The 114,050-nt window shown below is 31.2% G+C and overlaps 1 protein-coding gene and 1 pseudogene across 1 annotated transcript; one reads left to right on the forward strand and one right to left on the reverse strand.

The window, feature by feature from the left end:
* The first annotated feature begins 6,775 nt into the window (after positions 1 to 6,775).
* LOC121118012 (uncharacterized) lies at positions 6,776 to 81,834 on the forward strand. The gene is made up of 3 exons (XM_040712547.2): positions 6,776 to 7,152; positions 61,189 to 61,276; positions 79,572 to 81,834. The coding sequence occupies exons 1-3, from the start codon at positions 7,039 to 7,041 to the stop codon at positions 80,873 to 80,875; spliced, it is 1,506 nt and encodes a 501-aa protein (XP_040568481.1). The 5' UTR covers positions 6,776 to 7,038; the 3' UTR covers positions 80,876 to 81,834.
* LOC121118013 (ubiquitin-ribosomal protein eS31 fusion protein-like) lies at positions 65,745 to 66,211 on the reverse strand (annotated as a pseudogene).
* Positions 81,835 to 114,050: the final 32,216 nt, after the last annotated feature.

The following is a 114,050-nucleotide window of genomic DNA, read 5'->3' on the forward strand; positions in this document are numbered from 1 at the left end:
CCGAACAGAGTTACTCTCTGTCATTTATGAGCACATACAATTCTGTTTCGTATACGAGGTATGTTCAACCATTAATGTGACTTTTTAAATTTTGAGGTCAACGCATTCATATATGGTATGCCAGATTTTTTTAATGTTCGTACATTCGTGAAAGAACATAGATTTCTTGTTAAAACCTACATAATATGTTTATTTTTTGTGAAAAACATTGATCAAAGAATTTGAATGAAATTTTCTGTTAAAAATGAAATTAATTGCTCTAAAAACCCTTGAAATATTGACAATGGCATACGGTGAAACTTTTCTGTGTAAAAAAAATGTTTACAAGAGGTACAAAATCTTCCAATATGGCAAGGAAGATGCCAATGGCGGCGTGTCTTGCTCTGTACGCCCAAGCACATTGGAAACTTTGAATCAGTCAAGAAAATTTTATTTGAAAATAATTGAATGACTATCAAAGAAGTTGCTAAGGATATTGACATACATATTTTTGAATGTTTTGGGTATGAGACAAGTTTCAGAGAAGTATGTTCCAAAACTGCTTGGTTTTAACAAAAAGAATCGTGGCATGATCATCGCTTATGAGCTTGACAGACGTCAATGATGATCTTGATTTGCTCAAAAGGGGTATAACTGCTGAAGAATAATGGATATGATATTGAAACTAAAGCCCAATTGTCCAAAATGAAGAGCCCAAGACGTATGGCAAAAAATCGCCGAACATGCAAAATAATGATCGCAGCTTAGGAAAAGAAAATTCTCCTTTCAGGTTGTCAACTCCAATTAAACGAACAAGCTACAAAATAGTACCAATTATCGTCATTGCTACATACTGTTACACAACGGTGCCGATAATATATTTTTTTAGCTTGTTCATGACACTTAAAGTAATAAAGAATTGAGTTTAGTGTAATGATGTAAAATCGGTCTTTTTAACACATCTTGGAATTTGACCCTTCAAAACTCATGAAGGTTGTATGATCAATTGGATCAATTTAAATGCATTGCTTATACATCTAAAATGTGGTGTGTGATCAAAAGTGTATGTTTTTAACACTCCAATTATAGAAAAAAATTTATTTTACAAGAATTGAGTACGAATGATTTCTCCTTGAGGCAAGTTTATTTGGAATACATTACAAGTAATATTATTATATAAGCCTTGATTGCATTAGAACGATTAAAAAAATGTGCAAAAATGGAAGAAAAAAAAACTTTCTATCAAAGAATTTCAATCAGATTCAATTTGTCACATTAGAACAATTAAAGAATTATTTCTTCGTTGAATACTTCCCCGATATTGTAGTGTGGAAATTGAGAATATTTGTATTAAAATAAAAGGTGATGGCCAAATTTATGGGTACATACAAAGATACATATTATGTATATCAGACCCCCCCGAAAAAAAAAAATTGAACCAAAAAAAAGTATCAACTTTCATGTATGAAAATAAAAGCGAAAAAACAACTAACTATTTTATACTTCTAATCTAGTTTGGTATGAAAAAGTAAAAAAAAAAGTTTTTTTTTTTAAAAGGCATGGTTTGTTATTCTTCTTGGTTCTATTTTTTGTTTGTTTGCATCATCATTAATTTCCATCTTGAAAGTAAATAAACACAAAATAAGAAGAAGCTACGATATTTAAAAAAAATTAAAGTTTTTATTCTCTACTAATATTATTTTTTTCTTTATTTCGTACAAAAAAGATTATAATATGTTTTCATATCACGTAATTTCCCTGACGTCATCAATTGCATCATGATTGTAGGGGGGTTCATCTTACGGTCTTATATTTGAATTTTATACGAATACTTTTTATTCATATTAATAAAAATAGTAAACTATTGGATATCAAAATGGGACCACCAAATGAAAGGACTTAAAACCTTACTATCTATCAAAAATATATCCCTCTATTGTCTAGTTTTATTACATACTTGACCCTTAAATGTAATTAATATATACTATTTTATCGTTATGAATTATCTTTCTATGTTATATCAGGAGCGTCTACAGCATTAAATTTTGGTAGGGGACTTGGCTTTTTGAATTTGAAAAAAATATTAAATTTTTTGGACAAAAATTTCAAAAATCTGTAGCCATTCACAAAAAATTAAATTTATTAAAAAAAATTGTAAAATCTATAATTATTTGCAAAAAATTTAATGTTTTGCTGTCAAAATTACAAAAATAAATTTTTTGCGGGAAAAATTTCAAATATTAAATTTGTTGGAAAGAAATTTAAAAAATCTAAAGTTATTTACAGAAACTTAACTTTTTGGACATAAAATTTGAATAATTAATTATTTTGGTAAAAAATTTCAAAAATCCATAATTATTTTTTATTAAATATTTAGAAAAATCATTGATAAACTAACTTAAATTTCAAAAATTAAACTTTTTGTAAAAAAAAATGGAATATGAAATTTTTTGAGTAAAAAACAAAAATTCCTTAATTGGGGGAAAAGCTACAGCTTAAATTAATTTTTTTCTGCTTTTTACTAGAAAATTAAATATTTGAAATATATTTTAATTTTTGAATTTTCTTACAAAAATTTTATATTTCAAAATTAACTTTTTGTAAACAGCCTTGGATTTTGATTTTTTTTCTACAAAATTCCATTTTTGAGAATTGTTTTTTGATTTTTGAATTTTTTTTCCAAAAAATTTAATTTTTAAAAATATTACTTTTGAATTATTTTGCAAAAAAATTTAATTTCTGTCAATAACTATGAATTTTTGATTTTTTTTTTTCTTTTAATATTTGAAATTTAATTTTTGATATTTTTTTCCAGGAAATTTCGTTTTTCAAAAAACTAAAAAACTAGGCAATAGATGGATAGATTTTGAATAGAGGTTCAGATTTAAGTCCTTTTATTTTTTGGCTCCATTTGGCATACAATAGTTCACTATTTTCCTTAATATTAAGAAAAGAAGGGTATTCATTATTAAATAACTTGGTTTTTTTAGTACCTAAAATGAACAAAATCAAACAATCTTTAGTTGTAGTTCAACGACCTCCAAGTTTTGAAAATGGTCAATTTTTTCAACAAAAAAAAAAGTGACTTTTTGTTCAATTATCGTAAAAACAGTTCACAATACAGCTGATATTTAACAATTTTTTTAGAGATGACTTAATATAAATAACATTACTGTTCTTTTAAGAAAAAAATATATATACCATATGATATTTAGATTTTCTTCAAATATCCGCAACTATTTACATTAAAAGTTAAATTTATTGGAAAAAAATTTCAAAATCCACTCCTTTTCATAAGAACTCCCCAGTTGTTGTCAAAAAATCAAATAAGTTTGTTTTAAATTCAAATATTAAATTTTCTATTAAAGAGCATTAAATACTTAATTTGGGGAGGTGTTTCTTTTTCATAACTTAAAAAAGTATCAAATAAGAATTGGAATTGCAAATTAAACATTATTTTCGCGATTCCAGAAAGAACACCCGATTCTCTGATTCTATCTTCGATTAATCGTCCCATCACTAGTTCTCAATTCGATTTGACGCTACACTACCAATAGATCTCTAAGTATGATTTTGGCAAAATATGTACAAGTCAATCCATGGGATTTTTTTACTCTGGAAGAAGTTATTGACAGTTTTAGTGATATAAATGTCATGGAAATAGGGTTTCCTTTGTATCGATATGAATTTGATTTTTATTATCCTTTTGATGGTCCAGGAAAAAGGATTTTTGAATAGGAGTAATTAAGATAAAAAGTGTAAAATACATCATAAAAAGGAATCTGTAGCATTTTAATTCCTTCTAGAAGAAAAGAATGTGATTTTTTATTTATTTCGTTAAAAGTACCGTCAATCGTTTTTAAGGCACAGTTATGTCTTGGGAAAAATCCATGTGAGATAAATTTTTGACATCCACAACTGACCCAAATATACAAAACATATGTACTGTCATTCGATGTTCTCAATTTCGTATATTGTTATATTTAAACAATATACAGGGTGGACCTTATCTATTGGTACACATATTATTTTTTTCAACTATTCAGGAGTACAATTTGAATGAAAGGTTTAGTGAGGAGATTTATTTAACAAAATCCTCTGAAAATAGTGTTTGGCACAACTTTTATTCAATATGTGAGCCCTCAGCTCTAATAATTGCCTCAATACGAGGCCCAAATCCCTTGCAGACCTTAACTATGCATTCAGATACGAGCTTTTGTCCAGTTCTTCTTGATGGAAGCGTCTAGAGACTGGGCACTCCTGTGTGGAGTAGCAAACACCCTCTCCTCCAGATGCACCTAGATAGTGGAGTGTATGGGCTTTGTGTCCAGAGAAGAGGTCCGTCACATGTTGAGGTCCCAAAAGTCAAGAAAGTTGTCTCTGATGAAGGCCTGCGCCTCTTGTGTGAAAAAAATTTGTTCCCGAACATTTCTCTGCCCAAAGGTAGCATTTTCTTATCGAGAAGTTCGACGGTAACATTTCCATTGAACCACTCCTTCCCCTCCACAAAAATGGTAAGGCAGATTCCACAACTACCAAGACCATGGTTCCTGCTGGATTTTTTGTTCTGAAGACTTGTTTCCCTCAAGTTGAGACATTTTCTGGATGTTTGGTTGTAATATAACGGCTTTTCTGCCTATTCATAGTGGCATTAAAGAAAAAGAATAACACTTTGCTCGAATTTTGGTTGGCTTTGAGAAAATTTAGAATCTTCCTAACTGTCTCGGCTTGCTTTCTTCAGCAAGCCAATGTTTTCTTGTCCTCCTCCGTGATTTTGCACTAATTTCATTCTGGATTGAAAATAATAATAACCAAATCAGTCCTGTACTTACATCGCAACATTTCATAGACATATTTCAGTCAATTATAGTCTCATTATTCAAATTTGTGGGATGAGTTTTAACTATATTTTATGACATATATTTAATTTAAGATACTTATTTTGACACCGATGTAGCCATTCAAATAAAATATGTCTTATAGTTAAAATTGTGAGGAACCCTTTCCGCTACTTTTAGTGCAATTTGCCAGGCACTCAAAGGTTTAATAGAAGTAATTTCTGGAGGGAAATGGGATGATAATGCCTCGGAGAATATCAATATAATCCACAATCAATTATGAGAAAAATCATTTCAGCTTCCAGTGCTGACGGACAAAAAAGATAGTTTACATTTATTTTTAGACGAAATAATAAATTTTGAGCTAATTTTATTTTTGAAAGATTCAAAATTAATTCACTTTTCCTTCATCATAGCCCGGTTCTTCCAACTGGACTGAGATTAAGACTAAGAACTGATCATATTTAGTTAATTAAAGATTACTTAAATATAAGTCAAGTTGGTGCAGCAGGATCACCAGGCCCATATCAAGAACTAAAAACATTGGAAGGGCATAGATAGGTCATAAATCAATGCTATAGAACTATGAACAAGTTCGGTTTTATCAAAGAAAGTGCTACTATATAACTATGAACAGTTTAATTTTTTTTTTATCATTATTTTCAGTACATTAAACATTTTAATATGTGAGTAAATCTTCTTCTGTTTTTTTTTTAAATCAGGTGTCAATACCTACAAAAGGGCACAACCTTGGAACTAGGTTATGATCGAGTCGATTTAGTCCATTCCTATCCGAATCTTATCAGATTTTTAATTCTTCTATATTTAGGACATGATTTATAAATGAAATCATTTATCAAATTGGAAAAAAACAAAACAAGGAAAATAAAAACTTATTTCTGTCAAATAAAATATATAAATTCGTAAAAAAATCAAGGAGAAAAAATATAATATTATTTTGGAACGACTTGACAAAGTCTTTTTTGTATGAAATCATATTGTCAATGACACAAGGTCATGATGCATCATTATGATATTAATAGTGCTGATGTTTACTTTTTTATAGTTCTCACTTTAGTATTTAGGCTAGTTTTATAAAAGATAAATAATAAAGTTGAAAATTTCATCTAGTATAATATAATATTATGGTTGGATCTGTATGTCCGCTAATAAAAACGAATAACCAGCGTATTTATTTCAAAAACGGTGACAGATACCGGCCATAGGTATAAAATAAAAGTTGTCCAGAATTATGAGTTACATACTAATAGCTATATTTCATTCTGATTGGACCTAATTCCAGGGCTCTGGAGAGCAACTTTGTTTTTTCGCTGATGAGTTGATTTTTTTCATTAAAAAAGATTGATTCCCCATGTCTCGAAGCTGTTTGAAAGTATCAATTGTGGATTTAAAAATGCACCAAAAGAATTAAAAATATAAAAAACAAATTATTGTACAAACGGAAAAAGGGAGTAGGTATATTGAATACGAATTAAAAAAGGGAATTAGGAAGAGGATTATCGAGTTTGTCTTAGTATGGATCTTGATTATGGCTGGAGGAGGAACATATTTCTAATGATTATGTTATCTATCGACAAGTTTGACTAAATTCTGTAGTTACTTAAAGTATTAATAAAAAATATTTAATAAAGGTACGTCCTATTATCTTTAAATATTACATTTTAAAGTGTAAACCTCACTCACATATTATTCTCAATTACTTCATAAAATATCACATATCCTTTTGAGCTTTTTTTAATCATCATCTCAATCTCTCCTTATACTTTTTTTTTTTGCGTCAATTCCCTGCGTCAACTCCATAGATAGGTGTTTTTATTTAAAGTAGAGGAAGACAGCTCTTCAAAATCATCTATGTAAAACCCGTTTGCTTAAACATCATTTATAAAAGCGAGCGTGGAACGCTCGCCTTTATTAACCGAAAATAAGAAAAAGAGAACACAATTTAAAAGTCCTTCTCTTCCTTAGTCTATGGCTGGCTCGCAACTCAGTCGTTACATACCGTTAGTTCTTAATACTCTCACTTTTGAGGTTGTGTGAATATATTTGAAATGTGCGGAGTATGAAATAACAAAACATTTGAATATTTTTGTTTGGAGAGCCATTCGAACGGATTCCTCGTGCATATTTCTATCATCGCTAGTGGGATTTATATTTATTAATATATAAAAGAGTGTTTTAGTATTGAATTCCCTTTGGAAGAATGACGAATATAAAAATTGCGAGTCGAGTCCAATGCTCTGTGGTTGTCGTAGGGGACTCCAAAGTCGGGAAAACGGCTTTGATAGAGAAGTTTACTAAGGGAACCTTTCGAGAGGTAGGAATCATCATTTTATAATTAAATATCGTTTTAATTCTCTGTGGAAAAGATCGAGGGAGGATGATGATGATCTTTACATCCAAGAGGCTGATGGGTTGTTATTCATTATTGCCTACTTATGTATTAGTTGTCGAGAGGGGGATTTAGATAAGAAACAAAACAGGTAAAGCTCAATTAAAGTCTACCTAATATAGAATGACATGAAAGAAGCTATTATTGTGTCACTTATGATAATAGCCGGGATTGAGGGAATCCCTATGAGAATAAATACACAATATATTCCATCGGAAACACATCTTCAATGCGTTTTTCTCTCTCTGAAGGAATTTAAAATACAATTTCCAAGAAATGGACGTATAGCATGTAGACACAAGACATGGGGATGAAACTTGCTGACTCATTTGTTATTTTTCACCCCCATTTTTGTATGTTTTTGAAAGAGGAATGTATGTCTTAACCTATATACACATTCAAAAGACACCTATAATTAATTATATATATATTCCTTTACTTTCGATAGATTTAAGGACATGGCAAATGAATTTTGAGTATCCATTATATCATATTTCTTTGAATTACATTCAAAAACATGTTTTGGTGTTGTCCTTAGATATGTGACCATCACAAAATCAAAATAGAAGTATTTTTATCGTAATGGAGTGTGGATTACATTTGTAGTCTTCTACAAATGATCGTTTGTTTCTATCAGGAAATTCTTATTAATCCTTTGGGAGCTCTGCGAATTGTATTTAAAGTAGTCAAAATCAATCGTCACAATAAAAGAATATGAAATTGATAGATTTTGTTTGTAAAACCATATTGGGGCCAATGTAGGTCCAATGGTTTTAAACTATAGCTAACACTCTAGGGTATCTCAACTCATCCAACAAATTAGAATACACAGCCTTTAATTGACTCGAACATTTATATGAAATATAAAGCTGCACCATTGTGAAAACCCAAAATATATTGGGTTTTTTTCTCGATTTTTGGTCATGATAGTTTTTGTATTGACGCATCCCATATAGTCTCCTTCGAGTATCCCAGGAAGTTCCTATTTGAAACGCAAACTTGTGGATGTTTTATTCAATTATTTTTATTTGAAATTTGTTAAAAGGTTGCTTTTTAGCGTTTCAAATTTCATTTATCATATTTTGCTGAAATGTATTTTATTTCTTGTAAAAAACTCAATGTATGATGATTTGATTACATTGGTCGTTCATCGATAAGAAGGGAGAGACACACTTCTGTCCTCAATTGAATTATTAGCCCCAGGTCCTCCAGATCAATATTATTATACACTTGTTAAACGTTGAAGAAGGGGGTAAGATATCTGCAAATTAAGATTGAATATGAATTCAACAAAATGATTATTTTCTGTTCTACACTTCTTGAGACGAGAGAACAATGATTCTAAAGTGCTCTGTTGGATATGATTTATTCGTTTATATTGGGGGGAGAAAAACTAACTCGTATTAGGTGCCTCTGGGTAAAAAGTAGAATAGATGGGCCAATGGGACTTAATATTCTAACCTTTTTTTTATGTGTATGTGTTTTTTTACCATATTGTATAAGGGGAAAAAAATGTTTTTGTATTATTTATTTTTGAAACTGAGTTTGGTGAGATTGTATTCGTGTTTCAAGTCTGTATTGTAAAATGTTAACCCCATCATCATCATTCCCTACTACACAAATATTTACACAAAATCATAATATATAATAATTAATTCAACATTATTTCAAGAGCGTAATCAATTATTTTGACCTTTTTATTTTTATAATTAAAATTCCGCTTATAATCTGTAGGGAGGCTTTTGAATTGGGATATCTTAAATACATTATTTATCAATAAGTATGTCGTACATATATACCAGAAAAAGTTTGGAAAAAATGGAGTTTCACTCATTTTTCTAACTCCCAATAACTTTATTATCAGGTAATACAGTAATTACGCCATTAAAATGAAAATGAATTAAGGTACGATAGTGGTATAAACATTTAATTGTAAAAAGTATTTTTGTTTAAATTTTTAGCTTCATCAAAAAAACTTCCCTTTGGCGCTATAATTGCTTTACAGACTTTTGCCATTCTTGTTGTTAGTTTTTCAAGATAGGCAGGTGGATATCATTCCATGCATGCATCAAAATATTCAAATAAGGAGATTGATCTGGCCATTGCATAATCGATAAGATATGAGAGGCTTCTTTCTTTTCCAATAAGTTTTGCAGAGATTGGTATTATGTTTTGTGTTTTTGTCTTGTTTTTAAAACAAACTTCTTTCCAATTAATGTCTGTCCAGAAGGGATTTCTTGCGTCTTCAGAATAGAGTGATAACCATTCTGAAGGAATTTACAAGCAATTTTTCATACTTGCCAGAGAAAAACATTACATATGAAATTAAGCCGGCCCAAAACAGCAGGATTTTTACAGACAAATAATTAATTGAATCTATTAATTCATAATAATTTTCATCGGGTTCAAGTTAAAAATACTGATAAATATAGATGAAAATGACGAAAAAGTATTTTTTTTTCCCCAAACTTTTTAATGCCTTTGTATAAATAGTGGCCTTAAAAATAGTATCAAATTTGTTTTATATGTATATGGCCCGTCAACAAAAAGCAAAATAGAATGATGTTCCTACAAATTAAGTATGGACCACATTTGTTTTCTTCCACGAATTATCCTTTATTTCTAACAACAAATTAACCCTTGGGCTGCGCCTCAAATGGCACTCAAAAGTAATCAAAATTGATGGTTACAATAAAGAATTATAATTTGAAAGATTTTAAGAGTATTTGAATGGTGCCATATCAAGGATAAATAAGGTATCATCAATCAAATAAAGGTTTAACAACAATTATGGAGTATCCTAAATCATCCCACAAATTTGAATAATACGCATATATGTCTGTGAATTATTTGGCCTATATATGAAATATAAACTAATTTGGGATTATCTCCGTTTCTTGATTTTGTTCGATATTGTTTTTATGTTGACCTGCCACATATATACGTCGTTATCCTACTCAAACTAAACTAATTATCTGTAAAAATAATTAATCCATTGAAAAATTCTCAAAAAGGGTTCAAAATATTCATACTATATGTAATTTGAGTTTCATTTAACTCATTCAACATTAAAATAAAGGAGCACTTATTTTGTGAATATGTATATTAGTATTGTCATGATGCTAATATTTTTGTATCAGTTATGGTATGAAAATATATATTGGTATTATATATATTCTTTTTAGTCTCAATCTACGAAGAATATATCGATGCTCTCTATTTTGAAACACACATGACGTCATAAAGAATTCATCTACCTAATCGTCCTAGACCGAATTTTAAATGACACCGGTTTCAAATGCAATTATACAATAATACTTGTAAACCGATTAATTAGGGGTAATTCATTTACCGTGGTCAACTCCTTCTAAATATGGGGTAAGTCAACATCAAAACAATCTTGAACCAAGAAAAGAAGATGATCTCAATTCATAAATATGCACATACATCCCAATATTTCATAGGGACATTTGAGTCAATTATAGGCTTTGTATTAAAATTTCTGGGATTCAAATTTTTTAAGAAAAATCATTCAAGCTTACTTATTTGTTGACTGGCCTCATATACATAAGTATGTAGTTGAGAATGATTTTCACTTTTTTTTCATGTACTACCTTCAGTCAAAAAATATATAAAAAATAAGTGCATTGACTCACTCATGTCTTGGCATCATTATCATTTATCCGGGTTTCATTTTCCTTGTTTGATTCAATCATGGAATCTCCTTGTCTACTCAATTTTATAGCCACAGGAAAGAGTTTTATCGTTATTATTATTGTTTGATTGGGAGTTGGAATTAGAACGGAAATATGTACATTATTCATGAGGAGATGGGGGGTTCGGTTGAATAAAACGTTTGACCCCCCCAAGTTTGTTTTATGAAGGTTAATGAATAATAATATAATCTATTCATTTTATGAATCAAATGAAAAATCCATATTTGAATCGATTTCCGCATCTCCTTTCACAAGGTATGTCCTACTTATTAGTCTTGGGTTAGGTTTGGAAATTTTATATCAGTCTGAGGCTGTTTTAATTTTTGTAAGACCAAACTAATTCGGTCTGTACTAACGGTTTCGTAGTAACGTTTGGCTCTACACACAAAATCTGTTACGGTAACAATAAAATAACTTTTTTTTTCTTATTACGATCCACAATTTAATTTTCGGTCTACGGTTCAGGCAGCCGTAAGGCTCATTGGTCGAAATTGGTCTAGAAATATACACTCAAGGCCAAATCAGAAAAAGAGATCAATATCGGAACACGGAGGCGTACATAGGATTATTTGTTTTTAATTTTAGTTCCGTCTTAATTTGATTGATTGATATTTTTTTTTTTTAGAAAGAAATCCTTTAAAAAAATGTTTTCTAGTACAAAGCAAATACCCCAGATACTATATAATATCAACAATTATTTCTCAAAATGTCCTCCTTCTGGGGCCACCGGGGTCTCTCGTCTGAAACACACCTTGATGACGTAGTCATTTGACATATTAGACCGGTCTTTCTCGACGAAGCCTTCAGGAAATCAACATTACGTTCGTGGGCTTCGTGCTCTTGTTTTCAATGAATCCCAATGGTCCAGTAGCGGTGATGGTGGGGGGCACACGCTTAGAGGCAGGAAATTGTTGAGGTTTTCCTTGTACTAAGTTTGTGTTATTATCGCCTTATGGCCAGGTGTTGGACTTGCTGCCAATAGTAATCTCCTTTGTAGTAGTTGGGATCCAACCAGGGCTTTACGCCATTTTGTTTATTGTACAGGCAACTTTTCATATGAAAAGAAAAGGGGGAAAAAGTCCCAAATCAGTTAGTGGTTAACCAATTATTCTCAAACTATGGAATTACTATACGTTAATTGTTCAAAACTTAATAAAAAGTAACTGAGAGCTCATTCTAATTGTACTAATCAATGGTCAGAACACTCTGTTCAAGAGGGGGAGGGGAAGCAAAAAACATCGACAACTAACAACAAAAATACTGTAGATTTTTGAGTTTGTGAGGTAACACCGTCAATTTCACTACAAAATATATATATTATACATACACATTGCATGATATGAAAAAAAAACAAAAAAAAACCGACAACTACTACTTACATTTATATTCAGTAAATTGCTTTAATTTGCACGGTACATTTCGTTATTTTCCTGTTGTTTGAGGTGTAAAAAAAAAAGTACTTATCAACTTATAATTATAAGTGTAATTTCTCCTCTGACATCTTTTTTTGGTTGCTGAGGGATTCTTCAACTCTTAATGGCAATATGTTAATGTTCGTTCATCTTATTCCTTTGGAGAATCATGTCATTATCTCATTTAGGAGCAAATGATTTTAATTGTGCAATAAATTCAAATCTGAGGAGGGAAAGGAGATGGTGATGTTATAAATCATCTCATTTTTCATATCCTTTATATATATTGTGTATTTCGTTAGAAAAATAATGATTAAAAGGTAACGCCTCTTTGATAACTTCTTACCTTTTAATTACCTCAATAAAGATGAGTTATGCTTAGTCCCTACAATATACATATGTATCTCATCGACACAAAAAGCAAGCTAGAAGTATTTTTCTTAACTAAATAAGGAAGGCAGAGACTTGAAACTTGCAGAAACACGGGCCTCTGTTCTTTTGTTAATTGGCCATCCCTCGCCTGTTAGGGGGTTTCTCTTTTGGATTTTTTTATTCTTTTGTGGACAGGGACTTATCTTGGTCTTTTAATCATTTTTTGGTTCCCTAAACAGGGATCCCTTGTGGACCATGTTCCCCATAGTTATTTGCTCTCTGCATCCCTTTATATATTCTGTTCTAGTAGACATATTTACATTCATATATGAAAATTCCAAAAGTTGAGACATATATATGTAAAATAAAATAAAAACAATGTACATTAAAGTAAAATATATCAAAGGTATAATCAGAAAGAATTTTTAGAATAGTTTAATATTGAAAATAATAGTTTAACACGGCATAGGCTCCGACTTGTCCATCATGTTATATTAGCGTCAGATGGTCATCCGATTAAAACCCTTGGAGAATGTTTGAAAACGTATAATTTCTTCATTGTTTAAAAAAAAATTTAATTTGTCCATATTGCAATTCCATAAACCAATTGTCACCCAGTATTTAATTAGAAGTTAAAGATATTCGGTTAGTAAATATAGAATTTTGGACAAGTATTTTTTAAAGATGAATTAATTAAACTGAAACATTCGCCCACTTTACCCGGGCTATGAATTGGGGAGTGGGCTACTGGCTGAAAAAGAGTATACCACTTAATGTTTAGGTAGACGGATTTTTCTTAATAATAAGTGTAGATTTCATTTGTAATCTTCGATTATTCTAATTAAACAATTGGAAGTTGTTGAACTTCAAGTAGTCAAAATTGATCATCAAAATAAAATAATAAAAAATGGATCGTTTTCATTAGTAAGAGGCTATATCCGGATCAATTAGAGTCCATTATATCAAAAATAGGTTTTAAACTATAGTTAAAATTCTTGAGTATCTTAACTCATCCCACAAATTTGAATAATAAGCCTACAATTGACTTATACGTGTCTATAAAATATGGGAAGTAGAAATCATAATTGGGATTTTTTCCTTTACGTGGTTTTTACTCAAATTAGTTTTTATGTTCACGGACCACATATATTATCAGTAGTGATGGGACAATTAATCAGAATAGGAGAATTGGGTGCTTTTTCTGGAATCGACATCAGGAAGATTATGTTTATTTTGCAATTCCAATTTGTGTTTATTACTGGTATTTAACTATTTATTACTTTTCTAAGTTAGGAAAAAAAGCCCCCCGAAAAAAAAAAAGAAAAATTTAAGGAATTTTTGCTTTTTACTAGAAAATTTATTTTTTCAATTTTTTCCCCAAAAAAAAAAAAAATTACTCTGAATAACTATATTTTTCGGAAATTTTTCTCCAAAAAAAAATGTAATTTTTTGTGAACAGCTGTGAATTTTTTTAAATTTTTTTCCAAAAAATTTAATTTTTTGAGAATTGCCATGGGTTTTTGGATTTTTTTCTAAAAAGTTGTGGATTTTTGAAAAGAAAATTATACATCTAATTGTATTTTTTTGGAAAAAAAAATCTATAATCCTGTGAATGCCCATTAGAGCAAAATAATATTTTTTAACTATTATTTAAAATATTAAAGAATTGGAATCTACATCAGAAATTTTGCTAGAAAGCCATCAAGATCAAGACAAGGATTTTTTTTTAAATCTTCCCATCACTAAATATAAGTATATTTTGTGCTAGAGATGTACCAAGCTTGGTTGTGTACTTTTGTATTTGGAGTAGGAATTGACATGAACTGATATTTTATCTTGACATCATAATTATGTATGTACATCATACTTAGATTTTTTTAAATTTTTAGAAACCGTTGTTAAACGTGTGGTCGTTGGAAACATAAATACCCCTTGCTTTTTTGTGAGACGTCTAAATAATGGAAGAAACACAAAAAAAAATTCCTTCATTATATTACCAACGTTATTTATAAGGAACAAGGAAAAACAATTCTTTCTCATGTATGTATTTATTTGATAATGAAACCTCTGTATCACTTATGTAATTGCAGAAAGTAATTTTATTTTATATAAGATTAATTATATAACTTTTATTGTGAAAACGTGAAAAATTAATTAAATGTCTCATGGGTTGTTGTACATATTAGAGTTTGATTCGTGTTCAGGGATTCTCAACCTCTCAAATTTGATTATTGAAAAAGTTAAAATCCCTTTCGTTTGACAATCTTAATTTATATTTTCTTAGAAAAAGAAAAACCTATACCACTGATGTGTTTCATTCTTGAACTAATCTTTCTATGGAAGCAAACTACTTTGGTCCTAATGAAACTTCTTATATTTTATTTGAAAGGCTAGCTTTTGTAGGTCAAAATATACCAGAGTTCTTACTTATTTTTTATTACCTATAGCTAAAAAAGGGAGTAACCCTTGGGGTACTTGGCGGCGTTCCAAGGGGCACTTAAGATTTTGAAAGAATATTTTAGAAGTGGTACATAGCTCAGGGACGTCCGCAGGAGGTGGGATAGAGAGGCTGTTGTTTTTTAATAAAAAAATTAATGCTTGATTTTTTTTTTCAGAAAATTTGAAATTTAATTTAATTTTCTGTGAAAAGCTATGGAATTTTAAATTTTTCTCCGAAAAATTTAATATTTGAATGTTTTTTTAACAGTTTTATAATTGAATTTTTTTTTTGGAGAAAAGCTGTGGATTTGGATTTTGGATGTGTTGTGAATAGCTGAGGGTTTTTGAGTCCCCAGGATAGCGTGTCTTCCAATTATGATGCAATTTATAACATCATTGAGAACACCCTTTGATTCTATATGTACATATAATATTTTTTTTTACGTCTTAAAACGATGAATGAAGGTACATAATATTCGTGTTCATTTCATCATGATTAACAAATTAGTTTCTCTGAGAACAGAGGCACAAAAAGGGGAAAATATGGATTAATCGTTTCCTATCACGGAGTTAATGAAATCTCACATTATTTTTTTCATCGAGATATTATGGTTGTTTTTTTCTCCATCATATTATTATCTATTTCGTATTGTATCTTCAAGTGAAGCATACAGTAAATTATCATCTCTCACCATCCATCAGTCTATGTGTGTATTTTCATATCTTATATATAATAAAACTTGCATGGAAAAGTTGAAGATGAAAAATAAATAAAAAAACGAAAGAAAAAAAACTTTGTCCAATAATAAGAAGTAATCTTCATGCGAAAAAATAATTGAATTTCATAAATCAATCAGAAAAAGTAGTTTGAACAAAGTATAGATAAAAAGAAAAAAACTAACTATTGTAAATAATGAAGTAAAAATCGTAGTGTAGAGGTCCGTTCTAATGGTCAACAAGAATTTACATTATTTGGTACATAGGGTTTTTGTGCCATAAAACCCTAGATACTTAGGATATGTTACTTATGAAGAGATGAAGTGCCTACTCTTTTCCTGTCATGTTGAATATTTCAAAGTTGTAGGAATATAAAATGATGTTTACCCTACAAAGAATATGTTAAATGGCACATTTTCGAACTGTAAGTTGTCCATATTAATGCAAATGTTTAGTATTATCCATTGATAATGATGAAAATCTAGTGTAGAATGTGCATGTTAAAAGAAAAGAAAGAGAAAATCAAGATGGTAACCCTGACTATTTAAAGAATGTTTAGGAGAAGAGAAGGAATAATGCTCATGACGTTTCATGAGATCAGGTACAATCAGCTGATACAAGGGAGTAAGGAGAATAGTATATAAACAAGGGAATTTGCTAAAATTAGTCCGATATCGATCCCCAATTCTACTCTGAGCCCAGCAAGGACTTACAATTATAACTCCCCAACAAATCCTCAGGGTTACGCTCCGTCTTTTATGAGCACGCACAAAATGTTCAATCAGGTTTTGAACATAATTTAATATATTTAGGAAAGGATGTTCACTACTCAGGAATTAAAATATAATGACAACTGCTAAGGAAAAGAAAATTCATTCTTCAGACTACCCATTCCAAAACGAAAGACCGTTATATAATAAAAAATACACTGGTTGTTCGTCACTTTCCATTGACATCAAAATGTAGTATCTGGCCTTAATCACAGACTACTAAAGAGAAGGGATGGAGACCGAAGTGAGACAGCTGTTGATTACAGTCCTCAAATGTAATACATGTATTGCTTTCTTCTTAATTTATTTGATTTTTACTGTTTAGCTTTGTTTAACATCACGTATATTAATAAGCAATCAAGTTAAAAGGCTATAGTCGACAGCTGACTCTACTTTGTCACTTCTCTGTAGTAATCCTTGCCTTAATACAAGAGGTAAATATCTTAATATCATCGTAAAGAATACCAAAATAGTTTGTCATTGTTCTGTATTTAGGCTTTATTTTTCTTATTTTTGAAAACAATGGATCCTTCACGGCCGAGATGATGACGTCACAACAGGGTATATATGTTCAGAGTTGTATAAAATATGATTTGAACGTACATCAATTTTTTTTTCTTGTTGGTAATCTGAAAAGGGTTTTTTATTTTTCAAAAGTGTTATTATAATACTTGAGAAGGGAACGTCTTAGTATAATGTAATCACTCGTCTGTGAGCTCATGAAAGAGAGTGGGTAACTATCAGGGTTTGATCATGTGTACCAAGAGTAAACCCATGCCTCACGGCTGCTTGCTGTTGATCTAGTTAAACATGATGACCGCTAAGCTGATCTCCTTCCAAAGATGATTCATATTGTTAAGATTATCTGGCCTATTTTTGGTTTTCTTGTATTTTTACATACCGTCAACTCATAGAGATCTAATTATGTCAAATTGAATAAGTCATAAGAGAGGAAGTAATACGCGAAAATAAATTTTATTTATTTAAGGTTGATGTGTACAATCCATTTACACTTTTTGGCATCCCGTCTACATTTCTCACAAAAAAAAAAAAAAAAAATACTGGAATGTACTCCTTTTTTATGATTATATATTTTTATTTTCAAAAAAAAAAAAAACTATATCCTTGATTTAGGAGCCAAATTCCTTCCAATAATAGTAGATAGATTGCTGTATTTTTCTTTGTTGGTACAAATAGTGTACAACACCCTTTTATTTGATGTATCTGTGTGTTTGCTATATAACTTTTAGTTGTAGATATATATGGAGAGAGATGGAGTTGAAAAAAGTTTCTCATTTCTACTAGTGTTGGTTTCGATCTGAAATTCCTAGGTCCATCCGATACCCTAAAAATTCCGTCTGGATCAGTCTCATTTAAAAGTCAGTTTAGACCGATTCTAATAATGAATTATTGATGCCATTGGTTGAGTTTTAAAATTGTGAACAGTGATCTGCAATAACGTCACATGGATTGAAATGACTTGCATAAATTATATTTGTACAACTCATCACGTTGTGACCTTTATTGTATCACACAGCCCTTCATACAAAAATGAACAGAAAAAAGGCCTAAAATCAGTTGGTAGTTTGCAACCAATTTTTCGCAGCTATGAAACTAATATTAGATAATTTTATAGAATTACTTACAGCTTAAAAGGAGCTGATTTGAATTAAGCCAATCAACGTTCAGAGCACTGATTAGGGGTAAAATAGAAGAACATCGATTGCTCACAATACGTTCTATATTTTTGTTGCTGAAAGATTTGATCCAGGATTTGAAAAAGATTATATTTCTGTCTACGGTCAAATATCTCAAGCTAAACCAAAATATTAGTCTGGAAAGAATCAAATTTTAAGACTGAATGGAGAAAGATTCGGGTTTGGACCGAGTCTCAACACTAATTTCTACCCTCTTCAATTTTTTTCCCAATACGGTGAATAATGACAAGAAGAAAGCGTATCTACGTGTAGAAAAAAGTAAAAAAAAAACTAGGTTAGGCTCCTATTTCTCACCTTAGAAAATAATCATTTCATCTCTCTTCGTGTTTTATATTCATTTACTGCCAAGAGGTCATTAGTAGTTAGATGTTTATATGACATACATCATTGCATTAATAGAAAGCTAACAACACTAAACGTATATATATATACATTAAATATCTATTTTAATCCTTCCCAGTTGACAAATACTACTTTTAGGGAATATTGAAAAACGTAACAGAGTTAGGAACTTCTTGATTGTAAAAACTTTAATTTTCAATATGCCAAAACAATAATACTACACTTTTTACATTCCGGGTCGATACTAGGGAGCTGAATATTTATTTCAAATTTTCCAACTCTGATATAAGTTTTTTTTTTTTTGCGGAAATAAGATCGGGCATTTTCAATTTTTCCTCAAAAATAATAACATGCATATTGGTTCATTTTTCATCGAATTACTTTTTATTTTAAAATGTAATGTTTGTTTTAATAATCTTTAGTGACCTTTTTGGATCCCTTTTTCTAAATCAAGGATTCTCAACCTATTTTTAGTGGTGTACCACTAGTAAAATATTTATTTAACCCCAAGTAAAGCAAAAAACATTTTTAGCTTAAATAGATATTCATCTAATAAGTCTTGAAAAATGGCAGAACAGGATTCATATAAGTTATGTAAGGAAGAACCAAGTTCTCTGGTACATCTAACAACGAGATGGGATGCCATTGAATACATGAAAAAAGTCTATTAGGGTTTTGGCGAGATTTGTAAGTGAAAGGCATTTTACTTTTTATTAATAACATCAACGGTTACTTCGAAGATGTTTTTAAAGAAATTTGTGATTTTGACAGCAATTGTTAGCCGTTGTGAAATGAGTATATGTGCATTCACAGAATATTTTATTTGACAAATTTTACTCTATTTATATCCATCTATAACTTATTAGCAATTTATATTTAACTTTATAAGTGACTAGCGGTAGTACTATGCATAGCCCGGACTAATTATACGTCAACGAAAAGATCAACTTTGCTAATCTCCCAAAAAGTATTAAGGGTTACTCACGAGCACACTCTCACAGCTACTCAATACTTAGATGCTCTCTCCTCAATAATAAAAGAAACATAATAACAGCTTGATAATTTTGTTTTTAATATGACGTGATGAGCCAAGGAGTGCTTTAGTCTCTAGAGCGCTCACTGGCTGTGCTTTATCTACGCACACTCGTTGCTAAACATTAAATAAGAGTTTCTGTGGCCTTGAGGCAGCTATATCCTTCCATTTCCTCCGGGGTATGAATAGAAAAAAAGTCATGAATCACCAAAATGCATATCGCTATATATACAGTCGAGAATCTGTTTCTAATCCCTGGAAAACTCTATAATAACTTGGTTCTTGCTTAATTGTTATAGAAGCTTTAAGAATAAATCCTCTTTGTAAAAAAAAAGGACGAGAAAAAACAACTTATATATATATATAAGTTAACTTTTATAGTGTCTATTGTTAAATGAAAAAAAAAACTGTTTGGATGACTGCTTTAGAGATAAATTTTGTCATTCAAAAAATAAAACACAATAATAAAAACTTCACCCCCTCCTCTACACACATTATTGTTGTAGTTTATCTAACAAAAAATGTATTTTAAACACCGTTATTGTACATATCTATCTATCTATCTTTCCTCCATCTTTTTGAGGGGGAAAATACAGAGCCAAAGTCGGTCCTTAAAATAAATGATTAAAATTTGTCAAAAGTATACAATACATACATAAATACTTTTAAATCCTCATATTGAATCAGTTTTTGAAACGCCCTTCAATGGATAAAGTTATACCTAAAGAAAGAAAGAACCTTAATAACTCAAGGATTTTTTAATGCTGTTACGATCAGTGAGCACTTCTCAAATAACAAGTTTGACGTTATATTTATAGAGTCAAAAATAACTAGGAAATTAAGTATTATCAATGAGAATGTCAAAGTGAGCAAGGATACCATCGGTTCTCATTGGATCATCATATATTTTTAAATGATAAAAAGGGATATGTGGTCATTGATGATTTATTTATTTTTAAACTTGACAGGTAAGATTTATATAATATAAAAATCGATGAACACTCTAATCAATATTATAGTTACATTTAATTAAATTGAAGAAGTTAAATGCTCCCTTCAAACCAAATATATGAACCTTCAACACGAAAGCAAGCTAGAATGATTATTTATCAAATACAATATAAGAATAAAAGGTTTAGATATTCTTTGAAAGGAGGCATATCGGGGACAATTAAGTCTTTTAAATCAAATTAAAGTTCTAAACTATAGTTAAATTTATTGTGTATCTGAACTTATTCCACAAATTTTTATAATTAGAGCATATTTAATGTCGATATGTCAATGAAATATGGGACTGTTTCTTAAGATGAAGTAAAAAATAAATTGGGATTTAATCCTTTTATTAATTTGAGTTGAAAGTTGTTTTTTTGTTGACGTATCATATATATAAATCCATAAGGCCTATAGTATAAGTGTATACTCATCGCTATGCATAAGTTATAAGGGTCTAAAGAAGAGTGACATTTTTATCCTTTTTCAACCTAAAAATGGAAATATAATGAGTTCAGAGCAAGATACAGAATCAATTCAAACACTTTTTAATCGTAAAAACTCTTTTAAATAAGTTTTATTAATCCTATTTTTAACTTTGGGATTTTTTTAAGGGTAAAACCTGACTCTGAACGAATATACTCGCCAATTACTATAATTCCAAGATATTTCAGAATTCAGATGACAAATAGAAAAGCTGAAGTCAGGGTTGGATTCTGCCCTCGAAGATAAATCCCTTTTTTGACTTGAATTCATTTGTACAAAATGTGGGTTCCCCTGTGTTGTCATTGAAATTTAATTATATAGAGTGAAAATAATTTTTTTAATAGCTTTTAAAAAATTAAAGATAGTATTATCTAAAGAAAAAAATAAACTTCGATTGATGAGATTGAAAAAAAAGCTGTTTAAGAAAATTAAATATATATATTTTCTTAAAGAAAGACATCATATTATTTTTTTCTAAAAAGTAAAGGCGTCAAAAGATAAATTTATTTTTATAAGGCTCTAAATTTAGCTCCACTCACGTTAAAATCGGTCTTGACTATACATTGCAGAATCGATCATTTCGTTCATTTTACTCAACGTATGTATTTCTATAAAATGTACGAGGTCTGATCAAACAAAAACTGTTGTTTTCTAATTTAATTATCATTAGATTTTCAATTTTTTTTCATGTTCACAACGTTTGAATTTGTTAGTTTGTTTTCGACAAAATCAAAATAATTTGAAAATCGAATAAGAATTGATATCGGAATTACAAAATAACGGTTTATTTTTTATCAGAGTAGTACTTATAGTAGAGGACATGACTGTTGTCGATGATTCAATAATAATTACGACATTAATTCGAAAATGATGACTAGATGTTATTACATTCCGTATGGGAATATTAATTGTTTTTGCATCGTCATAAAATGTACTTCCATTCTATAAAATCTGCAATAAAAATAAAGAAAATTAGGAAATTAAATTCATATTCAGGGGGCGTCTGCAGAATTTGGGCTGGAGGGGACGTAGCCTTTAATTAAGGATTTTTTTTCTTTTTGCTAGAAAACTTAATACTTTAAATTCAATTTAATTTTTCTAAAAAAATCAATTTTCTGTGAATTTCTGCTACGGATTTTAAAAAAAATTTCTCGAAAAAATTTATTACTTCAATTTTTTTTCTGATAAATTTTATTTTTTGTCAAAAGCTGTTGATTTTTGAAAAAAAAAATATTTTTATATAATAGCTATGGATTTTTGAATTTATTTTTCTATATATATGATACTAGGAAAACTGCCCTGGAGAAAATTGCCAGTCAAAGATTGCTCTGGAGAAAATTGCCAGTGAAAGTTTGCCCTGGACAAAATTGCCACGAAGGAAAATTACCGGTTCTGAAAATTGCCCGGTAGAAAACTGCCCATATTTTGTTCAAACTTCATGATGAATAATAACACATTATAAATTCGCTTGATATTAATTTATGACAAATATCTAAACGCATTTGTTGGTTCCATCCCCAAGGAAGTACCTTCAAGTGTGAATAATATTATTGCAATATAGGAGGGGAAGGGGGGAATCAAAAGCTTTAAGGCCTATTAAAATATGGTTGAATACTCTCTGCCCTTGAATTAGCCAGTGTCCTGAAGTAGTGTAGTATTTTTAAAAACACCCTCAATACATCCAAGAAATTTATCTTACACAACAAACTAGTTCAAACTCCTTGGGTTGGCTGAACTCTCGGGGGACGGGGGGGGGGGCTAGTGTGGGTAGTTAAGAACACAGCCAAAGCATCCAAGAAAACCCCTCTAATATCAAAAAAATAGTTCCAATCCCTCTTTTTGCGCAGGGTACTTGAGCTTTATTCCCTGGATCGTAAAAAAGCACGGGCCAATTCATCAAATACATTCAAGGAATCCCTCTAATATCAAAAAAATAATTGATGCCCGCGGTTTGCAAATTCTGTGTTTTTAGGCCATTTAACTCTTCCAACATTATAATAACATTATTTGTATTTCAATCGTCACATCAATCATTGTTTTTTCTTTAATTTTGTAACGGGCAAATTTCTCCAGGGCAATCTTCCACGGGCAGTTTTCCGCGCACCAGAAAAACAAATACCAACTCCATAACTAGCAATGCCATATACAGGAATTACAACGATGTTGATCATCTATTCTGCCTAGAGTTCGACGATGACTTGCACTTAGAACTACACAACAAATCCTCATTGTTACTCATCCTCTTTTACTCAATAGTGATTACTTTATATTTAGATGTTCTCTCCACAGGAATAATGAATTCAGCTTCAGTAAATAAAAATCTGTGTTCCAGTAGGAACAAAAAAAAAGGCGCGATCTACAAATTTCATATTTTTGTCACCTCTTAAACCTTTTTTTTTTTTTAAACTCGAATCTATTTATAGGATAATGTTCTTTACCGCTCATGTAAAAAAATAGTGCAAAAGGATTCATTAATTCATCATGAAGCTTCTCTCATCACTGTTTTGATTATTAAGTCCTTGACGTGTAAAAAAAAGGAAGGATACCAGGAGATTCATCTACAAAAAACAATTAAATGAAACTAAAAAGGCATGAAGATGGTGCGTGAGATGTTCAAAGGTGTAAAGTATTCATTTAACATACACTTCCTTGCAAAAAATACAAAAGTAACAACCTTTCTTCGCATCTAAAACGAATATATACAACATGATTATAATCAGGAACTTTGCGTTCATTTAAGCAATTCTTTATAAGAGGATTAGGAACGGATAATAATTATACTAGGTAAAAAAAAGTTCAGAAAACGATTAACCTTTTTTTTTTCCTTATATCAGTTATACATCATATGTAATATTCATTTCAAATCATCATCGTCCAAGGATTTTATCATTACATCACTTTCATCATGTAATCAATCCACTCTTTTCCACTTTGACATTATAATATACTTGAAATGATTAGCTGTGTACAATGTACATCAGGGGCGCCGCAGGATTATATATTATTATTTTTTAAGGGGGGGGGCTTAGTTTTTGGAATTTTTTGGACAAAAAAAATCCTAAAATTCAAGTTTTTTGGATTTTTTTTTTTAAATTAACATTTTTCAAGTTTCAAAATATTCAAAAAAAATTTCAAAAATCCGTAAGTATTCAATAAAAAAAATACAAAATCCTTGAGATTCTTACAAAAAATTTCAAAAATCTTTAAGTATTCACAAAAAAATTTCAAAAATTAAATATCAATGATAAAAATTTTCAATTTTTTTTTCAAATATCTGTAGCTATTTACAAAAATATACATTTTTTGGGAAAAAATTTAAAAATTTGAAAAAAAAATTCAATTATTAAATTTTCTATTAAAAAGCAAGCAAAAATTCCTTAATTCGGGAGGAGGGCATCCCCCAAGGGTCCCCCATCTTGGGAACACCCCCCTGTACATAGTTCGATCCAATGCAAAAAAACCATCAAGATACTGCTGATAATATTGTTTGTATGTTGAATAATGATCTTTGGTTTGTTTCTTTGATTTATTTTTTTGCAATGTGGTGGGTTTATTTAACATGTACATTTATTGTACATGTAATTTGAGACAAGGACCATTTGTCACATGTCTTAAAAAGAAGAATGCACCCATCAAAATCTAATAATAAAGCATTTGCAAACTTCTTCTTGAATATAATGCAAAATAAGGGAAAGACAATCCTTACATATAATATACTTCCAAAAACATTTTTCAGGATCCCTCTAAACTTTCAAAACTTCTCCAACAATCATCATTACGCATAATGTTTTTGATAAGAAAAATCCTGCCATTAAAATAATAGCGGCTCCTTAGCATTTACGTAGGTACAAAGATAAAACGTAACAAGAAGTCATAAAGAATGAAAAATCTTGTTACTATGATGTTATAAGTAGATTTTATGCAATAAGTTTTTGTACCATAGGATATATTATGTACAGAAATAAGTATTTGCTCCCTTGCCGATTGTGTAAGTTTGCCCAGAGACGAAGAAAAAAAAGGTTTATAATTTTAAGGGTAGGTGTATTTTAACACTATCATCATGGAGATGGAAGCACTATGTGCATGCTAAAAAAAGTTACACGACCTATAATATAGGCAAATTACCGAGTGCGGCGAAAAAATATTTACACTTTGTTTTTGCTACATAAATCAAGGGTTTTGTGAATGCGGTAAAATTGTTCCACTCAAATACTAAAAATAAACAAAAAAGGTAGATTTTCCTAAGTGTCTTAAAAGCCGAGAAAATACGATCTGAACGTGACAAACGATCCGCGGAATTTTGGAAGCTAGCAAGAAACCAACGGAGATTGCATTTTTACCATGACTCCAAACCAACCACCCGGGCATGAGCGTTGTTTTCCAGCAGGATGGCGCGCCTGTACACACGTCCAAAAAGGCCCAGAAGTGATTGGAGGAAAATTTGCCTTTCATGCCAAAGAAAATCAGACTCCAACCCATTGAACTTCACTTTTAGGGTGTATGTTTGAGTCCAAGGCCTGCACTGCCCGTCACTAAAATATCAACAACCTCAAGGAGACCGTCAACCAGCACCGTGTGTGAGGACTACATCCGCAATGTGCGCAAGGCCTTCTGTTGCCACCTGGAAGCCATTATTGCTGCTAAGGGGGGCTACATCGATGATTAGGGTGGCCAAGACATCATATTAGTTATTTCTATCTTATTGACACCCTGTTACAACTGGTTGCTGAAATATATCTTGATAAAGTTTTAGATTGAAATTGTAAAGATTTTTTTGGGGCACCTGGTAAAAGTCAACTTCTGATTTGAAAGGTTGATATCCTTTTTAAAATGTATATTATGTAAAAAAGGCAAAATAAATTATTTTCTTGACAGGCTAAAAGTTTTTATTCATCTTTTTCTCTCGTTGCTGTAAATAAATATATATTATTGAAATATATATACACACTTAGGTAGTTCCTATATCCTTCAAGGCATTAATAGTTAAGGTGTACTCGTATAGTGGAATGAATACGTTTAAATGTTCTAGGGGGTGTAGCCCCTTTACCCCCAAATTAAGGAATTTTTCCTTTTTACAAGGAAATTTAGTATTTTGTAAATAGCTAAAGGTTTTCGAAATTTTTCTCCAACAAATTTAATATTTTGAAATTAAAAAAAAAAAAATTATATTAGAAAATTAATTTTTGAAATTTTTTTTTAAAGAATTTAATTTTACTTTGAACAACTGCGGATTATTAAAATTTTTTTCCTAATAACTTAATATTTGAAATTTTTTTTTTTTTCTAATAATATTTGAAATTTTTGTCTAAAAAATGTAATTTTTGGTGAATAGCTGTGGATTTTTGAAATTTTGCCGCTAGAAATTTAATATTGGAAATTTTTTGAGAACAGTTGTAGATTTTTTTAGTTTATTTCCGAATAATATAATATTTCAAATTTTTTTCCAAAAAAATTTACTTTTTTTTTTGAGCAACTCTGGATTTTTGATTTTTTTTCAAAAAAATGTATTATTTCAAATTAAAATTTTGAAATTTTTTGAGAACTATAGATTTGGTAAGTTTTTTTCCAAATAATTTAATACTTACAAATATTTAATTTTTCCAAAACAAAGAAATTTTGAATTTTTTTCCAAAAAATTTAATATTTGTAATTTTTTTTCGCAAAAATTTCATTTTTCAACATAAATTGTTCCTATATCATTAAAGTAATGAATTGTAGTCCTACCTAAGGTGTTTTAAGGAAATAAAAGCATTTATATGCTTTACAGAAAGTAAAAACATCACGTAGCATCTTCACTGATGTTTGCAACAAAGCTAAATATACATATACTGTCTACATTTCCTCTCTACATACTTTGTGAAACTTATTATAGATCACATAGAATACAAAACAAAAATAAAATGTCTCATATTTTATATACCTACGCAAGTATTTATGTATGCATACATAAGTAGAAACTTCCGGGGTAAACAGAAATATATTATGTAGGTATATTCATATATGACAGACCTTTCTTTATTTTTTGAAGAAGGAATTCCAAATAATCGGTCTGTTAAAATTTCATAGTCAAAGAATTTTAAATAAAAAAGATCTACTATAACTATATAATAGGTAAATTTCTATTGTTAAACCTCATTGTATACAACATTGTTCGTTGTTTTCCGTCCATTTGATGTAAATATACTCAAACCTACAGCCCCCCTTTTGACACTCCTGAAAATGCAGCATATAATTCACCATGTGAAATACTGATTTTGGTAAATATATATCAATTTTTTCAAATGTTTGACCTTGTCATTTTATTATTGTCATTGCCATTGCTAACTTGCCAGGTTCCTTCTTCAACCATAATGCAGATTGAAGACACATACTAAGACTAACTCGCTGATTTTCTTCTTCCTTCATTGCCCTAATTCTCTTTTTTTATTCGTATTCAATAAACATTTCCCCCCCACCCCCAAAAAAAAAAACATCAATTAGCGAAACGATGTCCAATTTAAATTGGCTATGATAATATTTTTCTGTCCACTAGGGGGCGCTGAGGGTATCATGTTTTTCTTTATAACTAACTACATAATCTCACATCAACGTATTTTACTTATACTAGTTTGTGACAAAATAAAACAATTACCTGAAAAGTAATATTTTTTAATACTAGCGCGAACAAGATATCTTAAAGATTGCCAATGAAGAATTAAACAGATTTTATTCATATTTACTTTGTTTTTTGTTAAAATTCTAAACTAAAACGATCTATTCTAAACTATAGTTATATAATATGTAAATTTATATTGTAAAACCTTTTTGTATGCAACATTTTTTGTTAATTTCTATCCTTTTGATGTAAATATAATCAAAAATGCACCCTCTTTTGACAATCTTGAAAATGAGACCATGTGAAAATACTGATTTTGGCAAATATAAAGCAATTTTTTCAAAAGTTTGGCGCAGTGCCAAACTTTTGCTTATTGCTTATTTGCCACGTTCCTTCTTCAACCATAATAAAGTTGCATGCTAAGACTAACTCCCTAATTTTCGGTTTCTTGTATATTTACATACCGAAAATACTTATGATTTACAACGTTACGTATTAGCAAAAGATCATTTGAGATCAACCAATTCATAATCAGACCAACGACAACGTGAGAAAAAACAGATCCATCCACAGCTGACAACAAAATACCCTGTTATTTTGTTTGTTTGTGTGGTAACACCGTGCTAATAGAAAATAAGACCTAGGTTTTTTTGTTTTTTTTTCATGGTACATTTTGTATATGGTTTTGAATATCTAATTAATACGCCCGGAATAAATATATAAAAAGGTGAAACAGTTATGTAACAAATCACGTCTTGTTGTTGTTTAATGGAATTAACTATTCAAATTGATGGATTAATTAACTTAGTTCAGGTATTGATATGTAAAAATTATTAACTATATAACGTACCAAAGTAATATTAATCATTTGAATTCTGATCAATAAAATAATTTTAACTCCATACAAATTTATATACTTAATAGTATATTTAAATCAATTTCCAATTCAGTCCCCGTGGAGAAATAAATAATGATATTTTTATGTAAGGATAAGGATTATTGTTGAGTAAGCAATAATATACTTACAGTTTTGTACATAATATATGGATATTATATATGTGGTGCGTCAAGAGAAAAACAGACAGTAATGGGGTTTTTTCTCTTCACCTTTGACTGTGTGTTACCTTTTTCTTTCTTCGACGAATCCAAGTTTTTTCCAAATTATATCCTTTAATCATTTATTTTCTATACAAATAAATTATTCCTAACCATATTGAGGCCGTATACATACATACAGCTCAAAATCTCATAGACATGTTTGAGTCAATGATAGTCTTTGACTTCAAATTAATAGGATGAGTTACGATGTCCAAGAGTTTTAGCTATAGTTTAGTATTTTTATTTAATTTCTGAGGCTTATATTGTCTCCGACATGGCCTTTCAAATATATAAAATCCATCAATTTCTCAATCTTTCATTGTGTAGATCAATTTTGGCTATTATAAGAATGTAATTTGTAGTACATCCTATGAGTTAATTAGAATAATGTGTTGATATAAATTGAGGATAATTCCTATCAGAATACAAATGTAATCCACTCTCTATTTTGGGAAAAATCATTCTAGATTGTTTATGTTTTGAGGGGTCACATGTATGTATTGTACAAATTATTGTTTGCTCTTTGTAAACAGTGAAACAAAGCTGTTCTTGCATGTTTATATAGTGTATATCTACTCCATTATAACTATGTACATACATACAAAATAATATTTATTCCGTGACGAAAAGCTAAAACTAAAAATAGGATATGATTTTTGCTTACTTGAATTGTGACAAGGTCATATTTTATAAAATTGACTATTTTACATATTCACGAATCATTATGTATGCTCGACTCTGAGTGAAGTTTTCTGTCAAGTGTCATACTTAGAATAGGAGCGTTCTCAGGGGTATGTTAAAAAATTTACAGGTATTGACAAAAAATTAATTTTTTTTCCAAAAATATTTTTTTAAAAACGACAGCAGCTCACAAAAAAGGATTCAAAAATTCTTAGTCATTTACAAAAAAAATTCAAAAATTCATAGCTATTCACAAAAATTAAACTTTTGAAAAAAAGCCACAACACAACATCATTTTGTCATTTCGGATGCGAGTCCGAGTGAAGTTATCTGTCAAGTATCATACCTACAGGGTAAGGACTCAAAAATTAGAAAATTAAAAAAGCCGTTGTCACTACTACATATTTTTATTTTGTGCGATTTTTATGGCATACTTTTGAAGCAAAAGTTGGTAATTCAACCATTTTCTACACTTTTTATTCAATATATCCTCCTCCATTCTGAATGATGGCTTCAATACGGGAACGAATAGAAGCACAGTCTCCTTTGATGAAGTCCGAGGACAAGTTGTTCTTCTCCTCCATGATCACGGCCTTCAGTACATCGAAATTCGGTGAATGAGTCTTGTTCATCTTGCCCTCCGAGACACTTGAAACAGCCAAGTCTAGGGGTTCACGTCAGGTGAGGAAGAAGGGCAGAAGTCTGCCGCACATAAGGTAGCCATGTTCTCCCTGCAGAAATGCTGCACCTTCTTGTACGTGTGTGCCGGGGTACCTTCTTCGGTAAACTCATAGTTGTCCCTGGGGAACGTGCTTTTCAACCGTGGCAAGACATGGTACCTGAGTACCTTGTATTAGAAGTCCGTGTTGACTTTCTCGTTGGCCTTGAAGAAGTAGGGAGGCATCTTGCTACTGGGCGACTACCCGACGTCGAAGACCATGACCTGAGCTGTATATTTGGGCTTGAAGGTTCCCTTGATCTGAGCTTTTGATTCACTCAAGAAGCGATCATTTCTCCTGTTGAGAACAGCGTCCACTGTGAAGATCTTCTTGTCAGAGATGGACTTGCACGTGGAGGAAATCGTAGATCCTCTCCCGTTTTGCTTGTTGCTCGGACATTTTTGATCACACAGAAAGAAATCAAACATCAAATTGTAGCTTTTTGTCATTTCTTTCGAATGACGTCAAGAACAAAATTGTCAGATTTTTAGAACTGAGGTTAGACGGTCTCAAAGCTGTTACTTTTATCGGGTAAAGTTACCCTTCATACATCCAAAAACCTAAAGAAGGCCCAAAATTAGTTGAAAATCTCAGTTCAGGAGTTAAAAGGTCTCTAACTTTACTTTAAAATACTTTTTGAGTATGCATAAAACTGTGTTTCATTAATGATAATAATTATTGTTCTTTTAGTCAGACGAATGGCTAAAGATGAACATTTTGTATAAAAATGAATATTATAATTCATAATCCCAAGTGAGAGAGTATCTAAGCCATAAAAAAACGACCCACACAGTAAAATAAATATATACAAAATCAGTGCATTAATTAAAAAATTTGAATATATGTACATATTTTTAAATTATTCTTCCGATGAATGTAATTGGCGTATCCCTTTGATACATACTACATGCATAGGTGGTATTTTATAGTAGTATTAGTTAATCATGAACCTTACTGTCTTTGTGGATAATTTTCAGTGATGAAAATCCAGTGTATTTTTTATCTTGCCTTTTTTTATTTTTTTTTTGGAATTGGTTGTCTAAGAAATGAATTCTCTTTTCCTTCGCAATTGTAATTATTATTTAATTCCTGAGTAGTGAACATCCTTTCCTAAATAGTTTCAATTATATTCAAAACTTGAATGATCGTTTGTGTGTACTCATAAAAACCCCGAAAATAATACATTCCTGTGGACGCCCCTGGTTAGGGGTACTATATTGAATTTCGGTTTCTTTTTTTACATACCAAAAAGGCTTACGATTTACAAGAATTTTGATGGAGTCTGTCACTATGCTACTGGTTTAAGGCCTTAACGAGTGTGCCTATGTTTTTCTTTCTAATTTGTATATTTGAAACTATCATTGTTCTGTTGTTTTTTTGTAAAAAAAAAAATGAATACTTTTTAAAATCTTCATGATCGACAACAGACTTCAAAACACATAATACATTTGTTAAATAAATATGTATCAAATTGATATATCTATTTTATACGAAATATACCCATATTTATTTTATTATTAGTTTTCAAAACAGCCCAAAAAAAAAAGATTTTTCTTATATGGATTCCCTTGTTTCTGTAGATATTATGTACAATTGTAAATATTTTGACTTTTAATGAATCTTAATATAAATATTTGGAGAAAGAAAGAAAAATTACAACACATCAGTTTTTTCAAAAAGAAAAATATATATATTATAAAAAATTAAAGTTTCATCTTTCATAATATTTACTATGAAGATATATTTTTATACTTATTTAATTCTCCTCCATCGTCATGAGGATATATCTGTATATCAACACCCAATTTCTGTAGTTTTTTATTTTATTTTTGATATCTATCTGTATTTATTATAAATTTGTACATACCATATATATTTTGCCCGTATCTGACATTCGAAAATATATATATATATATTTTTTTTTAGTTTGATATGAGGACTTTGATTACTATCAGGGTATATATATGTACGTATATACATATATTTTGTAGCAAGGCTCTACTCATTTTCAATGACGAATTTTGCTCTTATTATTATTTTATATATAAGACAATAATATGTGCATCTAAATGTGCCCATCAAATTTTTGCACTCTTCACTCAATTAATATAATATTCCCATTGCCAATGGAATTTGATGATAATGCAAAAGTCTATGTCTGTATTTTATATAAACACTACATTATACTAATAGTATTTAAAATTTGCCAAAAGAGTTAGACGGTCGAATAGCTGAGCGTAATGAGTAATCCTCATAAAATAACATACATAGATACGAGGGTCGTTTGAAAAGTCTGAGAAATGGCACTACTGGACCATATCGAGGTTATGTTTTAGTTAGTAGCATCTCTTGGAAGAACTCACACCAATTTTCAGCCAGATCGATTTATATTTCTTAACGTTTGGTATTCCTTTGAATCGAGGAATCGGACAGAAAGATTATGGGTACTCTCTTTTAGATTCGCAAGTAATATCGACTATCTAGAAAAGGGTAAAACTATTAGAGGTGGGTGCTATTATTCATCGTTATTGGACCGTTTGAAAACATAGCTGCAAGAAAAAAATAACCGACTGACACTCAAAAAAGTCATTTTCCATCAGACGACAATGTACCAGCTCACACCTCAGTAGTTGTGATTGCAAAATTAATAGAAATACGGTTCCAATTTGAGGTGCCCACTGATAAACTGTTTTAATCGAAGGTGCAGGGTCCCCATTATAATTATAAAGCTCCTTCTTAATCTCCTGAGTTCTTTTGCCTTTCATAGAGTAATTTTTAATCAACACACGAACGTCTTTTTCGTCCATTTTTTTAAAAATACCTCCACTTCCTCGATTCATACGAATGACAAAATCGAAAGATCTAGATGAAATTTGCTGCGTGCTCTCCCAACAGATGCCACTAACTAAACATAACCTCGATACGTACCAGAAGTTCCATCTTTCGAACTTTTCAAACGACCCTTGTATATACATTAGCCGTTCCGTCCGCGGTTTCAAACTACGATCTGTAACAAAATATCACAGAAAAACACATCAGATTAAATAGAAAAAAAAGTTTGTTATGTATAAATTTGGATAAGGTAAACCTTGATTTTACATATTTTTGCGAAGAGTAAATGAATATGACAATTAGCATATTTGTAAAAAATTATGTAGAATATCGTTTTTTCGTTCTTAATGGCATTAGTAATTGTAATGTGTGTGTTTTTTTATTTTTTATTATGAGACATTATATTTTTATTTTTGCTTTAAATGCACTCCATTCAGGAAATTCTTGTTTTTATTTTAATTTTTGTTTCAAGGTATTTATTATTATCATGGATGTTGTTAGCCATTAAGTGGTTAATGCATTTAAGCTTTAAAAGTAATGAAAAACATCTTTATTAATCTCTTTTAATCCAATTACGTATATATATGTTGTAAAATCTCTTCTTACTAAAAAGGCTGACCCTAAACAGGGATATAAAAATTGTCTAAATCTTCGTGAGTGCAATTTATAAAAAGAAAGTTATAATTTGGCAACTTTTTATAAATCTGCTACAGAAATCACTATGAAAACTATAATTAACGATAAAATCCAGTGTAGAATGGGTATATTAAGAAAAAAGAACCAGAAAATCAACATGGTAACCCTGACAATTTGAGAAATGTCTTGGAGGAGAGAAACAATAATTCTCATGACATTTCATTAGATCAGCTACCATCAGCTGTGACAAGGGAAGAAGGAGAATAGTATATAAACATTTGCTAGAATTACTCGCAAAAATAACTCCGCAACAAATTCTCAGGGTTACACTCCGTATTTTATGAGCACACAGGAATGGTCAAACAGGTTTTCATTATAATGTTCACAAGGCAGGAATTAAATAATTCACAACTGCTAAGGAAAAGAAAATTCATTCGTCACATTACCAATTCAAAAAAACGGGCCAGCTAAAAAAACACACCGGATTTTCATCACCTACTATAATGGGCCTTACTCGTGTCTACGTAGGGTTGTAAATTGTAAGCATTTTTGGTGTGTAAAAAAAGTACAAAACCGAAAATTGCAGAATGTTTGAGAGAAGAGACACTTAATTCTCATGAAGTTTCATTAAATTAGCTGCAAACAGCTGTAAGATGAAGGGGAAAAACACAAGTCCTTCTCTGTATAATGCATGGACAAAGAGTAGAAATGAGGATCGAAAAGAGAGTAATTCCTACCTGAGTACAACAAGGACTTATACTTTTAACTCCTCAGGGTTACTCTTTGTCATTAATGAGCGTACACGCTCGTTGTAACACTTTATATGTAGATGTTTTCTCCTTAAGAATGAAGAATAATGATTAGTGCGTTAGATAATTTCATCATCGCACTCTAAAAAAAAGGCTTAGGATTTACAATCCTACTAATTGGTATGAATTTTCAATTAATGATAACACTAATATCTTGCAAATTGCAACTTATACGTTATTTAATTATATGCTCACGAGGATTTTGACAATTTTCACGTCCCTAGTGAAATCCAGAATGTTGTTTCTTATCTCTAATTCTGATTCGTCTAAAATTCTGTTGATGCGCTATTTTTCTCTCTTGCGCAGTTCATTGTTATTACGTCTTTTGATTAAAATTCGTCTAATGTAATTTTATACAAGTCAACGTTTTGGACAGGGTTATGTAATTTTTTGTAGAATAAACCAGGAACATGAGCTATTTTATTAAAACCATTGTTCATAGTATTTTAAAACAAAAATACATAAGTCTGTATAAATAGAAGGGTATTTGTATGCTTTATTTTTTGATCGAGATTACGTAAATACTGAGGATTTAGTCTCTTCAGTTGAAACTACTTAGAGTAGTGTTTTTTGATGTTGAAATAAAAAGTGAAAAATAGAGGGAAATTAATGAATTAAGTCGTTAAAGTGTATAAAATAATATAAAAACTTTGTTTTCCCTAACTCCATTTTAATATTAGTATTAAATGAGACTTATAATTTATGATTGTTTGTATGTATTTAACCCGAAGGTTCATACTTTACACGTGTTACAAGCTTACTCCTTACTATGTATTCCTTCGACATACGTTGTTGCTTTGTTAGGTAGGCTCATACATTCATTGTAATTTATGGAGAGAAAGGGAGAAGAAGATGGGAAACAAGGTGGGATTGAAGATTTTGCGCCTTTCCCAAACTCAATAAATTATTGTTCATGGGGTGTCAAGTTAAAAACAATCTGAACAAAAATATAAAAAGAGATCAAATCTGGATCGATTATGTGCTTCATATAAACTTACAGTCATATATTTTATTGACATCTTTGAGTCAATTTGTGTTCAAATTTCTGGGATGAGTTAAGATACTCAAGAATTTTAACTATAGTTTAAAACGTTTATTTGATTTAAGGTACTTAAATTGGCCCCGATATGTCCCCTTCAAATATATCAAATCTGTCCAATTTCCCTTTTTTTCTCCTATTGTGACGATGAATTTTTGCTTTTTGCGTACAATTTGTGTACTTTGGGTCACTTCCAATGGGTTAGAAATTGAGAATAATTCGTGAAATGATAGAAATGTATCCCATAGTGGTGTGTCAGTCCATATTTACGACTAGAGTCCCCTCGAGTTCAGTCTGGGTATGGTCCAGTTCAGTTCTGCATATCAGTCCTAAGAACTTTAAAAGTTCATTCTTTGATAACGTCTCTCAACTAAAACTTTTTTTTTTTTAATTAGCACTAGTACTAACATACCAAAGGACCATCATTTTGAAAGGCCAGTCCCGAAGCCTGATAGGACAGCAGGGGCGTCCGCTGGGAGTGGGCTGAAGGGACTATAGACCCCCCAAATTAAGGATTTTTTTCCCTTTTACTAGGAAATTAAATATTTAAAATTTTTTTCAAGAAATTTAATTTAATTTTTCACATTTTTTTTCCAAAAAATTTAATTTTCAGTGGTTAACTATGGATTTTTGAAATTTTTCCAAAAAAATTTAATATTTGATAATTATTTTCTTTCCGAAAAAAATATTTTTTAATGAACTACTGTGTATTTTTGAATTTTTTGTGAGAACTTATGGATTAATTGAAGAAAAATTAATATTTGAATTTTTTTGAGAATGGGTATAGATTTTGTGAATAATTCTAGATTTTTTTTTTTTTTCGAAAAAATTTGATTTTTTGTTTAATAAATTAATATTTATTATTTAATTTTTCGATTTTTTTTCAAAAAAATTTAATTTTTTGTGAGTAGTTGTAGATTTTTTTAGAAAAAATTTAATATTTGAATTTTTTTGAGAATTGGTATGGATTTTGTGAAACTTTTTGTGAATAATTCTAGATTTTTTTTTTCGAAAAAATTTGATTTTTTTTTAATAAATTAATATTTATTATTTAATTTTTCGAATTGTGAATAAATCAATATTTGTTATTTAAATTTTTTATTTAATTTTTCTTTTTTTCAAAAAAATTAAATTTTTTGGGAATAGTAGTAGATATTTTTCCATTTTTTTAGAAAAATATAATATTTGATTTTTTTTTTTCAAATAAATTAATATATGTAATTGAATTTTTTGATTTTTTCAAAAGCAATTCCAAAACCATGTCCCCCCCCCCCAAAAAAAAAAAAAAAAAAAAAAAAATACTGCACTGACACAACACTACTTATCCACACTCAATTTCGATCAAAATAATTAAAGCTTGTTTTTCTCTCTTTTTCTGTCATTTCTTAAAAGTTCATAAATATAGGTTTTGTGGCCTTAACCTAATTACATGCATGAGAATGTCCACATTCATACATTAAAATTCTTAGTATATTGATGTTGTCAGGAACGACGGAAATAATTAAGACTTCAAAGATGAAGGAAGTTGTACCTTAAGGAATTTTATTTTTTAATTAATTTAAAAGTTTCCTTAAGCACATTTTTTTTTGACTTCGTATATACATACATGTAAAGGCTCTTCACCTCTTATGGATGTAGGTTACGAATGCGTAATGTTTTCTAATAAATATTCTACATTTTAATTACTTTGAGTGGAATAAAGTGGTATGTGAGCTTGGATTCTTTCTTTCAATTCTTCTATGAAATATATGTGGCGTGTTAACATAGAAGCAATATCGAATAAAAAGCAAGGAAAAATACAATCCGAATTGATTTTTTTTACTCTTCATAAATATATACCGACAGGCTACATCCCAATATTTCATGGGAATATTTGGGTCAATCATTGGCTGGGTATTCAAAGTTGTGGGATGAGTTAAGATACCCGATAATTTTAGCTATAGTTTAAAAACGTTATGAAAAGTACAAAGGGTGGGCTGGAGGAAGTGTAGCCCCCCCTCAAATTAAGGAATTTTTGCTATTTATTATTATTTTTTAAATGAATATTTGACATATAATTCAATTATTTAAATTGTTTTCCAAAAAAAGTTATTTTTTAGTAATACAAATGGCTATTGATTTTTAAAATTTTCCTTTAAAAAAAGTTATATTTGATTTTTTTTTTTTAAATATAACTTATCAAAGGATGTCCAGAACATTTCAACGTCACTTGTGCCCATATGATATAAATGGCTCTAATCGAAAGTGCAGAGTCCCCATAATACTTTCAATCTTCTTTTTATTCCCCTGAGGCGTTTTTCCTGTCATAAAGTAATGTTTAATCAACATACGATCTGTCTGAAAGTGGGCGTGTGTTCTTCCCAGAGATGCTACTAACTAAATTGATGTGCGAACGTACTGCCATCTCTTGGACTTTTCAAATGATCACCCTCGTATGACGACAACACTTGTAACTGATCCCCTTGTACTGAACATTTCAATATCTTAAATGTATCCTGAATGAGTTACTTTTGATTTTTGATCTAAGTTAGAAGGAATACAGGGAAAACAGACACTGAAGCATTATTACATTATTGTTTTTTTTAATCCAATATCTCATAGAAAAGTTGATTAAAAAGAAGTATTTTTTTGCCATAATAATTTACAGAATAATCCAACATTTGTAGAGACTAACGACATTGGCTAACTACCAGTTAATTTTGGTGATTTACCTTTTGGAGAAAAGATTGAAGGATACAATGAGGATTGTGATGTGTTTTGGTTTGGTAATGCCGTATGAAGAATAAAATGATAACAAGAGCATTGAGGATGATATCAATCTATTTGAACCTGTCATATTGTTCGTATAAGAGAACATGGACCATCATCCTTTCTTTCCTCATTTCTAGTCATTTATCATCATTCTTCATCATTAAACGCCCATTTAAAAATAAGGCTTACCCATAGGAGATACCATGACTAATTCCTAATACATATCCTACACGCAAAAACTTGGTTGTTTTTTTATTAAAAGAAATGACTAGAGCCATATATGATATATGAGTTGCAAATCTCCATCCTTTTAAAGGTCTCTTCAGTTTTGGGAACACGAAAAAGTTACATGGGGCCAAATCTGGTGAATATGGTGGCTCAAGCATGATTCATAATCAAAGGGGTATTTTCGTGGTGCAAAAATAATGAATTGTTTTTGCTACAATTCCGGAAGTTTTCTTCGTATTTCTTCTCGCAAGTGAGGCATAACTTCAAGATAATAAATACTCTTTATTGACCGTACGCCCATATGCTAAGGACTCCTCATGCACTACGCCACGGTCGCCAAAAAAACCCCACAAAAAAAAGTTGACATTTGATCGAATCTTCCCAGCCATTTTGGAAGAATTTTTACCACATGTAAACAGTTTCACCGTTTGCCATCGTCAACATTTCAAGTGTTTTGGAGCACTTACTATCCTGTTTTACACAAAATTTAATACAAATTCTTTCATCTATGTTTTTCCATTGCAAAATGTCTCCGAACACGGCAAATACTGCAAACGTTTATGCCCCTCACAATCAAACTAGTCATATGACGAATATCACTGGAACACTAAATATATGTTTGTGGGGAGTGTACCAACACAAAAATTTAAAAAAATCGAGCATACCAAATGTAGGTTGCCTCGAAATTTGAAGAGGCACCTTACTTTTTGAACACACCTTTTATGTACTAGTGTTGAGACTCGATTCAATAACGAATCATCTTCCAGTTCTGTCTTACATTATTTTTCTAGACCGATTTTGACTGATATTTCTGTTTAGAGCGTAGACCACAATTTATCAATTTTATGGTCTTAATATATACAACGATTTTCTCCCTACTTCTGATTAATAGTGCCTACAAATATGATTTATGTCAGGATTGTCAACCTTTATTTAGTAATGTACCACCTGTAAAATATTTATTTAACTCAAGTACCCCCTAAGCAGCACAAAACATTTTCAGCTTCAGTCACAGGGGGGTCTGCAGGCTTATATTTTAGAAAAAAGGCCTTCGTTTTTGGAAATTTTGAAAAAAATCCAAAAATTGGAATATTTTGGAAAAAAAATTCACAAATTAAATTTTTTTTTTTTATTTTTTAAATTTCAAAAATCCATAGTTATTCTTAAAAAATAAAACTTTTTTGGAAAAAAAAAGTTTAAAAATAGTTGGCTATGCACAAAAAATTTAATTTTTTGAAAAAAATTAAAAAGTCTATTTCTATTCTCAAAAAATCTATTTTTCTCTGGGAAAAAAAATTCAAAATCCACAGCTGTTCACAAAAAATTAAATTTTTTGAATTTAAATTTAAAATATTTAATTTTTTGAAAAAAAAAAAAATCAAACATTATATTTCCTAAAAAAAACAAAACTTCCTTAATTTTCTATTGTGGGCGGGGGATACAGGCCCTACCCCCACCTCATGCCCACGACCCTGACTTATTTACCAGTTATAAAATCTCTAGTACCCCAAGGGCTATGCGTATCCCTATTTGAGAACCACTGTTTTATGCAACACTTCTAACTTCATAAAACGTCGTTTTAGGTCGTTGTTCACAATTTTAAAACTTCAACAATTCATCCATAAATCGTCCATACAAAACATCTTTAAAGGGCAGAGTTAGTTCAGCCTTTATAAATGCATAACTGTGTCAGACCGGTCTAGAGTAGTCAAAACAAACCCCAAACCTTCTATGTACTACTTATTTATGATTATAACTTCCTTCCTTGAGATGCAAATTAAATACAACACACCAGATGATGATTAGAATGAGGAGGAGGTACAAGGATTGACCTTCGTTCATCTTCTCCTACTGTTAGAACCATTATCATTTTTTTTGTTATTGTTATATGTAGTTCAAATGAAGGTCTCTTTAGATGTGAACTTATCTTTGTAGATTATGAGGAAAAATGTCATTTATGATTGTTGTGTGACTTGATTTCCTGTTGTTGACGTCGACGAATTCCTCTTTTAAATGTTCTACGGAGGTTATGCATCGAAAATACATACAATTAGGTTGACTTTAAAAGGATACCTTCATTTATATTTATGTATATTTGTAGAGACGTAAAACTTTATTTAAGTCATATAATATATCTTTTTATATAAAAAAATATACATTCAAAACAATTCGATATTCATACTATTGAAAATCGTCCGTTAGTTGGGTATTTGTGCTTCTAAATTTATAAAACATGCTTTGCATTATACTCACTACATATAACAATAACTGATTCATGATTACAACTATTATGTATTAAACTGTAATCTTTCACTCTTAAATACGGGTTAAGGCTTTAAAAGGAGCCCTTAATTGATTAAACAAATTAATCTACATGTGTACTATTATATATTTGGGATGGGTTTGAAAAGTAATCGGATCTTCATTTATTGAGGAATACCCGTAATATGTCTTATTTCACTTTTTGTAGGAATACTTATTTACTTTTGATCCCTGAGCAAACAAAGAAGTTCATAGTTTTGTGACGTCATCGTCTTTCTTGAAAATGATCATGTCACATAGATTTATAAATTATTTGTTTCCAGTATCCTCCCTCATGACCGGTAGCTAAAAAAAATCTAATTTTATATATTGATGACCACATACTCACGCATTTTTTCATTGCTATTATCTTTGAAAAAGTGAGGGTCAACCTGTTTCGGCGCCTTTGTTCATTACTCATGAGTAACTTAAATGCATTTTTTAGTTGCATTTATATAATAAATAGCTATATAGTTAGAGATTACTTGAGGGTATTAAAATACCCTTTTCTTTCGGTGCCTACTCGGTTCGAGAAAAACATTATCAGAAACTCATCCTTAATAGGTATTTATAGGGTTGCAAATCGTAAATATTTTTTGTAAGTAAAAAAAAAAACTGTATATAACGTCATAACGAATTTTTACCTTGCGAGGTTTTGTACTGTTGCTAAAAACTAAATAGTAAAAAAAAAAAACTTCCTTTTAGAAAAAAAGTTTTAAAAAAAGAAAGAAATAATTTACCTTCAATAATTTCATGTATCCCTACAAAATCTTGAAATTCCCTACGAGTGTGACCACTGATTCAGGTTGCCAACAACAACAAAATTCGCACGCCAAAAAATGCTTAGTATTGTCAACTCTATGATTGTATTATATATATTTTTTTAAACCTAATTTACTATTGCCTAGCAACGTTCGAGGCGCTATACATAGAAAAAAACAATTGTGTGCTTTCTAACAAAATTTGATAATGGTTTTCATTTGTTGTACAGTATATTCTTGTTATTGGATTATAATGGCTTCATTTAGTTTCACAAATACATTTAGAGTGAAGCGAATATCCATAAATTCAATGAAAATTGAATGATGCTGACCTTTCAACATTATTAATTCGTTTGCTGACGCTTACACTATTTATAAATACAAAAGTGATACGTCAACATCCAAAGATATAGAATAAAAAGAAGCCGATATTTTATAATTACTAATTCAATTTTAATTTGATTCAATGTTTATATTCTTAATTTTTATAAACAATTTTACATGAACAAATTAACAATGCAAACGTTGAGAAAATGTGTACTAACATACTAATAAAAATAATTTGAGAATCAATTAAGAAATGAATTAGGAATGAGAAAATAAGGGGTTTTTTTTATCAACCTCGTATACATACAGTTTAATATTTAGTAGACATATGTTTGAACTATAGTTTAGAACCTTTATTTGATTTACGTAACATATATTGACCCCGTATGGTCCTTTCAAATATAATTTGTTGATATAAATTAAGGATAAAACGTTACTCACGCTCAATTTTTGAGTAAAATTATTTCTAGCTTGCTTTTGTCTTGATAGACCACATATCCAATATAAAATTACAGATAGAGCATCTGCATATATTTGAAGGAGGATTTGTTTATCAGAAGGAGTATGAATTTTGAGTGTCTTATCACTTTTTTACAGTTTAAGAAATAAAATATTATTTCTGAAACCTTTGAAGATGTTTTTAATGCCTTTTTCTTTAAAAAAAATTATATAATAGGAAAAAAAGGGGCTCTTTTTATGACTTTTTAAAAAAAAAATAAAAAAGGAACCCGTAAAACTTGATGACAAATACATGTATGTATACTGTAAGAGGTCGTAAAGGTCCTTTTGATGGTTTTTTTTTTTTGGAATGTCTCATAAATAATAAATGGTAAGAATAATGACGGAGGTGCATATCCATTAATAAATTATATATTTATTATTGACTATTTCCTCTGTCTATAAATTGAATGTGAAAAAAAATAATTAAAATGTTGATATTTTTGTGTGTGACTTATACATAGTGATATTTTGTATCCAAAGTATGTTACACCTTAAAGAATAGGAAGATAATTCCTTTACAAACATACTTTATTGTATTACGCAACCTTCCATCTGAAAATAAACAGAAAAAAGCTCCGAAATCATCTGGTAGTTCCAACTCGAGAAGCCAACAGCACCAACAATCTCATCTACCCTCACTCTTCTGTCATCCATTACCACAGATAGGATTATATGAATGATTTCTGGAGTAGTAACCTCAAGGGGGCAACCAAATCGTTCAGCATACCTGTGTAATGTAATGTTTAGTCAACGCACGAAATTCTTTTTCGTCCATTTTTTACAAAATCACTCCACATCCTCGATTTAAGTGATTGCCAAACAGAAAGAAATAGATCGATCTCCTGAAAGTTAGTGCGTACTCTTCCAAGAGATGCTTCTAACTAAAAATAACCTCAATACGCGCCACTAGTCCCATCTCTCGGACTTTGTATGTACTTTTCAAACGTCCCTCGTAATATTTTCCAAAAATGCATAAAGTAGAAACATAATTTTTCCTCCATTAAGAAAAAATCTGTATTAATTACGAATCTCTAAATTTGAAATATAGGACTCCATTGCATCACTAATATATATGTACATAGATTGATTTTTAAAAGAATGTTTGTACACACAAAGATTGAACATATTTTTACAATTGGGAATGTGTTTAATTAAATTAGATTAAATATATTTTATAAAATTGGCAAATAACATGCATACATTGTGTACCTATAAATATATTGATTAAAAATCAGAATCTATCTTTCAGGTGGAGGGGAGGTGATTAATGGCCTGACTTAACCTACATGCATATATATAAATATATCCTATATGTATGGAATGTAATCAATTGCTTGTAGGTAGAAATTAACACAAAGTAGGTGTCTACTGATGTATCGGAATCCGCTTAGTAATGCCGATTCCACCGATCCCTATGGACAATTTGACTTATTTGAGGTCATTTTTGAAGACAAAATTACGATTACAAATTAATAAAATAGCTAGACTAGACGATAAATTACAGACAAAAATTATACAAATTTGCAGGTCTGTGCAGGAAATTTATTAAAAGTAATCACTTATAAATAACCACGTTTCTAGTCCTGCATACCTTTGAATTGGATCATGTCTTGTTCAAAAAGTCCGTAACGGTAAGAGTTGGGCTCAGCCCTTAACTCTGAAACCATTGAGTAACTTTTTCACTAAATATTTCTTTCTTGTATATTTGTTGAATAATATTATTTATAACAGAAATGCAGTCGATTTCATATTTTCTGAGTCAAGTTCGAATCATCAGTATCCGCTCTGAGTCCATCAAACAAGACACAACTCCGGACTTGATCACTGGTTTATACATATTTCAATTCCTATGGCAAGCATAAAAACATAGTTAGGAACTGGAGACAATTCAAGACCATTTGATCTCATGTAGGGCGAACCAGTAAAATACTAAAAAATACCTTTTGTTAGTATCGCAAGTATTCTTCTTCTTTTTTTTCCCCCAGAAGTGAGGTAGTTGAAATTAGATCAGAGGCCGACTTTTAATATCTAAGAAAGGTGAGGAGTCAAAGTTCTTAATATGAGCCAACAAGAAGTTAATGGACATACTCCTGAGCACGGAGAGTAATTAACTTTTTTAAATTTAAACCTATTTACAACTAATTATGATTGATCAATTTATGTGTTGTTGTTTTTTTTCCTATCCGTAATTAATAAAAAGGTAAACATTTTAAAAAAAGACAATTTTGTTGAATGTTTATCAAATTCATTTATACATATGTAGGACTCGGTATCGGAATAGTCCATTAAAATGGTATCGGAACCAGCTCAAAAATTAGTATCCGTACATACCTATCTTTATCTTTATTACAGTTGCCTGAGTCGAGTCTTTTTTTATGCAATGTATGTATAACATATTATAAGTTTTCACTTAGACATGCTCACTACTTTTTTTTTTATCCTTAATTGATAAGAGATTTAGCTGAGTCATGGCCTTAAATTGGAAATTATTTCTCATGCATCTTCGTGTTCCTGATGTGGATAGTGTAGCTCACTATGGGACAACAAGATGTATGTACTTGTAGCATTCTTTTAATTGCCAGCCTTCAGTTTGTCATCCCATCCAACATTGATGACATTTGCAGATGTACATAGTTAGATAAATGTCTTGGGGAAAAAACATGATAAATGTATGTTTAGAAAAAGAGCTTTCTATAATTTGAGCAATTAACCTCATTTCTCGTCAAATGAAGGGCACGATGTTCTACTGTAAGTACAAGGGTTCTTCACACCTTCAATTATTATTATTATTATAAGTAATGATGTTAAAGAATCGATAAAACTATAATTGACTCATTTAAGGAGAAAAACAAGTTGCTAGGGATATGTGCGTTTCCATTACCGTAAGTCCAAAATAGTGCTGTTTGATATATCTATACTAAAGTGCTACCGAGACGCTAACACATTTAAAACGGTACACTACCAAATTGTCCAACTGACATCTCACTTTTTCCGACTCGGATATGAGAGTGGCCTTTTCATTTTTCCATTTTTATTAAATAAGTAATGTGGTACATGTTTAATTGCATGAACTTTTTGAAATCCCTTTTCCTAGACGGTGTCAATATTTAGTTTAATGACGTTTTTTGAAAGTTACATTTCTATTTAATCTAATATGTCATTTTCTGAAAAAAGGTATATACAGGGTGTCCACGATAAATTGGAACTATCTTAAAATTCAACCTGCTTGATAAAAATGGAATTTGGAGTGTATTTGTTAATATGAAAAGGTTAGACATGATATTAAACAATAAATTTATTCAACATGTCCTCCCTCAGCAGCCACCATCTTTTCCATCCTGCCCCTAAAGGATTTGCATGCCCTGATAACTTCCACGGAATCGACAGCATTCCACTCCCTCGTAATGGAGCCCTTCAGGGCCGCGATGCTCTTGTGGCTGACTTTGCACACTTCCCTCTCCAACTTCCCCTACCAGTAGTAATCACACGGATTGAGGTCGGGTGAGTTGGAGGGCCAGGTGTTGCGATCCCAGAAAGTGATGTCGTGGGAGTTGAAGAGGTTAGTGGTCCTCATGGCGAGTTGTGCGGGCGCTGAGCCTTGTTGGAATATGAACTCCCTCCCAGCGGCCGTATCCTTCATCCAGGGGATGACGAACTCCTCCATGACTTCGCAGTACCTTATCGCGTTAACCCTTTCCTTGGGATTGAAGAAGAAAGGAGGCATCACCTCACCGGTGCTGCAGATGACACCCAGGGTCATCACGGAGGCCGGAAACTTTGTGCTGAAGACCGCAGGGACCTCTTCTCTCTCCTTGGCAAGCCACCTGTCATTCTGGACGTTGTAGCTTCTGTCGACTGTCCAGTTCTTCTCGTCGGAGAAGAAGATGATTCTTCCTCCATGGCCCTTCAGTTCATTGACACGCTTACAGTTGGTGAGCCTGGTGGCCTTCATGAATGCAGTGAGGATGTGTTGTTTGGCCATTCGGTATGACCTGTACCCGAGGTCCTCATTCACAGCCTTGGAGACCAGCTGCTTGCTCACTCCACGGTTCTTGGCCAACCTGGACAAGGAAGTCCCCGGCGAAGCCTTGATGGACTTCTGGAGGCCTTCAAGGAAGCGGGGAGTGCAGATTCGGTCACTTCTCATGTTGTGGGCCTTGTGGCAGACCTTCCCCTCAACCTCCCAGGCATTGAAGACCCGGTACACCGTGGTCTTGGGGTAGTTAAGAAGCTTGTAGATAGTAGAGGGATTGTGTCCCGCGCGAGCCAATTCGAGGATGGTGTCTCTCCTTACTTTTTCCATGATGACTATTGTTTGTTGTCAAAACAATTGTGGTGGAAGTTATAGTGTATTGTTCACGCAACCTTTTATATTAGTATGATTTAACCCCGAATATCCACATTATGGATCTGGATGAAGTTTAAAGTAGTTACAATTTATCGTGGACACCCTGAATTTTTGTCTAAAGACCTATATTATTTTAGGTGTAATTATAAAAATGACGAGCGATGTCCATTTTTTCCGACTCCGATACTCGATTGGGGATACCCCCTCCCCCATGTCTGCATATGAAGTAATCCCTCAAATTTCTGAATAACCCTAAAATGAAAATTATTTTTCAAAAAAGGAATCAAATTTATAATCTAGCCCCGTTCCGCCCAACGAAAATATTGATAAATACTAACAACAGTAATATAGACCTACTTCAAAGCTATATGCAACAAGCAATGAGTCCGAAAAAGCACAATTTTCCTGCAACTTGAATGTACATTTGTAGGAGATGAACGGTTAATTGTTTATTATAATGCATAATTGATTCAGGGCTATTGCTTTTTTCTCCTTCTCCCCAAGTATTGTGTTTTAACTCATCAATTATCACATCCTTCTTTTATTTATATTATTCTTTTGGCAATTGTTCATTCTGACAAGACTCGAAAATAATGTTGTGAAGAAAATGTCTTAATTTGTTCTGAAAAAACAAGATAACATGTTATTATTATATATTAATTCAAGGTGAGACTTTATATAGGTACATATAAGTAGTTATCAAAGGATGACATAGAAGAATTAGGAACAAGTGGTGGTGGTTATGTTGGATAGAATTACATAGTACCAACAAGATAATAATTCTTTTATGGGAAGAAAGGTGCCTTTGGGCACTCGTATCTTCCTTTTTATTTTAAAGGAAATGGATGAAACAAAGAGGAATGGAGAAAGTTTAGGGGGCTTTTTGCTTAGAAGACAACACAAATTATATATAGGATGTCCTTAAGGGCAATTCATTTGTTGTTTAGGAATGGGATGAATATGTATAATGTCTTTATTTAGGATCAGTCAACACAAAAGCAAGTTATAATTATTTTCCTCAAAATTGAGTTTTGTATATGATACATTTGTATCCTTACACGAATCATCATTAAAATCTTTCAACAAATTATGGATATTAATCTTCTGGAGACGCTAAAATTGTACTCTTAATGTAAGCAAAATTGATCGAGACTATAGAAAAATAATATCCCATATTGGGGCCACTATAGGTCCCTTCAATCAAATAAAGGTATTCAACTATAGATAAAATTATAGGGAATATTAACTCATCCCACAAATTTGACAAATTTACCTATAATTGACTAAAATATGTCTAAGAAATATTGATATGTATTTTCAATGTATATTAGGATGGTTTTTTTTTTTTGGTTTTTTTACTAATCAACTTTGCATAGGTCATTTTCATATCATATGCCAACTTTTCCGCCCTAGCGTTATTCGAAATTCGAAAAAAGTTGGAAATCAAACCGCTCTAATCTACATCGAAATGAAGTGAAAAGATATATTGGACTTTCTCCTTTTCTTTATTGTCATTCAAGATTAATTTTATGTAGACGCACGACATACATATATATGTATACGTGGGATTTTAGTTATTTGGGATGAGGCTTAGATCAAAGCCTAGGAATTAGGAGGTATTTTTGCCTATAAATATACGATGTGTTGTAAACACACGACATAAATTAACAATTTCAGTATTTGTGTAGTAATACATATGTTCATGGGTATGTAAAAGAAATTATGATCCTTTTACTAAAACTATTTGAGCCGTTAATTGTTTTTGCTATTCAAGATATTTTAAGTAGTTTTTTTTAGCTTTAATATGTTACAATTCTAATATATATGAGGTGGGTTCAAAAAGTATAGTGACTTTGTGTTTTTTTAGTAAAAAATATTCTTTTATTTATCCAATATTTATGATGTCCCCTTCAAAGTAGTCCCTCCCAGAGCCAATACACTTGTGCCATCGCCTTTTCCAATCCTCGAAGCACTTTTCATAAGCATTTTTCGGTATAGCCTTGAGCTCTTTCAGTGATGCAGTCTGTATCTCCTCAATCGTTGCAAATCTCCGTCCTTTCAATGGTCTCTTGAGTTTTGGGAACAAGAAAAAGTCACAAGGGCCAAATCCAGTGAATATGGAGGCTGAGGCATGATTGTGGTCTTGTTTTTGGGGCAAAAAATCTTTTTCAAGCAAAGATGGAATTTTCGTGATCCAAATGTCATGAACTGTTTTTCCCAATTCCGGACGTTTTCTTCCTATTGATTATCGTAAGTGGTGCATAATTCCAGATGATACTCTTTATTGACCGTACAACCATATCGTAGACGTGCTTGGGCGTACAGAGCCCAGATTTATGGAAAATTAAGAACCTGTACAACTTCTAAACATTTTTTTTTTTACTCAGAACAGTTTCACCAAATACCATTGTCAACATTTCAAGTGTTTTGGAGCACTTAATTTCATTTTTCAAACAACATTTAATTGCAAATTATTTATCCATGTTTTTCAATAGCAAAAAATCGTCAAACTCGCAAAATAATTCAATCAGGCATGCCTCTTACAAACAAACTAAACATACTATATAGCTGAAACAGTAGTACTAACGTAAAGAAATCGAAAAAATCGAGCATTCCAAATGTACTTTAACTTCGAAATTTGAAAAGTCACCTTACTTTTTGAACACAACTGGTATATTTATGCCATTATATTTGCGGTTAGTTTTTGGTTCCTTTCTCCGTCTGAATCCCCCTTCCAACAAAATTTACTACAACCAAATATATATAATAGTATTTTTGTTTTGTTTTTTCCAAGGCTGCTCTTAGATACTCGTATATGTAGCATATATAGAATAGGTAACATTTGTGTTTTTGATGGTATTTGGAACTAAGTGCAATTCATCATAGATCGGATATATATTTATGAAACCAATAACCAACTTATATTTATACAATAATATCTAGTAAAGAAAAAGGAATCAATAAGATATATATCCAAAAATAGGAGATATATAATATATTAGAGGTAGATTGGTATTAGTGATGACACTCTGTACCAATGTTTCATTCCGTAAGGTCCCGTAATTTAAAAATATGTTACCCAGGATACGAACCGAAATTACCCAAAACAAATGCTCTCAGGAATACACGTACATCTACAAGGCGAGGGCTCAAAAATTAGAAAATTTTAAAAGCCTAGTTGTTCCACTCCTCCGTGATCACGGCCTACAGGGCATTGACATTCGGGCAAGAAGTCTTGTTCGTATTGCCTTCCAAGACAAACAAAATAGCAAAGTATATGGGGTTCACGTCAGGTGAGGATTAAGGCCAAAAGTCAGCCATTTTCTCCCTGCAGAAATGCTGCATCTTCTTGGACATGTGTGCCGTGGTGCCGTATTGGGTAAACATGTAGTTGTCTCTTGGGAACGTGCTCTTCAACCATGAAAAGACATGGTACCTGTGGAACTTGTAGTAGATGTCCATGTTGACTTTCTGGTTCTATCGAACGCCACGACGCCGTGGACCATGACCTGAGCTGGACGTTTGGTCCTGAAGGGCTCCTTGACTTAACCTTTTGATTCTGCAAAGAAGTGATCATTTCTCCCGTTCAAAAAAGCGCCCACAGTGAAGATCTTCTTGTCGGAAATCGACTTGTGCGTGAAGGAAATCGCACACCCTCTGCTGTTTTAATTGTTGCACGGACATTTTTGATCCCACAAAAACAAAACAAACATCAAATTGTAGCTTTTTGTTATTTCTTTCGAATGGGGCCAAGTACAAAATTGTCAAACTTTTAGAATTGAGGCTAGTAGCCCTCGAAGTGGATTCTAATTTAAGAGTCCTTGCCCTGTAATCATTTATAAAATATGGGGGATCGTAAAATATTTTGATAATGGCTGGGAAGTAAAGATTTGAAGGCTTGGGCAAACATCATTACGCAGTAAGGACTTTTTATGTTCACAAAGTTAAAAAGTTATTTAAGAGTCTCTGAATATTTAATTACATATGTGCTTTTTCCCTCACTTTAGAATTATTTTTCTTACTTTACTCCCCCTTTGAGGACACTGTTTCAAATTGCCTACATACATACAAATGTACCTACTTGTATTGTTGAACAAGGAATAATAAATGAGGTGCCCATTTTCTATGAGTAGGATTTTTTTGTATCCATACTTTGTAGATTAGAATAATGTGTTATAATACACTTACATAGAAAAATAATGGTCAATTTTTCTACTCCAATTGTGTGAATACCTTCCTTATCTTTCTATCTCTCCGGAAGAGCCAAATCATATTCAAGCCATGATTTTTTGTATTGTGGGTTTATGTTTAACACATGTTAAAATCTTTTGAATTCCATCGAAGGATTCTTATGTATTTATTAGTATTAGTATGTTCTTGTTGGAAGGAGGAAGACTAATTAAGGAACAACCCCTACAATTATATAGATTTTATCATCTTCTTTCCCACCTCATTGTTTTGGGGTTCTTATTGGTTTTTTTTGTACCATAAAACCATAAAATATCAGCTGCCTATACATAGGAGAAGAGTGAAGGGAAAATATTATAATTATTTGATACAAATACATATGAATAATTACTTAGTCATCCAAGAAAGGGTAAAACTATTTCAGTTGCATATTATTCATCGTTATTGGACCGTTTGAAAACCGAACTGCAAGAAAAACGGCCTTGATTGGCCCACAAAATAATCCTTTTTCATCAGGAAAGTGCACCAGCTCAAACTTCAGCAGTTCTGGTAGCAAAATTAATGGAAATAGGGTTCCAACTCGAGATGCCCACATCGCTAACGATCTCATGCACCTTCACTCTTCTGTCATCCATCACCATATCATGGATTTTATCACTGATTTCTGTAGTAGTAACATCAATAAAATGTCCAGAATGTTTAGCGTGTCTTGTGTCCATATGACCACTCCGAAGGTTATAAAACCACTTATAAACTGTTCTAATTGAAGGTGCAGAGTCCCCATTATGTTTATCAAGCGTCTTTTTATCTCTTGATGCGTTTGGGGGTTCATAAAGTAATTTTTAATCAACAAACAAATTAATTTTGGTCCATTTTTTTTAAATCACTCCACTTTCTCAATTCATACGAATGTCAAACAGAAAGAAATCTAGCTGAAAGTTAGTGTGTGTTCTTCGGAGAGATGTTACTAACAAAACATAGCATCGATACATGCCAGTAATTCAATCTCTCGGACTTTTCAAACGACCCTCGCAAAGAAAGTTTTTATGTATCGGAATTGAAGGTGATGATTTGTTGTTCCTTTGATATCCTTATCGTCTCTTTCCTTAGAGTATCTTTGCCTATAACTATATGTTAGTCATTGCTTTTTGTAAGTGTCTTTGATGCTGTACCGCATATGAAAGGACGGACAATGAAAAACATTTTAAAAAGTAACCCAATAGGACAAGTTATCGTCATATCTATGCCATAATGGGAAAATGAGTTAATTATTTTTATCGTTTATGAATGCATTACAACAAACAAACCAGGAATTAAAACATGTAGTAATAATAAACTAGTGTTGAGACTCAGTTTAAGCCTGAATTTATTTTCGGCTCGGTCTTAAGTGACTCTTTCTAGACTGATATTTCGGTGCAGACCATGATTTCAGACCGTTGAGCGAAATTTAATTGTTCAGAAATCCTGGACCGATTTTTTGGTCTCAATATATTGCCCGACTTTTTTAGATCTCAAAATATAGACTGATTTTTTTAGATGCCAATTTATGAACCGATTTTCTACACTATCCTGATTTGATGATTAGTACAGCTATGATTTATGGAACACATTTAACTTCATATGATGTTAGTTTAGGTCGATACTCACAATTTCAAAACACAACTGACATCATCAAGAATTTGTCTATAGAATCGATCTTATTCGAATTTTAAATGAGACCGAAAGATACATATATATATTTTTTTTTTTGAAAGACTGATCCAGATTCCATTTTTCTTTCAGACTGATCCAAACCGAACCTCTTTTAATGACTAAATTAGTTCGATCCACTAAAAATCGTAACGATCTCAGACCGGTCTAGGATTTTCAGACCGACCCCCAACACTAGTTAACATATTTAAAAGTAGTGAGCCATATTTAGCATCTCTCTTTCTCATCATCTTTCATTAAGGAAATAATGATTTTTTAAACTATACAAGGATGTGAAGAAGCTGATCTTATGACTCACTGCTATGGCTACAACAATATGTGTTACATATTTATAAGAGGTAGATTTATGGGGCTTCCAATAGAATGAAGTACCTTGAACAGCGGTTATTATCAAGGACTACATAGTTTCTAATAAGATTTCTGCTGTTACATTATTTGTATAAAAGAACTAGTCTCTTGTGAGTCGCATATTATAAAATATCTCTACTATTTAAAAAAAAAAGAACATTTAAAAGGATTAAAATGGCACATATTTCATCCATGGATTAAATGTTTAAAAGAGATAAAAACAGACTATTTTGTTGTTGCTTTTCTTGTTTGGTTTTGAGAAATTGACTCTAATCCCTTGTAATGATATTCGTTACAACATATTTATGTTTTTTGTTGGTTAGTTGAAAGAATAATGGTGGACTATTATTACTCTTTTTGAACTAGATCAGTGAGATTTTTTGGAACGCTGTTGAATAAAAAACAATTTGTTGTTTTTTTTTCTTTAATTTTTTTTGTTGCATATGTATTTTAATTAAAAAACTTTCTAGAACAAAACTTTAAAGAATTTTATCATCACTCTCTAAATTATAATTTATTTTTCATTAAGGTTTGTATGTAGATTGTAGATGTGTTTATAAAATCTACGTACACGGATATGTGAATATGGATGTATAATGTTACATAATATATTCCAGATCATTTGATACTACTGAAAATGGAAAAAGTTTTTAAATTGTTTATTGTAATCTATGATTCGCTTTAAAACTTATTTAGTTTTCTCTGACTGTTGTTGTTGTAACAGTTGTATCATACTCTCAAATCTAAATACAAGAAACTCCTTGGTTTTAACACAAAAATAAAGCTCTTATTCGGATAGCGGGAGCCTAAAATTCCCATTTTTAGATTAATTAAACATATTTGCAACCTCTACAGTGTACATACAATGAATTAAAACAATTTGCTATTCATTTCAAAGAATGCTTCTTTCACAAAGTAAAATGAATCAATCTAAGTTTTTCACGAGGAAGATTTCAAATACAGCTCAGCGCGTCACATTAAAAAACGAAAAGGAAAGGGGTGTACATATATACATAAAATAATAATTAAGGTTTAGGTTTAACAACAAGCTTGTCTATCTAAAGCCTTATTAAAAGAAAAGAAAAGAGGAATATCTATGATTAAGACTGCCCCAGTAAGACTCTGTTTGATCGTTTCCAACTTTCTCCGCGTTAAGAACTGCCTGGTGTCGTTGGATATGTGGGGACTGCTCGTCCAAAACATACATCAAGAAAGACGATGATCCTGGCGGGCTAACCTGTAAACCCAAGGGAGTTTCGGTCCAAGCCCTACCTGACGGGACCAAGACCAGCCGAGAGACGATGATAGAGTACCTGTGAACGATAGGAATGTGGCTTTCCAGCCGCAAGAAGAAAAAAACTCACCTGAAGGAACTTCTGCTCATGTGTGGGACAATGCACATCCCCACATCACCAACTACACCATGTTGTTCTTAACGTGGAGAAAGGTGGAAACGATCATGAATAGTCCCCACAGCTCGGATCTCAATATCTGTGATCGATTTCTTCTTACGTAAGCTGAAGCACCTGCTTTGGGATTACGACTTTCATGGCCATGAAGACTTCACACGCGGCGTTCAGCGGGTGATGAAGTTAGTAAAGGAAGGGGATTTCTCAAAGGAGTTTTTGAAACTTGGAGAACCATTTTCACGACGTTATCCGAGTTGGAAGGGACTATGTGACATGATTGAGTACTTTTTTAAATTTTTGAATGTAATTTCTAGTCTATCTGGGGTAGTCTTTATCATTTCGTAACTTAATAATATTTACAGCGAGTGCCTCCATCTATAGAAACAAGGGAATGTTTCAACAATAAAGATTAAAAGTAAACTTTGAACTAATTATACAAAATGCTACGAATATACAATGCTGCAAAATCAACAGGAGGCGAAAATGCTCGCGTCAAAATTACCAATCACGCTTATGATATGAGTATATCAACAATAAAAAGTGATTTCAAACAACTGTTACGTCTCTTTTTCAATCTCTTTGTACCTACAGTATACATAAATAATATGTACTCTCCCTAACACTTCCCCCTTTTATTTTGGGATCTGCTCTAAGACAAAGGATGCCAATAAATGGACACCCATTTTGGATCTGTATGACACATTGGGTTCCAGGAGTCAGATGATAACTACAATATACATAAATAACTTTCTTTTGATAACTTGTTATTATAATATTATGTTCGCTGTACTTTATGAAAGATCTTCGTAGAGACATATATTTCTTACTATGTAGATTTAAGAGGGGGATGAATGACTCATACTCCCGATATTTATTTATCATTCAATCCAGAAATGAGGGGGAAATGTATTCTTTATATATGGTATAATATGTGAGTTAATGCTCTATTAACTCAACGGAGAGAAAAAGTTATACATACTATTACTATTGAGCGAACTCTAAAAGGTGGTGGTGATTTCTTTTCCCCCACAAAATGGGAGGGGGGTGGAGGATTATTCCTCTTCTTCTCTGGGCAATAAAGCTATTTCTAATGTCTAATTGCCTCTCATTGATTCTCGTTTCTATAAAAAGTACAAGGCTGGTTCCAGAAGTACCCAACCAACAAAGAAAACACACAAAAAATTGGGGCAAAAATGATTTATATTTCAACATAATCTCCTATCAAGTCGATGATATACTTTAAAACTAAAAATAATAATTATTTTTGAGGGTGAATTTTACAATTTTTTTTCTCAAAAATGATGCTTTGTTGCCGTGAAACTTGCTAACCTCTCCTTTAAAACTTCTTCACCACACTTTTTTGCTCGAGTGCGACCCATAGTGGCACCCAAATTGCACACAGCTCTTTCATGTCCAAATGTACCACACTTTTTGAAATCCCTATAATGTCCATCAGTGCCTCTTTGTGGATTATCTTCATAATTTCTTGAGTAGTCACCTCAATTGGTGGACAACTCCAATGCTCGTCTTGACAGAACACACAGGCTATTTTACAGGAATTTATCCTCTTTTTCTGTGGTCCATAAAGCTATTTCTTAGGTGTCATTGCCTCCAACTGATTTTCGTTTCTTTAATAAGTAAATATTTAGTTGTTTCTAAATGATTGATACTGCCTCAGTAAGACAAGAAATTACATTCAAAATCTATAAAAAAAAGTAGTCAATCATGTCTCATAGTCTCCTCAGGCTTAGATTACGTTGTGGCATTGGTTCTCAAACTCCCGCAACTGCCTAGAGAGCTCCCCTTCGTTCACAAACTTCATCAACCGCTGAACGCTGCGTCTGGGGTCTGCATGACCATCCCTCCACTCGCTCATGTCCCAGAAGAACCAGGACTCGTCCTGCAAAAACAGATGGGATTCCAAAAACTACTTCCCTTGGTCATGGAAGAGCTTAAGTGGGAGCCTACAGCACTTCACTCGCTCATCTTTGTTGGCCTGAGAGAAAGAATGCGGTACACACATGCTGTGGAGGGTTTTGAGGCGGAAATCATCAGTCAGGATTCTAAAGACCACTGTGGGTGGGGAGAGGGGTGAAACTTCGCAGAGACCTCTGGAACGCTTAATCAGGGTTTGATCTTTCCCAGATCCATGACTTGGGCGATATTGTTGGGTGTTCTTGTCCCCTGAGGATGTCCGGATGAGACACTTTTTCTCGAGCTTAAAAGTGACATCCCGGATCTCACCAACCCACCGAAAGATGGTTGCACGAGTAGGGCAGGCATACCGGTAAACGATAGGGAGGCCGGTGTGGATCTCAGACACTGTTTTGCCCAGTTTGTAGCGTATCAGCGATGAATGGAGAAACATGTTCAAATGTGGTATGTACGCATTAGCAAATTTAGTCTCTGAATAGCTAGGGAATATTTTTCCTCCATAACATTCATGAGAAAATCGACGCTGGTGGAATTTTGTAGCTAACTCTTCTCCGTTCCCTTGAAATGAACCTGTCTATCATTTTGGGAACAAACTAATTCATAGATTACTTTGACATTGTATTTCTTTTTTTTTTTTGAGCTTTAATATGTATTCGTATGTATGTTCGTTTCTTTATGTCGTCATTAAAAGATCTTAAGAGGAAACTTTTTATCAAGTAGGTTTTTATTATTATTATTCTTTAATTTGTGGTATTAACTTTTTATAAATGTTTATGAGAGGTAATATATTTTTATCCGTTTATATTGAATTCCTATATATTGCTATTGATATTTATCGCTGAGCATTTAGTTCCTCTATAGAGGGTATGGATCTGACGTCACAGTCTTTTAACAGATTTTTCCATCTGAGTGTAAACAGACAAAAGAAGAACCACTTTCAGGTAATATGTCCATAAGGGGTTGCTGCATTAAATCGCGGGTTCCGTGACCTATGGAGGGTGCCTGTGTGTTTATGCTCCTTGAGAAATAACAATTGGAACAAAATATCGAATATGCTGAAGAGCTACTGAGCAAACGACCGTAAATAACTGTTTTTATCAAAGAATAATGTTTGACTTTATATCATGAAATTTTAATATATATTTAAATTTTGAAGACATAATTAAGTAATTTAATTTGATTTATTATTATTTAATACATAAAAATAAAATTCAAGACAACAAGAAGGATATATAAAATACAGGAAGAAAAGGTTAGACTTTAAAATACCCGAATGTTTCCCGAAATCACTAGTTCCATCTTCTAATGAGAATGAGTAGGAATAATTAAAACTGATGATTGTATGTGCTGAAGATGATTTCAAATCTCCCTTGTTATGGAAACTTTTATAAGAACATTTGCCCAACCTTTGATCACATTGGAAACTAGATACTTACAGTAGAACCTGCTAGGATTAATAAACACTATTCAGGGGCGTTTGCAAAATTAAATCCAAATAGTTTGAAATTTTTTGGAAAAAAATTTCAAAAAGCTACATCTAGGCCTAAAAAATTATTTTTTTTGTAAAAAAATTTCATATAAAGACTAGTCACACAAGATATAATTTTTTGTAACAAATTTAAAAAATCCACTGCTATTCACAAACAGATTATATTAACTCCTTCATTTGGGGATGACTACAGCCCCTTTAACCCAAACTCTACGTACGCACCTGCTATTAAAAAGAATTCTTCAATGCATGACGTCATTATTAACCTAAGTGGGAACATTTTCTGTGGTAAGTACAGCCAGGGACACACTTTTAAAATTGGAGATATTTGCTCATCGTACATTTAAAACACTACTATTCAAAAACATGCCTTTTTTGAAATCCCAAGGCCCAACTGTTACCAAGCTTTTCAAGTTATTTAACATGTCAAGCCCAATCTTTTGACGATTTTTAACAATCTATTTATAAAGCAAGCCTACTCGTAGGCTTGCTTTTTTGGAGAAAAAAATTCAAAAATTAATTTTTTGGGGAAAAAATTTCATAAGCCGCTATTTAAAATAATTTTTTTTTTTTTTTTTTAAATTTAAATATTACTTTTCTTCGAAAAAATTCAAAAATCAAAAGCCGTTATCAATTAATTCAAAAATCTATAGCTATTCAACAAAAAAAAAAAAAATAAATAGTAAATTTTTTTGTAAAATTTAATTTCAAATATTAATTTCTTTCGTACAAATTTAATTTCAAATATTAATTTCTTTCGTACAAATTTAATTTCATATATTAAATTTTTTTGTAAAAATTTCAAAAAATTTATAGCTATTCACAAAAAATTAAATTTTTTGGAAAAAAATTCAAATATTTAATTGTTTGCTCTTCTGCATAATTTACCAGAATGAGGAGGAAAAACTCTATTAAATTCCCAGAATTCCTTAATTTAGGGGGGGGGGCTACAGCACCTCCAGCCCCCCTGCAGACGCCCCTGATAATATATATAAACAACGAGTAACTCCATCTATAGAAACAAAGGAATGCCTTTTTTTCTCTTAAAACATAAGCTAATTAGAAACGTTTATAGTTTAAACATCTCCTTATCTTTCTTTATTATTTTTTTTGCCCAAGATTTGAGTATTAACATTTAAAACTTTGCAAAGTTAAAATATTGGAATATACTATATACATAGGAATTTAGTATTAATATTTGCTACCAATTGAAGCTGCGCCTTTTTGCAAAATCATATTCTCCTACGCCTATGAGAACAAACTTGTTATATCAATGACTGTAAGGTTTCGTGAATTTCCCTGACAGTTTCTTCTCCTTCCCCTAACTAAGAATAACGAAATTAATGAATAGTCCATGATGTTTTTTTTATGACTTTGTTTATGGCCACATATCAATGATACATTCTTTTATCATGCTATTATTTTTGACATGCCATTCAATTGTGGATCCTCAAACGGACCCTTGATTGTACGTAGACCATTTTACAAGCCGCGCAGTTGTTTTTTGAGCTTCAAACTTGATCAATATGATTATAATAAATTATTATCAGATAATATAATAGAATAACTGAAATAAATACGACACCTCTAAACCAATCCCTTGTCTTATACTAATCCACTTACTTACATAGAATATGCACATCTGTCTATTGAAAGGGTTCGTCAATAGATAATCAATAATATGTGGATTGATTGACATGCCTTCAAGTAAAGAAACTCTGTTTCTTCTTAGATACCTTGTTTTTTTGATTAAAAGTTTAATATTGTTACTTATAGTTGTTACTATTATTTTTTTTACTCTATAACAAATAATGTGAAAAAATAATTGTTCTTCTGCCAAATCCTTTTTTGTTTTTTTGGTAATGTTCTATTATATATATATATTATTACGTACATATTTATAAGGAAATGAATAAAAGTCATATTTAAGCCAACAAATGTTTTTCATTTTTTTATTCTTCTTTTTCTGTTTTATTTTTTTTGACATTTAACCCAAGTCATTCGACATTAGTTATGATTTTAAAGCCTCTCTCTCTTTATATGTATACATATGGTGCATCAACATAAAAACAATCTAAAACAAAAATAAAGATAAGGACATAATGAGTGGTCAAAAATTAGAAAAATTAAGAAAAAAAATATTTTCTGACATTTTTATGATAAACTTTTAAAGGAAAAGTAAGTAATTCAACAATTTTCCACGTATTTTATTCAATACGTCCCCTCCATTCTGAATGATAGCTTCAATACATGGACGAACGGAAGCACAGATGGCCTTGATGAAGTCCGAGATCAAGTTGTTCCACTCCTTCGTGATCCCGGCCTTCAGTACATCGACATTCGAGTGATAAGTCTTGTTCGTCTTGAAGGAAGCCATGTTTCCCTGCAGAAATCATGCAACTTCTTGGACGTGTGTGCCGGGGCGCCCTCTTGGGTAAAGACATAGTTGTTCCTAGGGAACGTGTTCTTCAACCATTGCAAGACATGGCTCCTGAGGACCTTCTTGTGCACGTCCGTATTGACTTTATCTATTTCCTCATTGACCAGAGCCACGAAATTGGTACTTCTATTCCTGTTATGGCCTACGCTTCCTGGGGACCGTGTCGGAGTTGTTTATGACCTTCCTGGTGTTGAAGATGGTGGCCAGGAACACGTTGAAAATGGCCGAGATCTCCTTGAGATCGACTTGTGTGCCGAGAAAATCGCATACCCACTGCTGTTTTCCTTGTTGCATGTACATTTTTGATCGCAAAAAAACAAAACAAGCATCAAATTATATATATTTGTCAGCTCTTTTAAATGGTGCCAAGTACAAAATTGTCAGAGTTATAGAACTGAGGCTAGACGGTCTCGAAAATGATTCTAATTTTTGTTTCCTCATCCTTTACAGCACAATAATAAATAGACATATTTTAGTCAATTATTGCCTTATTATTCAAATTTGTGGATTCAGTTAAAAAATCCATAATTTTAGATAGTGCCTTCATTTGATTTAAGTGACCTTCCGAATAAGATCCATTAGTTCCTTGATTTTTAATTGTGGCAATGAATTTTTGCTACTTCAAGTCCTATTTGTGCTAGAGTCAAAGGGTTAATAAGGATGATTTGCTAAAATAAATGGACGATAGAAACGTAACCCACAATTAATTTGATAAAATATACTCTAATTTGCTTTTGTGTTGATGGGCCGCATAATATATAGCCTTTAAGTTATTAGTATAATATATGTCTAATTTTTGTTCATTTTTTCTTTTATTTCAGAAATATTGTCCAACCAGTTTTGACAAATGTTTCTTCACGAAAGAAGTCGACAAGCATGAAGTTATGTTTAGTATATGGGATACATCTGGTAAGTGATATATGTACTTTACATTTAATATAAGTAGAGACGAAAAAATGGGCGCATCATTAAGTTTGTGAGATTACAGTTGTGCAATCTACTTGCACAAGTTTTCATATTATGGTGATTCATTATTGTATACTCCCAAATGCACGCATTCGACTCTTTTCTAAATGTAACTATATTGTCGAAAATTGTCGAAATCCCAGTGAGCATATTTTATTTAAAAAGTATTTGTTGGTAATCTGAAAGATATTAGTCCTCTTAATAATGAGTGATGTCTCCCCATTTTAAAAGTTCAAACGTATTAGCAAGTAAGAACCACTATAGTTTTTATCAGTCATGGGACATTTCCAAAAAAAAGCAAAAAAAAAAAAAAACCTGATGCCGTTTCCAATTTATTAATCTCTTAAATAATAGTTAAAAACTACCATTTTTCTATAAGTTTCTAAGAATAACAATTGATAAAATAGATCTTTCTCCTAATAATATAAATAATAGGCGAATTGGGTACCCTGTACAGGTTTGCCCGCACGTCATATTTTATCCTTCTATCTCAAAATTGGAGACAACGACAGTGGAAAACATCTAATTCAATTTTAGCAACCTTTACATAAACCTTTTACAGACCTTACATAATTAAAAATGATCTCCTCAGGCCTCATTCCTCAGTCAACGGATAGACTCTGAGAGAACCATATTTATTCACAGAAAATTTAACTTCTTAGAACAAAATTTCAAAAATTAAATAAAATATTAAATTTTTTGAATAAAAAAAAAAATCAAATATTAAATTTTGTTGTTAAAAGCACCAAATCCTCAATTTGTGGAGGGGCTACATCCCCTCCTTCCCACCCCTTCCGGACGCCCCTGCTACCTTGTACAAATATTTGATATGTTGTTCTTCGTTTCCTACTTTGTTTCAAAGCTTTAGAGATCTCTATCAGCAGATATATCGTCTATCAAACTTGCAAAATTATACTTTTCTGTCTGCTTAACACTCACAAGGATTTAAACGATTTTCACATCCCTAAACATAACATTTTATTAGCTTTGTAATTGTTTTTTTATTTTTTCGTTTTTACTTATTCATTTTGAAATTAGCATAGAAATAAATTCTCTATTATATCCCCCCCCCAAAAAAAAAAAGCAAAAAAAAAAAACTTTTTCTGTTAGTTGAGTACTCACATGGGAATAATAAAAACTCGATTGTGTTATATTCAAGATATTTTATCGTCATGATTAAAAACTTCTTTTTTTTTTTTTTTTTTGCTTTTTTTAACAAAGAAATTACAACTCATTTACGTATGGATGTAGTATTAAAAAAGAATATATATATATAATATGTACATATTCTTACGAAAGAAAAAAAAAGTTAGTACCTATTTGCCCAAATTATATATGCTAATTCTTATCGAAAGGAGTTGATTTACTTAGATAAGGAGGAAGGAGTATGCGGAAAAGAAGAATGTAAAATATAATGGGATGAAATTCATTTATTCCTAAGTGCAAGTCTTTCTATAATTGAGGGAGGGATAATAAGAAAAATTTAGGTACTGATTGATATTTAAAGTATTACAGATAGTGACACTCTTTGCAAAGCGTATGCTTCATTTACTTAGCTACAGAGTATAATATATAAATAGACTGCCTTTAGGCAGTCTATTTATATTTTGTTTTCTTGATTTATCTACTTCAATAATAATGGGTTTTTTAAGGCTAATGATGGGTAATAGTAAGTATTATAATGGCTAATTACTTTTTGCTTACTTACTATTGGTTAATTGTAGGAGCAAGGAACTTACAGTCTTTTTTGCCTTAATATATATAAATATATTTATTTTTTTTACCCAATAAGGGTTATTTTCAGAGATGTGAAAATTTTCGAAATCTTTGAACATTCAATTTTTTTAAAGTATAAGATATTACTGCTCTTATTAATCATAGAGAAAGATATACCGGTAGTTGCATAAATACGCAGACTATTTGTGGCAAATAATTAAATGTGTAATAAAATTCGTATGACGTATTTTTTGTGAGAATTATATATAGTAGAGAATTTATTCTGGTATAAAATTTAATATAATTACTGAATATAACCGCCATCAGCTGCTATGACACCCTCCAAGCGCCCGCGGAAGGCCTTGCACACATTGATGATGTAATGGTCTTCCATGGCTGCCCATTGCTCATTGACGCTGGCCTTCAATGAGTCCAAATTCGGGTGGCGGGTAGCACAGGCCTTCTTCTCCATTTTCCACCGCACACTGTAGTCAAGGGGATTCAAATCAGGTGATTGAGGTGGCCAAATGTTTTTTTTCCAAAATGGCATGTTGGCAGCGAGCCAATCCTGAGTCATTCCAGAGGTATGGGCAGGTCTTTCAGATCTTTTCCCTCCTTGACAAGCTTCTGGACCTTGAACACAGTAGTCCTGGATAGTCCAGTAGGACCGAACTAGACCTAATTTTTTGTTTGGACCGATATACAAGACCGAAATTTTCCTTCGGACCGATCTAAACTGAATTTTTGTCGGTTTGTTCTACCGAATTAGTACTGTCCAACAAAAAATATAACGGTCTCAAGACCGATCTAGTATTTCCTGACCGAAACACGACACTACTTTATTTGGTTTTTAAAAAAATTATAGAATAACTATCCATTGGTAGAAGTAACAAAATTTGTTTAAAATGTATTCTGTAAAATTGATCAAATTATTGGCTCACTTGAAGAAGAAGAAAATGTCATTACCTGCGATGTACATTTAATATTTATGGCACTCACTATCAACCATAAAATACTCTTTTGATTTTATGTATCTAAAGCAATTGTATACATCTGTTCCTTTAACCATTCAGTTCTTTCATGTACATATCTGGTGAATCAGTATAAAAACAATCTTCGTAAAAGTTGAAAAAATGAGAAAATCTCAATTTATTTTTTTGACTTGATATACGATATGTTACAAATATCCCAATATTTCATAGACATATTTGAGACAATGATAGGCTATGTTTTCAAATTTTTGAGGGGAGTACTTAAGATATTTATTGTGAAGATCAATTTCGGATACTTTAAGGGAAATTTATAACACACCTAAAATGTTAATAAGATCAATTTGCTAGTAGAAATTTAGGTATAATTCTTCAAAGAATGCAAATGTAATTTACACTCAATTTTGAGAAAAATTATTCTAGCTTACTTTTGTGTAGAGGACTCAAAAATTAGATAATATTAAAAACCATTTTCCCTTCTCCATATTTTTATTTTGTGCGATTTTTATAGAAAACTTGTGAAGCAAATGTTGGTAATTCAACCATTTTCTACACTTTTTATTAAATATGTCCCCCCTCCATTCTGAATTATGCCTTTAAGAAGGGGACGAACCGAGGCACAGCTGACCTTGATGAAGTCTGTGGAAAAGTTATTCCACTCCTCTGTGATCTCAGCCTTTAATGCATCGACATTCGGGTGATAAGTGTTGTTCGCCTTGCCCTCTAAGATGCTCTAAACAACAAAGTCCAGGGGCGTCACGTCGGGCGAGGACGAAGGCCAGAAATCTGCCGGCCAGAAGGGAACCATGTTCTCACTGCAGAAATGCTGCACCTTCTTGGACGTGTGTGCAGGAGCACCGTCTTGGGTAAACACATAGTTGTTCCTGGGGAACGTGTTCTTCAACCATTGCAAGACATGGTATCTGGGAACCTTGTAGTAGACGTCTCTGTTGGCTTTCTCATTGGCCTTGAAGAAGTAGGGAGGCATCTTACTGCCGTCGGAAGCCACGACGCCGAGGCCCATGGCCTGAGCTGGATGTTTGGTCCTGAAGATTATCTCAACCTGAGCTCCTGATTCAGCCAAGAAGTGATCATTTATCTTGTTCTGAACAGCGTCCACTTGTCGATGCGGAAGAGATTGCACACCCTTCGTTATTTTGCTTATTGCTCCGGCATTTTTGATCGCACAAAAACAAAACATACATCAAACTGTAGGAAAAATTGTCAGACTTTTAGAACTGAAGCTGAACGGCCTCAAAGAAATTTCTAATTTTTGAGTCCTCATCCTGCATACTAAATTATTTATTTCAATACAAATGATGTCTTTGATATTAGGGACAAGTTATTTGATCTGATTAAAAAGGAGTAACTTTTGATCTTTGTATACTTATTTTTCCATTCATTATCCTTGTGTACATCTATCGTAGATCCATTAAGTCGTCATCAAACTAATTTGACATCAAAGATGTATACATGGTATACTTTTTTTATTATAATTATATGTGTGGTGTGTCAACATATAAACAATCTTTAACAAAATTTAACAATAGAAGAAAATCCTTGGGGTGGACCTATGTATCGGAATTGGCAAGAATTGTCCTTTTTCGAAGTATAAGAATCGGCTCAACAATGCCGATTCCACCGATACATGTGCTTACTTTTTTTTCGATTTGTAAGAATTTGTATTATCAGTTAATGAACAGAGTTTAGTTGTCTTCTTTACTGAACATGTAAGAAAGGCTGCATTTACCACAATATCAAAGTGAGCAGCCATAAAAATACCAGACCCACATCCATTGGAAAGGCTTTCACGTCTTGACCAGATAATTTTATCGTTGTCGTCAACTCTGTAGTACTTCAAGAAGTCCAATTTGACTTTCTTGTTCTAATGTTTGATCTTCTTGGGAGTGGTGTAATTCTTCTTCTTGCGTTTCTTTCCACCACCTCGGAGACAGAGAACCAAATGAAGAGTGGATTCTTTTTTAATGTTGTAGTCCGAAAGAGTACGGCCATCCTCTAATTGTTTTCCAACAAAGATCAAACGTTGCTGATCTAGAGGAGGTATTCCCTCCTTATCCTTGATTTTTGTTTTAACATTTTCGATAGGCCTCAACCTCAAGGGTAATAGTTTTACCCGTAAGGGTCTTTACGAAAATCTGCATACCTGAGATACTCAAGGATTTTCAAAGATAGAACTTTGATCCATAGACCAAAAAAAATATTATAATTTTATTATTTCAAATGGTCAATCAATAAAAGGAAGTGAGGACCAAAGTCTAGAATACTTTGGTTTAATACTAGGGGCTCCTACCTATATGGGCCCCAGATAAAAAAAAATCTTTAATTTTAACATATAATAAGTACAATAATAAAAGACCTGCATAACAAAATTCAGTTTGCATCCATTCAAAATGAAACTCTATTCAGTAGTGCGGGTAATATATATGACCAACCAGGAATAAATTGACTGTTGAGCTAAGGGAGGAACTAACTTTCTAAATCATTTTAATTTCAAATTATTTACAACTGACGACTGGGCCAACCCTTATTATTTACTGCTTACTCATGGTGGCGACTAGGACAATGTTTTTAATAGCAATCGACAGCTAATTATGCATTCTACAACATTTTACATTGGGAAATTGTAAAAAAAAATGACTCTTAATCTATCAAAATTTGGTTAATTTAGAGGAGTAAATAATAACAGGTGCCCCGGTATAATCATAATTATGATTGATATATTTACATCTTTTCTCGTCAAGCCTACTGGCGCGGAAGAGAGTTGCAACCATATGACGTTTGGCCTCGTCATTCATCGTAAACGACTTTGTTTGATGCGAGTAAGAAAAACAAAAACAATGCCAAAAGATTTACCGAGTTACTTGTGCCGGAATTTTTTATTTCCGGTCACGGAACCTCGAGATATAAGTGTTTAAAAATTAGTCCGCGTATTTATGCAACTACCGGTATATAGTTTAGTACCTTTATTTGATTGAATATCCTTATATAAATACCAATATGGCATCTTTAAAATATACCTTTCGATTTCTTGTTATGTTATTGTGACGATCAATTTTGGCTACTTTAAGAGTACAATTGGCAACACATCTACATATAAGGGTTAGTAAGAATAATTTGTTGATAGAGGTGGACTATAGTTTGTTGAAGAATCCAAATGTAAACTACAGTTAATTAATTACTAGCTTAGTTTTGTGTTGAGTTACCACATATATAAACACAAAATATGCGTGTCAATATGTGTGTTTTACATTAATTAAAAATACTAGCACCAAACAAGCATAATATATATTATTTAAAATCACCAAATAAATGCAAAAAATATAAAATAATTATCTATAGAGTTGACATCTTCGTTAAAGGGCTTTGCAATGATTTTTGATTCTATATCTGGTCAAATAATATAAAATTTTTGATGATTTTTATTATTTTGTATTCTTCTTTGACTCGAGGGATTATTAAAAATAAAAGAAAAACGTTCTTTCTGATTCACCTCCTACCTATTATTGTAATTCATAATTATTTTTTGCAAATTAAATATATGCATAGTACCTTCAATAATATACAATTTAAATAAAAACCAGGGCGGTGTCTGCATACTTTACTATCCAAAGTATATTTCCTTAAAAAAGAGGTTGCGTGTATCTCACTTAATAGATAAACAAAAATGCCCTGCTTTCAAAAATAACCCATAACACAACTTTTATATTTCAAGTTTGAGATCAATTATATTCTATATAATTAATGAACAAGCTAAGACCTAACTTTTCATATGAATATGTACACCCCTAATATGAGATGTTACTTTATCACGAGATCTGTGAACGCCTGTTACTCATCTACTGGGTTTTCGAATTCTAGTGGATACCTTCCAAATTTGTCATTTTTAATCTTTGGATTGCGGAATAAACAAAACGTTGAAGGAATGTCCAAATGCCCCATGGCATACTTTGTCGGAACACTAGTAATTGCTTTTAGTTTTGAGCAGTTATTCATTTTGGATCAATGAATGGATGAGTCTTGAGGACTCATTAGGAGACGTTAAGAAATTTTAAATATGAAAAGTATCAATGAGAGGGTTTTTTTGTATGTTAAAGATGAAATCGAGTCATTTTCACCCGTAAGACCACACAAGGGTTGAAGCCTTTCTTTAAAAATAAAAAACTGTAGGTAGTTAAGCAAATACGTCAGTGTCCACAACTCTTTCCTTTTGTGGTTGAGATATTCACAGTCTATCTAGATATAAATATGAAATCAAATAAACCTCTGTCGTTGAACAGATAAACGTATTCGGAATTCTATTGACAGCCTAAGCAATGTATCGTAAATTTAACCAAACAGATTGTACTAGTTGCAATATACAAACCCACTAAGGTGTAAATAAATTAGAAAACAAGGAATATTAATTACCAATTAATGCTATCCTTTCATTTCGACTTATTCATATTTCTTTTTAAGTAAGGTTTGATACAGAGGTATAGAATAAGTTATAGGAAGATTGCCCACTAGAATATTGACATCGGTAGAAAATTCCCTCGAGGAAAACACCCATCAATAGAAAACTTTCATCTACGGAAAATTGTTTGACTTAATATGTAGTGATTCATTAAACGATTTGTCCCATCTACTGATGGGACTAACCCATCTAAGGATTATATATATATAATATAGTTTTCCTGTAAGAGTACCTATTTATTACCTTCCTTCACTGTGACTGTGAAGATACTGCTGTTATACTCTATGACGTCAAATCTGTCAGTCTTGCCCCGCAGTCGATACGGTACATCAAATTATAAAAATTTATTATTATAACACTAACTTATTAAACATCGAATGGTTGTATTATTCTCAACACAAGAACTACTATCAATTCTTTGTTTCAAATCTCATATTTTAATTTTGACTTGCCATATGCATATATTATTAACACATACAAGTTCTTTTGGTTTTTATTTATAAAATCTGTAGTGCCTCTATGATTAATTGATTCCCTAAGAAGAAGAAAAAACCTACTTCTATCAGATAAGGCTTAAATATCTATTTTTGTGATAAGTCTTCATTTTATTGTCAAAAATGAAACAATTTTTCAAATAAATATATTTATCTACTTATTATTAGGGTTAGTTTTCGGTCTGAAAATCCTAGACTGCTCTGTCACCTTTATGATTTTTAATGGACACAACAAATTTGGTGCTTTAAAGAATCTCAGTCTAGATCCGTCCTATGTATGTTCCAAAATTATGAACCTCACAATAATTACGTCATATGAAGTTAAATGTGAATCAATACATATTGATGTTAATTGTTATTTTTTTTTTGAATATGTTAAAAAAGAAACCGAACATCAATATGATAACCCTGACAGTTTAAAAAATGTTTTGGAGGTGAGCTTCTTAGCTGTTATGATGTTTCATTAAATTAGCTACAAGCAGCTCTTACGAATGTAGAGGAGTATAAGGAAATTTACAAGGAAATAGGCCAAATTACTCGGACGTTGGTCCTCAATTCAGGGGAATCCGTAGGTTTGTGCTGAGGGGCTGTGGCCTCCTCACCCAAATTAAGGTTTTTACCAGAAAATTTAATATTTGAAACTTAATGAAATGTTTTTGATTTCCACAGAGAAATTAATTCTCTATGAATAGCTATAGGTTTTTTAATTATTTCTCAAAAAAATTAATTTTTGAAATTTATTTCAAATAAAAAAAAATTCCAAAAATATTTTTTTTGCAAATAATTGGCTTCAAGTATTTTTTTACAAAAAAATAAAAAATTTGTGATTAGCTATGGATTTTTAAAAATTTTCTTCAAAAATTTAATTTTTGAAAATTATTTTCAAAATACTAAAAAAAATTTTCCAAAAAAATTCTTTTTTTGCAAATAAATCAATTCTAGTATTTTTTTCCAAAAAAAAAAATTTTTTGTGAATAGCTATGGATTTTTGAAATTTTTCTTCAAAAATTGAATTTTTGAAATTGATTTTGAATTTGTTTACAAAAAAAAAAATTGGGGGTATTCAATAAAAAAATCCAAAAAACAAGCCCCCTACCCCCTTTATATATTTCAAACGGACGTTCCTACAATTCTGTCCTTAGTTCAACAAGGACTATTATTTATAATTCTGGAATAAATCCTCAGCCTCCGTCTTTTATGATTACACACAAATATTCCATCTGGTTATGTATATATCAATGATAACTTGTATGTAGTGGAAAGGGAAGTTCACTAATTAAGAATTAAATAATAATTACAACAGCTTTGGAAAAGAAAATTCACTTCTCTGGTTCCCAACTTGAAAAAAAACGGGCTAGCTAAAAAATGCAAACGATTAGCATCACTATGCATTAATCATATTTGTACAGAGCATTAGTCCGCTCAAGAAATCCTGAGGACGTTATTGCTCAGTTACTAATTTTGTGAGTGCGTTACTGCTCGTTTTTAAAGCAATGAGCGCACTCCTGCTCATTTTATAGCTCCTACAGGTCTATTTGAATTTGACAACTCTTTATGACTGCAATTAAGTTCAATATATTGCAAATTCAAGTCTGCAGTACGATTTTTGACAGCCATTCATTATTTTCAATAGCTTAATCTGACCTAATACTTTCGTAAGATTTTTAGATCTGTTATCAATTTACAACATAAAAATATAAGAAAATCGTATTTCAGTTCGAAAAATTCGTTTACAACAATCTAGATGTATCTTCCAATAGTATCTCCACAAAAGGAAGGAGCTGACGTAACCGATATCTGATTCTTCTTAAAGTGGCCCGGTACATGAGAGGCAAACACGTCAACCGAAACAGCATAGAATCACAGATACAGTATGCAAAATAGATTCTTGCTTATCTTGATGGATAACTTTAACCGTAGAGTCTTTCAATCTTTACAATTATTCTTTATCATTATATAAAAACATACAAAATAATACAGTCTTATTTAAATGAGCGAAAATTTGAGGGATTTTATCGTTCTTCTAAAATGATGAGCTCGCTCCCGCTCTTGCTCAAGAATTTTGAGCGCCGCTCACAAATGCTTTGTATTTGTACAAGGTATTCCTAAATGTAATTATATTGTCACGGTTCATGATGGATAGAAGAAACAGCCGTGATACATTACAGGATGAGTACAAGGCGAATAAAACACGATCCATTCCACCTCTCAGGTCAACCCTCAGTTCACGGATCGACTCGTAGTCCCTCCCTTTCCCTGATACTCCATAAGAGACGAACTTGCTACATAATGAGACCTTCCATCTATTTACAAAATCTCTCAAAGGGCCAAATCATTCGATAGAGTCGAGATTCTTCTTCTCCTATTCAAATAGTAATCTTCACTTGTTATTTAAAAGGTTGCTCTAATTGATTTTCAACTTTCCGCTGTCGCTGTCTCCAATTTGGAGATAGAATGAGAAGATATGACGTGCGTGCAAACCTGACCCTATTAATTTAGGGGATACTGAATAAAATATTTTTACCGTCTTATTTCCTCCTGTTTCCCTACATTTTTTATCCAATTTAAAGGGTATTTTATGTCTTTTATACAATATTATTATTAGTAATAATATATATTTGTTTACCACCATTTAATATTGAAGCCATTATTAGCAGTCTGCAATAGAAATAGGCCATTTTAACGGCCTTGTATGGATTCTTTTCCCCAAAAATTATAGCATTTGTATACTGGGTTGTACAAAAGATTTGGGATGATTTTAAAAGCTAAATAAGTAACTGTATACTACTAGAATTTGATTCTTCTTCCTATTTTACAAAGAGCCCGGAGTATCCTCTTTTTTGTACGTTAAATTCAAAACTTTTGAGTTTATTAGTGATGGGACGAATAATCGGAATAAGAAACGAAAAATTGAGGTGGTTTTTTTTTTTGAATCTGGATCGACATTGGAAAAATATTATTTAATTTCCAATTCTTATTTATTTGTGTTGCTTAACTATTTATTACTTTTCTAGGTTATGAAAAAAAAAATAGACTCCTTCAAAATCAAGGAATTTTTGCTTTTTACGAGGAAATTTGAAAATTAATATTTGAAATTAAATTAAATTTTGCCCATTTTTTTCCACAAAGTATAAGCTTTCTGTGAATAAATATGTATTTTTTTAATTTTTCGAAGAAAAATTTGATAATTGAATTTTTTTTTTTGATAAAATTTTATATGATAAGTTTAATATTTGAAACTTTTTTCCAAAAAAACTTTATTTAGAGAAGAACTTTGAAATTTTGAAGAAAAAAATTTTTAGCAGTTGTAAATTTTTGAAATTTTTTTATAACAAATTAATTTTTTTGAGATTATGCATGGGTTTTTTGAAAAAAAATTTGGGAATAGTTGTAGATTTTTGAAATAAAGTTATATATCAAATTTTTTTTTAATTTAACATTTAAAATTGAATTTTTCAATTTTTGGATTTATTTTCAAAAAAATTCTACAAACCAAGACTGTAGACACCCCTGTAAGCAGAGTTGTATTTTTTAAGTATTGTTTAACATCATGAAGAATCGGTATCGACATTTGTAATTTTTACTAGAATCTCATCGGAATCGGCATAGGGATTGATTTTTGTATCGTCCCATCACTAGAGTTTATTAACCTATTATTATTATATATTATGTCCCAAAAACAACAAAAGGGAAAGATTGCAATCTTACTTGGCGCAATAATATCCCCAAAAGCAGTTATTGTCGCCAATTTTGGCTCTAAGCCAACTGTCTACCGTGTCAAGGAGCCCCTAAATGAGATTAAGGATCTTGGAGAAGCTCTCAGGAGTGATCGTCCAAGAAAATTGGCTACTGAAGCTATTTTTAACGCCTTTAAATAGCAGCCGGATCTTTTGTACGATCCGGTATATACAGTTCCTTTAGAAAAACGCGGAAAAAAAGAGCGTGCTCTCGTTTTATTTTTGCTCGTTACTTCGCAAAGGAAACTCTGAAAATTATGTGAAACACCTTGTTGAAATCCTTTGTTATTATTCTTTATGATCAATTACAGTTATATTTAACGCAACTCTTCATCAATAGCGTTTTACACGTACCATGAAAAAAAAACACTTTAGGTCCAAGTGTCATCACAGTCCGACCCCAGGTGCTATAAATGGTGCAATTAGTAACTTTTGATAGTTTTTTCTCCCTACTAAAGTTCCAATCAAATGGATCATAGTTTATGGTCATACCTTGAAATTAAATTTATTATTATTTTATCGTGACAATCCATTTGGACTACTTTAAGTACAAATAGCGGCGCATCCCAAGGTGTTAATAAGAATAATTTGATTATAGAAATCGAGGAATTCACAATGACTTTTGATAAAAATAAGCCTAACTTCTTTTATGTTGATGGGTCAAATATATATTTGGTATAAAATGTTTTCTTTCCAACTTTTCATCTTAAAGAGAGTCAAAGGGCGAAGGTCAAAATGTTCTTTAAAAAACTTTGTGCAGTTTTTGAAATTTTTTTAACTAAAAAAGAATATAAAAAACTTTTTCTGATTGGAATTAAAGTTCAAAAATAAGGAAATATAATTTCTTGCTTTCTTCAAATTGTTAAATACAAAGTATACACATGAATGAAAGAAAAATAATAAAAAAGTTTTTTTTTTACATTGAGTAATGGTCTTCCATTTGAATTGTTTAGAGACTTTTAAAATAAGGGTGAATTATATTTATCATATATAACATTCGGGCCTTAAAAAAGGGTGATTATTAGTGCTATTTATTCGGTCCAATCCAGTCTATTATTAGGACGGGTACTGTCAGACGCTGGGACTGGTCCTTAGGACTGTCAGTCCCAGAACAGATTAAAAAAATAAAAAATAAAGTTAATTGACGTAATCAAGGACGGAACTTAATAAGTTTTAGAACTGATTTGCAGGACTGAAAGTTCATTTTCCAATTCGGAAGGACATAAAGCAACACGGGGGGGCTAGCAGACAATAGCGCCCCCTGCCTGTGAATATACTTGATGCCAGTGATGTAAATCCGGTGTATTTATTTAGTTGGGCTGGTTTTTTATAATTTTAGTTAAAATTGTAGGTCCTTGTTGGCCTCAGAGTAGAGTTGTGGATCAATATTAGAGTCATTCTAGCAAATGTCCTTGTTTATATCCTTTTCTCCTTCCTCCCTTGTCACAGTTGTTGTAGCTGATCTAATGAAACGTCATGAACATCATTCTTTCTCTCCTCCAAAACATTCTTCAAATTGTTAGGGTTACAATGTGTTGATTTTCGGTTTCTTTTATTTTTTTACATACCCTTTCTACACTGGATGTTCGGGGATTGGGAGCGGGCTAGCCCAGTGAATATACTTTGATTACATACACCACAACTACAACAAAGGAACCCCTTTCATATGGTTATATACAATTCTTAATAAGCAGTACACACTTTATGAAATAAAACCAAAAATATTATATTAGTAGTAGTAAATAGTATATATATATATATTTATTTTTTGAACTACATTTATGGCGTTAGAGGATATTTGTCTCTGCTTATCTGTAAGTATTTATTGTGTACTACATCTCTGCTTACTTTTTATTGTTCATAAAAACTAAAAAGATGGAGGAAGGGAGAGAATAATGAAAGTTTTTATCTTTGTATTGTTTTCGAAAGTGACATAGATTCGATGATTTTTAGTATTTTGTTATTCTTATTTTAGCTCGTTTCCTATTTATAGCTATGAAATGATATAGAGTGTTTTCATATGACATCAGTATTGTTTATGTTGGGTGTTTTGGGGGCCTAGACAAGTTACTAGGGGCGTTGCAGCGGCTCGGCAAATTATGCAAAAGAGTAAACAATTTAATATTTCAAATTTTTTCAAAACAATTAGTTTGTTGTGAATAGCTATGGATTTTTGTAATTATTTTTCTAAAAAGTTTAATAATTGAGGTTTTTTTCCGGAAATTTTAATTTTTTGTCAATAGCTATGGATTTTTTTTTTTTTAAATCGAAAAAGTTTAATATTTGTAATTTAATTTTTGATGAATAGCAATAGATTATTAAAAAAAATTAAAGAATTTTATTTTTTGTGAATATCTATTGCTTTTTTGAATTTTTTTCAAAAAATTTATTTTTTGTGAATAAGTTGGGATTTTTGAAATTTTTTTTTAAAAAGTTTAGTAATTGATTTTTTTTTTTCTGAAAAGTTGAATAATTGAATTTTTTTTCCAAAAATTTTAATTTTTTGTGAATAACTAGGGATTTTTGAAAAAATAAATTCCAAAAAGTTTAATATTTGTAATTTAATTTTTTAATTTTTTGTGAATAGCAATAGATTATTGTTATTTTTTTCAGGAATTTTATTTTTTGTGAATACTTATTTATTTTTAAAAAATTTTTGAAAATTTTTATTTTATGTGAATAGGTTTGGATTTTTCAAATTTTTTTCTTAAAAATTTAATATTTAAAATTCATTTATAAAATGTTATCCAAAAAAAATTTTTATTTGTAAATAGCTCTAGATTTTTGAAATTTTTTTCAAAAATTTTATTTTTTGAGAAAAGCTACGGAATTTTGTAGTTTTTGAAATTTTTTATTTATACAAATTCAAAAAACATGACACTGCTCCCTAAAAAATATAATCTTGCGGACGCCCCTGGTTAACAATGAAACCCCTTTTTCATTCATATTAAGGAAAATAGTAAACTATTGGATGTCAAAATGTCACCAAAAAATAAAAGGGCTTAAACCTTAACCTCCATTAAAAATGTATAACTTTATTACCTAGTTTAATTATATATCTTACCCTAAAATATGTTAACGGTATGTTATTTCACCGTTATACAATCTTAGTTCCATATTTTAGACAATAAATTATCTAATACAATGGAACAAATACAAATCGTACAAATCCAGCCCGTTTTAGGGATTTCCATTACACATTAATTGTTAAACATTCAGATATGACTGTTTATCATAGCCATACAAAAGTATTGAGTTTTACATTTTTGATTCTTAAAGCCATTTGATAAAATACGGTCAAGATATATTGGAAATTCGTATAATTATATTGTAAAAACATCAACTATAAGTCCCTAAGATGGAGTCGCCTTCAATTATGATGCATTAAATGACGTCAGGGAAAAAGTTCTATTGCCATTTAATAATTATAAATATTAAATAGACGGAACTTTATAAAAAGAGTCACTCAACCTCGTTCAGGGAAGGGTAATATTCTTTTCCTCTGAGAAAAAAGCCTTTTCTACTGTGAATAATCAAATAACGAACTTTGTCAAAGTATAAGGCTTATTATAGACCTTTTTTTTTTATTTAAAAAAGGGATTTGTTGTCAAAATTAGCTTTTTTTAGGTCTATTGTATCCTCTCAAATATGATACTATGAGTCAAAAATTGTATTTTATATATTTTTCGGTATTAAGTTTCCTAATAAAAATATTGTACACCTTGACCTTCATAATTTATTGGGTTTCTATAGCGTACTCAATGATTTGCAGTTTCCCTGTTTTACCATACATAACATAGCAAAATGTACTCTTGTCGAAGTAATAAGTTGTTTTTATACAATAATGAGGAACAAAAAATATGTTCTAGTACTAACAGTCCTTAGAACCAATCCAATCGAAAGAATAAGGCCAACATAATACTAGTGGATATACTTTATATTTGAATGTTCTCCTCTCAAGCTTCCTGCCTGCTTCGTTCTTTTATTTCCCTTCCAAAAATGTCCCACATTTTTAACCTACATCGAATATAAATACTTCTGTAGGAAGAAAAAAGAAATAAGCAGCCTCTAATCCAGTGGTAGTGGTTGTTCCCTATCTATATTTATTGTACATATTAGTGTTGGGGTTCGGTCTGGAAATCCTAGACCGGTCTGAGACCAACAAACAATCTCGGTCTGGACCGGCCTCATATAAAAGTTCGGTCTAGATCGGTCCAAAGGAAAAAGTTGCTCTAGTTCGGTCCAAAAAAAATCGGTCTAGACCGATTTTACTGATAAATTATTTATAACATGACACCATTTTCAAGTACAATGACGTCATACAAAGTTTAAACACAGAGATAGCTCGCATGAATAAATTTATGTTATATGTATACAGTATTTGTTTTAGAACATATTTTGAGATTTTCAAGGTTATCCAGATATTTATTCTTTGTTAAATATAATGAATAAATCAATGACGGTCGATCTAGAAAAGAAAGAAATTTGGTCTCTCATAATATATATATGAGACCGGAAAAAATCGGTTCAAAGGGTAAGACCGAAAAAAAAAACGTCCACAAAGTGAGACTGCAAAAAACAGTCCATGGTCTGAGACTGCGGTCTGGACCGAAATATCGGTCCAGATCGGTCTAGAAAAAATTAATTAAGACCGAACCGGAAAAACAAATCGGCGTTGGACCGAGTCTCAACACTAGTACATATAGATACATAAATGGTTGGGCATTTAATGAGGCTTTAAAAATATTTGCTCTGTTTAAGGGGGGAGGGGGGAGGGACATTAATAATAAGAAAGTTAGTGGAAGAAGGGTGGAGACCCTCTGTACATCTGTATAATATGTACAACACCATGTCTTCTTTTTCTTTTTGGTTCACCGAGTTGTTACTTCAAGTCTTTTTGGGAATATCTTGTACTTTGTACATAAATCGCTTGTTCTTTTTAATAATGGTAATACTTGTAATCATTCTCACTGTCATAGAATGCCCCCTTAGACTAGAAGAGTCGCCCCCCTTTAGAGAATAATTAGATGTAATACTATTTAAGAAGTATATACATACTAGTATTAGGTATCAGTCAGAATGGCCTGGACGGGTCTGAGAACATTATGATTTTTAGTGTACCGAACTGATTCGGTCATTTAAAGAAGTTCGGTCTGGACGAGTCTTATTTAAAATTCGGTTTTGATCGATTCTATAATGGTCGTGGGAAAAGTCCGTGCAAAGTCCAGGAGATGGTACTCTCTTGGAAGAACACAATGCAACTTTCTGCCAGATTGGTCTATTTCTTTCTGTTTGGCATTCGTTTGAATCAGGGGTTCGGCTGGAAAGATTATGGTGACTGTCTTTTTGACTTAATAAGGAATAATTATCATCGACTATCTAGAAAAGAGTAAAACTATTACAGGTGAATATTATTTATCGTTATTGGACCGTTTGAAAAACGAGTTGTAAGAGGAACGCACATGATTGGTCAACAAAAAAGTCATTCCCCATCAGGAAAAATTAATAGAAATAAGGTTCCATCTTGAGATCCCCACAGGAATAGCAATCTCATGCACCTTTACTCTACTGCCATTCAGTACTATGTCATGGATTTTATCAATTATTTCGGGTGTAGTAACCTCAAAAGGGCGTCCAGAACGTTCAGAGTCACTTATAACCCCTTGGGCACTCTGAAAATTTTGAAATTACTTATAAACTATTGTTATCGAAGGTGCTGAGTCCCCATAATGTTTATCAAATTTATGTTTGCCCATTATAAGTTAATGTTTCATCAGCACACAAACGGCTTTTTCTTCCATTTTTTGAAAATCACTCCACTTCCTCGATTTAAACGAATTTCAGAGAGAAACAAATAGACTTTGCACAAACATTTCAAACAACTCTCGTATTAGAATTAGAATTATATCAGTTCAAGCAGTGAACACTTCAACAGGTATTGAATAATAATATCTTCATAGATGTTCATAATTGGCACACTATCAACTGATTTTGAGGCTTTTTTCTGTTTCTTTTTGGAGGAAAGGTTGCGTGGTACAATAAGGGTAACGATATGATGAAATTTCCTTCCATAAATCATAACTCAAATATCAGGAGTGGGGATGAAAGGGATCTAAGATCGCGGTTTGGAACAAAATATCGCTTCAATTTGGTTATAAAGCTTTGCTTAAAACCAAACTGGGGAAAAATCGGTCTTGGACCGAGTCTCAACTCTAGTACATACATATGGGAAGAAAGAAAAAACATGACTTTGCATATAAGTGGTTGTATTGTCACGATATAAATATATTCGTTCATAGTTATTGTATAATATGATATCTCTTTACAGATAAGGAAGAAATGTCTTTCTTTATAATAGTACGTTCCTCTTCACTTAATTAATGCAATTTCCCTCCTATTCTTTGTCTTTATATAGTATAAATAAATTTGTAAGAAACTAAATGTTATACAATAAAAAAATGATGATTCATTTATGATTTATCCCTGAAGCGATTGTTGCAGGGATAAATCATACAGAATTAGACACTAATCCATTTTGGGACTTGGGATAAATAAGAGAAGGTCCTTTTTATATCATAAGCCATAACTTATGATAACCGTTATATGTATATTGCCTCAATATGATTATTAGAATAAGCTATTTTCCTTAAAGGAATATTTTTTGTTTAGTTAAGATTGCACATGATTTATAGGGGATTCCTTCTTTAAAGTACATATATAGTTTCAGGTACATTCTACATAACTACAAAGTCTTATATCTCATATATTGTGTATAAAAAAATGTATTTTCGATTACCAAGGAATTTAATTTACAATTTTCTTTTGCAGGTTTTCCATCCTATGACGCCATTCGCTCCCTCTCCTACCAAGAGGCAGATGTATTCCTTCTATGCTACAAAATATCCGATCCTGCATCCCTGTATAACGTCAAGAATAAATGGTCTGCTGAGGTTCGTCGACATCGCCCTGATGTTCCCATTATTCTCTGTGGCTGTCACTCGGAACTACGACATGACTCAGTAACCATGGCTCAGCTATCAAAAACAGGACGTTCTCCTGTGACGATTGAGCAGGCTCTTGCAATATGCTGTGAAATTCAAGCTGTTAACTACATTGAAACCTCAGCAAAGGAAAACTCAAATGATGAGGCATTTGAGGTTTGTGCCATTGCTGCAATTAAACGGATTCACACTTTCAAACGGAAGGCTCCCTGTCGGAATTCCTCTTCCTCATCATCTTCGCTCTCCTCTACCTCTTCTCTCTTTCAACCCTCCTCAAAGTTTCGCAGAAGTCCCAGTACTCACTCCAATATAAGTCTCCAAATGTCCTCTAAAGGTATTATCCATCCTCGAAGTACTGAAGAGGATCATGAAAATAACAATATTCAAATTAACCCTCGCATCCTGAGGGGAAGCATCAAAAGCCCAACGCCTTCCATGTATGATCGTGGAAGCTGCAACTCCTCATTCTCAGAAGACCTAACTACTAGAACTCGAGCACATCCCGTCATATCAGAATCCGTTGATGAAGAATTCATAATTCCTTCTGTAGCTTCATCAAGGCCTAATAGTTTCTGTGATCCTGGAAATGCTTCTCGACAGCGACCCACCACTCTTTTCAATTTACCTCCTGATACTATATCAATCTCATCATCCGAGTCAGGAACCCCAAATGCTGCAAGAGTGAGACCAAATGGACTGAGTCAACGGACTTCTTATCGTTCGAACCGACGAAAAGCTGCTATACCCGTTCCTACTCCGATGTCACCTCTTGGCGGATCTCTGTCCAGTTTTGATATTAAATCTCCTACAGAGAGTGCAAGTTTTTGCCAGTCTCCAATTAGTAGTATTGGTATTTCTTCAGCCTCATCACCACCTCCCCCATTTGGACTGAGAGAGGATTTCGCTCACAGAAGGAGCTGTGGAAGTGATACCTCTTCCTTCACAGGAAGTTCCTCATCCAAAATTATCCATGGGAATCTAGTTCAAATGGAGGAGGAGGAGGCGGCTTCAATCCAAAAACCTGTTGATCCCGAACTCATCAATAATTTGAGTTTTATCTCCCCTAAATCCGGGGTCTATCGACCGGCTAATGATAGTAAACGGCACAAACAGCATTGCTCTGTTATGTAGAAAAACGCATCCCATGACGCAGACATGCATTTTGAAATGGCATTACACTAAAGACTTTATTAATTTTCATGGTTAGTTTATATTACCGGTGGTTTATCAATTAAAATAGTCGTGGTGGCCTGTCACAGGGATCCATTCGATCTCACAAGAACCACTCAGGGACTTTTTGAGGGTCCCCCACCCTCCTTCAAACAATAGAACAATAATAATGTCTTTCTCATTCATTTTGTCAATTAATTAATTATAAAATATGAAATGTCTCTCCTCTTCAAAAGCAATTAGTACTTATATATCAAACCGCTCCTAAGGCATATTATCTACTTTTATGTATTGATGAAGCAAGGGAAACTCGACATATTGAGGTTTACATATATACATACACCTATATAATCAAATATAATTTTCCTCACCTTTCTTCAATAATTATAAATGACTCAAATATATTCTAAACACCTACATTGATTAAATGTAATTATGTGTTATGATAAAAGCAATATCGTTGTAAAGGTTGATTGATATTTTTGATGAAATAATTATTTATGATATAATTTCCTAATGTAATATTATTATTAAAAAAAATACCTCCCTAAAACGTACTTACTTTGAAATGATCATTATCGACTTTTTAATTATCACATTGATTTTGATGACCTTCAAGCTCCTTTTGTATTGTGCCCCCCCCCTCCCCCCACTTATTTTGTGAATTCCTTCACACATGTATTAGAATGGTTTATTATAAACCAACATTTTTATTTTTTTTTTGTTCATCTCATTCAAATCCCTTTTCTATTATAATTACATACAAAATTATTATTTTCATCTATTCGTTATTAAATTATTAGAAACAATGTTTAAAAAAAATCAATCTTTTTAGTATTGTTGTTAGTCTTTTTTTTATAAAATATAATATTGAGTCCTACTTTATGTGAAAATAAAAATAATATTTAAGTTGTATTGAATCCCTTGTTGCTTTATTTTTGCTTTAGCAAAGTAGAAATAAATTATCTGCAAGGTAGTGTGACAGTACTGGGTGTAGATAAAGTAATGAGACACTCTAATTGACAGTTTTGAATAGGTGTTGTTGATTAAATCTTAAAGTTCCGATTATTTATGAATAGCTTAGATTCTAAGTCAACAAAAATCCTGTATATGTCGCGATGGAGGCAAGAAGGGCCATCATAAGTAACTTAAACCGCGCTGGGAGGACTATCTTGGACATTCCAAAGGCCTTAAACGTCAGCAAGGCCACAGTCTGTCGGATCAGAAATCGTTTGGCTAATGGAGATAACCTTAAGAGCAAACCCAAAGGAGGAAGGCCCACTAAAGTGAAGCCTGAAAACATCATGGAGGCCTTTAAGGTCAACCCAACAATGAAGATGTCAGAGTACGCCAAGAAGAAGAAGGTGCATCGATCTACTGCGGGCAAGACCATACGAGAGGATAGAGGAAGGTCACTTAGAAGAATTGAGAGGCCTCTTCTGTCCCAATGTCAAAAAGAACTCCGTCTTCAGTGATGTCGACAACTCTGGAATGATCTGATGTACAAAAGCAACCGCGTAATATTTTTCTCTGATGAAAATAACTTTACCGTTGACCCCGTCTACAACAAGCAAAATGATCGGGTGGTATGCTTTGGCAAGGCTGACAAGATCATAAGGACAGTCACCAAGATCAAACATCCGGCTTCTGTGATGATGTTGGGTGTTGCGGCATCAACTGGAGAAAAAATGAATTGAATCGCCATAGCTCATGGACAGCACGCTCAGGAGTGATTCCCTTAAATTTGATGTGTTTATATTCGCTCCCTGGGGATTCCTGGAGAAATAAATATACTATATGTATATGGATTTCACCAAAAGATTCGTCTGTTAGATGGAGCAAATGCAATACTGTAATGTTTACTTATACCTAATCAGAGCAACTCCACCTGACCAAAAAAAGGAACATTTAAAAAAAAAATGCTTCAAATTTGGTTTTCAGATGGATACCGGTTACTTGCGGCCGACTATTTGATGTTGTTGAAGGTAAATGTGGTTCCATAGACCACCAAGACAATGAATAAGTCCAACAAGGTCACTCACATATTTCAGCAAGACGGGGCTTCAGCCCCATACTACTAATATTGTACAAGAAGTGATGGGTAGCAACATGAACTTCTGGCCGCAGTAACTTTGGCCCCCTCAGAGCTCAGATCTGAATCCACTTGATTACTACATCTGGAGCCAAATTGAGAGGAAGGCCTTCAAAGTCTGCCACCCGAATGTTGATGCACTGAAGACCTCTGTTAATCAGCAGTGGAAGATCATGAAAAAGGACTACATTGGCAATGTGTGCAAGGGGTTCTGGAGGCTGTCGTTGAGACTGATAGTGCCCAGATTCATAATTAATGTGTATTGTGATATAGTAAAAAATATTATAAAATAAAATTTTATATGTACAACATCATCTTGATCAATAATGAGCATTTTAATGACTACTTAGAGGCATGCCTCAGTGCTTTTCTTACACTCAGTATTTAGGGAGTTGTATTATTTTGGAACAAGATGGCGCCCCTTTCGATGGCTTGGTAAATTAACTTAAATAAATAAACGCTAAAAGACTAGGGGAAGGAGTAGACACTCAGTAGAAGAAGGGTATATTTTTTTCCTTCACTTTGCTGACTACCCTAAGGTCTTAATGGCAATTTATGTAAGACTTTCTGCCCTTAATTTAATTATTTATGATAAATAGCCAATACTTATTAATTACAATATATTTTTGTATATATAACGCCGATAGCGTATTGTAATAATTGATTAACTTCGACTAAAAAAATTATAGATAAAGATAAACGATTATAGGTACTGTTCATTTTTTATGCCGCTGTATCAATAAAGTCTTCCAAAATATATTCAAGAAGCGATTTAGCAACCTAATTAAAACTCAAAAATTTAATTATTTAATGAATATAACACAAAATCCTGCAAGATCTAATTGAAAAAGAAATAATAAATGTATCCTTGTCCGACTTTCATAGTATTAAGACAAAAAATTATTCGGAAATATTTCCAAGTTCGTTTTAAGATGTACGCAAAACTTTCTCAAAAGAGACGAACAGAGAAAAGAGGAATGAGGAACAATGTTCGAGCAAGTAAAATGGTAAGCATGCATGAATTTGTACAATACATGTATTGACTATTGGCCACATTTAATTATAATTAATTACTTAAATGTTTTATTTTCTAATAATATTATTTTAGTTTATACTGTAAAATACACTTGAGTATTTATTATTTAAAAAGTAAATTTGGCTCTTTTTGAACTTTATATTTATTTAAAAAAATTAAATTTTTAATTGAATTCTATAACAAAGTTAATACAACAAAATATTAAGCACTATTTTATAAAAAATAATCAATTTAATTCATGACTCATCAGAGAATAACAACTATATTCTGTCAAAAAAGTAATCGGAATTGTTAATTTAAACTGCCCACGATGAAGGGGATTTAAAATATTTTTTTTTCTAGGTCGGTAGTAGTGTCTTTCCTTATGATGCCGAGTTTCAGCGTAATTTGTAGACCAGTTTGCTTCCAACAGCTGGATATGTCGGTCTACCTCACTAGTGCTCCATTCTGATGAGTGTTGCCTTGTTTGTATGTATTACTCGTAGACCCACGTCCCATAACTCCCTTAAGCGTGTATGACGATTTTTTTGTTCAGTGATTGTTCAATAATTTTGTTCATTGCATGAATCGTGCAGCACTTGTGAGGTAGACTGAAATATACAAACTAGTCTTGCAGATCGCTCTCAAACTTGGATTCATAAGGAAAGACGACCTAGAAAAAATGTGTTTAAATCCCTTCAGTGCGGACAATTTAAATTAACAATTGCCGGTACTTTTTTGTCAGAATGTACATATATGTTGGTGTATTAGGTATAGATGAAGATCTTATTCCTTTCCCAAATATTTTTGTTGTTTTTATAGATTTTGTGTCTTTCTCTTGAGTCCTTTTTGTCAACCCCATTATATTTATAGTCCTTATTTGTGCCTGGATAATTAGTGCTACATTACTTGTAATTAGAGCAATTATTGAATCCTCGGACATAGGACAATAGTCTAATCTTACATGCAAGGTCCTTACAATAATTTTTCTACTTGGGGGAGGGGGAATGTATTTTAGACAGAATGTTTTTTGAATGAACTATTTCTTTAGAATAGACATATTTAACAAATATAGCCCCTCAACACAAAACCAAGTTAGAATGAATTGTCTCTTGTATTAATATAAGAATTATTGTAAATTTATAACAACAAAATTGTTCTTAAAATCCATTCAGTGCAAGGTTGTACCCGGTTCAAATTCAGCTGTTCTATCGTTACAGATCTGGACAATTAAAACAAGGGGTATAGCTAAAAAAAATCGGGCCCTAGAAATACAAATAGGGTCGCAGTTACCTTATACACAGAGTGCGTAGTCCCTCCGAAAACTAAGGTTGCTTAAGACAATGGGTTTCAAAGTGGGGCATTGAGGGGAGCCTTGGGGGGGATAGCAGGAAGATAGAGAATTGAGGATTACTTTCCGTCTATACATGATTCGTATATAGGGGTCCTTGGCTAAAAATATTATTAGTGTAGGGAGGCCATGGCATAGTAAAGTTTGGGAAACCATAGGTTAAGAAATTTTATAGTCATCATATGATAGGGCTACGACAATCTTAGTGGGGGACCTGGATGTATAATCTATCCAACCACTTTCCTCCTTTATTTACACCGTTTCGTCCTTATAATCACTTTTCCAGATACATAAAAAGCCCTTAGCTATTTGGAACTTCGATACAACTGTATCACCCAGGCGACGTAAAAAAATGAATGGAAAATGCTGCAATTGTATACAAAAACAACTCAGAAAATTCACTTATTGATTAAAGCAAATTTATTATTTATAATATATATTGTATTTTCTTTATTAACAAAAGAACAAGAACCGAGATCGACAAACAGTATATTGCGGTTCCGGTATCGCTTCGACTTTTTATCAGTTCCTTTCGTGGTTCATGAATCGGAACCGGTAGACCGATAAGGGCACAACTTTGTTTGAGTGTGTTGTACATTCCACATAAAGTAGCCAAAATAGATTGATAGTGTTTGAAATAGCATACTGGAGCTAATATAAGTCTCATAAATCAAATAAAGGTTCTTCACATAGCTAAAAGTATTAGTTATCTCAACTCACACCTCAAACTTAAATGCACAACCTATCATTCCCTCAAATTTTTCTATGAAATATTGGGCAGTATGTATATCAAGTCAAGAAATATATATATATTTTTTTTTGACAACATACGTTCATTGTATGATAAAAAGCTTGATTATTTCGACAAAGAAATTTAAATAAAAGGGTAAAGCCCCTCCCATGGTCACAGGCCTGCTGACATTTTAGGACACTGATAAAAGTCGTCATAAATAGTTTTCTTCTATGTGATTAAATTAAAAAATATATATAGCTATTTAACTAAACTTTAACTAATAAAATCCTTGTTGTTAACAATTTTTTAGGGGGGGATTTGATTTGATCGATAATTTAGGCGTCTACAGGGTGAGGACTCAAAAGTTACTATCTTCTTCGAGGCTGTCTAGCCTCAGTTCTAAAAGTCTCACAATTTTGTTCTTCGCACCATTTGAAAGAACTTACAAAAAGCTACAAATTTAATGTTGTTTTATTTTTTTACGATCCAAAATTTCCGAGCAATACAGCAGAGGCCATACGTCCTCGGACAAGAAGATCTTCACAGTGGACGCTGTTCTGAGCAGGAAAAATGATCGCTACTTGGCTTAATCAAGAGTTCATGTCTAGGGAACCTTCCGGGCCAAACATCCAGCTCAGATAAGGGTCCTCGGCGTTGTAGCGCCTGACGTCAGCAAGATGTCTCTTTATTTCTTCAAGGCCAACGAGAAACTCAACACAGACGTCTACTACAAGGTCCTCAGATATCATATCTTGACCGTGATGAAGGAGGAGTGGAACAGTTTATCTTCGGATGTCATAAAGCCAGGCTGTACTTCCGTTCGTCCCCATATTGAAGCCATATTTCAGAATAGAGGGGACGTATTGAGTAAAAAGTTTAGAAAAATGTTGAATTAGCAACTTTTACAATCTAAAGTTTGTCATAAAAATGTGACAAATAAAAATATGATGAAGTGAAAACGGCTTTTAAAATTTTCTGAGGTTTGATTCCTCACCCCGTAGACCCAGGTGTACTAACTCGATTTAATTTTTAGCAAAAATTATATTTAAGTCATTTTAAATGAAGTGACGACATTAGTTCCTTGTGTTTAAATCGAGTTAGTGCGACCGCTTACACTAATTGCATTTTTATATATTGAATTAACGTCTGATGGTATTCAAGATAAAGGCAGTGCTTTTAGAAAGTGGGTATTTGGTACACTTAGCCTGAGCTCTGCATTTTAACATAGATATAGATCAGTTAAAAGTTTTTATCTTATTAAATAAAGAAAAAAAATTTATAGCACTTATTATTAAATATCATCCGAAAAATTTACAAACCATATTGTCAAAAATGTCAAATGTATTAAAAAAAGTGACAAATAAATGTCAGCTTCATAAATTAAAATAAATGAGTTTGTCAAACCTCTCCCGCCCCCTATGAAAAAAAATCCAGGTCATACCCCTGAAAAAGTCCCATATTTTCTATTTAACTCAGGACTCGCTTATGGGTACAACCGGCCAGAATGGATCATGGAGACTCAGTGCTCACATTAATTTAACTTTACAAAATTAATTAGTGCTTAACCTGTTAGTGTAGATTCCACTGTGAGTTATGTTTCGATTAGCTAATCAATAATACCCATAAAAAAAAATTAAATAATTACATGAGATAACAAAAAAAAAATTTTTTTTGTTCGATTCTTCATTTAAGTTCATAATTTAAAGACGGTTTACGAATCTGTAATTACGATTTTATAGGTTTGGGTCAACTTTTATAAATGAAAAAATATTAACAGCCTAAATGAAAGTCAGCCTAGTCAAATATGTGCTTATATTTTATTTGCAATCATCCAATCTTCAAAAAAATACAACTTAATGTTTTTAAAACTATCTTATTTTAAGGGTTTGTGCTTAAAAAGGAATAACACGCTGGTTTTCCATTGCTTTTACGCCAAGGGAACTTATTTGAAGTGTAAATGATTAAGGTTTCATTATAAAAAAAAGAAAGAGTAGTTGGTTCTAAAAGGTTTAATTTTAGCTTCAATGTTGATTTAATATAATTTTTATATGCAGAAATTTCTCGAGGTTTAGAGCCGAAATTTTTAAAATTCCGTGATATAGTATAAAAGAATATATCCAAGTAATTGATTTGTAAAAAATGGAGCATACATATGTATATATCAATGTATCAACATCTTATTGATTTTTTCCCTTCATAAATTGAAAGCAACTCAATAATCAGCTGAACTAGACCTTTTAGACATTTTTTATAGAGTGAAACCTTGCGTAAGAAGTATATTTAGTATTATCTAGAGACTAAAGTACTGTTTGGCGGAGGTTTAATCTTCACTCGTTTGTTAATAAACCTCATCTAAAGTTACATTTATTATTTATTTATTTGATATAAAGTACTAACCTTTTCTGTTTTTTTTTTTTTTTTTTGTATATTAACTTTAACTACACACACTCGTTGTTAAAAATGAGTCCTCAACGCATATTTTATAGTACTGAACTGTATTACGAATAAGTTATAAGGGTCTACAGAAGAGTGTCGTTTTTCATCATTTCTAAGCCTAAAAATGGAAAGATATCGAGTTCATAGCAAGATACAGAATCAATAAAAACACTTTTTCATCATAAAAAACACATTTACATAAGTTTTAACAATCCACCTTTTAATTTGGGGATTGTTTTAAAGGTAAAAAAATGGCTTTGAAGGATCATAGTCTCGCATTACTATAATCCCAGATATTTCAGAATTCAGATGACTGAGAGAAAAACTGAGATCAGTTTTGGACTCTGAGCTCATAGATAAATTTGGTTAATGTTTTCAATTCATTTGTACAAAATCTCCCCTCCCCCACACACACCTAATTGTTCCCATGTGAAATTTAAACTTTACATAAACTCCTTTGGTGTAAAAAAACATTTAAAAACCCTAGGAATTTTTCCTGGAATTAAAAACATCTTTACAAAGTCAAATTTAGTTGACTTGGTTTATCAATATTAACTTTGACTATAGGGAGTTTGTCCTTAGAATTGGTCATATTTTGGATTGGACTGGATTGAAAATTTAGGACTGACACAAATGTATCTCGTAGTAAACTTTTTTTTATACTCAAAAAATTCTTATTAAGATGAAGAAATGATGATTTAAAGATCTGATTTAGGTACTTCATGAACGGAAAGTAAAAAGCAAAATTAATTTTGTAAGGCAATTGAATCCTTCATTTAATTGTTCTGTATCTACAACCCAGATATGGAACACAAAAGATTCATGTATATAAATATTAATGGACAAGGTATATGACAATACATAAGTTAAAAAATCGACAGGTCATGTCTGGATTTATTTACAGGTTGTGAGAATGTTTAGTGAGAGAAAGAATGAATTAAAGACTTGTATATCATTTCTTCATGAACATAAAATACATGAACCGTATGTAGATTGACTTTTTTAGAAACTTGTACCCCCGAATTATGATTGGATGATTTTTTTGAAAATGTTGAATTAAATATAATTTTGAAAGTGATTTGAGTAAAGAAAGCCAGGCATAAAATAATTTATGTTATTAGCTTATATCTACATAAACAAGAGAGAAAAAGTATATTTCATTTACCAATTTTTCAGTTTACCCACTCATAAAAAAGAGAACGGTGGATAATTTTAATAAAAGGTTTATTTTAACAGTGATTATATGAACAAAATAGTTGTGTTTGGAGGTTAAAAATGCCAAGTATAATCCCAGGAATGGAATCTCTACCGTTAGGCATGGGGTGGAAACATTATGTATTGTGGGTGATTCTCTGCTAGAGGGACAGAACAACTTCACCGCATCGAAAGGAGGATAGACAAGGTCATATACCTCCCCTGGAAATCTATGGCGATAATCTCCTTATTTTAACAGAAAAAAATTGACCGATCTGTCCTTAAGTGGGTGTGTGTTCTTCCAAGAGATGCTACTAACTAAACATAACCTGAATACGCGGAAGTAGTGTCTCCTCTCGGACTTTGCATGGACTTTTTAAACGACCCTTGTATATATGTATAATTTTGGATATAAAAATAATATTTCTATTATTTTAATACAAGCCTAACAATCACATACATAAAAATAAAATCCTTAGAGCCTTCAAGAACCTAAATTGATTGTATTATCGTCATTTGCTTTAATGAATCTCAGCGATGACCTATCTTTTTTACGACAGGATTCGTACAAATATTGTATTAATGTTACACTTTAGTATATTCTGCACAGGAATAATACTATATTTATTATTTAGATAAGCTCTTTACGACCTACATATACAAGATCCGTGGCCTACTTTTGAGTTTGCAGCCTACCTTTTGATAAACATTTATCTGAAACATAATATTTAAAAAAAAAACTAGATATTTGTATTACATACAAATGTGAGTTAACCAAGGCGAACTGGGGTTAGGGCTCCCCCGATATTCGTACAAAGTAATATTTTTGTTGGAAACTACCGAATTAAAAAATAAATTTATTTGTGGGGCCCAAAAAATATAAAAAACCAGGCCCTACATTTTATAGTAATACACTAATAACTATGACCTTTTAAAATGTTTTATGCGTGAGTTTTATTTTTAGTTGAGTAAAATAAAGATGATTTAAGTAGTTTTGGGATCAACATAAACCTATAAATGATATAGGAAATTAGTTTAATAAAAAAATTGACAAGCAATTACCCTAATGTACAGATGTTTTCGCAAATTTTATGAGTAATTAAGATGATATTTTATGTAAAATACATTTTCTAAAAAAATACATATACAGAATGCATATGTTAATTATTTTTAAGCTTCTTTCTTAATTGGTAAAATTGAAGTTCGTAAAAATATTTTGACCAAGTAGTCGATTGACCACTCTACTATTTATTTTATACCACATATTCAATGAGTATCTCAAAAATATTCTATAATCTTTATCTTCTATCATCATTACTTTTCATAGATTGCATGAAACAACGAAACGGACATTCCATTGTATACGTATTATGTACAAAGTAGGTCATTAAACAAGGTGGAAACTAAAAATGTAGATAGTTTATGTGTTACCCTTACATGCTTTATATAAATGGGGGTCCGCTAGGGGTAGGATGGAGGGGCTTTAGCCCTTCTCAAATATCCAAATCTCCAAGAAATTAAATTCATCCATTTTTTATTCCAAAAAATGTAATTTTTCAATATTATTTATTCAAAAAAAATAATTTTTTGTAAACAACTCTAGATATTTGAATTTTTATACAAAAAAATTAATATTCTAAATTTCATTTTTTTTTTGTGAAAGGTTGTAGATTTTTGAAATCTTTTTGCACAAAATTAAATTTTTGTGAATAGCTATCGATTTCTTAAATTGTCTTCACAAAAATTTAATATTAAATTTTAATTTTGGAAATTTTTTTCCAAAAAAAATTTTAATTTTTAAAATGCTTAATTTTGTGTGAGCATCTTTAATTTTTAATTAAATTGCTTAAATTGTAAGCAGCTAAAAATTTTAATTTTTTAAAATGCTTAATTTTGTGTATGCAGCTGTAAATTTTTTTCCAAAAAATTTAATTTTTTATGAATAAGAATGAATTTTTGACATTTTTCTAAAAACTATAATTTGATAGTTGGGGATTTTTGAAAAATTTAATATTTGAAATGTTTTTCCAAAAAATTAAATTTTGTGTAAGCAACTCTAAATTTTTGACATTTTTTTCTCAAAAGTATAATTTTTTTGAATAGCTGAGGGTTTTAGAAGAAATTTAATATTTGAAATTTTTTCCCAAAAATTTAATTTTTCTAATTTTTTCTTCAAAAAAATTAACTTTGAATTTTGAAAAAAAAATTCAAACAATTTTATTTTACAAAATTCCAAAACAATTTATTTTTTTTCAAAAAAAAATTCCAAAAACCAAGCCGCTCCCAAAAAAATTTACATAGCTCTGTGTACGCCCCTAATATATCTTACTAATACAGAAAAATTTCCCTGTCTTTATAAATGACAACAGTTTACTGGGTGCACACTGCTTATGGAACTCTATGATGTATATCATAAACAACTTTTGATCTATGAAATAACAATGTAGTCGTATTCATAAAATATTCCAGGCGTGTGCAAATAACATCGGACGTGTATACAGAGTGCACTATATATAGTGATCCCTTATGTAAAAAAAAAAAATTATTTTTTTATATATGAGACAATTAGGTAGTCGTGTTAATGAAGTATTAGTGGGGTGTGCTTGCTATTACAAGAACATTGCTTTGTTTGATTTTTTTTATTGGTTTCTCATGTATATATACATAGGGATGTGAAAATTGTCAAAATCCTCGTGGGCACACATTAAAAAAAAAAAAGAATATATTGGTAATCTGTCAAATAAATATATATATATGTATTTATTTGATTTAATGTCAAAGTATATAACATTTTTAGCGAAGAATGATTGGTTGATTTTGACCCTGTGGCCTATAGTTCCATCCACATGGAAGTTGCAAAGAAGTTTTTTTAACAATATGAACAGTGCTCCTAGGCACACCAATTAGCTTTGAAATCTCAGTTGGAGATCACAATAATTGAACTTGTGACCTTGAGTCTTCCACTCTGATGACGTTCTACGCTCAATTAAAAAATGTTAAATGCTGATTTAAATCAGTCTTTTACAACTTCATTATTTTATATTGTACGAGTCTGTAAATTTTTAGTTTTCACTTGGTGTAAATGTGATGTTAATGAATCAATTCTTGATTCAGTATATACTAAAAATAAATATGATATCATGACTCTGAAAAGCTGTTTACGTCTATTTAGTATGTAAATCCGTGTTATTAATAATTACTATTATTGGAGCAGATATCCATGAAATAATTATTCTTTAGTCATTGTGTAGTTGTACAGCTATTGGAGTCAGTGTCGTAACTCCAGGGGACAAATTTTCATAAATTTTTAATACTATTCAGTTAGTTGTTAAACATCTTAGTATATCATTTTATGATTTTAAGAAGATTTTTATTTTTTCTAGTATAAACGGGAATTTCCTTCTCTTGAAGGCATTGCTGAATCATGGAGTTATGAAATCATTAATGTCCCACAAAGTGTATTTACGTCATTTCCATTACTCATGAAATACAATTATTTTATATTACAATATTGTAACTGAAACATTGATTAGAAATTTCTAATGTAACTAATCAACATAAAAGCAAGTTAGAATGATTTTTCTAAGAATGGAGTGTGGATTAAATTTGTATTCTTTGACAAATTATTCTCAATTTCTATCAATAAATCATTCTTATTAATCCTTTGGGTGCACCTCAAATCGCACTTGTAATACCTAAAATGGATCTCCACAATAAAATAATGATATTTGGATGGATCATATTCAAAAGAAGCCATATCAGGGGTATTATAAGCCTATAATATTTAGGAAAAATATTGCTGAAATCTTTTTGTATCTTGACTTATCTGAAAAATTTGAATATATTGCCTATAGTACTTCTATGAAATATTGGGAGGTAAGTCTGTGCAAAGTCTAAGAGATATATATTTAGCTAGTAGCATCTCTTGGAAGAACACACCAACTTTCAGCTAGATCTGTCAATTTCTTTCATGTTGGCATTTGTTTCAATCGAGGAAGTGATGTGTTTTTCTAAAAATGGACGAAAAACAATTTTGAGTGTTGATTAAACATAACTTCATGAAGAGCAGAACCCATCAGGAGCCTTAAAAAGCTTGATAAACAGTATATGGGCTCTGCAACTTCGATTAGAACAGTTTATGAGTGGTTTTAAAACTTTTGGAGTGTCCATATGAACACAAGTGACTCTGGACGCCCTGTTGAGGTTACTACTTCAGAAATTATTGATAAAATCCATGATGTGTTGATGGATGACAGAAGAGTGAAGGTACATGAGATTACTAGTGCTGTTGGTATCTCGAGATGGAACCCTATTTCCATCAATTTTGCGACCACAACTCCCGAGATTTGAGCTGGTGCATTGTCGTGATGGAAAATCCCTTTTTTTTGTGTGCCAATCGTGGGCGTTTTTCTTGCAGCTTGGTTTTCAAACGGTCCAAAAACGATGAATAATTTGAATATGTAATAGTTTTACCCTTTTTCAGATAGTCGATGAGGATTATTCCTTGCGAATCCAAAAGACAGTCCCCATAATCGATTCCTCGATTCAAACGAATGCCAATGAGAAAGAAATAGACACATCTGTCTAAAAGTTGATGTGTGTTCTTCCAAGAGATGCTACTAACTAAACATAACGTTGATATGGGCAAGTAGTGCCATCTCTTGGACTTTTTCATTGACATTTCAAACTCCCCTTTTTAAATTAAGTAAAAAATATATTTGGATTTTCTCTTTTTTTTACATTTCAAGATTGCTTTTATGTTGATGCACCACAAGTGCGTTTTGAGTATGGTGGTTTTCTTTCTTTAGAAAAGATTTGATTTCCTAAATGTACATTGTACAATAGTATGTTTTTTTTTTTCCAGGTTTATGCATGGATAGACTTCGTTTTATATCTAGTATAATGAAGCCCATGATTTATGACATCCCATCTCTTATAATATACATATTTATGCTTCTTATATTTGAACCTTCACGTGAAGAGGAGTATAGAATACATTCCTTCATAAACCTTTACTTCACAAACACAATATGATAAATGGGATTCGAGTAAATAACAATCGATTCTTTTTATTAGAGAAGAAGTAGAGAAAAACCAATTAAACGGGGGAACGGTAATATGATTCACATTTTTCTTTGCCCATTTAACATACATACATCGTAGATAAATATGACAAAGTAAATTGCTAAAGGTTACTATTAAGAAGTCTAAAGATCAAGGAGATATTGGGGTGCAGATTTATTTAGAAGAAGAAATACCCTTTGTGAATATATGTTTTATGCATTTTTTACTTACTTTTAAAGTTCCACTCAAACTTTTCAAATTTAGAAAAAAAAAAAAATTATTTTCTGGACTGTGGTTCAAATTTTATAGCACACTCGTGATATTGGTTTTATTCTTCCATGTGCAGGGTATGATATGCTCCTCATAGAGTTTATGTAACTTCCCAGATTTGCTACAATTATAGAAGAAATATTGGTACCCATGTTGACGAGTTTGTATTGTTGGCTTGCTTTCGAAATGATTTTCATCATGAATGAAATGATGCTGAGGAGATTTCCTTTCAAATTTCATGAAATAAAAGAATTATGGATATGAAAAAGAACAAAAAAGTTATTCAAAATTTATGTATGACTAGGGATGGGATTTTTGTAGAAAAAAAAATTAGAAGAAGAAACACGATGATTCTCATCTTTCTCTTTTTTTCATTCTCTAATAGAACTTTGTGGTGTTAACATCTACCTCTGAAATAAGAATTATTGCCTATCTTTGGTGTTCATTGCTTTAAAAATGCATGAAAAACTATATATATGTATATTCTGGTACAGATATAGAACTATAATATGTAGACCTCTTTTTCAAAGCCAGTTAATTCCACTGTTTTTATTTTTGAGAAAACAAAAAAAAAATATGTCATCCGTTACATACGGTTATTATTTTAAAAATATATTGTCAATCTGAAAGGTACTACATATGTTCAATATAAACCAGATTTTACTCTTCAAAAATGCTTTGTAATCGTATCAGTTAAATAAAGAATGTCCTCCCATGAGGAACAAAGGCCATTTATATGCTTCACACCCAAGAACCAAAAAATATATATCTGCCATTGGTGACGTATGGATTCAAATTTTATATCAAATCGACAAGACGATTCTGGATGCAATGGAACCGAACGATATTATAAAACGGTTATCAGGGCAGAAAAAGATGGACTGCTAAGAAAAGACAATTTTGTACATAGCTGAAAATTACCTTCTACGTTAATGCACTAAATGTGTTTTGAAGGGGCCTCCTCAAACAAATCGTGAAAAAAAAATTACGGAAAAAAGATTTTTACAATTGATCAACATCACAACCGTGAAAATACAGATGGCTAACAAAATCAAGCAAAAAAGCTCCAAGGATTCCCTGTTCAATAAATCCACCCAAAGTAATTGCCCTTGGTGTAATAGCGTCTGATGGAAAAGTTATGCCGGCATAATTCTTTAAGCCAGGAGCTGAAATTCGGACCAAGACATACTTATAGGTCCCTGGCAATGTTATGTACCCTGGATTTTGGAAAATAACCCCAATAGGAAGTATGTATCCCAGCAACACGCTGATCCTTGTCCCAATGCCCTTAAAACACAGAAATTATGCTGCTCCAAATTAATAAAATTCATGTGCCAAGTCAAAGTGGCCTCTCTCAAGCCCAAACCTTAGCCCGTTTGACTATTATGAGTAATGTGTAGTTGAAAGCAGGTCCAACACTACCAGGCACCCAAATTAGGAGGTCCTAATATCAGCCATTCGTGATGCATGGTCCAGTTTTCTAAAAATAGACATTAAACAGGTATGCTAAAGTTTACAACCTTCTGGTTAAAGGCTGTCATAGAGACCAATGACAATTATGTGGTATGAATAAACCACATACATAGATACTCCCTAACAAATTTTTGCAGAAAAATAACTCCATTCAGTGATTGTATGGTGCTAGGTGATTTTGTCCGAAGTCAATTCATTCCGAGTAATTTCATTCTCAGTAAATGCATTCCCTGTAAAAATTTATGACTGGACATTTCATTCCCACTTTGAAGGGGATATTTAGTAACGTCGTACGGTTTATGTTTCAAAACTGCTTAGTAGTTTTTGTGTACGGCTGGGCAGTTAGTACTGGGGATGAGTGATGGCTACTGATGGATGGGAGACGGTGATATATGGTGTTTATGGATTATAAATGACGTAATTATAAATCTTTAATTGTGAGTAGGTATGGAATCTCGATCCGTGGATATTGTTCATACCTTGGAAAGTATAAGTTAATCCTGTCATTACAGTTCCTCTTCTTCACTGTCTATCACAAACGGATCCTACTCCATCTCATCAATCCACCATCCTCAATTTCCTCATCCCCTTTTCTCTTCCTTTCTTTTTTCCCAAATCAAATCTACGTAAAGAATAAGCAAGTTTGCTCAAACCCCTCACTCCCTCCTCCAGGATCACTTACATTCCCCTGCTTCAAGTTCAGCTCTGGATTGAACCCTACAACAAACAATATCATTCATAGGATCCTGCTGGAACTTCCTCTAGAGTTCTAAACAAAAACTACAAAGTAGTGACGAGACATAAACAGTATTACGTCACTAAATTGAAAGTGGGAATGAAAAGTCTGGGGATTAATTTTACAGAGAAGGAATTTACTGGGATTGAAATCAATACTCACGCATTTTATAATCCAAATGTACACCAAACTTTTGAAAAAAGTGCAACTAGCGTGTGTGTTTTTTCTGCTCATTCTGGGGAAGAGAATCATCCTTCGTTTCGTCTTTATCTTTGACATTTGGAATATCTTTTAATAATATGATGAACCCTGTTATTGTTGTTGAGGTGGGATTACTCAGGAGTAGTTAGGACTACCTAAGAGAAGACAACTTATCAGTTGTTTATTTGCTTAGAAAAAGAACGTTAAACAAAGCCTGGTTTGGACAGTGACACCCTTTGACTAATCAAACTTATGTATTTTTGTATCGACTGAAGCATTTCATTCATTTACATACCTAGATAACCGCATGATTCTGTCTAAGAAAACTAGTTTGATTATCGTGCATATAGTTTTTAAAAAAAACAACCAATGTCTATTGTTATAGCAAACAAATGAATAGAAATAATAAGTATTGTCCTCAAATAAACTTTATTATAAATAGAATATGAATATATTTTTTTAAAGGAACAAAACATATTCGCATACAATGTAACATATATTTAGTTGTAAAAAAAGAAGAAGATATCAAAAAATTGAACGTAATATCAAGGACCAAAATAAAATATTTGTTTCCCTCGACATAAACGCAATAATGAACCAAATCAAGAAAAGGATAAGACTTCCAATTTTTTTAAATTCATATATATACACTACAGTCATGCACAGATGTGTTGGTACCCCATATAATTGTTTAGTTTTTCCTATGATATCTTAATTTCCCAAGTTAAATATTGGGCCAAAATAATTCATACTTATTAAAAAATACTAAATGATGTTTTTTAGATGGTTTTTTGTCAAGATTTATTAGCTTATTTAGATACTAGTATGTGTATAAGCATTGGAACCTTCAAAAGCCCCGGCTATTTTCATTGTCAGTTCTTGATATTTGTTGTATTTTTTCATCCGAGTCTAGAATATCACTTTTAATATGTTTTTACTCAAACAAGAAGATCGGGAGAGTCGAGAGCTTCTTAAATATGATTACTTTAAATCCTTCCTTGAGAATATTTTTTGATGTGATGAACTACCTCCATATTGTTGAGTATGGTATCCAAGACCAAAGAGTATTGTGTTCAAGCAAGAGAGAAGATTGCTCAATTTTTTAAGCTAGGCAATGAATACAAATCGATTTCCAAGAAATTGGATGTTCCTAAATCAACTCTTTGGAATATAATCAAGAAATATGGAGAAGTTTTGAAGTAAATGAACTGGTCGGCCATCAAAACTATCTCCTTACTTGCAAAATTAACCCCAGAACAAATACAAAGGGGTTTTTAAATGATTTAGAGACGAATGGGATTGTTGTTTCAGAAAGAACGAAATCTAGATTGCTTCACGAACAAAGATGTCCAAGAAAGACACCATTACTCAAACCTCGACACCTTAGATCAAGATTATTGTTTGCCAAAAAAAAAAACTTGGGGAGGGATATGATCTTCCGGTGAACATTATTGTGGTCAGATGAAAAAAATCAAGTTTTTTGGTGATAGCTCTACCCAGTTCGTAGGAAATCTTAAAAGGTCTTCTCTCCTCGAAACAGGATACCTACAGCAAAGTATGGTGGTGGATCAATCATGCTGTGGGGCTGATTTTCATCCAAAGGTACTGGAAGGTTTGTCAGAGTGCGTGGAAAAAGTAATAGAGAGGATTATGTCAATATTTTAGAGGAAAATTTGAAATCCTCTGCCAAAAGTTAAGGCCTTGGATGTAAAACATTATTCCAACTGGACAATGACCCAAAGCATTCCAGCAAATTGGCAACCTCGGGGCTTCAAATGAGTAAGATTAAGGTCTTGGACTTTTTTTTCTTTAATCCATACCTCAATCCCAATGAAAAGTGTTAAATAGTTAAATACCAGTATTAAATAGGAATTGCAAATTAAACATTATTTTCTAGATGCCGATTCCATAAAAACACCTGATTCTCTTATTTCCGATTCCGATTAATTGTTCCATCACTAGTTTCAATTGTATTTATTATTTTTTTATACAAACAAAAAATATCCATATTAATAAAGCAAAATTTGTTTCAACAACGAGCGTTTGTAGCTATAGCTCAGCACCACATATTAAAAAAGAAAGAGTGTACATATATTTAGGGTTGTAGATCCCAAGTCTTTTTTAGCGTTCGAGTTTTGTTATTGTTTTAACTTGAACAATGTTTTTTATTACTTCATTCTTTCTTGAGGAGAGAATATCTAAGTATTGAGACACAACGTGTGAGTACTTTATTATAAAAGCCAAGTTTGTCTGTTCGTCAACGCCTAATAGCTCCTAACAATGATCAGAACTACTACTCGTATGTAATATATACAACTACATCGAAAAATATAACAATGAAGGCCCCTTCACAGTAGAAAAAGTTAATGTGTATTTATGGGAAAAAATATATGTACGAGTATATTTGGAATGGTCATTAAAACTTATTCAAACAATGGCTGTTTGCATTGAGTCTTAATGATGAAATCTTTTATGCAAAAATGTATATGAAGAGAAGTCATATGGAGCTTCTTTAAAGGTATATTGCAAAACATTTTATTTATTTATTTACCTTGAAATTTTTTATTTTTATGAGTATAATGAAAAACTTTATATTTTTTTTTTTTCTTCAAAGTAAAATGTTCAATAATTTTGAAACAATCATTAATTATCATCGTAGTATTATCCATTGAAATATTAGCTGTGTCTTCTTTGCTAATATATTTTTCTTTAGAGAGAGTATAGACAAGAAATAAATTAGCACCTGCCTTATCAAACTCTAAGAGGTTTGGTTTTTTTTTTTTACATAAGATAGTTTTTTTTTTAAATATTACGGATTGTTGTTATTTTTTAGTTTAAATTTTATTTTCTATTTATTCGATTTGTATGAAAGAGCCCATGTTTCATGAATTTAACAGAAAAAGAATTTGTCAGAGGAAAAGGGGTTGGTCAACCTACTTAAAAGCTCTTCCATCCCTATCATCATTTCCTGAAATAGCCCCAAATTTTTAAAAAAACCATCTGTAAAACATAATTTTCACTAATATTATAATAAAGTATTTGACAATTGAATTAATTTGGTAAAGCTATCTTAATTAAGGGCTAATTGAATTGTTTCAATTTTCTCATCAACTCAAGATACTTGATGGTGATACTAAATGATAAGGACGATTTGAAAACAGGACTGAATGGACTTCTCCATCCCTAATCAAAAACCTTCCGGAAAATTTATAAAATTTTGTACTTTGAAATAGTTAAAAATTTCTATAAGAAAATATACATTTCAAGATTGAATTTACCTATCGTTACTTCTATCTAAATTATTCTTGTAATATCTTGTCTATTATAATTTTTTTCTCCCCACATTCTACGTAAAATCTTTGTTTAAAATAATACTTTTTGTGTGTTCTTCTTATTTTTCAACCCAAACGATGAATATGAAAAGGGACATGGAAGTGGAACGGAAGATGTTTTGTTCTGAATAGAACATTTAGAATTTAATAATAATTTATCAATTTATAAATAATTTATTCTTTACAGCCTACCGAATTTAGCAATCTTTTTTTCCCAAATACTACATTAGATTAGTGATTCACAGCTGTAAAATATAATAATAAAAAAGCATTCAATTTGTTCACTGATGCTGATAGGAGGTTTTATATTCATTATAATGTTGGGGGTAGGTACCCCATGGAATTAAAAATATTGTTTTGGTGGAAAATAAGTTTACTAATAACTTGGGAGACTTTAAGGAAGTGGCGATAAACATATCAACGGTGGAAAAAGTTATCAGCTAGCTGCAATTGTCTATTGCCTGTGAGAATACCATAAATATATGGTGAATTTGAGAGACAACAAATCTGCTGACAGAAATAACTAGGGATGTGAAAATGTGTGTAAATCACAACGAAAAGTAAATGATGCCAATGTTGATAGACGAAATCACTATGAACCGTGATGGAAATCCGGTGTATTCTTTTATCTTGCCCGTTACTTTTGGAATTGGTAATCAGGAGAATGTATTTTCTTTTGATTAAGAGTTGCTATTATTATTTAATTCCTGAATTATGAACATCCTTTCCTAAATAGATTCAATTATATTCCAAACCTGGTTGAACATTGGTTTATGCTCATAAAAGATGGAGCGTAATCCTGAGTATATGTTGCAGGATTATAATTGTAAGTATATGTTGGAGTTAGAGTGGAATTGAGGGTTCCTCATTCGAGTAATTTTATTAAATGTCCTTGTTGATATCCTTTTCTCCTTACTCCCTTGTATCAGCTGATTGTAGCTGATCTGATGAAATGTCATGAGAATCATTCTTTCTCTCCTCCAAAACATTCATCAAATTGTCAGAATTGCCATGTTGATTTCAGTTTTTTTTTTAAATGCCCATTCTAAACTGGATTTTCATCACTCACTATGAAAATTATAATTTTCATAGCTCAAAAATACGTTTGAATTTTTGCCATAGGGAGAAATCATTAATAAGAGGAATAATATCTTGCAGGTTATCAGCATGTACTTTTTTTTAAATGTATACCCACGAGGATTTTGACAATCTTCACATTCCTATGTGTCACTTATGTTATAAAAATACGCTGGAAGAACATTTTTATGTCTAATGCAGGGGTATTCGCAGGATTATAAATATATATACAAAGTGCGATAAGGAAATTTTCTGCGTCATTATAATTAATGTTTTTGCTAATTAAGGTTTCAGGTTACATCTCAAGCAATGTTCCGATACATGGGTTGTTTTCCTTGAGCATTGTTTTGATTTGATCAAAATCAGAGAAAAAATGAGTGAAGAGGAATCAAAACGGCAAAGGGTTGCGGATCTTCTCGACGGAGATGCTGATCCAAAAAGAATTTCAGACATTGTCGGCGTGACCGTGAAGATAGTCCTGAACATCAGGGTGGCCAAGCAGAATGGGAAAGGAGTCAAACGTAAGCATTAAATGGAGGAAATTGTTTGTACCGAAATTAAGCATTTCTCAAGACCCTGTAGCCCAAGATTAAGGAAGATCCAACTGTATCAATCCACCACTTGGCTGACGAGTTCAACGTAGACGAAATAACCATCAGGAGGGCAATTCATGATGACCTCGGCCTTAAGAACTTTTTCAGGACTCCAAAACATCTCCTCCCCGACAAAATGAAGTCCTTAAGGCTTGAGAGATGCAAAAAAAGTCCTTAGTTACTTGAAGAGGCATCCGTCGACTGTGAAGATTTTCTCAGACAAGAAGATCTTCAAATTCGACCAGGTTTTGAATCGTAGAAAAGAAACTCCTCCTTTATTTGTTCATCTTTATTGAAATCAAGAAACACACATGTGTATTAGTTTATTTATTCAATGAAACGATCATGTTGGTGTTATTCACCACCTGGGACCACACCCAGTAGTCAAGGGTCTCAAATCTGATGAAAGGGGGCCAATTTGAGAATGGTCCTATTAAATTTATGCTCACTATTATTCAGTCAATATATTTACATCCCTAGTAATAAGTAAAAAGAAATATAAGAAGGAAGGAAGTGTATTGATTTTTAAAACTCTCATCAAAAATAATGATAATTGTTATGATTTTATTTCTAGAATTTAACGAGCATTTCATTCCATTATGAAATTTTATTATTCTCATCACAAGAAGAAGCTTTAACCAACCATTTTTTTAAATACAGTAAACAGTCATTTAAAATTCTTTGTCGGCTCATTTCAAAATAAAACAGATGCAAATAATTTTTTGGGATGGTTTTGAAGCTCCCTTTCTCCTCATGTATGTATAGTTAAGTCCATTAAATTCAAGCTATTCAAGTCCTGCTCCAAGTTCCATAAACTGGCAATAAAGAAAAGTCATACATTGGTTATTGACTTTTTATTATTGAAGGTATTTTAATGATTCTCATCTAAAGTGCAGTGGAAAATAGAAGATTCTTGGTTCAAAAAATTTAATAGAGTATTGTTCGACCATATTTGTATTTTATGAGAGTAAAACATTTATTATTTTATAAGTTTAAGGTCATGCAATTATAATTTATTTTAATCAATCATAAAACAGATTCTTCAGATTTAATGCGGTAGAAAGTAATATAATTTATCTATTTGATTAATTTTTTATAATAAGCTATGGATTTTGGACAAAATTTCCAAAACAATTTAATATTTTTTGAATGGCTATGGATTTCTTAAATTTTTTGGAAAAATAATTTAAAAAATCTACAGCTATTCAGAAAAAATTATATTTTTTGGGAAAATAATTAAAGAAATAGTTGTGGATTTAAAAAACAAATTCCAAACATTTAATTTTTGGAAATTTTTTCAAAAAAAAATAATTTTTATGATTAGATATGGATTTTTGAAATTTTTTCAAAATTTAATTTTTGAATTTTTCTTCTAAAAAATTCCAAAAATCAAGCTCCCCAAAATATAATCATGCGAACGCCCCTGAGCATGTTTTACTTCGCAATATGTACAAAAAATGCCTTCCTCGAGTAGGTCGTATAGATCGAAGTATTGATTAAGAAAATTCCAATACTTGAGTATTATAAAGTACTATTAAAATTGGTTCATTTACAAAATCGGAATAAGAGTTATACTTTATTTTATACGTACTACAGAATTAAGTCTTTTGAAAGCATTAGTACAGCTGGGAGGACAGTTTGATTGTGGAATATCATAAAAAGACACACACCACTCCAAGAATCTTCTGGTCTATACACCTACTGATCTTAATTCCAACTGGAATCATTCAAGAATTTATCATGAGGGAGGCCAGTTTTTATAGTTTGTTTTAGACGAGGAAAAAAAACTACTTAATGCAACTTTAAAAATGACTATAAATTGAGAGAAAAAGTCGTAGAACGGTAATATATGTCAACCATGTATATCACAAACTGGTGCAAATCTATAGAACACAATTGTGACTCGTCAAGACATAAGTAAATTAAAATGATTTTTCCTAAAAATTAAGTGTGGCTTATATTTATATTCTTCAACGGTGAACAAGTTATTCTTATTAAACCTTTGGGTGTGTAGATAATGACATAATGATGTTAAATCAAATAAAGGTTCTAAACTTTAAATGAAATTAATGAGTATTTAAAATTATCCAATAAATTAGAAAACGAGGCCAATAATTGACACAAATATGTTTTTAAAATATGGGCTGGATGTATTAAGTATATATTAAGTTTTTCCATAAAAAAAATTTTTTTTGTGAATAGCTATGGATTTTTGAAAAAAAAATTAATTTTAAAATATTTAAAACTTTTAGAATAAAATATATTATATTTAAAAAAAAATCAAATATTTCAAATTTTTTTTTTTGTGAGTAACAGTAAATTTTTGATATTTTTTTCGAAAAAATTTAATCTTTTGTGAATAGCAGTAGATTTTTAAATATTTAAAAAAATATAAATTTTTTTTTCTTAAATAACCGTTAATTTTTGATATTTTTTTTCAAAATATTTAATATTTTGTGAATAGCTGTAGATTTTTAAAATTTATTACGAAAAAATGTAATAATTGAGACTTTCTTCTAAATTTTCAAATATATAAAGTTTTTAGAAAAAGAAATGATTTTTTTTTTTTGTGAGTAACCGTAAATTTTTGATATTTTTTCCCAAAATGTGATATTTGAAATTTAATTTTGATAATTATTTCTAAAAAATTAATTTATATTGTAAATAGATTAAATTTTTAAAATTTATTATAAAAAAAATGTAATAATTGAAATTTTTTTAAAAAGCTCTGGATTTTTGAATTTTTTTTCCAAAAAAAATAATTTCTAAAATATTTTTCCTACAAAATTTATTCTTTACGAATATCTATGGATTATTTGGATGAGCTGGATTAAATAAATTGTAAAACTTTTTTTTGATTTTTGTTCATTATGGTTTCATGTTGACGTACCATAAATATACGATCATAATTCGAATTTGCAAATAAAAATAATGATTCTTTGCTCCTGAAAAACAAAAGTAATGAATGTCTTATATGGAATAATTGCATCTCCTTGCATTTTAATGCTTGTTATAATATTTACTTGTTAATGCATGTTTATCGATATTCCTGGGACGATATATAATTTAAATATTTAATAAACTTTTACTAACAAATAATGAAATTAATAAGTAGTTATTTCTCCATAAGCATATGTGGATAATTGCTAATAAATTAACTTACAATAGAGCTAATTAATTTTAACTTTATATGCATAGAATTAATTAGACATTGCCCGTACTCATTAACTTGGTTACAGTTATCAAATACATGATGCACATATTGAGTAATTACTTATGACGGGCTGATTCCCAAGAAAATATCCCATGCAATTCTAATAAAAATTCCCGATTCTTGAAAAAAAATATTCAAAATTAATATTTAATTAGAAAAAATTCAAAAAATCTATAGATATTTTATATAGATTTTTTGGTAAAAAAAATGAAAATTTAAATGTTTTGGAAAAAAAATTTAAAAAATTTAATTAACCATTTTTGAAAAAAAATTTCAAATATAAAAATTTTTTAACAAAATTTAAAAAATCTATAGCTATTCACAGAAAGTGAGTTTTATCGGAAAACAACATCAAAATTTAATTTTTTTGGAATTTTTTTTTCAAATATTAAACTTTTTAGTAAAAAGTAAATAATCCTTACTTAGGGAGAGGGGGAGACTAAAGCTAAATTTTAATACTTGTAACAAACTAAATGTTTTAGCTATCGAATTTAATAACAGGGTTTTTTGAATATCTTGTTGTTCAAGCATGGAAAAAGTCAGGAGAATTTCCCTCATCGAAGCTTGCCGCGTGGGACACTCTGCTCAGGAGATAATTTCCTTCTTCAAATATCCAAAATCAACAGTTAGTGATGTGATTAAGACCTTTTATAAGGAGGAAAAGACTGATAGAGCAGCTCATTCAACAAGATATGATAAAATCCGGACTAAAAGGTTCATAGCTGGCTTGAAACGATCAATTGACACTCATCTATCACGCCAATTGCTAAGCTGCCCTAGGACCATTATGTGACCAAAGGGACCATCAAAAATGCCATCAGGATTGACCTGGATTACTTGTCGAGGGTCAGAGCCTCAAAGCATCAGCTAACAGAGCAGAATCAGGAATAGACAGAATCAGCGAAGGTAAAATTTTATAAACCAAATGAAGTGCTTACAGGTGGTTGCGTGTGGTGTTTTTTTTGGAAGATAAAATCTTCACCATTGACGCAAACCATAACTGTAGAAACGATATATGGATCTTATTGGACCCTGATGAGGTTGACCCAGTCATGAAACGAAGAATCTGGCTTCGGGTATCGTCCTGGCGGTCATCAGCAAGGAAGGACAACTTATGCTCCCACTTCTTCCAAAGGGCCAGAAGGGGACTTTTGATTTTTTTCCAAAAAAGTTAATTTTTGTGAATAGCTGAAAATTTTTGAATTTTTTTTACCAAAACAGTTTGAAATTTTTTTATTACAAAAAATTTTTTTTTATTTTTTATAAATTAAATTTTTTAAAATGAAATTTTTGTCCATAGCAATAGATATTTTTGAAATTTTTTAATTTTTTTGAAATTTTTGTCCATAGACTTTTTAAAAAAGTTAATTTTTGTGAATATTTTTTTAAAATTAATTTTTTGTAAATTTTATCAATAACTATGAATTTTGAAATTTTTCTTACAAAAAATTTAATTACTAATTAATTTTTTTTATATTTAAATTTTTTTTCAAAATTTTTTTTTATTTTTAAATTAAATTTTTTGAATAGCTAGGATTTGAAAAAAAAAATTTAATTATTAATTTTTTTTTTTTTTATTTAACAATAGTTTCCAAGTTTCCTCCCCCAAAAAAAAAAAATATGTATATATATAATCCTGCGGACGCCCCTGAACTGACATATGAAATCATGGGATAGCTGCACCCTCCTGTAAAACTTCTTCACTGTACCGGTATATTTCTTTGTCCTTACCTTTATTGTATCTCACAATCCTTACTCAGAGGAGAAGCAGAAATGAAGGCCCAAAGTCAGTTGGTAGTTAGCCAATTCTTCCCAAAAGTGAAATGAGTGTTCCATAATTATTCATAGCTTAACAAGAACTAATGAAATTCAACCAATCCACGTATAGATCACTGATTCTGAGAAAAGAAACAGGAACATCGTTAGCTGACAACAAAATACAGGGTTACTTATTATGTTAGCGAGGTAGTGCCGTGGTATGGCATGCAATTTCTTATTTCAAACCATAAATGGAGAAGGAAGAAGTTATGGTCCATCCTTTATTTAAAGCGACATCTATAGTTGAATGTGTGCATTTAATGTTTTCGATTGGTTATACAATACCAAGAGTGTTATATCGCCTTCCTTGTATAGTACGTATGTAGCTATATATACTAACATTGTCAATACATACAAATTACAATGGATAAAGAGAGAGCTGAATAAAGATGGCATTTGTCATGAAAAGTAGTGCTCTCTATTGTCTATTGCTAGAACTAACTTTCAATAAGCATAAATTTGACATAAAGATACAAAATAAGACGGATATTATAATTGAATTAACCTCATTTGTACAATTTCATTTACACAACGGTTTTTCCGATTTAAATGGATCAAACTAGGGATGTACCGATACCAAATTTTCAGCCAATTCCGGTTCCATTCCGAGTCCTTATTATGTGTAAAGGAATTCCAAAAAAATTAACTTTTTATTAATTACGGATAGGAAAAAAATATATAAATTTATAATTATAATTAGTTGTTAATATATTTAAATTTGAAAAAGTTAATTACTCTCCGTGCTCAGGAGTAAATTAATTTCTGGTTGGCTCATTTTAGGAATTTGACCCCCCTTTGTCAGATATTTAAAGTCAGCCTCCTTGCTCCTCGGCCTTTGATTTAATTTTTACTGCCTCACTGCTAAAGTCAAATACTTATGACATTAATAAAAGGCAATTTTTTATTATTTTACTAGTTCAGCCGACATGAGATCAAATAATCTTGAAGTGTCTCCAGTTCCTAACTGAGTTTAATATGCTTGCCCTAGGTTGTTGGAGTCCGGACTCATATCTTGGTTAATGAACCTGGGACGGTTACTGATGACTGGAACTCGACTCAGATAATATGGACTCGACTTCAGTTCTGTTATAAACAATATTGTTCAACAAACATAAAAAACAGAAATATTTAATGAAAAAGTTACTTAATGGTGTCAGAGTAAATTTTTTACCCCAATTTCTCCCGTTCAATTTTATTTTTAGTAAATAGCTTTGTATTTTTGAAAAAAAAAAATCCATAAATTTTAAATATTTGAATTTTTTTCTCATAAATTTAATTTTTTCTAAATAGCTTTGGATTTATGAAATTTTGTAAATTTGAATTTGTGGATTAAAAAAAAAAAAAACCAAACCGCCCCAAAAATGTTATCCTACGGACGCTTCTTATGTTTTTGATTATACGTAGATGTTATCTCCTAAACAATGATAACAGCTTTAGACAATACAAAAATATTTGTCATTTCTTGACATTTTTTTTAAGGAAAGATAAATTCAAAAATTACTCTTTTTGTTTAGCATAGACAATTAATTACCTTTATAATTGTGAGAAAAAACATCCAAATTTGGACAAGGAATATTTTCTTTTTTTGACAAACCAAATGATGTTATTTTGACAAATTTGACAAGATTATATAGTATTGGTATAACACCAAGGTTGTTTAAAATAATACTGTAACGAGTGCAAACTGATTGTATTTATTTTCCAAAGCTGATATCATCATTCTTTCATTCTTAAAAGAGAAAAATTAAATTATTTTATGAAAATTAAGTACAAATTTCCTCTTAGTATCTATATTGACTAAGTAAAGAGTTGTTGTTGTCTCTATTCATAATTTGATCGAGATGTGCCGCCTATAGGACAATTCAATTTTGCATAAGTCATTTTCAAACCATATGACAAATTTTCCACACTATTTGTAATCGAAATTCGACAAAAGTTGAAAATCAACCGGTCTGCTATTTATATCCTTTTTACAGGATTCAAGTTAGGGTAATTTAGCGCAAAAGTATTTCTCCTTTGTTACAAGATTCAAAAGGGAGTATTCAACAATCAATTTTGCGGCAAATTTCCATTTCTTCTTATCGGCTGTGTTCGGTATCTTGCTTCCTCACATTCATGTATTCATAAACCTGATTGCATCATATACATAGTTTTCCTTCCAAAAAGATAGAGTGTTTTCAAGGGTAATAGAAATGTATTTTTATTACCCTTGGAGTGTTTTTCCTATTGTTTTTCAGCATAATTAAGTAAGGGGTTTGCATCTCTCCATTTTCTCTCCAAAAATACCATCAAAGCTATTGTGTAATCAAACTAGAATCCATATTTTCTCCATTTTTATTACATACCAGTCTGGAAAGATGAGCAATTGAGCGATCTCTTACAAATCCTAAGATCTTAAAATCCTAAGACATTGAGAGTAAACCAGGAATCATGGTCTAGTTACATTTTGAGTTATTGTATTATATTTCGTTTCTCTTTTGTATCCCAAATTCTAGCATATAAAATCAAGAGTGACTGAAGGAAAATAGCTTAATAATTTATTATTAAGCTATTCAAATATAATCCTAAATTGTGGGGGCTCCCAATTAATTTTTTCGAAAAATATCCCCAATATTATTTAAAGAACAATATTTTCTGCAAAAAATTAATTGAACAGAATAGGTTCTCACAAAAAGTGTTTCCAGGATCTTTTAATGCTGCTTCTACACCTATGAAGTAGAATCATAAATTGGGATTCATTTTCTTGATATATGTTCAAAATTAGTTTTATGTTGACTCACTATATATATATGTATCTATACAACATACAAAATGTTTGAATCATTTAAAACGTATACACGTTTGATTAATGAAAAAGATGTAGTTTTTATGAGTATTGGCGCCGATCAGTAACTCGTAATTGTAAGGGTGAATTAAGCTTATAATAATGTCTTTATTACATTCTTTAATTCTTGTAAATCATCCCCCTTATATGGATATGTCACTTGTCCAAGCAATTATGGATGTATGTAGCCTTGATAATAATAATACAAATAGTAGTCAACTTTTCATTTGTTAATTATTACAACAAAATGCGTCTTTGTTGTGATTTTTTGTGGTTCATTGCCGCCACATCTCATTGTAAGTTGTTGTTTTTTTCTAGTAAAGCATAAAATCCTTAATTTGGGAGGGGGGAATACAGCCTCTCCTGGCCACTTCCTCCGGACGCCCCTGTAATACACTAATAAGGAATGGTACAACCCAAATAAATTAATCCATTACATATGGCATAGCTGTCAAAACGTTTCATCTCTAAGCGGCTCGTTTTGGAAATAAACATAAACCTTAATTCGTATCTAGCAATGGTATAGCAGAAATTACTCCAAGCCAAAGAAGGTCTCACACTAATAACTCAGACAAAAAATAACATTGAGGATTTGTTGATATCACGTACTTCTGAAAAGATTATAATTATATGCAGGACGTCTGCAGGATTAAATTTTTGGGGGAACGCATAGTTTTTGAAATTGTTTAAAAAATTAAAAAAAATTTAATTTCTTGGAAAAAAATTTCAAAATCCATAGCTTCCCCAAAAAAATTCAAAAATTAACTGCTGTTCACAAAAAAATTAAATTTTTGAAAAAAAAATTCAAAAATCATTTGTTATTCTCAATAGATTCAATTTTTTAGGAAAAAATGTGATAAATCCACACCTATTTAAAAAAATTAACTTCTAACATTAAATTTTATTGGGGAAAAAAAAATCAAAAATTATTTGTTATTCTCAATAGATTCAATTTTTTGGAAAAAATGTGATAAATCCACACCTATTTAAAAAAATTAACTTCTAACATTAAATTTTATTGGGGAAAAAAAATAAAAATTAAATTTTTTGAAAAAAAAATTCAAAAATCATTTGTTATTCTCAATAGATTCAATTTTTTGGAAAAAAATGTGATAAATCCACACCTATTTAAAAAAATTAACTTCTAACATTAAATTTTATTGGGGAAAAAAATCAAAAATTAAATTTTTTGAAGAAAAATTTTAAAAATCCATAGATATTCAGAAAGTTTTATTTTTTTTTAATTCTAAAATCCTCAGCCGTAAACAAAAAATTAAATTTTTTGGAAAAAAATTTAAAAAATATGATACTGTTCCCCAAAAAATAAATTTTTTACAAAAAAAAAGTAATTGTAAAATTAAATTAAATTTCATATCCTTCAGCCCACTCCCTCCGGACGCCCCTGTATATGTTAACTCTTTTAAAATAAAAGAATAATTATAACAGTTTTGGAAAACTAAAACATATATCTATGTAGCAATTACAAAAAATTATTTCATTATCATATTCATTTAATCTATATTTATATTATATTCGAATGACAAATCCTTAGATTCATTAATTTCCGAGAATCTCTCTTAAGACAGGTAGAATTAATTAATAAGGATATAATTTATGACAATCCTCTTTCTCCCATGAAAGCAGTACTTAATAATGCACAAAAAATATGTAGGTCTCTACATATATATCTCTCCCCAGAGAGAAGAATATATGTATGTATGTAGTACAACATGGAACTTAATTTTATTTTCTAAGAACCAAGATTTATTATATTAGAAAACAAATAAAAATCACCCTGGGTAGGTTTGTTCTTTATTCTTATTATGTTGCCCAGATTTATAGGTGGTCTGGGGCAGGCCATTCTTTTACTTTGTTTTTGATATAACTTTTTTTTCTTTTGCAAACTAACCCAATGGGAAAATCTCTGAGCTCAAAGAATGAAGATTTATTTCTTTTATTTTGAAATATAAAAATAGAAAGGATTTATATAAAATAAGGGGTACAAAATTAAATATATCCGTATATTTATGATAAAATAATCATTTTTGTTAGATGAAGTATCTCAAAATAGTTTGAGCACTTTAAATATCGTTAAAATTAGTGATGGGACGAATTAAAAAAAAAAACGGATGTTGATTCCAATGCGATTCTAGTATAAACTAAATATGCCAATTACGATTCTTTAATATAGTATATATATTTTTTTTTTTGATATATGAGGTATATCATTGCTTATATTATAGAAAAATATTGAATGTATGTATGATTCAAAAAAAGATCTGTGTTAAAAAATACGCATCTCCAAGGAGTTTTGTTACATTTTGTATTTTTTAAGTGATCCCATTTTCAAATATGTAAATTATCTAATCATTGTTAATGGGTTGGTTCATTGTATCGATCCTGGTATCTCATTCTCAAGGAAGGAGTCCACTTTACTTCCTTATGAGGTCTGGTAGTTTTCCTCGGACGAATTCTCCTCTCGTCGTCCCATCTGAAATTTGTAATCTGAATTCGAACATCTTTTGAGATAGATGATCAAGTTAGAAGTATCTTCCGTCGATTACCTCGATCTTCCTTTTACGAGCTATGACGTCATGAAATTAGCTGTCAAATCGGGGGGGAAATGATGACAATGTTGACTAATTGCTAGTAAAAAAAAAAAAAAAAAAAAATGGGCTCACTACACAATTGAACAAAACTCCTTGGATATACGTATTTATTAAATAGATCTTCTTTTTATTTTTTTAAATTACACATTGAATATTTTTCAATAGTATAAACTATGATATTCCTCATCACTATGCATTAAGAATAAGTTATAAGGGTATAAAAGAGAACTGTTTTTAATCATTTGTCAGCCTAAAAATGAAATTATATCCAGTTCAGATCAAAATACGGAATCAATAAAAAATTAGTTATAAATAACACTTTCACATAAGTTTTATATTATCCTACTTTTAATTTGGGGATTGTTTTAAGGGTAAAAATTACTCTGAACGAGAATAGTCACAAATTACTATAATCCCAGATATTTCAGAAAGAAAAACTGAGATCAGTTTTGGATTATACACTTATAGATAAATTCCATGATTGTCTGACGACTGATGTATGAGTTTCCCCCACACTTTTAATATTGACGTCATAGTAGATGAGGGGCTGCGTGTTTAGTCAAAATCTGTTTCTCCTACCCAACAGTCGGTACGATACATTAAATTGACAATCCTAGTAATAGTGACGTCATAGACTATGAGGGGTTGCGTGTTTTGTCAAAATCTGCCTATCTTGCGCAGTAGTCGGTACAGTACATCAGATTGAAAATGCTAGCAAGCCCGATTACATGATAGTCTAACCTTTTATTTCTATTAACCTTGGGTTACTACCCTATACTTTTTTTTCAAGTATACTCACGAAGAATTCTAACAATTTTCACAACCCCAGTCATCAGAATAATATTAGTAAATAAAGTTTTTGGCCATTTTGAAGACATTCATTACAGAATTGTTTTACTACATTTTTCTCTTTCATTTCATAACTATTCTGCTAATAGAAAAAAAAGACTAAATTGCCTATAGTTAGTCAAAAAAAGGATTGTGAAAAAGAGCGCATGTTTCTTGTATGGAGTATTTTTTGGATAGGTGGAGACAAACCAACACAAGGAGAACAAACATAATGTAACATAACTAGGGATGTACCAACCCCAAATTTTCAGCCAA

Source organism: Lepeophtheirus salmonis, chromosome 5 (genome assembly GCF_016086655.4).
Source record: "Lepeophtheirus salmonis chromosome 5, UVic_Lsal_1.4, whole genome shotgun sequence".
NCBI classification, from domain to species: domain Eukaryota; kingdom Metazoa; phylum Arthropoda; class Copepoda; order Siphonostomatoida; family Caligidae; genus Lepeophtheirus; species Lepeophtheirus salmonis.

What these genes read in the sequence shown, in the direction of transcription:
- LOC121118012 (XM_040712547.2), top strand. Translation starts at nt 7,039, where the DNA reads ATGACGAATATAAAAATTGCGAGTCGAGTCCAATGCTCTGTGGTTGTC. An exon ending in CTAAGGGAACCTTTCGAGAG is followed by an intron (nt 7,153 to 61,188) that starts GTAGGAATCATC and finishes CTTTTATTTCAG; the next exon opens with AAATATTGTCCAACCAGTTT. An exon ending in TAGTATATGGGATACATCTG is followed by an intron (nt 61,277 to 79,571) that starts GTAAGTGATATA and finishes TTTCTTTTGCAG; the next exon opens with GTTTTCCATCCTATGACGCC.